The sequence below is a fragment of the Oncorhynchus mykiss genome, chromosome 3 (assembly GCF_013265735.2).
Source record: "Oncorhynchus mykiss isolate Arlee chromosome 3, USDA_OmykA_1.1, whole genome shotgun sequence".
Taxonomy (NCBI): domain Eukaryota; kingdom Metazoa; phylum Chordata; class Actinopteri; order Salmoniformes; family Salmonidae; genus Oncorhynchus; species Oncorhynchus mykiss.
In genome coordinates, this window is record NC_048567.1 from 73,826,599 (window position 1) to 73,948,494 (window position 121,896).

Here is a 121,896-nt window from a genome sequence, read left to right on the forward strand (position 1 = left end):
TTTACTTTTTAATTTGTGTTTTTCTGCATTTTTAGAGTGCCATCAGGTGGCCTGATTTCAGATGTGTTCATGTAAACATGATCATAAAATAAATCATTCTTCTTGCAAAGCATGTAAACCTTTTAATCAAACTATTATATTAATCTGACTATCCATGTAGCCACAATCAGTATTTGTATATGTTAACCTGTTTCCAGACCATTAAACACACATGCTGTTGAGAGGTCCTGGGGGTTGGTGCCATCATGGATTTGTAGATAGAAAACCTGGTTGATGTTTACAATGTGCTGCTGTACCATTACAGTATGTTACACCCGATGTAATGTACCATACTGGAATGTGAATAATATGGTTTCACGTGAAATCTTTAGTGCAGAGAACATTCCAGAGAACATGTCAGAGAACATTCCAGAGAACATGTCAGAGAACATTCCACTATTCAGGGAACATACTCATTGGGAAATAGTAATAATGAATGCCAACAAATGCAATAGGGTTTCTCGCAGCTTCCCTGTTTAAAGCCCAAATAAACTGCGTTACAGCATTGCTTCGGACACAAAAGAGATCAAATCAAGCTTTATTTATACAGCACATTTCAGACATGGAATGCAACGCAATGTGCTTTACAGAAAAACAAACACAAAAAACGATGAAAATAAAAGCTGAAATATTTACCACACAACAAACATAAGATTTAAAAAAAATAACCTAAAGAATGACACACTGAATGAATAAAAAGCACCCTAAGGAAAAGCAAAGCTTAAAAGATGCACCAAAGATCTAACACACAACCAGTCCAGAAACACACCACAGCCATTTTGTTACGTAAGACATTGGTTTCAACATGCAAATAAAAATCCCTTGAGAGTTCCCGTTAATCAGTTCCCATATATACGTGCTTTGGGTTAGGGGTGTGTCTATGGTTGTCTGGTGTGGGAAGTCATAGTAATTAGGTGATTTAATTATTGCTTCTGTGCAATTATTGCTTCTGTGTAACAGACGTGAAGCTGGGATGGCAACTAGAGTTAGTTGCTGGCCGATTCTTTTGGGAGCTGATGGTTGGGTGGGCCGGAACATAATTATAATAATTTAGAACACTGCAAATTGACCACAACTAAGCCTAAAAAGAGATTTGTATTTAAATTAACAATAATTTCATACCTTGATTACATTGAGACATATATTTAGTGTATATATAGTGCAAATCAATCCCAGAACAACAGCAAAGGACCTTGTGAAGATGCTGGAGGAAACGGGTACAAAAGTATCTATATCCACAGTAAAAATAGTCCTTTATCAACATAACCTGAAAGGCCGCTCAGCAAGGAAGAATCCACTGCTCCAATTTGGACTGGCCATCACAAAAGTGGCCATCACAAAGCCCTGACCTCAATCCCATAGAAAATTTGTGGGCAGAACTGAAAAAGCGTGTGCGAGCAAGGAGGCCTACAAACCCGACTCAGTTACGCCAGCTCTATCAGGAGGAATGGTCCAAAATTCACCCAACTTATTGTGGGAAGCTTGTAGAAGGCTACCCAAAACATTTAACCCAAGTTAAACAATTTAAAGGCAATGCTACCAAATACTAATTGAGTGTATGTACACTTCTCACCCACTGGGAATGTTAGTTAAGGAAATAAAAGCTGCAATAAATCATTCTCTCTACTATTATTCTGACATTTCACATTTTTAAAATGAAGTGTTGATCCTAACTGACCTAAGACAGGGAATTTTTACTAGAATTAAATGTCAGGAATTTTGAAAAACTGAGTTAAAATGTATTTGGCTAAGGTGTATGTAAACCTCCGACTTCAACTGTATATATATTTTTCTTTTGGGGGTGGGGGGGGGGGGGGGTGTACTTGGGCTGAATTCCTGGCTATTTTCTGGGGTTGAGGGGGCAAAACAAAACTTGTGCGCTTGTTGCCGACCCCTAACAAAGGTTGAAGAATGAAATGCAAATATGTTTCTGATTCTGAGCATGTTTGCCCTTGCAGATGTAAGTTCAAATGGGCCCTGGGTTCTCTATAGTCTCTCTATAGTCTCTCTATATCCTCTCCATAGCCTCTCTATAGTCTCTCTATAGTCTCTCTGTAGTCTCTCTATATCCTCTCTATAGTCTCTCTATAGTCTCTCTATAGTCTCTCTATATCCTCTCTATAGTCTCTCTATAGTCTCTCTATATCCTCTCTATAGTCTCTCTATAGTCTCTCTATAGCCTCTATAGTCTCTCTCTATATCCTCTCTATAGCCTCTCTATAGCCTCTCTATAGCCTCTATAGTCTCTATCTCTATAGACTCTCTATAGTCTCTCTATAGTCTCTCTATAGTCTCTCTATAGCCTCTCTATAGCCTCTCTATAGCCTCTATAGTCTCTCTCTCTATAGTCTCTCTATAGTCTCTCTGTATCCTCTCTATAGCCTCTCTATAGCCTCTCTGTAGTCTCTCTATATCCTCTCTATAGTCTCTCTATATAGTCTCTCTATAGTCTCTCTATAGTCTCTCTATATCCTCTCTATAGTCTCTCTATAGTCTCTCTATAGCCTCTATAGTCTCTCTCTCTATAGTCTCTCTATAGTCTCTCTATAGTCTCTCTATATCCTCTCTATAGTCTCTCTATAGCCTCTATAGTCTCTCTCTCTATATCCTCTCTATAGCCTCTCTATAGCCTCTCTATAGCCTCTCTATAGCCTCTATAGTCTCTATCTCTATAGACTCTCTATAGACTCTCTATAGACTCTCTATAGTCTCTCTATAGTCTCTCTATAGCCTCTCTATAGCCTCTATAGTCTCTCTCTCTCTATAGTCTCTCTATAGTCTCTCTATAGCCTCTCTATAGCCTCTCTATAGCCTCTCTATAGCCTCTATAGTCTCTATCTCTATAGACTCTCTATAGACTCTCTATAGTCTCTCTATAGTCTCTCTATAGCCTCTCTATAGCCTCTATAGTCTCTCTCTCTATAGTCTCTCTATAGTCTCTCTATATCCTCTCTATAGTCTCTCTATAGTCTCTCTATAGTCTCTCTATAGTCTCTCTATAGTCTCTCTATAGTCTCTCTATAGTCTCTCTATAGCCTCTCTATAGCCTCTTTAGTCTCTCTCTCTATAGTCTCTCTATAGTCTCTCTATAGTCTCTCTATATCCTCTCTATAGTCTCTCTATAGTCTCTCTATAGCCTCTATAGTCTCTCTCTCTATAGCCTCTCTATAGCCTCTCTATAGCCTCTCTATAGCCTCTATAGTCTCTATCTCTATAGTCTCTCTATAGTCTCTCTATAGCCTCTCTATAGCCTCTATAGTCTCTCTCTCTATAGTCTCTCTATAGCCTCTCTATAGCCTCTCTATAGCCTCTCTATAGCCTCTATAGTCTCTCTCTCTATAGTCTCTCTATAGTCTCTCTATAGTCTCTCTATATCCTCTCTATAGTCTCTCTATATCCTCTCTATATCCTCTCTATAGCCTCTCTATAGCCTCTCTATAGCCTCTCTATAGCCTCTCTATAGCCTCTCTATAGCATAGCCTCTCTATAGCCTCTATAGTCTCTCTCTCTATAGTCTCTCTATATCCTCTCTATAGTCTCTCTATAGTCTCTCTATAGCCTCTATAGGCTGTCTGTTAGATCTGGGATGATAAACAGAGATCAAATGGGCCCTGGGTTCTGTATAGTTTCTCTATAGCCTCTCTATAGGCTGTCTGTTAGATCTGGGACGATAAACAGAGATCAAATGGGCCCTGGGTTCTGTATAGTTTCTCTATAGCCTCTCTATAGGCTGTCTGTTAGATCTGGGACGATAAACAGAGATCAAATGGGCTCTGGGTTCTGTATAGTTTCTCTATAGCCTCTCTATAGGCTGTCTGTTAGATCTGGGACGATAAACAGAGAATGATAGACACTGACCCAACCGACCACTTATCGTGGACATTTTGCTGATATCGTTCATTGCAATAAATAACCAATAGAGACCTAATAGAACAATTTGAAGTTTGAACAGAAATACGTTTGCTAATATAGGTGATTGCTAATAGGACAATTGATAGGTACAACATTAAAAGTAGTAGTAGTAGTTTTAAGGGTAATATTAGGCTCTCTACATCTTCTCCATAGCTTTTCTGTATCCTCTCTATAGCCTCTCTATATCCTCTCTACAGTCGTGGCCAAAATATTTGAGAATGACACATATTAATTTTCACAAAGTCTGCTGCCTCAGTTTGTATGATGGCAATTTGCATAGACTCCAGAATGTTATGTGATCAGATAAATAGCAATTAATTGCAAAGTCCCTCTTTGCCATGCAAATGAACTGAATCCCCAAAAAAACATTTCCACTGCATTTCAGCCATGCCACAAAAGGACCAGCTGACATCATGTGTGAGTGTTGACAAGGACAAGGCTGGAGATCACTCTGTCATGCTGATTGAGTTCGAATAACAGACTGGAAGCTTCAAAAGGAGGGTGGTGCTTGGAATCATTGTTCTTCCTCTGTCAGCCATGGTTACCTGCTAGGAAACACGTGCCATCATCATTGCTTTTGCACAAAAAGGGCTTCACAGGCAAGGATATTGCTGCCAGTAAGATTGCACCTAAATCAACCATTTATCGGATCATCAAGAACTTCAAGGAGAGCGGTTCAGTTGTTGTGATGAAGGCTTCAGGGCACCCAAGAAAGTCCAGCAAGCGCCAGGACCGCCAGTACAGAGCTTGCTCAGGAATGGCAGCAGGCAGGTGTGAGTGCATCTGCACGCACAGTGAGAAGACTTTTGAAGGATGGCCTGGTGTCAAGACGGGCAGCAATGAAGCCACTTCTCTCCAGGAAAAACATCAGGGACAGACTGATATTCTGCGAAAGGTACGTGGATTGGACTGCTGAGGACTGGGGTAAAGTCATTTTCTCTGATGAATCCCCTTTCTGTATTGTTTGGGGCATCTGGAAAAAAGCTTGTCCGGAGAAGACAAGTTGAGCGCTACCATCAGTCCTGTGTCATGACAACAGTAAAGCATCCTGAGACCATTCATGTGTGGGGTTGCTCACACTTTTGCCTAAGAACACAGCCATGAATAAAGAATGGCACCAACACATCCTCCGGGAGCAACTTCTCACAACCATCCAGGAACAGTTTGGTGACGAACAATGCCTTTTCCAGCATGATGGAGCACCTTGCCATAAGGCAAAAGTGATAACTAAGTGGCTCGGGGAACAAAACATCGATATTTTGGGTCCATGGCCAGGAAACTCCCCAGACCTTAAAAGCATTGAGAACTTGTGGTCAGTCCTCAAGAGACGGGTGGACAAACAAAACCCCACAAATTCTGACAAACTTCAAGCATTGATGTAAATGCAGATGTAGAAGCACGGTGGCTAGGAAAAACTCCCTAGAAAGGCAGGAGGGTTACTCCTCAGGAGTAAATGTCATTTGGCTTTTAATTATTATTATAATTTTTAGTTAAGAACAAATTCTTATTTACAATGACGGACTAGGAACAGTGGGTTAACTGCTTTGTTCAGGGGCGGAATTACAGATTTTTACCTTGTCAGCTCGGGGATTCGATCTAGCAACCTTTCGGTTACTGGCCCAAAGCTCTAACCACTAGGCTACCTGCCGCCTCATAGCAGAGCTATGAGAGTTCGAGATAGCAGGTGCGGTAGAGAGAGAGAGTCAAACAGCAGGTCTGAGACAAGGTAGCACGTCCCGTGAACAGGTCAGGGTTCCATAACTGCAGGCAGAACAGTTGAAACTGGAGAAGCAGCACGATCAGGTGAATTTGTGGCAGCAAGGAGTCACCAGGCCAGGTAGTCCTGAGGCATGGTCCCAGGGCTCAGGTCCTCCGGGACGGAGAGAGAGAGAATTAGAGGAAGCGTACTTATATTTACATAGGACACCTGATAAGACAGGACAATTACACCAGATATAACAGAATGACCCTAGCCCCCCCCCCCCCCCCCCGAAACAAACTATTGCAGCATAGATACTAGAGGCTGAAATAGGAGGGGTCTGGAGACACTGTGGCCCCATCCGACAATACCCCCAGACAGGGTCAACTAGGCAGGATATAACCCCACCCACTTTTCCAAAGCACAGCCCCCACACCACTGGAGGGATATCCACAGTCCATAGCCCACGAAGATCTCCCCCATGGCAAGAACCTGAGGGTTCAATCTACACACAATAGCCCATGATGACAAAGCGAAAACAGAAATACCTTATTTACATAAGTATTCAGACCCTTTGCTATGAGACTTGAAATTGAGCTCAGGTGCATCCTGTTTCCATTGATTATCCTTGAGATGTTTCTACAACTTGATTGGAATCCACCTGTGGTAAATTCAATTGATTGGACATGATTTGGAAAGGCACACACCTGTCTATATAAGGTCTGACAGTGCATGTCAGAGCAAAAACCAAGCGATGAGGTCGAAGGAATTGTCCATAGAGCTCGGAGACAGGATTGTGTTGAGGCACAGATCTGGGGAATGGTACCAAAAAAAACTCTGCCGCATTGCAGGTCCCCAAGAACACAGTGGCCTCCATCATTCTTAAATGTAAGAAATTTGGAACCACCAAGACTCTTCCTAGAGCTTATCACCCGGCCAAACTGAGCAATCGGGGGAGAAGGGTCTTGGTCAGGGAGGTGACCAAGAACCCAATGGTCACTTTGACAGAGCTCCAGAGTTCTTCTATGGAGATGGACAAACCTTCAAGAAGAACATCCATCTTTACAACACTCCACCAATCAGACCTTTATGGTAGAGTGGCCAGACGGATACCACTCCTCAGTAAAAGGCTCATGACAGCCCGCTTGGAGTTTGCCAAAAGACACCTTAAAAGACTCTCAGACCACTAGAAAATCTCTGATCTGATGAAATCAAGATTGAACTCTTCGTCCTGAATGCCAAGCGTCACGTCTGGAGGAAACCTGGCACCATGCCTACGGTGAAGTATGGTGGTGGCAACATCATGCTGTGTGGATGTTTTTCAACGGCAGGGACTGGGAGACTAGGCAGGATCAAGGAAAAGTTGAACGGAGCAAAGTACAGAGATCCTTGATGAAAACCTGCTCCAGATTGTCAGGACCTCAGACTGGGGGCGAAGGTTCACCTTCCAAAAGGACAACAACCCTAAGCACACAGCCAAGACAACGCAGGAGTGGCTTCGAGACAAGTATCTGAAAGTCCTTGAGTGGCCCTGCCAGAGCCCGGACTTGAACCAGATTGAATATCTCTGGTGAGACCTGAAAAAGCTGTGCAGTGATGCTCAAAAACCAACCTGATAGAGGATCTGCAGAGAAGAATGGAAGAAACTCCCCAAATACAGGTGTGCCAAGCTTGTAGAGTCATACCCATGAAGACTCAAGGCTGTTATCGCTGCCAAAGGTGCTTCAACAAAGTACTGAGTAAAGGGTCTAAATACTTATGTTAATGTGATATTTCTGAATTTTATTTTTATACATTTGTCAAAATTTCTTAAGAACAATTTTTGGCTTTGTCATTATGGGATAGTGTGTGTAGATTGATGAGGGGGAAAAACAATGTCATCAATTTTAGAATAAGGCTGTAACAAAATGTGGAAAAATTCAATGGTCTGAATACTTTCTTGAATGCAATGTATGAGTATACGAATAATGTATTTCCATTTAGTATTTTTTTGTGTGTTAGTTGTATGTGTTGTTGAAATAATTATGTTTGTTTGTACTTCAATTTAGTTTGTGTGAAGCTATGTTGTAGACTGATAATGATCATTAATCTTATCAAACTCCCGCTTCATATCAACTCTAACCGCAGTCCCATTCACCTTTCAACATATTGAATGATTTGACGATGGGTCACACCATCAAACAGTTCTTAAGTTCCTTAAACAATGCGCTCAAGTTCAGTTCAAATTCCCCACTTGTATCACACTGAAATGAGGAGGAAGTGGATTAGGTTCCATTTGAAGGTTAACATCTCATAGTTGGAGAGTGTCACTGTGATTGACACATTAATAGGTGTTTATTATTAATGGAAACCAAACCACAGGTGCAAGTGTCACGTTACACTATCACAACTTTACATAGTGACACTGGTATATTTACTGTAGCAAGTTGGTGAACGGTTTTTATTTTGTGATTTGTTTCCATGACGGGCCTCTCTGGCTTTCAGAATAATTCTTTCCATTGAAGAAAGAAGAGGTAGAGCGAGTGTGTGAGAAAGAGGAAAGAAGATATTAGAAGAGAGTTCACAGGGGAGGGAATTCAGGCTCCTATCCCATTGGACAGAATAAATAGATGACCTCCACACCCCCAAATGCTGAAACACACCCCTCCAGAATACTGACATGACAAAGTAGAGTGGCACTAACCACAAGCAGATCTCAAAGTCACGACCCAATCAGCCCGCTGAGCAACCATAAGAATTTCCCTTCATGCAATAGGCCTAATAAAGGAATGCTACAGACACAATCAGAACCACAACACAGCTAAAGCACCACAGCTTCTTTATCAAAAGACAATAATTGTAAACACCTGATAGCTGGGTGTTTATGTGAGCAACAGCTAGCTAGACCAATGCTACAACATTGGAGCGATCGATCCTAATGTTGGATATGTGGTCCTCCAACCCCCCCCCCGTAGGGCATGGCCTTCACCCTGCAGGAGCGCCTGCAGCTGGGCATCCACGGCCTGCTGCCCCCAGTCTTCCTCTCCCAGGACGTCCAGGTGCTCCGCATCATGAGGAGCTACGAGGGCCGCAACCCCCTCGACAAGTGAGCACACACACACAGATACAAATAATACACTTGCATATACAAACACACAACACACAACACACAATGGCTAAAAATGCACATAGACAGAAATACAGAAACTTTCCTCCCCCTCATTATCACTAATCACTATCATCACTAGCACTATCACCACTATTACTATTATCAATATCATCACTATCACTATTATCACTATCATCACTAGCACTATCACCACTATTACTATTATCAATATCATCACTATCACTATTATCACTATCATCACTAGCACTATCACCACTATTACTATTATCACTATCATCACTATCACTATTATCACTATCATCACTAGCACTATCACCACTATTACTATTATCACTATCATCACTATCACTAAAAACTAGCAACGCTATCAACTCTCTCATCACTATTATCACTATCATCACTATCACTATTATCACTATCATCACTAGCACTATCACCACTATTACTATTATCACTATCATCACTAGCACTATCACCACTATTACTATTATCACTATCATCACTATCACCACTATTACTATTATCACTATCATCACTATCACCACTATTACTATTATCACTATCACCACTATTACTATCATCACTTCACCACTATTACTATTATCACTATCACCACTATTACTATTATCACTATCATCACTAGCACTATCACTATTAACACTATCATCACTATCACTAAAAACTATCAACGCTATCAACTCTATCATCACTAGCACTATCACTACTATTACTATTATCACTATCATTACTAGCACTATCACCACTATTACTATTATCACTATCATCACTATCACTACTATCACTATAATCACTATCACCACTATTACTATTATCCCTATCATCACTAGCACTATCACTACTATTACTATTATCACTATCATCACTATCACTATCATCACTATCACTAAAAACTAGCAACGCTATCAACTCTCTCATCACTATCACCACTATTACTATTATCACTATCACATTCATCACTCTTACTATAATCACCATCATCACTATTACTAGCATCACTATCATCACTATTACTATCATCACTATCATGATCATTACTATCACTTTCAGCTCTGTTTCACCTTGTCCTACATTTCCTGTTGCTCTCTCGCTCTCTCTCTCGCTCTCTGTCTATTTCTCTCTCTCCCTATCGCTATTTCTCTCTCTCTTTCTCTCTCCCTATCTCTCTCTCTCTCAGGTACATCTTGCTAATGACTTTGCAGGACAGGAATGAGAAGTTGTTTTACCGCCTGCTGACGTCTGATGTAGAGGAGTTCATGCCCATCGTCTATACGCCTACAGTAGGGCTGGCCTGCCAACAGTACGGACTGGCCTTCAGGAGACCACGGTAGACATGACACACTGACACACACGTACAGACACACACACACACACACACACACACAGAGAGAGAGACGGGGCATTGTTGTGTGTTAATAGTGGCTCAGTAGTTCTGAAGTGTTAGCATGTACAGTTGGGGTCAGAAGTTTACATGCACTTAGGTTGGAGTCTTTTTTCAACCACTCTACAAATTTCTTGTTAACAAACTATAGTTTTGGCAAGTCGGTTAGGACATTTACTTTGTGCATGACGCAAGTCATTTATTCCAACAATTGTTTACAGACAGATTATTCCAGTTAAAATTCACTGTATCACAATTCCAGTGGGTCAGAAGTTTACATACACTAAGTTGACTGTGGCTTTAAACAGCTTGGAAAATTCCAGAAAATTATGTTATGGCTTTAGAAGCTTCTGATAGGCTCATTTACATCATTTTAGTCAATTGGAGGTGTACCTGTGGATGTATTTCAAGGCCTACCTTCAAACTCAGTGCCTCTTTGCTTGACATCATGAGAAAATCAAGAAAAACAATTGTAGACCTCCACAAGTCTGGTTCATCCTTGGGATCAATTTCCAAATGACTGAAGGTACCACATTCATCTGTACAAACAATAGTATGCAAGTATGAACACCATGGGACCACGAAGCCGCCAAAGAACACCATCACCACCGTGAAGCACGGGGGTGGGAGCATTGTGTTGTGGGGGTGCTTTGCTGCAGGAGGGACTGATGCACTTCACAAAATAGATGGCATCATGAGGGAGGAAAATTATGTGGATATTTTGAAGCAACATCTCAAGACATCAATCAGGAAGTTAAAGCTTGGTCGCAAATGGGTCTTCCAAATGGACAATGACCCCAAGCATACTTCTAAAGTTGTGGCAAAATGGCTTAATGACAACAAAATTGAGGTATTGGAGTGGCCATCACAAAGCCCTGACCTCAATCCTATAGCAAATATGTGGGCAGGACTGAAAAGGCGTGTGCAAGCAAACCTGACTCAGTTACACGAGCTCTGTCAGGGGGATTGGGCCAAAATTCACCCAACTTATTGTGGGATGCTTGTGGAAGGCTACCCGAAACGTTTGGCCCAAGTTAAACAATTTAAAGGAAATGCTACCAAATACTAATTGAGTGTATGTAAACTTCTAACCCACTGGGAATGTTAGTTAAGGAAATAAAAGCTGAAATAAATCATTCTCTCTACTATTATTCTGACATTTCACATTCTTAAAATAAAGTGGTGGTCCTAACTGACCTAAGACAGGGAATTTTTACTTGGATTAATTGTCAGGAAAACTGAGTTTAAATGTATTTGGCGAAGGTGTATGTAAACTTCTGACTTCAACTGTATCCCACAGAGGTCTCTTCATCACCATCCATGATAAAGGTCACATCGCCACCATGCTCAACTCCTGGCCTGAGAAGAACATCAAGGTGAGGAGTACCACACACACACACACACACACACACACACACACAAACTTTGCTTTACTGCATGGTACAGGATGTAGACATGAGGGTGTAAACAGCATAAGGCTCTTAGCTGGAGACTAGAAGTTTCACCAGGTGAACCAAACCGTGTTTGTGTATTCCACAGGCCATTGTGGTGACGGACGGAGAGCGTATCCTGGGTCTGGGGGACCTGGGAAGTTACGGCATGGGCATCCCCGTGGGCAAACTGGCCCTGTACACAGCCTGCGGAGGAGTGCCACCCCAACAGTGTCTGCCAGTGCTGCTGGACGTGGGCACCGACAACCAGGTACTTCAACTGGGACACTCCATGAGGAAACACCCAGGCCTGATAGGCCTTCGTTGGCTAATATCATGGTCCTTATCATTTGACCCAGCCATATAGAAAAGGCAGTATCTTACCTTGTGAACTAAATGTGTCACTAGAAGTTGTTTGGAATTCAGGGCTCCGCTATCACTTAGTTACTTCCCTTATTTCCCTAAAGGTCATCATCCGCAGGTTGGCATTTATTGAGATTACTCATATAGTGAGTCATATAGTGAGTTATATATTGAGGCAGCTCTGCAGAGTGGTCACTAGCTTGCACAGCCACACCACAAAGTCCTAAAATCGGATTTTAAACCTAACCTTAACCCAAACCCTGCTCCTTGTCGTAGAGTGTGAAGATGATGATGTTTAATCTTTGATCAGGCGCTCCTGGAAGACCCCCTGTACATCGGTCTAAAGCACAAGAGGGTCAGAGGAAAGGAGTATGATGATCTCATCGATGAGTTCATGCAGGCAGTTACTGACAAGTGGGTAATGTGTGTATGTGTGTGTGTGGCTGTGTAATTCGACTATTTGACCGACCGTTCACTACTCTGCTCTGCAGGTACGGGATGAACTGTCTGATCCAGTTTGAGGATTTTGCCAACTCCAACGCCTTCCGCCTCCTCAACAAGTACCGCAACCACTACTGCACCTTCAACGATGACATCCAAGGTAATCTCTCTCTCCCTCTCTCTTTGGCCCTATCCAAAATCTACTCCCACCCCCTACCGGGGTGATCGGTGTGGGCAATCATTTTTACTCAAGGGCCATATCGGGATTTCAAAATTTAGCGGAGTGCCATTTTTTTTTTACCGATTTGTTCGGCAAAAGCAATTTGCGGGCCAGATAGAGGGCAGTAATTTGAAAACGTCCTTTATAATTTCGACATACTTTCTATTTAGTTTCAGACGTGGAAGAGTGACCTGGAGTGTTTTTAACCCAAAATAATAAATAACTTTTTTTTTTAATTTAAAAATTAAACCTTCCCTAGACAGTTATTGGGATTTGTAGGCTGTGTGGCTCACTGATGACCTCCTGATGACACATTATATAATGTTTTGTTTTGTTGAAAGATAGATGTGCAAAACCATTCCGATCACAACTTTACAACCCATCCCTGGTGTTTATCACCCTCTCTAACTCGCTCTCTCCCTCTCCCAGGGACAGCCTCAGTAGCAGTAGCTGGAGTATTGGCTGCTCTGAAGATCACCAAGAACAAACTGTCAGACCACACCTTTGTGTTCCAGGGAGCAGGGGAGGTAAGAGGACAAACGTGCTGATCTGTGTTAATTATAAACTCTTTGTCCAAGATTTATTAACGTTTGGAAACCTCACTCTCTTGAATCAAGCCCTGTAAGGTAACAAAAGCATGCATATGAAATGGATTTATAATCATCATGTTGTATGCCAATGATTGGTTCGATTGGTTGGCAGCAAGATGCATCATGGGTCGATGTGTCTTTTTTGACCAGGCTGCACTGGGCATCGCCCACCTGCTGATTATGGCCATGGCGAAGGAGGGAGTGTCCGCCACAGACGCCGCAAAGAAGATCTGGATGGTCGACTCCAGGGGCCTCATCGTCAAGGTAACTGCAATCCCATAATATCATAGCTAATCAATGTTCCCTCAAAACATTTTTGGCACTGAGCAAATTTCAGTTCTGCTGAGCGCAAACTTGAACATTGGTCAAATTCTGTGGAACTTCCAGCACGTGCACACTGTGAACACTGAGGCTGTACCAGCTTTAAGTTACAGTTTCAGACAGTAGTAAAGTAGGCTACTGTGGCTATTTGATCATAGCGTAGGGTTACCAGAGGGGCCTATTATTCAGACTACAGTAGCAGCCAATGTGTCGTGTTCAATGTAGGCTTACATTCCATGAGACTTTTGAAAACGAAACACGCAGGGCTTGACCATTAACGTGTTTATCCACTTGTCCTTCAGATAAGGAGGTGACTGAAAAGGTTGTTTGATGCTAAATAAAATGCATTACTATATCCATACCATTATTACAGAGCTTAGAGGGAACATTGCTCCTAATACACTTGAATAGCTTCAAAACACTGATCTGATAAGCATTCTCCCAAGCTGTCCATCTCTAGATATGTAGGATGCAACATCCTAGAGTTTCAGATAGAAATGTCATATGTAGAACAGTCATGCTGCACTGTCATGTAGAATAGGGAAGGTCAGTCATTTGTATCAGCAACATTCACAACATTGCTCCCTCCTGAACAGGATCCAGTAGTATATCAGATTTACTGATGTCATCATTATGCGACCCACAGGGCAGAGGAAACCTGAACCATGAGAAGGAGGAGTTTGCCCATGACCACGCCCACATCAAGACCCTGGAGGAGGTGGTGCACACCATCAAGCCCACTGCCATCATCGGTCAGTCCCCATGATCACCTACTGGCTCAGCTGGACTCACCTGTGTATCTAGGGCTCACCTGGGTTATGTACTAGGGCCTAAATGAGAACATTTTTAGTGCCACCTTTGTCTCAGAAAATGTCTCCCAATTTCGTGCCCACAGAACACGTCTCTGGTTTCTCTTGACCTTGCTTTTTTTGTAGATGGTATTTTATTAGGATGCCCATTAGATGTTGCGAAAGCAGCAGCTACTCTTCCTGGGGTCCACACAAAACATGAAACTGAATACAGAACAGTAATAGACAAGAACAGCTCAAGGACAAAACTACATAGATTTCTTTGTAAAGGCACACAGCCGACATATAATAATGTATACACACAAACTATCTAGGTCAAATAGGGGAGAGGCGTTGTGCCGTGAGGCGTTGTTTTATCTGTTTTTTGAAACCAGGTTTACTGTTTATTTGAGCAATATGAGATGGAATGGAGTTCCATGCAATATTGTCTCTATATAAGACTGTACGCTGAATTTGTTCTGGATTTGGGGGCTGTGAAAAGACCCCTGGTGACATGTCTGGTGGGGGACGTGTGTGTGTCAGAGTTGTGTGAAAGTTGACTATGCAAACCATTTGGAATTTTCAACACATTGTCTATTTTTTAAAAGAAGAAGTGATGCAGTCAGTCTCTCCTCAAGTCTTAGCCAAGAGAGACTGGCAGCATAGTATTACACAACATGTTCTTCATAATGCCGCTAAGCTCAGAAGCTGAATTGAAACGAACAGATAATCAACATTGCAGAGCATCTCAGGATCATATGTATGTTTTGTTCTCATTTTTATTCAACCTTTATTTAACTAGTTAAGTCAGTTAAGAACAAATTCTTATTTACAATGACGGCCTACAAAAAGGCAAAAGGCCTCCTGCGGGACGGGGGCTAGGATAAAAAAAATAACATTGGTGGCAAATCTGTTGGCCGAATGGTAAAGAACAGTACTTGTAATCAGTGCTCGTTTCCTATGTGCAGGAGTGGCAGCCATCGCAGGGGCGTTTAATGAAAACATTATCAAGGACATGGTGTCCTTCAACGAGAGGCCCATCATCTTCGCCCTGAGTAACCCCACCAGCAAGGCAGAGTGCACCGCCGAGCACTGCTACCAACTCACCGAGGTACTGTAACTCTGAACTCTGACCCTAACCTAGAGAATAGAGATTCACTCTCTTTTCCCTTGTTTGAGTGCCGCTGAATGTACGCTTACTAAATATTGTTGTTGTCATAGAAATAGAATGACCTGAAATAGAATGAATACTCTCTCATGCTCTCTCTCTCTCTCTCTCGCTCTCTCGCTCTCTCGCTCTCTCGCTCTCGCTCTCTCGCTCTCTCGCTCTCATGCTCTCTCTCATGCTCTCTCTCTCTCTCATGCTCTCTCTCTCTCTCATGCTCTCTCTCTCTTCTCATTCTCATTCTCTCTCTCATTCTCTCTCTCTCTCTCTCGCTCTCTCCCCCTCCCTCCCAGGGGCGGGGCATCTTTGCGAGTGGCAGCCCTTTTAGTAAAGTGACCCTGGCTGACGGGCGCTCCTTCATCCCCGGCCAGGGGAACAACGCCTACGTGTTCCCTGGCGTGGCGCTTGGCGTCATCGCCTGCGGGGTACGCCAAATCTCTGACGACATCTTCCTCACCACAGCGGAGGTAACTGTTTATTTTATTTTGACATTTTCAACAAAAGACAAACTTTTGTACACACACACACAGTCACACACACACATTGTTTTCAAATTATTTTAATGTCACATCTCAATTTCTATTTTCCATTCTCTTCTCCAACTGTCACCCATAATCCCCTTTCTCGCCTCACTTTTCTTCTCTTGCCCAAATCCTTCCCTCATTTATTCACTTCTTTTTTTCATTTCCTGTTTCTCACTCTCTGTTTCTCTCTTACTCAGGCGATAGCTGACATGGTAACAGAGGAGCACCTAGCCGAAGGGAGACTCTACCCTCCCCTCAACAGCATCAGAGAGGTGTCCTTTAAGATTGCTGTCAAGGTTGGAGACTGACACCTCCCCACAAACCATTATCAATACCAGCATTACATTCCCAGTTCCCACCTCCATGCCGATTTGTTACTGCAGAGAAAGACACTTTCTCCATATCAATACATCAGCACTCTAACTAATTTCCCTTTCTCTCTACCAATCACTCTCCCAATCTCTAACCAATCTCTCTACCAATCTTTATCAATCTCTCAGGTGGTGGACTATGCGTACAGACACAACATCGCCTCCCTGTACCCGGAGCCCAAGGACAAGGAGGCGTTTGTGCTCTCTCACGTCTACAGCCCAGACTACGACTCCTTCATCCAGGACACCTACAAATGGCCCCAGGATGCCATGAAAGTCCAGAACATGTGAACTCCATCTCCCATCAGCCACCTCTATCTCCGTTGTTCGATCCCTGTCAGTACAGCAGAAGGGAGCCACATATCAGAAAACGCGCCACCGTCTCTTCTCTCCAGCACTCGCATATTATCACTCAACGCCTTCTGAAGTTAGGTCATCAATACGAGACACTCCTTTGCCCCTAGACACTCCCCAGTGCCCATAGAAATGTACATCGTAGTTGGAGATGACCAATGCTTAGCCAGCACAGAGATCCTTTGAGGGGTAATTTTTGAAGGTTCATTATTTTGAAGCCTCCTTTGTCTTTTGTAATTATTTTGTTTGTCATATCGACAACAGTGTATCCATACAGTCATACTGCCAGGTTATAGTGCCACATCATTTCATGTATAAATTGAGGCAACCCTCAAACTGTTCTATACATTCTATTTCTATGTTCCTATATTCTAATCTGGAGACAGACTATTGACATCACCACAACACCATGTTATTCTATCTGTGTCCTGTGTCACCAAGGCCCTAATAACACACTCTATTGAGCTTTCTAGGCCTGGTCCAGTCTGTGTGGTCTAGCTTCAATAACTAACAGGCTAAACTCTAAAATAAATTCCATAGAAGTATTACAAAAGGCTAGGTCTCTCAGGCATCTATTGTAGGGTGCATCTCAGGAGTCTTACCTGGCTTTCTTCCCTTGACTCCTTTACTTCATCTTTACGGTATCTGCAAAAGTGGACATTTGAAAGCAAATTCCCATTAGGCATTCACCATATCGCCTTCACCTGTCCATTGTTTTTGAATCAGTCAGAATAAAAGGAGATGGGGGACGAGGACCCCATTAAGATAGGCCCCTTCTCCGGACATAAACGCACAAACCCTGATAGTGCCTGCCTCTGTTTGACCTTCTGACCTCACAATGTTATATCCTGCAGAGTCTTGTCTTTGGTTGGAGGATTCTATCAGATATTAGTAAGGAATGATATGTACAAGCCAGTTCACACTGTTCAGTACCTCCTCATTCATTTTCAAGCGTAACTCCATTATATTATTAAGTGGCATCTTGCTCCCTGTTGTCACTGCATACTCTAGGCTACACTCCTACCAAAGCCTGGGTTAGGACAGGGCTAGATAGACAATCTATAGCACTTCAAGCCTTGTAAGGTAACACAAGCATGCATATGAAATGGCTTGATTATCTTGTTGCATGGCAGTGATTGTTTAGATTGCTTGGCAGCAGGATGCATCATGGGACTATGTCTTTTTTACCCAGGTTGCACTGGGCGTAACCCACTTGCTGATAATGGCCATGGCACCACGAATGCCGCAAATACCAAAAAATATAAGGTTATAAGGGATATTTTATTTAAAATATATTAAATATAAAATATAAATGAGGACTTTTAATTTATTTTCAAAAACACTCCCTGTTCATCTTATATTTTTCCTCTAGACTTTGTCACTGATCGCCTGTTGATACGCGAGTGTCAGTATTGTATTAACAAGATGCATAGCTACATGGTTTTAGCCCCAATGTCACTACCAGTAGGAACTGACTTCAGGTCTGTGAGGTGCATACTGTTTATGTACAGAGGAATCTTTGGCAAGCACAGTGATTAGATATATGATTGCCTCTTTAAGTATGTTTTTTATATAATGGAGGGGTTGCTTATTTGAGTGTTGTTTTGTATAAAGCTTTGCCTGTTTCGGTTTAGATGTTTTTGCCAAAGGTAATAACAGAAACAGGGTGAATCTTTCCTTTTCCCCCAGAGAATATAATGCTCTGCTTAGGAGTGATGCACTACGAAAGGAATTATATTTCAGTTTTTTAAGGAAAGACTAAATGTTTTTGAAGGGAATAAAATTCACTTTTAGGTGAATATTGTAAACAAAACTACTGACTGTTTTATTGATGATTTAACACTGATTTAGCTCATGTGTGTCGTGTGTTGTGTGTGTGTTGATGTCTACTAGTATGTGCGGGTTAACTCATAACCCGCAGGTTTAGGGTCATGAAATATTGTGGATGAAGGGCAGGGGTGGTAGGCAGGTTGAGTAGAGAGAAAACAATACCTTAAATCCAATCCATAAATATATAATTTTTGTGCAATTTACTGAACAAAAATATAAAGGTGTTGGGGTAGGTTCCTTGTTCCTTGTCAATCATTGGCTTATTGGTGAAATCAGCAATCAGACAATATCTTCTTTAAGTAAATCAATCAAACCTTTATTAATGCAATTGCAGACAGAAGTTGACAAGGGAAACACAGCACGCATGTTTCAGAGTAAGAATAAAAAAGGTAAAAGTTGCTTTAATATGCTTGCAGTCAACCCATAGTGATGTAACTGCCTATGTCAACACCTTCTACTCATGAGACCAAGCCCATGCATATACAGTAATACAAACTTGCAGGAGAGAACAATAGTCCAGTGTTTTCTAAGGGCTCAGCAGTAATTTTCCACCATTTACAGTGGTGTGTCTGACTTGTCTCACTTTTCTATAAGAGGCAGAGACCAGAAAATAACTGTGGAACAGTATTAAACCTTATAATGCATATATTGCTAATCTGTGGTTCAGGACCCTATAAATGTAGTAGGGGAGGGTCTTATAGCCCTTCCCCTTCTATTAATACAACATAAGCATAATACCTCAATCATTTGGTGCAGCCCCTAACATGACCCCCATCAAAGGCAACATGTAAAGTGTTGGTCCCATGTTTCTTTAGCTGAAGTAAAGGATCCTTGAAATGTTCCGTATGTACAAAAAGCTTATTTCTCTACAGTTTTCGTGAGCATTTCTCCTTTGCCAAGATAATCCATCCACCTGACAGGTGTGGCATGTCAATAAGCTGATTAAACAGCATGGTCAGGTGCACCTTGTGCTGGGGATAATAAAAGGCCACTCTAAAATATGCAGTTTTGTCACATAACACAATGCCACAGATGTCTCAAGTTTTGAGGGAGCGTGAATACTTTCTGAAGGCACTATATGTACATCACTTAGGCTGTTTACACAGACAGCCCAATTCTGATTTTTTTTGCCACTAATTGGTCTTTTGACTAATTAGGTCAGATATTTGGCATATAACTGGGCAAACGATCAGAATGTGGCTGTCTGTGTTAACACAGAATAGAGTTTTTCCTAATCGGGTCACGTGAGCACCTGTCCACAGGTATAGTTGGGGGCAGGATCTCCAGCTCTTCTGTGAGGCAGATTCAACTGACTTTGGCTGGCTGGATGGTCTGGCGGGTGTTGGGACGCCAATAATTCTGTGTATTTGTGGCACAAAGGTGGAGGAGTTATAATGCATTATGAAATATGGTACAACAGTGACTGCACAATATAGATTAGCAAAGCCTTTTACTAAAGGACACTGAACAAAAATATAAACGCAACATGCAACAATTTCAAAGATTTTACTGAGTTACAGTTCATATAAGGAAATCAGTCAATAAAAAAAAATTCATTAGGCCCTAATTTATGGATTTCACGACTGAGAATACAGATATGCATCTGTTTGTCACAGATACCTAAACAAAAAAAAGTAGGGGCGTGGATCAGAAAACCAGTCAGTATCTGGTGTAACCACCATGTGCTTCATGCTGCGCGACACATCTCACTCGCATAGAGTTGATCAGGCTGTTGATTGTGGCCTGTGGAATGTTGTCCCACTCCTCTTCAATGGCTAAGCGAAGTTGCTGGATCTCGGCCGGAACTGGAACACCCTGTCGTACACGTCGATCCAGAGCATCCCAAACATGCTCAATGGGTGAGATGCCTGGTGAGTATGAAGGCCATGGAAGAACTGGGACATTTTCACCTTCGAGGAATACAAATCCTTGCGATATGGGGCTGTGAATTATCATGCTAAAACATGAGGTGATGGCGGTGGATGAATGGCACGACAATGGGTCACAGGATCTCGTCACGGTATCTCTGGGCAATCAAATTGCCATCGATAAAATACAATTGTGTTCGTTGTCCGTAGCTTATGCCTGCCCATACCATAACCCCACCACCGTCATAAGGCACTCTGTTCACAACGTTGATATCAGCAAACTGCTCACCCACATGGCGCCATACACACTGTCTGCCATCTGCCCTGTACAGTTGACACCGGGATATATTCAAGAAGGGCATACTTTTCCAGCGTGACCATCAAAGGTGAGGATTTGCCCACTGAAGTCGCTTACGATGCCGAACTGCAGTCAGGTCCAGACCCTGGTGAGGACGACGAGCACGCAGATGAGCTTCCCGGAGATGGTTTCTGACAGTTTGTGCAGAAATTCTTTGGTTGTGCAAACCCAGTTTCATCAGCTGTCTGAGTGGCTGGGCTCAGACAATCCTGCAGATGTAGAAGCCGGATGAGGAGGTCCTGGGCTGGCGTGGTTACACGTGGTCTGCGCTTGTGAGGCCGGTTGGACGTACTGTCAAATTCTCTAAAACAACTTTGTAGGAGGCTTATGGTAGAGAAATTAACATAAAATTCTTTGGCAACAGCTCTGGTGGACATTCCTGCAGTCAGCATGCCAGTTGCATGCTCCCTCAAAATTTGAGACGTGTGGCATTGTGTTGTGTTACAAAACTACACATTTTAGAGTGGCCTTTTATTGTCCCCAGCACAAGGTGCACCTGGGCAATGATCATGGTGTTTAATCAGTTTCTTGATATGCCACACCTATCAGGTGGGTGGATTATCTTGGCAGAGGAGAAACGCTCACTAACAGGTATGTAAACAAACGTATGCACAGAATTTGATTAGAAATATGCTTTTTGTGCATATTTCTGGGATCATTTATTTCAGCTGATGAAACATGGGACCAACACTTTACATGTTGCGTTTATATTTTTGTTCATTATACAGTACCAGTCTAAATTTGGACACACCTACCCATTCCAGGATTTTTCTTTATTTTTACAAAGTTGTTCAACGCTGTAATCAAGGCAAAGGGTGGCTAATTTGAATAATCTTTATTTTGACCATTTAATAGTCCTGATTGCGGTCCCTACCGGCTCGCTCAACTCTCCTGTGCTGTCTCTGTCCAGACTGGGGCTGGAGCTGAGGCTGGGGGGGTCTCCCATCTCCTCTGCCCCCCTCCCATGTTCTCCTGTGGGGTTGCTAGGTAACAGGAGGGCCTGTTCTGCCTTGTGTCTCTGCAGGCTGGATATGCTGGTGGCCACCAGAGATTTACTGGTGCCAACCACACACAGATGGACACAGATCAGGACATACACACACACACACACACACTGTTTGTATTCAATACTTTGAAAACCTTACCATACATGAGCGTTTATATTATTGCAAGATATGTCAGAACCTATTGAGAAATGTTGTTCATCTCGACCGACCTAATATCATGACACACTCATTAGGTGATTACAGCAGTGGTGACCGTCATTCAGGGCAGGTGAGAGCCCCACCTGTTTTGATCCCCACCTGTTTAACAAAAACAGAAATATGATATTGAATTAATAAAGATGCTTATGGTCTCTTTTTTGCTTTCTTTAGTAAGGCAGCTCCAAAATGCAGGTGTTTCAGCCTAGCTCAGTGCCTTCTGTTGTGGTGGGGCAGCCAGCGGAAAATACAGAGTGTAGGGGTTGGTAATCTTCTCTAGTTGCGCCGTGATTGGCTCAGTGTTCTGTCACTCATGGGGACAATATGTCCCCGCAAAATATATAGGGAGAGCTAGGAAAGTTCAAGCCCCCTTGGGTGCTGCCATAGATTTACATTAGAAGTGCCCATCCAAGAACACTCAAAGTCATAGGTCACAGATAGAATGATGTCAAATCACGTTGTATCTACCATAGCTTTGATTGGACTGTTTTTTTTCACACTCAAAAAATGTGGGGTTCAACAAGGGTTTTTCTAAGATCCTCAAAGTTCTTTGAAGAACCTTAGGGTATTTGGCACTGGAAGATGCCCCCAAAAGGTACTTCTAATAACCCCATAGAGGGTAGGGTTCATCGAGGAACCTCCTTAGTTCTTCAGGGTTCTTGCAGGAACCTAACTTTGAATTTGAAAAAACAGCAGGTGCAGGCACTTAACTGAACATTTTTAAGATCTCCTCCATTTAAGGTAAGGTTTCTCCCTTGTATGATCTAAATGGATATTGTTTTATGATAATACCATTTATCTTTTCATATTTGTGCAAATGGCTGTGTTGTTTGGCACTTTCTCCCTTTTAAAATTCTTTATAAAACAAAACAATTGACACAACTCAATGGATGTCAATCAACAAAGATATAAGAAGAATATGTTGAAGAATATGTATTGCTTCATTGGGCGCAGATGACTGAACTGCCCATTTATTTGTGTTTGTCTGTGTTTGCAGGTATACTGACGAGGAGGCACACAAAGGTATGTACAATTGGTATTGGCTTGTTGCATAATGTTATGCAGATCACATGTAGGCTATAATCAAATTAGTATTAATGATGTCTCTAAAACCTTATGAACCCAGAAAAAAAATAAGTGTCCCTTTTCCAGGACCCTGTTTTTCAAAGATAATTCGTAAAAATCCAAATAACTTCACATTGTAAAGGGTTTAAACACTGTTTCCCATGCTTGTTCAATGAACCATAATTAATGAACATGCACCTGTGGAACGGTCGTTAAGACACTAACAGCTTACAGACGCTAGGCAATTAAGGTCACAGTTATGAAAACTTAGGACACTAAAGATGCCTTTCTACTGATTCTGAAAAACACCAAAAGAAAGATGCCCAGGATCCCTGCTCATCTGCGTGAACATGCTTTAGGCATGCTGCAAGGGGGCATGCAGATGTGGGCAGGGCAATAAATTGCAATGTCCGTACTGTGAGACGCCTAAGACAGCGCTACAGGGAGACAGGACAGACAGTAGACCACGTGTAACAACACCTGCACAGGATCGGTACATCCGAACATCACACCTACGGTACAGGATGGCAACAACAACTGCCCGAGTTACACCAGAAATGCACAATCCCTCCATCAGTGCTCAGGGTCCATGCTCATCTGCCTTAGGCATGCTGCAAGGGGGCATGAGGACTGCAGATGTGGCAATAGGCTGAGAGAGGCTGGACCGAGGGCTTGTAGGCCTGTTGTAAGGCAGGTCCTCAACAGACATCCCTGGCAACAACGTCGCCTATGGGCACAAACCCACCGTCGCTGATCGGATTCACGTTTATTGTCGAAGGAATGAGCGTTACATCGAGGCCTGTACTCTGGCGCGGGATCGATTTGGAGGTGGAGGGTCCATCATGGTCTGTCACAGCATCATCGGACTGAGCTTGTTGTCATTTTAGGCAATCTCAATGCTGTGCGTTACAGGGAAGACATCCCCCTCCCACATGTGGTACCCTTCCTGCAGGCTCATCCTAACATGACCCTCCAGCATGATAATGCCACCAGCCATACTGCTCGTTCTGTGCGTGATTTCCTGCAAGACAGGAATGTCAGTGTTCTGCCATAGCCAGCAAAAAGCCCGGATCTCAATCCCATTGAGCACATCTGGGACCTGTTGGATCGGAGGGTGAGGGCTAGGGCCATTCCCCCAGAAATGTCCGGGAACCTGCTGACTGTTACTTTTAATTTTGACCCCCCCCTTTGTTCAGGGACACATTATTAATTTTCTGTTAGTCACATGTCTGTGGAACTTGTTCAGTTTATGTCCGTTGTTGAATTTTGTTATGTTCATGCAAATATTTACACGTTAAGTTTGCTGAAAATAAACACAGTTGACAGTGAGAGGATTTTTCTGTTTTTGCTGAGTTTAGGACTCAGTCACAGCAGCCATCTTCCTCCTCCCTGACCTCTTCAATGAAGATCCCAGAGACCTCTACATTATGGACAAGGTATGGGTATGAAAACCATTGTCAAAGGTGAACAGTTCTTTCATTCACATTTACCACAAAAACCAAGGTTTGAAGACTGTTGTGTGCACGTTTTGTTAATCATCTGTATATTTATTATTTTGTATTCAGACACCACTGATGAATATAACTGGAAACCTTTTCGATCACCACGTAGTGTAAAATCCTTCTGGCTGTGGATACGAAGCATGTCAACACATTAACACGCCAGACGATATACTGATTGAACTTGGAGCCATGCTGGGAGTTTACCTCATATTTAGATTGTAGAATTGCCCTAAAATCATAATAAACATTAACAACTAAAATAGTGTTATTCTTGTTATTGTTATGCTGATTAATAATAATAGTGGGGGGGGGGGGGGGGGGGGGGGGGGTTAAAAAACGAACCCTGTTGTTTAGCACCTCACTAGAGGACTAGAATAAGCAGCTGTTGCTACAGAACAAGACAACCAAATTCACAGTCTGTACCCTTTACCCCAATTTCGTCTCGTTCTCCACACACGTACACATACCAAGATCCCACGTTTTGCATCTGCTTGCATAAGAACTTGATTATATAACGCCGCCGTACTTGTGTCATCGAGCCCTCGACCTTCCACCTCAGAGTGGAGGGTCGACCAGCTTCATTATTGCAATTCTTATTAATAACGTGTGATTGTTTGAGGATTTAACAAAGTCTCTCCTTATTGGTTAGCATTTCCACTACATGTTTTTTTTTTTAAAGGCAGTAAATTAGTCTGAATTAACTGTTTCGCTGCCAGACAAGGCTCCGCTGACAACCAGGTGTAGTGGTGATAAGGATTCAGTCCATGGTGCTGAAAAGAAAGCTGTGATGTTGTGACAGCTTTATGTAGGCCCCAACGATTTGTGTGCACCGTTTGAACCCAAGTACTTCAACGAAGACTGATCTTAAGTTCTTCCCATGGACTAGCTAGCTAGTCAGACCTTATATCTTCCTTCATAAATAAATCACCAATCACTTTATTGCAATTGTTCAATGGGAGATATATTTGAATTGTGGCAAGTTAACACTGTTATGGTAACTGGTAGAAAGTGAGGTAACACTTGGCAATAGCGAAGCTTGGCAAACGGTAACATGTTAAAGCATTCCAGCTGTGGTGTATGGCATAGGCAATAATACTGCTGTAACTGTTAGCTACAAAATGGCATCACTTTGAGACTGCCTAACAAGAGTCTTAAAAGGGTAAACAGTTACATGATAAAAGTTATTCCTAGATTTAAATAACGTCACATTTTGATGTAAACTGTTGCAGAAGTACTTGAAAAATAACACGTAATAAGAAGAATAAAGCCAGTCCTGAAGGAAGGCTGTCTGCTGGTTGATGACCTAGAACGTTTCCATCACCATCTGATTCAGGCCTGTAAACTTCTTAATGGATGACAAAAACCAGCAGACAAAGTCCTCAAGGGTTACGTTTCTGAACATCCTTGGACATGGAATACATAGGAAAGCACATGATTTGGTACAGAACTCAGTTAACAAATATTCATCTGTTAAGTTGTAGGCTAAATTGCGGCGACATGCCTTGGGCATTTCCCAGAGGCCCACACTAAACCAAACTGATTTATTTGACATGACAAGAGCTGGATTCACATTGAGGTTTGCAACCATTATTTTCCTCACATGTACTTTTGTCAAAATACCTTCTAAACTTTGCTCCAGTTTGTGTATAACCAAACATACTTGATATTTAGAGTGAGAACATCATTAATGCAAGACTAAAGTACAGGATTTGGCAAATGTGTCATTTTCCATGCATTTGTTTTACTGCATTTCCCACTCTCAAAATCCCCTACTGCACTGCAGTAGCCTACATATACTTATTGCACTTTATGGCAGCCGATATTCCATTCAAGTTTTGCAAAAGTGTATTGAACAGAATTAGTTGAAATCTGTAGTTTTTTTTTTTTTTTTAACAATCTGTGAGTCACAATTCAATAACAAGGCTGTTTCCCATAAAACAAAACACTGAATGTCAGAAACTATTGCATAAAACTTTTCACACACATTTCTTAAAATAATCCTTTGAAACAAGAACCGTTTGAACTGTTGGCCATTCAACTTTAAATACAGCAGGTGGGGTCAAAGTCAGTAATCTGTTCATAGTTGACTGATTCAATCAGTCCCGTTGTTTATCTCCCCATCTCTCCTGGTTTATTTGTGACTGTGAGATGGTTGATAAAAACACTAGGTCACTTCACAACAGCGGATCCCATATACAGGAAGCAGGTACACAGCAGATAGGGCTTAGGCTACATCAGGCCATGCTCGCAGTAAACAGGTGAGCTTTGTGATTACACTATAAGTAACTCTTGTAAACATAACCACACTCCCCATCTCACACAAATTTGTAATCTTCCATACTCTTTTCCTTTCTCGGGCTAGCTCTTCTCTGGGCATACGTAAGAGAGGATAGTGTCAATCATGTTCTTGACAATGACTGGAGGCGGGTGGAGAGCATGGGGGAGGTGGTGAGCAAGGGTCATCTCCCAGGCATCGACCAGCAAGACATCCAGACCCCTAAACATGGCCCTGAGCACACCGTCCAGCTGTATTGAGAACCAGTCACTATTGTACAGGCTCACCTCTGGGTCCAGGGCTTGGAGGTTGGCTGAACGCACCACTATCAGGGTCCCCGGAGCCCGGTCCTGAAGCCGCATCACCGCCCGTCGAATGTGGCGTAGCCTGCGTATGTAGACCTCTACAGGGAAGGTGCTAAAATGGGCCCAAACGCTGAGGACCACCACGGTATCAGGGCCTCCCGCCAGGCCGTCCAGCTCGTTAGCTACATAGCGCATCTCACTGGCAATGACAGTGGAGAAGCGTATTGGAGGACCGTGACAGCGGTATCTCAGCAGGATGTTGTGGGTGCTGTCCACTGCCATGAAAGGCCCCACATTCCTAGGACTGTGAAGGTTGAACTCCTTCAGCTCTGTGATAAAGAGGAAGTTGGACAAACAGAACAGAGAGTTAGAAAGCACACGAGACAGTGCACAGTGATTGATGTCATTGGACTTTAGCAGACAGCACTCACCTGGGACAAAGGCATTGAGGTACTCAAACCACTGTCTAGCAGTGGAATCTCCATACATGTACACCACCTTGCCCTTCAGACACTGAGTAATGGCAGAAGAGTCGTTAAACTGATGCATTGCGACACCACCCAGCGCTCGCCATGACCCTTGGAAGTAATACCCAGATGGAGTGACCCTGATAGGCTCCGCTCTCACACTGCTGCTCTCCCTCTCTGGTTTGTCTGAAAGAGGAGCCAGCATGATGCGCTAGCTAACATAACCTTACAAGTACAGTGCCTTCAAAGTATTCATACCACTTAACTTATTCCACATTTTGTTACGTTACAGCCTGAATTCAAAATGGATTACATTGTGGTTGTGGTTCTCACCCATTTACACGGGTGGCAGGTAGCCCAGTGGTTAGAGCGTTGGACTTGTAACCGAAATGTTGCAAGAACCCCGAGCTGACAACGTAAAAATCTGTTGTTCTGCCAGTTAAGGCAGTTAAGCCAATGTTCCTAGGCTCTCATTGAAAATAAGAATTTGTTCTTAACGGACTTGCCTAGTTAAATAAAAGGTCAAATAAAAAACACAATACCTAATAACGACAAAGTGAAAACACGTTTTTAGAAGTGCTTGCAGAAACATCTCATATAACATAAGTATTCACACCGTTTGTCAATAAATGTTAGAATCACCTTTGGCAGTGATTACAGCTGTGAGTCTTTCTCGGTAAATCTCTAAGAGCTTTGCACACCTGGATTGTATAATATTTGCAGATTATTCTTTAAAAAATGTGATTGGTTGTTGATCATCGCTAGTCAACCATTTACAGGTCTTGCCATAGATTTCCAAGTAGATTTAAGTCAAAACTGTAACTCGGCCACTTGTGAACATTCATTGTCTTCTTGGTAAGCAACTCCAGGGTAGATCTCACCTTGTTTCAGGTTATTGTCCTACTGAAAGGTGAATTCATCTCCCAGTGTCTGGTGGAAAGAAGACTGAACCAGGTTTTCCTCTAGGATTTTGCCTGTGCTTAGCTCCATTCAGTTATCTTTTTTTTATCCTGTAACTCCCCAATTACAAGCATACCCATAACATGAAGCAGCCACCACTATGCTTGAAAATATGAAGAGTGGTACTCAGTAATGTGTTGTAGTGGATTTGCCTCAAATATAAAACACTTTGTATTAAGGACATAAAGTGAATTGCTTTGCCATGTTTTTTGCAGTATTACTTTAGTGCCTTGTTGCAAACAGGATGTATGTGCATGCTTCCTTCTCCTCACTCAGTCATCTTCAGTTCTCTCCTGTCACACCCATTAAACTCTGTAACTGTTTTCAATTTATCATTGGCCTCAAGGTGAAACACTCAAGTGGTTTCCTTCCTCTCTAGACAACTGAGTTAGGAAGGACGTCTGTATCTTTGTAGCGACTGGGTGTATTGATAAACCATCCAAAGTGTAATTAACACCATGCTCAAAGGGATTTTGAATGTCTGCTTTTTTCCCCCTCCTTTCTTTTTTTTAACCCATCTACCAGAGGTACCCTTCTTTATGCAAGGAATTAGAAAACCTCCCTGGACTTTGTGTTTGAAATTCAGAGTGAGTCCATGTAACGTGTGACTTGTTAAGCACATTTTTACTCCTGAACTTACTTAGGCTTTCCATAACAAATGAGTTGAATACTTATTGACTAAAGACATTTCAGCTTTTGATTTATTCATTTATAAAAAAAACTAATTCCACTTCGACATTACAGTCTGCACCCGCACACCCGACTGCCTGCACCCGCACGCCCGACTAGCATCACCACCCTGGATGGTTCCGACCTATAATATGTGGACATCTATAAGTACCTAGGTGTCTGTCTAGACTGTAAACTCTCCTTCCAGACTCATATCAAACATCTCCAATCTAAAATCAAATCTAGAGTCAGCTTTCTATTCCACAACAAAGCCTCCTTCACTCACGCCACCAAGCTTACCCTAGTAAAACTGACTATCCTACCGATCCTCGACTTCGGCGATGTCATCTACAAAATAGCTTCCAATACTCTACTCAGCAAACTGGATGCAGTTTATCACAGTGCCATCCATTTTGTTACTAAAGCACCTTATACCACCCACCACTGCGACCTGTATGCTCCAGTCGGCTGGCCCTCGCTACATATTCGTCGCCAGACCCACTGGCTCCAGGTCATCTACAAGTCCATGCTAGGTAAAGCTCCGCCTTATCTCAGTTCACTGGTCACGATGGCAACACCCACCCGTAGCACGCGCTCCAGCAAGTGTATCTTACTGATCAACCCTAAAGCCAACACCTCATTTGGCCGCCTTTCCTTCCAGTTCTCTGCTGCCTGTGACTGGAACAAATTGCAAAAATCGCTGAAGTTGGAGACTTTTATCACCCTCACCAACTTCAAACATCTGCTATCTGAGCAGCTAACCGATCACTGCAGCAGTACATAGTCCATCGGTAAATAGCCCACCCAATTTACCTACCTCATCCCCATACTGTTTTTATTTATTTACTTTTCTGCTCTTTTGCACACCAGTATCTCTACCTGCACATGACCATCTGATCATTTACCACTCCAGTGTTAATCTGCAAAATTGCAATTATTCGCCTACCTCCTCATGCCTTTTGCACACAATGTGTATAGACTCTTTTTTTATTTTTTCTACTGTGTAATTGACTTGTTTATTGTTTACTCCATGTGTAACTCTGTGTTGTCTGTTCACACTGCTATGCTTTGTCTTGGCCAGGTCGCAGTTGTAAATGAGAACTTGTTCTCAACTAGCCTACCTGGTTAAATAAAGGTGAAATAAAAAAAATAACAAATCGTGTGTCAGCTAGTGACAAAAAAAATCTAAATTTAATCAATTTTAAATTCAGGCTGTAACAACAAAATGAGGGAAAAGTCAAGGGGTGTGAATATTTTCTGAAGGCACTGTAGATTGATATAAAACACACACAAATACTGCATAACCACAAATCCAGTACAAAACTGATTATAAACTGGGTGGTTCGAGGACTCAATGCTGATTTGCTGACAGCCGTGGTATATCAGACCATATACCAAAGGTATGACAAAACATGTTTTTACTGCTCTAATTACATTGGTAACCAGTTAATAATAGCAATCAATTAGGCACCTCGGGGGTTTGTGGTATATTTCCAATTTACCACGGCTAAGAGCTGTATCCAGGTACTCCACGTTGCGTCGTGGTTAAGAACAGTCCTTAGCCGTGGTGTATTGGCCATATACCACACCCTCTCTGGCCTTATTGCTTAAGCATACCATGCAATAGCATGCAGATCAAAAACAACAGTGTCCCAAAACATAGCCCTGGGGTACCCCTTGTCTGTCGATAGGCAGCATGGATAGTCACACAAGGGGTTCCCAGGGCTCTGTGCTGGTGCAGCTCTTTTTCCTCATTTGCATGCACTCACTTGGTATGCTGGTTTTTCCATTACACTTTCCAACAAATCCTAAACCTCCCACCTAGCCAACAGATCTGACCCGCTTTCTTACAGCTGCACTAGGATTGGACAGCATTCCTGTGTATATTAAGACACTGCGGAGCCGGCGCAAGATATGGCTCAGAAAATGTACCAAGCAGTCATTCAATCTTCTTGGTGTAACAGTTGGGATAATGGGACAGTTCAGTGTACAATGCATTTCTCATCCCTGGATTGAGCGCCGGCTCCGCAGTGTCTTAACATACACAAGAATGCTGTCCGACCCTAGTGTAGCCCTAAGAAAGCGGGTCAGATCTGCTGGCTACCTCCCACCCTACAAACAAGCACACGGATGCACACTAGCATGCGTGCAGCATCCCCTTGCTGTCTTACCTTTCTTCTCAGGCTGCACAATGACACTGTCAGACCCGGAAGCATGAACACGGACTTTGATGTTTACACCACTGAGAAAAATCAAAGAGACTTATTTTGTTTAAAAAAAGTCATACACCCGAAACAAACCTTGTAATGGTACATGTTACTAGCTAAGGCACAACTACTACATAGGTCTAACATTCAGTCCTCACATACTCTCATCTACCACTCACTAACCTCTGGAAGAGCAGTGACTCTTTGTTGGTGAGCAGGTGTTTTTGGTAGCCTCCTTTGGCGTGGTTGATCCGCGTGTCACAGCTGAGCAGTTTGGGCTTGTAGCAGTACCATGGTTCACCTGTGTGAGGGTCCGTATAATTGCACAGCGGCTGACGGGTGGTTGGCAGGCACAGGTTGCACACGGTGGTCTCAGACAGGAATCCAGAGCGGAACAGACTCTTGAAGAAGACACGGTCGGGATGTTCCTCTCGTAACCGACGCAGCACAGCAACTGCCTCACTAGGATGGACTAGTGTCACCTCTACCCGTACAGACCCCTCCCATAGTAACGGGAACACGGCTGAGTAGAGCCCATTCCGGTGGTCCAGCACCTGTCCTGCAACACCCGCCCCCAACTCTGGGGAATGCAGCCGGGCCAGCAGGAAGTCCCCACCGTGACGCTTGGGACGCCCCTGGAAGTCATGCATATGGACTAGCGCCTCTAGCTGATCCCCCACATGCCACTCTCTCCCGCCCCCTCCTGGCAGGATTGCAAACAGGCTGTGTGCAGGGTCGCTGGTCTGCCGCAGGGGTCTAGGCGTCAGCCGAGGCTGAGGCTCTGGCCACGCGATGGACTCCAGGAGGTAACGCTGCTCCAGAGCCTCCTCGGCTGAGGGCTCCAGGCCCAGGTGGCCACAGTAGCTCCGGTTGTGATCCACAGGAGGTTGTTCCTCTGGGGTGAAGGCTGAATGAATGCTGCTTTGGAACTGGTAGAGTGTCGACACTGTTTGGCAGTTGAGCTTCTGCAGAGGAGAAGAGGAAAGGTCACCAAGAGGGAGGGTAGTAATGGAGGATGGTGATTAAAAGACACACCCCCCTCAGAGAGAAACACAGCTTCATGTGAGCTCTCACATTTTTCAACATGTTTTTTTTTACAAAAGGATAGATTTCAAGTTAGATAAACTAGGATTTTTCAGCAGGTACATATGCAGGATGCTACCCTCCAAAGCATGGCCTTCGCTCCAGATCAAAACTCCAAACCTACAAACTAATTTTGACCAAAATTAACCAGAGATATTACTGTTTCCAAGTTATTTTTCCAAGCTATACTGAGAGTGCTCTAGCAAACAAACAACAGAGACCTGAGGACACCATCCAACCTGGAACTGAGTGAGCAGTGTTTGGTCTGATGCTATTTTGAAAGCCAAGAAGAAAAAAGGATAAATAAAGTACATTACAATTATATATTTTAATGGGACTGAATGCTGAGTCTAGGCTCCCAGGCTTGGACAGACCAGATACAAATTCAATTAGCACTGAGGTGTGAAATAAAAGGTGTCGAGGCCTTTGGGACCAACAAGTGTCAGGAGTCTTTGAAGCATCCTCTGAAGTCCCCTCCGGCTGTTCAAAGACCAGTCACTGGCATTTTCTACAAGAAATCTGCCTCCAGAAATAAAAGCTTCTCCCAAGTGGGTGTGACACCTACTCCTGTTGCCTGCTGCTTGGGTTCCACCTGGCGATCTGTTCACAGTCTGCCCTGGCCTGTCTCCGTCTGATACAGGTACCCCCACCACTCCCCCCCCCCCCTCTCCCTGGCCTGTCTCCGTCTGATACAGGTACCCCCACCACTCCCCCCTCTCTCCCTGGCCTGTCTCCGTCTGATACAGGTACCCCCACCACACTCCCCCCTCTCTCCCTGGCCTGTCTCCGTCTGATACAGGTACCCCCACCACACTCCCCCCTCTCTCCCTGGCCTGTCTCCGTCTGATACAGGTACCCCCACCACACTCACCCCTCTCTCCCTGGCCTGTCTCCGTCGGATACAGGTACCCCCACCACACTCACCCCTCTCTCCCTGGCCTGTCTCCGTCTGATACAGGTACCCCCACCACACTCACCCCTCTCTCCCTGGCCTGTCTCCGTCTGATACAGGTCAGACCGTTTGTTCCCACACTCGGGACTTTGACTCTATTGGTTACACTGACTTTTGGCCTCCCATCCTACTCTAACCACCTCTCGTCGGCATTGTATTCATGTTACCTGATGAAATTGCTGTACAATATGATCTTTTTGCCATGTGATGCACATTCAGATTAGAGGTTGACCGATTAATAGGGCCGATTTCAAGTTTTCATAACAGTCAAATCGGTATGACAGATTTTCACCTTGTCAGCTCGGGCGATCCAATCTTGCAACCTTACAGTTAACGAGTCCAACGCAATAACGACCTGCCTCTCTCTCGTTGCACTCCACAAGGAGTCTGCCTGTTACGGGAATGCAGTAAGCCAAGGTAAGTTGCTAGCTAGCATTAAACTTATCTTATAAAAAACAATCAATCATAATCACTAGTTATAACTACACATGGTTGATGATATTACTAGATATTATCTAGCGTGTCCTGCGTGGCATATAATCTGACTGAGCATACAAGCATACAAGTATCTAAGTATCTGACTGAGTGGTGGTAGGCAGAAGCAGGCGTGTAAACATTAATTCAAACAGCACTTTTGTGCGTTTTGCCAGCAGCTCTTCGTTGTGCGTCAAGCATTGCGCTGTTTATGACTTCAAGCCTATCAACTCCCGAGATGAGGCTGGTGTAACCGAAGTGAAATGGCTAGCTAGTTAGCGAGCACTACTTGTCGTTGTGTTGCTGGTTTGAGCCCAGGGAGGAGCGAGGAGATGGACAGAAGCTATACTGTTACACTGGCAATACTAAAGTGCCTATAAGAACATCCAAGTGTCAAAGGTTAATGAAATACAAATGGTATAGAGGGAAATAGTCCTATAATTCCTATAATAACTACAACCTAAAACTTCTTACCTGGGAATATTGAAGACTCATGTTAAAAGGAACCACCAGCTTTCATATGTTCTCATGTTCTGAGCAAGGAACTGAAACGTTAGCTTTCTTACATAGCACATAATGCACTTTTACTTTCTTCTCCAACACTTTGTTTTTGCATTATTTAAACCAAATTGAACATGTTTCATTATTTACTTGAGGCTAAATTGATTTTATAGATGTATTATATTAAGTTAAAATAAGTGTTTATTTAGTATTGTTGTAATTGTCATTATTAGAAATACATTTTTATTTTTAAATTGGCAGCTTAATCGGTATCGGCTTTTTGGCCCTCCAATAATTGGTATCGGAGTTGAAAAATCATAATCGGTCGACCTCTAATTCAGATGTCATAAATCAACACTGCAGAGCTCTCCCTGTCCTATGCCGTGCCTTGATTGTATTACTGTTGATGATATCAGGAAATGTGCATGTACACCCTGGCCCACCTACTGTTGCTAGCCCCAATTCTGACTTGTGCTCTGATATCTGCTTCACTGATTTCTGCTCTCGTAAAAGCCTGGGTTTTATGCACGTTAACACTAGAAGATGATTACCTAAAATGGATCCATTGAAAGTGTGGGTTCACAGCTCCAATCCAGATGTGTTGGTCATTACTGAGACGTGGTTTTTATTTAACCAGGCAAGTCAGTTAAGAACAAATTCTTATTTTCAATGACGGCCTAGGAACAGTGGGTTAACTGCCTTGTTCAGGGGCAGAACAACAGATTTTTACCTTGTCAGCTCGGGGATTCGATCTAGCAACCTTTTGGTTACTGGCTCAACACTCTAACCACTAACCAAGGAATGAAGAGTGTTTTGAATACTGATGTTAACCTTTCTGGTTATAACCTTTTTTGGCAAGACAGATCTTCCAAAGGTGGGGGAGTGGAAATCTTTACCAAGGATTACCTTCAGTGCTTGGTTGTCTCCACCAAGTCTGTCCCCAAACAATTTGATATGCTGGTTTAAAGAATTACATTTCCAAATAGCTCTTTGTTGACTGTTGCTGGGTGCTATCGTCCTCCATCATCACCGGCCTGTACCCTACCTGCCCTAAGCACTCTCCTGGCCCCTTACACTAAGTCTGAATTTGTTCTGCTTGGTGACCTAAACTGGGACCTGCTTAAACCACCAGACCAAGTCCTAAAGCAATGGGACTCCCTAAATCTTTCTCAGATTATTACCAATTCCACAAGGTTTGACTCCAAACACAGAGAAAAGGGTACTCTCCTTGATATTATCCTCACATAATCCTGATAGGTAGCAGTCTGGTGTTTTCTGTAACGACCTTAGTGATCACTCTTTTACAGCCTGTCTTTGTAATGGCTGCTCAGTGAAACGACCTGTCGTGATTGGTCATAGACGCTTGTTAAAAAACTTTCATGACCAAGTCTTCCTTTATGAACTCTGTAAACTGGTATAGAATCAGCTTGTCGAAGAAGCTTGAACCTTCTTTTTTAATATTTTCAGTGGATTGTTAATAAACACGCCCCATAATGAAAATAAGAATTAAAAAGGTTCAGCCCCTGGTTCGACCGTGATCTTGCAGAGTTACTCCACCTCAAGAATTGCATTTGGCGAAAGGCTGGGCACACGCATACTCAGGCTAACTGGCTATTGTTCAGGCAAATGAGAAATAAGCGCACTCAGGCTATCCGGAAGGCCAAAGTTAGTTACTTTAAGGAGCGCTTCTCTCTCTCTAGGTCTAACCCCAGGAAGTTCTGGAAAACAGATAAAGACCTGGAGAATAAACCCTCCTCCTCACAGCTGCCCATGTCCCTTAATGTTGATGATGTGGTTGTTACTGACAAGAAGCACATGGCTGAGCTCTTTAAATCACCACTTCATTAAGTCAGGATTCCTATTTGACTCAGCCATGCCTTCTTGCCCATCCAACATTTCCTCATCTCTCATCCCTTCTAATGCGACAAGCCCCGATGCTTCTCCCTCTTTTTCCCCTGCCCTGCTAAATGTTTCTCCCTGCAGGCAGTCACTGAGTCTGAAGTGCAAAAGGAGCTCCTTAAACTTGACCCCCAAAAAACATCTGGGTCAGATGGTTTAGACCCTTTCTTCTTTAAGGTTGCTGCCCCCATCATCGCCAAGCCTGTCTCTCCTAGCCTGTCTCTCCAAGCCTGTCTCTCCGGTCTCCTCTCCCGTCTCTCGCCAAGCCTGTCTGGGGAGGTTCCCATTGCTTGGAAGGCAGCCACAGTTCATCCTTTATTTAAAAGGGGAGATCAAGCTGATCCTAACTGTTATAGGCCTAATTCTATTCTGCCCTGTTATTCAAAAGTGTTGGGAAAACTTGTCAATAATCAACTGACTGGATTTCTTGATGTCTATAATATTCTCTCGGGTATGCAATCTGGTTTCCACTCAGGTTATGGATGTGTCACTGCAACCTTAAAAAGGTCCTCAATGATGTCACCATTGCCCTTGATTCAAAGCAATATTGTGCTGCTATTTTTATTGACTTGGCCAAAGCTTTTGATACAGTAGACCATTCCATTCTTGTGGGCTGGCTAAGAAGTATTGGTGTCTCTGAGGGGTCTTTGGGCTGGTTTGCTAACTACCTCTCTCAAAGAGTGCAGTGTATAAAGTCATAAAATCTGCTGTCTCAGCCACTGCCTGTCACCAAGGGAGTACCCCAAGGCTCGATCCTAGGTAGAGGTCGACCGATTAATTGGAATGGCCGATTAATTAGGGCCGATTTCAAGTTTTCATAACAATCGGAAATCTGTATTTTTGGACACCGATTTGGCAGATTTTTAAAATTATTTTTTTTACACCTTTATTTAACAAGGCAAGTCAGTTAAGAACACATTCTTATTTTCAATGACGGCCTAGGAACGATGGGTTAACTGCCTTGTCAGCTCGGGGGATTCAGCTAGCATTAAACTTCTTATAAAAAACAATCAATCATGATCACTCGTTAACTACACATGGTTGATAATATTACTAGTTTATCTAGCGTGTCCTGCGTTGCATATAATCGATGCGGTGCGTATCGTTGTTCCAATGTGTACCTAACCATAAACATCAATGCCTTTCTTAAAATCAATACACAGAAGTATATATTTTTAAACCTGCATATTTAGCTAAAAGAAATTCATGTTACCAGGCAATATTAACCAGGTGAACTTGTGTCACTTCTCTTGCGTTCATTGCACGCAGAGTCAGGGTATATGCAACAGTTTGGGCCGCCTGGCTCATTGCGAACTAATTTGCCGGGATTTTACTCAATTATGACATAACATTGAAGGTTGTGCAATGTAACAGGAATATTTAGACTGATGGATGCCACCCCTTAGATAAAATACAGAACGGTTCCGTATTTCACTGAAAGAATAAACGTCTTGTTTTTGATACAGTCTTATACTCAGCTGTCCCCTCCCTTTCTTAGTGTCCTACAAGCTTTCTCTACCCTTAACCTTGTTCTGAACACCTCAAAAACAAAGGTCATGTGGTTTGGTAACCACCGGTGTGGTTACTACCTCTGAGTGTTTGGAGCTTGAGGTAGTCACCTCATTCAAGTACTTGGGAGTATGGCTAGATGGTGCACTGTCCTTCTCTCAGCACATATCAAAGCTGCAGGCTAAAGTTAAATCTAGACTTGGTTTCCTCTATTGTAATCACTACTCTTTCACCCCAGCTGCCAAACCAACCCTGATTCAGATGACCATCCTACCCATGCAAGATTATGGAGACATAATTTACAGATCAGAACGGTAAGGGTGCTCTTGAGCGGCTAGATGTTCTTTACCATTCGGCCATCAGATTTGCCACCAATGCTCCTTATAGGACACATCACTGCACTCTATACTCCTCTGTAAACTGGTCATCTCCCACTGGTTGATGCTTATTTATAAAAACCCTCTTAGGCCTCACTCCCCCCTATCTGGGATATCTACTGCAGTCCTCATCCTCCACATTCAACACCCGTTCTGCCAGTCACATTCTGTAAAAGGTCCCCAAAGCACACACATCCCTGGGTCGCTCCTCTTTTCAGTTCGCTGCAGCTAGCGACTGGAACGAACTGCAACAAACACTCGAACTGGACAGTTTTATCTCAATCTCTTCATTCAAAGACTCAATCATGAGTCTGGCCCTCGCTACATATTCGTCGCCAGACCCACTGGCTCCAGGTCATCTACAAGTCCATGCTAGGTAAAGCTCCGCCTTATCTCAGCTCACTGGTCACGATGGCAACACCCACCCGTAGCACGCGCTCCAGCAGGTGTATCTCACTGATCATCCCTAAAGCCAACACCTCATTTGGCCGCCTTTCGTTCCAGTACTCTGCTGCCTGTGACTGGAACGAATTGCAAAAATCGCTGAAGTTGGAGACTTTTATCTCCCTCACCAACTTCAAACATCAGCTATCTGAGCAGCTAACCGATCGCTGCAGCTGTACATAGTCTATTGGTAAATAGCCCACCCATTTTCACCTACCTCATCCCATACTGTTTTTATTTATTTATTTTTCTGCTCTTTTGCACACCAATATCTCTACCTGTACATGACCATCTGATCATTTATCACTCCAGTGTTAATCTGCAAAATTGTAATTATTCGCCTACCTCATGCCTTTTGCACACATTGTATATAGACCCCCCCTTTGTTTTCTACTGTGTTATTGACTTGTTAATTGTTTACTCCATGTGTAACTCTGTGTTGTCTGCTCATACTGCTATGCTTTATCTTGGCCAGGTCGCAGTTGCAAATGAGAACTTGTTCTCAACTAGCCTACCTGGTTAAATAAAGGTGAAATAAATAAAAAAATAAAAATAAAAAAATCATGGACACACTTACTGACAGTTGTGGCTGCTTGTGTGATGTATTGTTGTCTCTACCTTCGTGCCCTTTGTGCTGTTGTCTGTGCCCAATAATGTTTGCACCATGTTTTTGTGCTGCTACCATGCTGTGTTGTCATGCTACCATGCTGTGTTGTCATGTGATGCTGCCATGCTATGTTGTTGTCTTTGGGTCTCTCTTTATGTAGTGTTGTGTTGTCTCTCTTGTTGTGATGTGTGTTTTGTCCTATATTTGTATTGTATTTATTTTTTATCCCAGGCCCCTGTCCACGCAGGAGGCCGTCTGCCTTTTGGAAGGCCGCCGTCACTGTAAATAAGAATTTGTTCTTAACTGACTTTCCTAGTTAAATAAAAGGTTAAATTAAAGAAATGTGGGAGAAAGGAAGAAACATCAAAGCACATTTCACTGCTGAAGTGGTTGTTCAGCTTATAGGCCTATCACTGTTCCATGTTGTTGACATTGTCCTTAATATGATTGCTAATGATAAACACATTCATCACAAAGGGGAAACGGAGTAAAGAAACAATAGGAGGTAGTGAAAAGGAAGGGAGTTTCTGAGCGTTAACTAGATGGTTTCATAAGGAAAACAACTTTTTTTCTCTCTCTCTCTCTCCTCCACAATAGAGCTAGAGTTCCTCAAGCGCCAGCTGAAAAAATGAACTGAGCCCCTCCGCACTTAGAAATAGGGAAGACAGAGTTGTGGTGATCCTTCAGAATGATTTGTCCAACCCCCACTCCCTCCAATCAGAACGCTTACTAGAGCAACTCCAACAAACATACCTTTCTCCCCTTCCCCTCCTCACCTCAAGAGTGTGAATGTTGCGCAACAGGAAGATGATTCCAGACAGGGCCAGAAAAAAGAAGATAGGGGTGTATTTGGACAGGTTCTTCCAAACAGTGCCTCCTTTCTGCCTCCCATGATCAGGCCCAGTCTCACGGTCTGATGTCACCATGGCAACGGTGTCATGCCACTACCAGTCCCCCTGATATAAGCAAAGTCAGAAAGGAGTCAGAAGCCAACAGTGGGGAAGTGTTTGCATTTACATTGAGCATGGAACCCTAGGTTAACAATTCAGATTTCCTGTTTTATGAAGCACTTACTTTGACCTCACTTTTCATTATAATCAATCTACAGTCAGAAAGGAAAAGCACTTGCGGAGTCATACATCATTGAAATGTTAGCTCTGGGGTGGAGAATCCAGGTTCATTGGAGGTAATATCTTGGTATTCCAACATGCAGTACACTACTCAAACCTACTAGCCAGCAGTATAGTTCACAATGCACTTTACAGTTACTACTACTGCTGCAGCAATGTCCAGCCAGTAAGTTAATGATTTGTTCAGGCAACAAAAATATCTGTATCACGAGCGTGCTGCTCTGTTTTAAGATTTGTAATCCACTTATTCTGGAACAGCCAGCCATAGGACTGCTAACTATGTCTATACCGCGCAGACCATGCAATGATTTGCCTTTATTAGTCCATGCTACCTGCAGTTGGCTACATACTCTAGCATTGGTACTAACCTACCACCACGGTCCGTGGATCGTTTTTCCCAAACACATTTATCAGTAACAAAAAAATAGACAGTGATGTCAACAGATGGAGGGCAGAACGGACTGTCCACTTTAGATGCAGTGTTTGCTCTGCTGCACGTCATAGCTGTATAGAGGAACGAATATAAATATATGTTTTTGTTAACCATCAAGCTAACAACTGTAGTATTCTTAGCAGCTAGCGTTAGCCAATACGATTTCTGTGTTGACTCTTCTAGCTAGCAAGCTTACTACTTGTACATGCACATATCTGACGTGAGATAGCGAAATATGGCAAATGCTTACTTAGTTGAAACAGAAAGTTGCGTTGCTAGAGATGATCTCACTGTCACACGATGTGCCTTTGTGCGGCTCTGCCAAACATACCATCTGCTGTGATTATACCAATCATATTCATGTTCACCACTGCGCGTATCAGCTCATTGTGTCGTTTTACGAATCTGTCAGATTTCAGAGCGAGATTCATCCGTTTACATTTTTGATGAAAGACAACATCGTCTTCCGGAGAGTTGCAGTTACCCCAAACAGTGCTGTAGATATGATAGAACGTCACCTTAATAAGATTATATCAGTACAAAGCCCTCCCCTTTTTGGCTAGGCTTAAAGCACATATACTGGAAATCAAGTGTAGCATGTTATTTTTATACCTTAGTGGTGGAGACCACATGTTTTTTGTTCTGCGAGTTTATTTGACCCAGCATACCGCTATTTTGGTTGTTAGAATATACAAATTATGCCGTTGCTTTTATTCATGTAAACTGAACTGTAGGTTGGCTGGCCTTCAATGGATGTTATTCAATTATGTATAATATTACTTACTGCGGATCTGGGTTATACTGTCACCATGGGGCATCAGTGAAAAGGCAGAATGAGTGCTTTCACAGACGGACCCAGAAAGTGATCCCGTATAACGGTCCCGTTATATTTATTTAATTGTCCCACAGAAAAGGCAACGAGGCACATCGGGTGATGGTTTAGATGGAGTTGGGGTAATATTCGTTTGGTGTTTAAGGGGTTTGGAATTGGCCTGAGGCGGGTTGTGGTCTGTGAAAGGGAGATACAAGAAGAAAAGGGACAGATAAAATACACACAGATACATAAAGTGAGCATGACAGTCAAGGAAGAGTCAGGTGACCAAAGATGGAGGGTAAAAAAACATGCGTAGACATAGGGGTCGAAATAAATTAAGGTTAAAGTTAGATTAACGCCTCGATCTCACCGACAGTGATATGCATTTCGGTACACCAAAACTACATTCATTTCCAGTGGAACGCTGCGTTTGCCTTGCAGCATTGCGTTGCGGAGGCAGTGCGTTCTGTGTGGTGCAAATGTTGGGATTTATCGAACGTATTCGTCAAACTGTATGTGTAGACGGCTTGACAGAAATGGTAGCAGAAGGTGAATGTTGAACCTTTGCTGCACACATATCCAGATTATGCTACTGTAGGCACCGTACCATTTTGCCCCAAAACAATGTCGGTGTGATCGAGGCTTGTTAGGTTTCGGTATAAAAGTGGCTTCAGAAAATATTCACACCCCTTGACTTTCCCACATTTTGTTGTGTTACAGCCTGAATTTAAAATGGATTAAATTTAGATTTTGTGTCAATGGCCTACACACAATACCCGATAATGTCAAAGTGCAATTGTTTGTAGAAATGTTTACAAAATGAAAAGCTGAAATGTCTTGAGTCAATAAGTATTCCACTCCTTTGTTATGGCAAGCCTAAATAAATTCAGGAGTAAAAATGTGCTTAACAAGTCACATATATTACATGGACTCAATTCTGAGTGAAATAAGTGTTAACATGATTTTTGAATGACAACCTCATCTCTGTACCCCACACATACACTTATCTGTAAGGTTCCTCAGTTATGCAGTGAATTTCAAACAGATTCAACCACAAAGACCAGGGAGATTTTCCAATGCCCGGCCGTATTGGTATTTTTGGTTGTTGCAGATATTGAATATCCCTTTGAACATGGTGACGTTATTAATTACACTTTGGATGGTGTATCAATTCACCCAGTCACTACAAAGATACAAGCGTCCTTCCTAAATCATTTGCTGGAAGAAGGAATTTCACCATGAGGCCAATAGTGACTTTAAAACAGTTACAAAGTGTAAGGAACATGACAGGAGAAACCTTAGGAGGGATAAACAACATTGTAGTTACTCCACAATACTAACCTAAATGACAGTGAAAAGAAGGAAGCTTGTAAAGAATAAAAATACTCCAAAATATGCATCTTGTTTGCAACAAGGCACTAAAGTAATACTGCAAAAAATGTGGCAAAGCAATTCACTTTATGTCCTGAATACAAAGCATTATGTTTGGGGCAAATTCAACACGTCACTGAGTACTGCTCTTCATATTTTCATGCATGGTGGTGGATGCATCATGTTATGGGTATGCTTGTCATAGGCAAGGACTACAGAGGTTTTTAGGATAAAAATAAATGAAATAGAACCTAGCACAAGCAAAATCTAGAGGAAAACCTGGTTCAGTCAGCTTTCCAACAGACACTGGGTGATGAATTCACCTTTCAGCAGGACAATAACCTAAAACAAGGCCAAATATTGCTAACCAAGACAACATTGAATGTTCCTGAGTGGCCTAGTAAAAGTTGACTTAAACGGTTTGAAAATCTATGGCCAGACTTAAAAATGGCTGTCTAGCAATGATCAATAGCCAACTTGACAGAGCTTGAAGAGGTTTAAAAATAATAAATGGGCAAATACTGTACAATCCAGGTGTGGGAAACTCTTAGACTTATCCAGAAAGACTTACAGCTATAGTCGCTGCCAAAGGTGATTCTAACATGTATTGATTGACTCAGGGGTGTGAAAACTTATGATATATTTCTGTATTTCATTTTCAAAACATTTGCTAAAAAAAAATCTAAAAACATGTTTTCACTTTGTCATTATGCAGTATTGTGTGTAGAAAATATATATTTAATCCATTTTGAATTCAGGCTGTAACAAAATGTGAAATAAGTCAAGGGAGAGGAATACTTTCTGAAGGAACTGTAGTTTCAGTGAGTTTAGGGAAAAGCCATACTCAATTTAACAAACCAATGTTAAAGAAAACATTTTATTGTGTAAACATAGAGCACCAGATTTTTACAAATCTTTTTTTACAATTTGCATTTAACCATTCTCAGCAACTAAACTACCTTCTCAGCACGCTGTGATATTTACATTCACGCCAAATCATCTAGTCCAGACCTGGTCCTCTCACTCACCTGCAGGAATACAAGTATAGATTGAGGCATTTAAATACAGAAGAAATTGGAATTAAATTTAGAGCCGAGCTGTCTAGCCTGAACTGTAGCCAATCGGTTTCTACTTAAAGGTAGATTGACATTGAGGAGATTTGGGACGACCAAGTAGCGGCACTTATATATGTGAATTGTAGTTCTATCTGATACTCTTGGAGAATCTGGTCTTCCGCCGTGCAACCCTTAACATCGGGACACGCCGCGGATGACCATTAAATCGCAGCAATATAAGATTGCGTGTCGGCCGCGTGGGGAAAAACCAGGGGTGCCGGGAGTTGGAACGGCAGTTCCCGCGTCTCCCCAACGTAAGTGAAGGAAGCATTAGCCAAACGGACTGACAGATCATGACAATGAATACTGTAGCATTGTCCAAGAGAATTAAAGGGAGAAAAATCATCCGGGCTATACAAACATATCATCCACATCCTTGAGTCCATATACCACTCGTTATATGGATGTGAGTCAGTAAATTCTTAGAGGCGCTGTTAGAGCCATCAATAACATTCATCAGCACAGGTGGACTGAGTTTATGGGCAGTCTCTTAGCTAATCCTAGAAGACCAGGAGAAAAGTCCAGGAGAGGGACAGGCACATCAGATTGGACCTCCCAGTGTGTGTTGCTGCTCTGTGTCTTCACTCTGGGCGGTGTTCTGTGTGTTGGAGTCAGGCTGTTCCATTTCGGCCAGTGAGAGGGGTGAGGGGGGCTGTGGTGTGCCTGTTCTGTCGCTGGCACCCCCCTCCTCCGCCTCTCTCTGTTGCACAGAGGACAGGTACTGCTCCAGCAGACTGCAGTCCTGACTGTCCCCCCCAACGCCAGGAGCCACGGACCCCCCCAAGACCAGCGCCCGCACAGTCTCCAGAGAGTCGCCCGTCCCACAGCTCAGGAAGGTGTCTTCCTGCCCCGCCTGCTGTTTACCTGTAAACTGGAAGCCTGAGTCCGGGAAGGAGAGGTCTGTGCAAGCCGGGTCTGCAGTGCTGAAGGCCACAGGCAGGGGGAGCCGAAGAGCTGGAGGGAGCCCGGGGGTCAGGGCTGGAGCAGGAGATGACCCAGCCTGAGCCACACTGGCCAGCTGCCCCTCCACAGTACGCTGCCACTGCTGCATGGACTGAAGCTGCAGCGAGATGGGGAGAAGGAGTGAGAAAGGGTGTGTGAGCGTGAATCTGAATCTGATTGATTAATTGGTCAGATGCTTGATTTAGTTCTGGTTCAAGCCATACGTGTTAAGAGATGAGATGAAGAGCTCCACCCCCTCTCTTTGCAAGTTGATTGGTCCAGAGCACCATAACTAATGCTGCTCGTGATCTCATGCATCCCGTTGTATCGTGACACCTCTACAGTACCATTTATGTTTACGTAGTCAGTCCACGAGAGATTAGTGTATTACTGACCTGACTCCATAGAAAGTTCACAGCCTCCTCCTGTACCAGTCTCTGTAACCGCTCCTCTTCGTGGTGCTGGCGCACCCTGTACACAAACGGAAAGGTATTAGATGGAAGTACTTAACATATGCATTTTCCTGATATACATGATATTCAACATAAAAGGCTAGATACCTTCACCTTCAGAACTATCTGGCTGTGCCATTAGAAGTGTTGAAAGACTGTGAAGTTACCTGTTCCAGGGACAGCATATCCCCCCCCAAGGCATCCAATGTTTTAATAGCTATATTCTGATGCAATTGCACGCTCCCTTAAAAATTGAGACATCTGTGGCATTGTGTTGTGTGACAACACTGCACATTTTAGAGTGGCCTTTTATTGTCCCCAGCATAAGGGGGACCTGTGTAATAATAATTCTGTTTAATCAGCTTCTTGATATGCCACACCTGTCAGGTGGATGGATTATCTTTGCAAAGGAGAAATGCTCACTAACAGGGAAGTAAACAAACTTGTGCACAACATTTGAGAGAAATAAGCTTTTTGTGCTTATGAAAAATGTCTGGGATCTTTTATATCAGCTCATGAAACCAACACTTTACATGTTGCCTTTAAGCGTGGCTAAAGACAAGGCTCTTTGTGCACTGCTTACAAAAGGCTAAATGTCTGTTCTTTCTAGCGACAATGGTTTTGTATGGATATTATCTTGCCAGGTTCTCTAGAAATGTCAGGAGGTTGGGGAGGACCGGCTTGTGGTAATGGCTGGAGAGGAATTAGTGGAATAGTATCAAATACATGGTTTCCAGGTGTTTGATGCCATTCCATTTGCTCCGGTCCAGCCATTATTATGAGCCGTCCTCTCCTCAGCAACCTCCGCTGCTAGAAACCTACTTCTCTAGCCTGACGTGGTGGTCCGTGTCTACATACCAATTCTCTACCCTTCTAAGAGAAGTGTGCACTCGTACACTCCCCCTCATGTATTTAAAAGGAAAGGACTGGTGTGAGGAATATTGTGGAAACTCCCTCCAGCCATAAAGCAACCAATCCAATGCTTTAAAATGCATGCACACTTCTTCACACACACAAGTGCACACTTCTGGAGAAGGGCAGGGAATCAGAAAGCAGCCCTTGGATTGATTGGGGCCTCTTCCGTACCTCTCCAACTCTCCAGACAGGAATATTATGTGCTCCTGCATCCTGCGCAGGCGGATCTCACACCGGACCTCTTTGGCCAGAGGGTGGTTACGCCGAGCCCACATTCCCCTCCACCATGCCTGGATCCTGACGGCTGCCTTGTCTGCCTCACAGCGGCCCAGCCTATCACATCTCACCACCGCTTCCTCTTCCTGCTTAGGTCCCACCCTCACCTCTGCAGCAACGCAGTTTGAGTATGCTCCCTGGAGCGGATCGCTGTCATTGGTCTGTGATTGGTCACCTGCCGTCACAGGTGGACTGACGGTTGAGGTACAGGTGAGGTGGCTGTCAGCCGACACCCTTTCTCCTTTTACCTCCTTCACTCTATTATCCACCTCGCTCTCCATTTCCATCTCCCTTTCCAAGGGTGCGTGTTGGGTCTTTTCAGGAGAGGTCTTTTTGGGACGGATGGGGTGTTCAGGCGCCAGCGAGTCAGGCTCAAATGTCTCAGTTTCGTCCTCGCTGTCAGAGTGGGCGGGGTCAGAGGTGACAGGTAGAAAGGTGGACTCAGAGGAGAGCAGACTACCGGTGAGTTTATCTTTGTCCGTCTGGCTCTGAACGTCCTCCAGGTAGAGGCTGTCCTCCATACCCCTGGGGCCACGGAGAGGAGGTGCGCCTGCCTGGGAGGCTTCGCAGCCCAGCCAGGTGTTTATCTGCAGGATCGCTGGCTCTGGACACACACGCACACACACACACGAGAGAGGAAAATGTGAGATTTACACACCAGACACACACTGAGAGTTACAGTATTTACAGAAACAAAAAAATACAAAACAGGTAGAGTTCATCTGCTACCTGTCTGTCTGGCTGGTGGGGCAGTCACAGGCGTGGCTCTGTCTGCCTCTCTGGCTCCCCCTAGTGGAGGCACATGACAGGGGCTGTGAGTCTCCACATCCAGCTGGGTGGGGCGGGGAGGGCTGGGGGAACCCCCTTGGGTTTGCTGCTGGAGCTGCCTCTGGTGGAACCTGGAGATATACACAGGACCCCTGGTTAAAGTAATGGGATTGAAAGGGGAGAGTATCCCTTAAGATACATTGCGGTACCTCCTTTAAAAAAAAAGTTAAATTACCAAAACTAAGCAGAAAAGACACAGAGGCACATTGATCCAGTTTAGGGTCAGCTGGTTTGTAACAATGGGTTGGAATTATAGCTAGAGCTTTTTCCAAGTGATCACACGGAGGAGAACAAATCCACTGCCAGTGTGATAGTTGACCTCACCGAACAGCTGTTGGCCTCACAGCCCAGTTGTGGATGTATTGTCCTACCTCTGCTTGCTGAGGATCTTCTCCAGCTTGGCATCCTCGGCCGTCTCCAGGGTTGACGTGGAGGTCAAAGGGCACACGGTGGCAAGGTACTGGACCAGTTGCACGTGCTGACCTGGCCGGTACGAGCGACCTTTGCCCTGGCTGTACAGCCACTCCGCCTTCAACCTGAGATCGCAAACAATAGAGACATTATTGACTAGCAATGATAGTGATCATTACTCAACACTTTGATGTTATAACTACATAGTACGACACAGCAACCTTGCAGTCACCAGCCCGTTTCTCTACCCAGGGATTGACATTATGGTCTGAAAGGCACTTGCCCTTAGGGCAAGTCAGGAGTAGATTTTGGTTGCCTGAAGATTATGATCACTTGCCTGAAAATGTAACAAGCTATTTTCACCTACACAAGGGAGGAACCAAAAAGGCCAGACTACTTGCATTTTGTTTGTTACCAGTAAAATAAAATCACCCGCCCAATGCGGCAACCTCATCGCTGGCTCAACATGCACGACTGCTCAGATCACTTGCACCAGGCAATAGGGCAAACCTTAATGTCAATCAATGCTACCCTCCTTCCCCTGTATAGTTAGCATTTTTAACTTCACTGGAGTTCTGGACCTGGTCTCACCCTTCTTTCTGTGACACCAAGTATCCGTCCAGGATCTTCAGGTTCAGGCACCAGCTCATGATGTACGGCCGATTGTCGTATCCAGGCAACGAGGGGGTTGCCATGATGCAGGGGTTACTCATAATGGAGAGCTGTTCCAGGTCATGGAGGGGTGCCAGGTAGGAGACCTGTGGGAGGCAGAGAGAGAGAGAAAGAAATAGAGACAAGCAAGTGAGAGAGAAGTAGGAAAGAGATTGTTGTTAAAAGCAGAGCAGGTGAGAGTGAAAAGACAAAACGAGAGCAAAGAGAGAAAGTAAAGAGTGCAAAGGGACAAAAAAGCAGGGTCTTTACCTCGTTGAGGTCTCTGATCTCATTCTCTGCCAGGGAGAGGATGGACAGATGGGCGGGCAAATGAGTGGGGACAGTCCGTAGCGTCGTAATGCTGTTACCATGAAGGAGAAGGGTCTGCAAGAGAAATAGCAGCCTGTCAATCAACACCACAGAAAAACTGTTTTGCTTAATGCTCCAGAATTCTATCTGCATCCCCATAACTCTGAAAATTCATGAGGCAAGACCTGTTCTCACCTTTAAGGCTAACAGCTTGGTAAGATCACCAATGTTGGAGATGTTGTTGTAAGACACGTCCAAGTGTTGGAGAGCCACACAGCCGTTGAGCTGCTCAATGACCTGAGGGAAAAGTGGATATCCAAATTCCTTGATCAGGAGACAAAATGAACACATTATGGAGGGAGTACATTGTCAACTTTCTTCCCCTCACCTTGATATTGTTGCCTGACAGGTTGAGCCACTCCAGGTGTGGAAGGTCTCTCAGCCCTTCAATATAGCCAATACTGTTATTGGGCAGGTTCAGAACTCTCAGCTCGGTTAGACGACACACACCCATCATCCGCACCAGGCGGTTACCAGCAACTGACAGCTGCCCAGCACAGAACAGAGAGAGGCAGAATAAGACAGCAAGACAATATAGAGGGAACTAATACAACCCAATTTAGTGCATTACAAGTTTGCAACAACTCGTAAATGCCCATTTACAAATAATCTGAGGAATTCAACAATGTTCAACAATTAAGTGGACCAGATTCCATCAAATGTGCTTGGATAGAAAGTGCTTGGATAGAAAGGTCTACCTGTTGGAGGCCTCGGCTCCTCTCCAGATTGTCCAATTTCATGATGTGGTTCCTGTCCAGAATGAGTGTGTGTGTTTCATCAGAGCAGGTGAAACTGGGCTCCAGTTTCTGCAGACCCTGCGCTGACAGGTCCACCACTGGACCTAAAGGAGAAACAGAGAGAAACATAAAAACATGGGCGTGGGCGGATGTATAATCTATTATGCACATGTTGGTAGTATCACCATGAACACGAACGATACATAGAAACAGTATGAGCCATACAGCGGAGGACAACAGCAACTAGGGAGGCAAGCTTATAAATATCTACTATGTACATACTGTAGACACAGCCTCAAGCAAGATACAGAAAAGGATCCAACTGAAACATGGAAGCCATCTTGGAGAACTGCTGTTGATCACTATCATACAGTTTATTCCTACTGGGCAGACTATTAGTCTGAGGGATGTTGATTCATTCACCTTCACTCTGTTGATTGAGTAGCTGATATAGCAGTACATAAAGAAATTCTGGGTGTGAAAATCCAGCATGGTATTGGGATTATTGGTCAGATAGTGAAAACAATTTCACATATGCAATGAAACATAGCTCTACTGAAAACACTCCAGTCCTGAACGCATGACTCTTGACTTTTAGATAATGAAAGGATGGGTAGCTAGCTACAGTCAGTAGTTCGAGCTAGCTAACGTAGGACAGAACCAATCATTGACACATACGTATGTTCACTAAATCGTTGCCCTACAAAGTCAAACGTCACACGAAGGGAGCTGTCATACACTCACCAGTTGTGTCAAAAGTCAAATCTGATACTCCCATTTCGCGCAGAATATACGAGGCTGCACCAAACTCGCTACGCTAGCGTGCTTGCCAAAGCACAACTGTCTAGTTAGAGACCTCCGGCGCAAACAACAGAAAGAACGCTTAGAATTGATTGGAATATGTAGTTCAAAAATGTCCGTTTGTCATTAAAGGACCACTATGCTTGGGTTAAAAAAACTACAATAAGCTTTACTGCAGTGCAGGGCGCTGTTGATAATCAGGTGGGAAAGAGATCTCAATAGATTTACACTTGGTAGCAATCCCAATATGAAACGGGAAAAAGCATGATGGTACTTTGAAACGTGTACACTGATCAAACATATCTATAAAAAAAAGAAAAGTACCTTCATTTTGTTCAATTTGTTGATCGGGTCCTTTGGCTTGCCTTTCTATCATCGCCATACTTCCCGCTTGTGTCAACACCAAGCAACCGATCTAGTTGCTGATTGGTCAAATACTTTTTTATAAACAATATTCATATTTGAAAATCAAAATACTGATCCTGACTGGATGTAATGAAAAAAATACATGATGTGTAGATAAAAATCCGTAGATTTTTAAAATAAATAATTATGAAATCTCACCTATAACTTCGTTTCCGTTTCCGCCACCTTTCTTTCCGGTTTTGTGTCCTCCTCAGCCATCATGAAGTGAGTTTACGGAATAATATCTATTGCCATCAAATGTTTAAATTAACACTTTTACCAATAAAAATGACATAATTTACACAAGTACACGTTGATCATCCATTCATGAATTATATTAATCCACTACAGGGTCGAGCTGTGCAGTTTCAGCGGGTATAAAATATACCCCGGCCATGGCGTCCGATACGCCAGGATAGACGGAAAGGTACGGCGATATGGCTGCTCTTCCTTCCTCTAATGCTGTTTAGTAATGTTTGGTTTCTCACGGTTGACCGCAATAAGCCGTGGCCAATATTGTGTTAATTGTAACAGTAGAACTGTTCATGTAGTGTTTGTACTCTGTTCTTGGTCTGTCCCGTGGACGCCGACTATGCTAGATCTCCAGCTAGCTAGCTAACGTTAGAATCCAAGTTCTTCGTCATTCGTTATATCCACGTCAGGTATAACATTACAACTAGCTAGACATGTAAGTTACATATCAACGTTGCCAAATATGCTACATCTCACTAATGTGTAGTTTAACACCCTCTGTCTTTCCCAGGTTTTCCAGTTCCTGAATGCTAAGTGTGAGTCTGCCTTCCTGGCTAAAAGGAACCCCAGACAGATCAACTGGACTGTGCTGTACAGGCGCAAACACAAGAAGGGCCAATCTGTAAGTACCTATCTAGTTATTGTCTATCATTTTCCCCCAAACGCAGATTATACAATATTAGTTCAGACATAGTGTGCCTTTTTGTTTTTGGCTGCGGGTGTGATGTGTGCGTGGTTGCCATCTGCGTTATGTACCGTCGCCAGGCTGTGTCTTACAGCTTGTCGGTAGTGCTCACTCCACACACCTGTGGCCATAGAGCCACTGGAGATCATAGTACTGGCTCTGTGAAGTCTTTGACTCCTTACCACTGGTCAGCCTCCATACTCTCCTACAAACCTTTCTATGTGAGAAAGATGTTAGGGGTTTGCAGTTATGTGAATACATCTGTGATTGTTACTGTTCATTTAGCAAGAACGGTACTGTCAACGAGTGTTCATATAGGTCTAGTTCAGCCACATGACTGACACTTAAATGTCTGTATTCTCCTGTGTTGTGCCTATTGATACTCATCAACACTACCAAACTGCCCATATCTGATCCAGAATGTGTTCCCGACTGCATGTTGTCTATTTCCTGTGGTAACAGGAAGAGGTGACAAAGAAGCGCACACGTCGTGCTGTGAAGTTCCAGAGGGCCATCACCGGCGCCTCCCTGGCCGAGATCATGGCCAAGAGGAACCAGAAGCCTGAGGTCCGCAAGGCCCAGCGTGAGCAGGCCATCAGGTGAGGACGTTTCTTTAGATGTAAAATGACAATGGCTGGCATGTTGGTGCCAAATAAATTATCTGTCTACTGCTGTGGGGCACTTAATGTGTGGTGTTCAAAAAGTAAGTTTCTGTCAAGTTTGACATGTGAAGCACATGTAGCTGCTGTTCACACTGTGACACTTGTCACCTTGCTGTGATACTGTTTTAAGTGTAAGATGGAACGGTGAATTGTCAGTCAGGTTTTATTCTCTCATCACTTGTTATTTCTGCAGTCTGGACTCGTGTCTTGTTTTGCTTGTGTGGAATGGGCCTAATTTTTTATCATTCTGGTCTCCAGAGCTGCCAAGGAGGCCAAGAAGGCAAAGCAGACAACCAAGAAGCCCTCTGCCGCTGGTGCTAAGGTAAGATGGCAATATAGATATGTGTTTATATGGCGGTGTGAATCTGATTGTTCAGAAGCCTGTAAGAAACCTTTATGACCTGCATTTATAAAACACAGCAAGGTTTCTCTATTTTCATTTGTCTGTGAAATTCAGATTCAGATAGTTTAACTGCCGTACCTAATCAGAAGCCAAAATATTAAATTTTACTCACATTTTGGTAAACAAAGTGTATATAAAACACTACAGCCTCAACATGGGTAAAACTATAATTGTGATATCATGGATGGTCAGTCCTTGCATCCATAGGTCTGTCTATGAATTTGAGTTGTTGCGTTTTTTTTTCAGCCCATCCCTCAGCTTTTTACTGAAACGGGCAGGGTGTAAGTGTTTCTCCTGTTCGTTACCCCTTTAAAGGTACACTCAGGCTTACAAAGTAAAAAAAATGGCAGTATTGGGTCGACTTCCGCAACCGAACAATGCTGCACGTTCTCCTCAGCAGTTGTCATGTTGCAGAAGAGGGAAGGGAAATGGCTCTTTAGGCACTCAGTTGCATCCTCTTGTATCGCTCTCTGGTCCCGAGTGGCGCAGCGGTCTAAGGCACTGCATCTGTGCTAGAGGCATCACTACGACCCTGGTTCGTTACCGGGCTGTATCACAAGTTGCTGTGATCGGGAGTCCCATAGGGCGGTGCACAATTGGTCCAGCGTCGTCCAGGTTAGGGGAGGGGTTGGCACCTATGGTTTTAATTTATGCTTGGAATTCTAATGGTACCAAGTGGTTTATCAAGAGCTGTGATGAACTGCATACCCCTAGCACTGTGGTCAGGTACTGAATTCGATTCCAAAGGTGGTTAGGACTTTGTCTAATCTGAGTACTTTGTCTCCCTCTGTAGGCCCCTGCCAAGGCAGCACCCAAACCCAAGGTGGCAAAGCAAATGAAGGTCAATGCACCTCGTGTTGGAGGAAAACGCTAAACCTTTTTGCTTTGTTGGTTGTGAAATAAACTTTATTGGTAAACAAAGATGTTTGGGCTGTGTGATCTCATGTTTGTCGGTGCTTTTCTTTTCTATATTTGTGTAATTGACAGTTGTTGTCTGACCTGGTAAGGTCATACCAGGGTAGCCTAGTGGTTAGTGTTGGACTAGTAACCGGAAGGTTACTGACAAGGTACAAATCTGTCGTTCTGACCCTGAACAGGCAGTTAACCCACTGTTCCTAGGCCGTCATTGAAAATAAGAATTTGTTCTTAACTGACTTGCCAGGTTAAATAAAGGTAAAAATATATATTTTTAAAAATACGCCCTGACCTGTCTTTCCTTACTAGTGTTTTATGTTTCAATGTCATGTGCACAAGTACAGTGAAAAGCCTTTCTTGCAAGCTCTAAACCCAACAATGCAGTCATCAATAACAATGTAATACTAAAAATAAGGTAGAACAAAAACACACAAGCTATAAAAATAAGAACACAAAGTAAGCATACAGGGTCGGTTCAGTACGATTTATAATGTGCCTTCAGAAAGTATTTATATCCTGCTTGACTTATTCCACATTTTGTTACATCCTGAATTCAAAATGAATGTAAAAGTCTCACCCATCTACACACTGACAAAGTGAAAACATGTTTTCATAAAAGTCTATATGCTCTTCAAGCGCAGTAAAATTGGTTGATTGTTGCTAGACAGCCATTGTCCGGAACTGTAACTCGGCCACTCGAACATTCACTGTGTTCTTGGTAAGCAACACCTGTGTAGATTTGGACTTGTGTTTTAGGTTGTCATACTGAAAGGTGAATTCTTCTCCCAGTGTCTGGTGGACAGAAGACAACCAGGTTCTCATTAAGGATTTTGCCTGTGCTTAGCTCCATTCAGTTATCTTTTTCATATTAACTCCCCAGTCCTTAACAATTTATAAGTATACCTATAACAGGATGCATGTTTTAGAATATTTTTAAAATTCTGTTCACATTTCCTTTTCACTCTGTCAATTAGGTTAGTATTGTGGATTAACTACAATGTTGCGCCACTATCAATTTTCTCCTATCACAGCCAATCAACTCTTAACGGTTTTAAATTCGCCATTGGCCTTATGGTGAAATCCATGAGCGGTTTCTTCAACTGAGTTAGGAAGGACGCCTGTATCTTTGTAGTGACTGGGTGTATTAATACACCTTCCAAAGTGTAATTAACTTCACCATGCTCAAATGGATATTCAGTGTCAGTATTTTTTACCTATCTACCAATGGGTGCACTTCTTCACGAGACATTGGATAACCTCCCTGGTCTTTGTGGTTAAATCTGTTTGACATGCACTGCTCAACTGAAGACCGTACAGTTATTTTATGTGTGGGGTAGTCGTTCAAAAAGAATGTTAAACACTTGTTCTACACCGAGTCCATGCAACATGTGACTTAAGAGGTTATTTTTTTACTCCTGAATGTTAGGCTTTCCATTTAAATGGATTGAATAGTTGACTCAAGACATTTCAGCTTTTCATTTTTATTAATTTGTAAAAAAATAAAAAAAAGAATAATCTACTTTGACATTATGGGGTATTGTGTGTAGGCCAGTGACACATCTCTATTTAATCCATTTTAAATTCAGGCTGTAAAACTAGGAACATTCTAGGGCTGTGAATACTGTATGTATAGGGGAAAGTGACTAGGCAGCAGCATGTAGTTGTGTGTGTAGAGTCAGTATAAATGTATGTGCATAGGAGTATTAGTGTGTGTAAAGAATGCAAATATAAGAATACAATACAAAGGTCAACTCAGTCCATGTAGCCATTTTGTTAGCTTCTTAGTTAGGTATTTAGCAGTCTAATGGCATGGGGATAGAAGCTGTTCAGGAGCCTGTTGGTGTCAGACTTGATGCACCAGTAATGCTTGCTGGGAGGAAGCAAAGAACATATCCGGGCTTTTCTTTCACACCGCCTGATAAAGAGGTCCTGGATGGCACCGAGCTCGGCCCCAGTGATATACTGGGCTGTCCACACCACCCTACGTAGCGCCATGCAATCGAGGGCGGTGCTATTGCCATACCAAGTAGTGAATGCAGCCAGTCAAGATGCTCTCAATGGTACAGCTGAATAACTTTGATGGCTCATGCCAAACCTTTTCAACCTCGAGATGGGGAAGAGGTGCTGTCTTCACCTTCTTCACGACCCTGCATGTGTGTGTGGACCATTTTAAGTTAAGTGATTTGGACACCAAGGAACTTGAAGCTCTCGACCCGCTCCACTGAAGCCCCGTCGATTTTCATGTAGCACCGTGTTGAGGGTCAGCGTGACGGAGATGTTGCCGACCCTCACCACCTGGGGTCGGCCCATCAGGAAGTCCAGGATCCAGTTGTAGAGGGAGGTGTTCAGTCCCAGGGTCCTAAGCATGGTGATGAGCTTGGAGGGGACAATGGTGTTGAACGCTGAGCTGTAGTCAATGAACCGCATTTTCACATAGGTATTCCTCTTATCTAGGTGGGTGAGGGCAGTGTGGAGTGCAATTGAGATTGCGTCGTCTATTGATCTGTTGGGGCGCTATGCAAATTGGAGTGGGTCTAGTGTCAACTGTGACTAAGTTGGTGTTGACTCAACTTCCACCTAGTACACCCAGGGGAGTCTGGGTCTCTTTGGTTCTTCCTTCTGTTGAGTTTTTCCTTAACACTGCTTCTACTTGCACTTTAGTTGTCTAGGTTACCGCAAAGCACAGGCTGCATTTACACAAGCAGCCCAATTCTTAACTTTTTTATAAATCAGATCATCACTGAAAAAGATCGGTCAGAAGACCAATTAGTGGAAAGAAATATCAGAATTGGGCTGCCTGTGTAAACGCAGCCTTAGTGACATGTTGAAAAGGTGTTGCGTATACAAAGGTGGACCAATAAATTGCTAACTTATTTGATCCAATCTTTAGCATGTGAAACTGTTTTTCACAGTATAATGTGAAGAAAAAAAAACCACTGCAAATTATGTAGAGGCATGAAATGTTTCAGTTGGTTCCCACCCTTGTGCCAAGTCACATATGCCTCAATTCGCAATTCAGGTCCAAACACATACTCACTCTCCCTGTCCAAACAATCTATCATACACTTTCTGCTAAGGAATGAAACTGCTTCAGAATATGCCAAGATTTTTTAATTCAACAGAACAAATAAGGGCATATATATATATATCATAGACACTAAAGATATAACCTCGACATACATAAGTGCCTGTTCATGTTTCAGTGCATTGTGGACCAATGTATTTAGCCAGTTATTGCTATAAAATTTCAGAGATCAATGAACAAAATTACTTTTTAAATTCTCATCTAGTTACACTAACAGATTATGCGTCTCCCAACTACTGAGAACCAACCAATAGGAGACGAGGACCTTGACTACAGGGCCAATACATGTTGTCCTTCTTGGGTCCAAGTACCACGCTAGATTCAGCTCCCAATACTGGAACACATAGGACACATTACCAAAAGGTTCCTCCTAATGATCAGGGGGAAAAAGGTGATTTCCTACTGGCATTTGAAAGTCTACAGTTAAAAGCTATATGAAATGTTTTTTTTTTTACCTGATTTATTTGTTAAAGTGTTTACTACACGTGGAAGGAACAGTCACATGGTATGCATGTACGGTTGAATCATCCTACTGATATAGACATAGTTACCAAAATTGCTGAAAATAGTTGAATAAGCATATGGGATGAAAGTGACATTTTTTTTAAAACATTTTTAATTTGGGGAGACATTCTTTTTAACCACAATCAACACAGATCCAAGACCTTCCTTGTTTGGAAACCACTCCATGAGGAATGACGACTACTCAAAAGAAATAACGGAAAAAATGCAACACTTCCCAAAACGTGCACGCTAAACATTAATCATGAACAAATTAAAAACAGTCATGCCATTTGTTGTATGAAGTAAAACTTAAATACTACAGCTTGTGCGTAGATGACAAACATTTGCGTGTTTGGTAAGGGTTAATATGCCATTATAACCCTGAAGAAATCCAGGCAAATTACATGATCTACAGTGAAGAAAACATTGTTTTTTTTCTACTGTAAAATCGAGTGAGGATGGAAAAGGGATGGAGGGGCTTAGAGGGACTGGGTTTGTGCCGGTGATAAGCTCCCTTACAGTCCATGGAGATGGACTGGTGACATAATTCAAGACTCTGCTGGGGCAGCTTCCTCCTTTGCTAGTGCCTTCTTCCCTTGTTCATACCTGTAGTGTGAAAGGGGATAACGGAAGAGAGGAAAATAAACTTGAGGTTTATGTACATTTATTCAAATAAATTTTCCCTTATATGTCAAGGAAATAAAAGCTAAACATTAAAAAAAGAAAAAAGTAAAACAATTGTTTCTTATGAGCCTCCGGGTTGATTCCTAAAGAACTTACAAAGGACAGAAAAATGTAGTGGCTGTTTATGGAGAAGCCAAATGTATAGGTCAGGTCTTCATTCTATTTTTGCACTCTAAGAGAGGTTCACTTACTGGAAGATCCTGTAGAGCTGGGATATTCCAGCACTACCCACAAATAAATTGACAGCAAAGAGGTTCCAGTTCTTTGGAATGATGACCAAAGAGTATCTGGACCAGGTCAGACCTGAGAAAGTGGGAAAAGTGATTAGTTAATGAGTGAAGTTGTTTATTTGACTGAAGGATTAATTTACACTATACTTGTCACTCACTGAATAATATAGGAACTCCACTATACCTGTGGCTGTCAGTACAGCAGACTGGGAAAAGCTCAGTTTCTCAGCTGGTCGACTCATATCTGCCAGACCAGCCCCGACCAGACCCTATAGAGATGAGGAGAGGCATGGGACTTGAAATGTGTTTCATTAGACAATACCTTCAAACATGTTTACATTTAGATAAGGCAATAGCTCAAGCTTAGCAAATCCAGCCCTTACCCATTTGAACATCGGGGCCCAGAAGAAAATAGTCTTTGGACCTGGAATTAGAGAAGACACAATCCATGAGAAAATGTATTACAGAACAGATTATAAAATAGACAATTCTCAGCAAATTCTCAGTTCAGGGCAGGGAAATCTTAAACACTTAATATGAGTGATGCTTGTGGATGGGTAGGCCTAAACTATTTTTCATGGTTCTGCTATCTATCCCATTGGTAACCAAATATGGCTAAATGACCTCTCCGAAGTAACATCTCACACTCCATGAATAAGACGATACTCAGATATTGTTTTATATTTTTTAACACCTGTAATCTAGAGCTAAAAATGGCCGTAAATGATAACAAAACGTAAAATAAGAAAATAACCTTTTTTTTTTTTTTTTTTTTACATAGTGGTGCAGCCGGCCAAGAACCTTGGCATGGACAAAAAGCTTCCACATGCAATATGCTAACACCACCATTGTCTGCTCTGAATCTAAATCTACCATCTCCATCAGAAAACACTTGGCTCCGGCTGCACAATGAGGAGGAGGGAAGAGAACTCTGTTTTAACCAATCATCTTGCAGGGAGTTGGGCCCCACCCCTCATGTGGTCAAAACTTTCTTCCCTGGTAGCTGTGTTCTGTTCTCCAATAGCAATGACAGAGAGCTGACAACTATAGTCTGAACTTTAGTCTGCATTGAAAGATAAACATTATTGACTATACAGGAAGAGTTCATGCAGTGATAAGTCAACAAGAATCAAATCAGGGCATTAGTCCCCCTAGCCAGCAATCATTGTCTTATACCAATTTAAGTTCAAATTCAAGCATTAGGCTAATAATTTTTTCTCCACATATTTTGACCAACAAGAAAATATGTAAAAACAAGGGTTGGCTGTGTCAGCTTGTGCCCCAATCTAATGCTACGTTCACATTAGCAATTTGAAGTGACTCAAGTCCTATTTTTTTGCATATCCAATTCTAAAATCGGTCCTTTTTCCTGCAGTCTGAACAGCTGAAAAGCACACGGAATCGGAAACGTCAACACACATTGCAAACCACCTACGTAGGCGGTTTGAAGTCAGATACAAACCTGATTCCTGTCCATGTGACTTGTCTGAACGGTCAAATCCAATTGGTTCTAGACTTTTGGCATATCGTGTTGCTTGCTAGTTCTGTTGACAGTTTGACAAGAATGTGGTTGCTAAATAGCTTGTTAATTGTTCACAAACAAGTGAGTGAATGTGCTAGAAAGAAACAGCTACCTTAGGAGCTAGAAACAGCTGCCATGTCTACCTTTGCCATTTTGTACCTAGCTAGCTAGTTGACTGCTTTGGCTAGCTAAAACGTTCTTGTTTTGAAAATTGGATTATCTTTTCATTTGAGGCTATAAAAAGTGTTTTTACACTATGGTTTTAACAATTCAAAGTAACTGGGAAATGTACATGACAGGCATTGTGGTCACCTTAGTTTGCTATATAACTTCTGAGGGATAGGAAGCACTACACCACTGCACACACACCCGTCATTATGATGACAACTAGTGTAGCCATGTCAGCAAATGACTGCTGTCTGAACACACACAAATCTGATTTGGTCACTTGCTGTTTGGACAGTCAGTATTCCAAAATGCATAACACACACACACACATTATTTGAGCATTAAGGCCTGCAATGCGACACCATTCAAAAAATGTCATCATTTGTTTTTTTGTTGATTGTGGTGGAAAAAGATGTCTCATGCACCGCTCCAGAATCTCGCATAAGTGTTCAATTGGGTTGAGATCTGGTGACAGGCAGACCGACACACTTTAAACCCCCTATGCTCCTTTGGCTGCGTTTACACAGGCAGCCCATTTCTGAAATGTGTTCCACTAATTGCTCTTTTGAACAATTACATCAGATCCTTTTCAGAGCTGATTTGATGGGTCAAAATACCAATTAGTGAAAAACATCCGAATTGGGCTGGCTGCCTGTCTAAACGGAGCCAAGGTAATGGCCACCAGGGCATTATTATACATGACACTAAGCATGATGGGATGTTAATGGCTTAATTAACTCAGGAACCACACCTGTGTGGAAGCACCTGCTTTCAATATACTTTGTAGCCCTTATTTACCCAAGTGTTTACTTTATTTTGGCAATTACCTGTAGGCCTACATAGGCTGCTATGCAACAGGTTTGACCCGTGTTACAGGTTTGGCCAATCACATATTTTTTTCTGCCAAAGGCACATACATGTAACTGCCAAAATAAAGGAAACACAAACGTAAGTGTCTTAATAAAATAAAATATTCCATCATGCTTAGGGTCATGTATAAAAATGCCCAGAGCCGCTTCAATGCACCTTGGCATAGATTGTGTCTGGAACTCTATCGGGAGGAATGCAACACCATTCTTCCACAAGAAATTCCATAATTTGGTGTTTTGTTGATGGTGCTGCTGTCTCAGGCGCCGCTCCAGAATCTCCCATAAGTGTTCAATTGGATTGAGATCTAGTGACTGAGACACACACACACTTCAAACTCCCTATGATCCGTTGAGACTCCTCTTTCAAAGTCGCTGAGATCTGTTCTTCTAGCCATGGTAGCAACTGGGCATTTTTATACATGACCCTAAGCGTGATGGAATATTTCATTTGCTTAAATATCTCAGGAACCACACCTGCTTACTTTGGATTCCTAAATTACCAAGATGTCCTTTATTTGGTCAGTTATCTGAAGTACACTGCATTATATAGTGCAAATAGTGATTGTTGGCATCATTAACAAAACACCCCGAAGGACAAATGTATGGGACCTTGACAAATAACACATCCTATCACCTGTGCAGAATTGAGTCTGTCCTCAAAGATATATGCAGGTTATAGAAAGGAAAACAGATTTTGTAAGGCCAAAGGTTAGTTAACAGCCGTAGCTAAATGTACTGGTTTAGGAGTGTTCAAAGACTGCAAATGTTTACAAGCAGTTCGCTCTTCGCATTGATTTCCTAAAAACATACAACTACTTATTCTGTAAGGAACCATGCAAATGCTGAAAATCTAATTGCTATACTTAGCTTCCATTCGCTTTGATACTGCATTCCATACAATCCTATCGCTCACACAAAGCTCCACGCGACCCCCTGCAACCAATGAGGTCTATGCCTGCAACCACGCTCATGTAGCCAGCTACTGTATACCATTGACTGCACAGTACTCAATGGGATAACTCATCTGCAAAACTGTTGTGGCATCTCTTTACAGATGGTGGCGCCGCCATGACACATTTGTTTGGGAGCAGCGAGATTAGATAAAATATTGGTTTCACACATCAAAATATGTAGGAAGGGATTTTGACATTCATGAACTAAACCAAGGCCACTTCAGCAACAACAGCGGTCATCAATGTGTACCGTCCTCAATTTGGTCTAGACGCACGCTAGTTGCAGATAATCTGACTGTCACAGTCTAATAGCATTTACATTACCTGCAGGGTGATTGTAGAGAGGTCTCAGTTTTGCTGGCAACATTAGCCCGATCTTATCCAGCAGTTTGTGATAGGAAACTCTCATCGCAGCCATGTTTGCAAAAGGCTAATGTTGCTGTCTAACGTTAGCTACACCTGACCTAGCAAGCTAGCTAGCTTGCTAAATACGTAGCTACGAAGGTAAATTAGTTCGACTTGAGTATTGGTATTGCCCTATATCTAATATTTGCAGCAATGTAGTCATAAAACGGTTCGGGAAAAATGTCAAAAGCGTTGTAATACTTTCGACCTTCTAATGCAAACCTATTGGCATGTAGCTAACAGTGCTCATTCCCGGTGGCCTTGATTTGAGAGCTTTTACAAGGTGGTGACTTTTCTTCACAGCGCAACCTATCTAGCACAGTACCACAACAAGACGCTCCTAATTCCTATTGGTGTGTTTGGGCCAATCCTCCGAACGTGATTGGTGTACCAGAGTCCAGTGCCATCCATTTAGCGACAGCAGATAGAGACGGGCGGCACGTTCGACCAGACTCTACCATTTGTTCATCTGTCTACATAATCCTGTATTGATATGATGCCACTTTACTACAGTATCGAGCAATTCTAACTATATGATATATAATAGCCTCAACTGGATTTTCAACTAATTGTTAGAGACTGGAGTTTCTAAACCCAGAGGCGCAACATCGCGAGACTTCCGGGAACGCTTGTGAAACAGACCAGAAAGACCAGGTCGGGGTTTGGGGTTTGAGAAGTGAAAAATATTCCATATTCCATTTTCTCGAAATCGAAGGGCAAAACCTAGATTCGAGCCGGTGTCTTCAGTAGTTAAACATGGTATTACTCCAACCTCGTGATAATGACAAACTGATACGTTTTAATGTGTCAGAAACAATTTTATATCGAATGAGTGCCTTTGAATTTACGTCCGGTACATGCGCAGTTCGGCGAGAGACGACTGTTATACCATATGTTGTTTATAACTAAACCTTGTTCTATATGTGGTAAATACGTACTTCTGATCATGTGCTTAGCTAGGCAACGTCGCCATGACATCACCTACCAGTGTGAACGGCGATTTCAATTGGAGAGCCGTTTCTGTCAATCATACTGTACTGACTTTGTCTACTCCTTGCGGGCTGCGTCATACTGCTGCAATGTTGACGGTCTCGATTAATATTATCGAGCATAGAAATAGAACGCATAGAACGCCCCGCACACCATCGTTGTTTCAACCAGGGAGTTCGACACAACAAGAGAGAGAAGTAGAGCCACCCAAATAACATCAGAGGAATAAAGCGACCGAAGAGAGGCTGCGATAAACATAGCTGTATATAGCTTAGCACGCATGCTAACGTTGCCTTCTAGTTAGCTAGCTACGTCGCAACGGCCACGCAGAGAACAACATCAGAAGGCGATAGTTAGAAGACAGGGCTTACAACTGTATTTCAATGGTATTTTTACATAAAATCAGGTTCGAGCATTATGTCCTGCTCTGGTAACCTGGTTTGGGATGTTAACAAGCGTTCCATTGGATATAATGACCCGAATGCTGTCAGGATCAACTACTTAGGTAAGAGCTCCTGCCTGTGTCCAAAATAATTTGCAATAACACACACACAGCTACAGTGAACGTCGACCAGTTAGTTAGCTATGTTTTCGATTAGATTACTAACGTGAGAAATACAAACTGACAACAATGCAGCGAACTTGTTTCCCCACTTCAGACACCAATGGCGTTGATTGGTTTAATTGCAATGATCGCTTGCCTTTCCGCGTGGGCAGCTTGCTATTTTGTAACAATACCCCTCTTGCCACAGCAAGCTAGCAATGCCTTTTTAGGTAGCTATAGCTAACTAGCACAATTGCTGATTTGTGCCAGTTCCCTTTGGTGAAAGTGGAGGTTATTAAAATAGCTGTGGTTACATTTAATTTGTGAATTTAAATATCCGAATTTGATGTTTGATTGACCAATTATTTCCTCACATAGGTTACAAGTTGTAGCTGGAGGAAATGTCTATATGCACCTGCTGTCTAGTCTACCCTTTGTCCTTACAAAATCAAGAATAATGGCTGGTTATTTTAAGACGACGTTTCTGCAGAATATAGAGAACGAGTTTCAGGCCTAGTCATCCGGAGTTTTGATTATTGCAATTTGCCCACTTGCTAATTAAATTAGTAGAGCTGCCAAATCTCACGCAGTAGCCTAGAGACACACGCATTTGAGCCTTTTATCACGCTCACTCGACACATCTTATCTCACACATCGAAAAGTAGTGGTTTTATTTTTCTAATTAATCCAGTATATTCAATGCGTTAACTGTGCTGCAAATTGTTTAGAAATCGGAGCATCGACACTTCCAATTTAATAACATCACGAGCGGAACCTATATTATTATTATTATTATTATTATTATTATTATTGGCCTGTCTTGCAACAGCATTGTGAACCGCGGCACATTAAAGCATATGATTGGTCTAGTTATGTAATGAATCAAGGTGATTGGATGCGCGTTTTAAAGAAAAAGCCCCTCAAGATTAGAAGAGTTGAATGGAGAAATTTTGTCAACAACATTATTTTGCTGTTACTCCCTATTGCAGAATGCAGCCTTTTGACAGCATGTACTGAAGTCGATTTAATCCATATTTGTTTAGTCCCCTCGTTTGGTGATGGGCATTTAGGCTGTGACAACGAAAAGGCAGCAGACAGACCTACAGTATGTTTTAGCAGGGAAGTTTGGTGGGGTCATTGGTATTAATACGTGTCACATATCAGTTTGCAAACAATGTAGTAAAAATAATAATAATAATAGAGTTAATAAAGCCTTATACAAACATGGTCTCTCTTTTTTTTTTTTTTCTTGAGTAAGGCCGTTCCAAATTGTTGGTGTTCAGCCTAGCTCAGTATTCTGTCACTCATTTTTTAATGTAACCTTTATTTATTTAACTAGGCAAGTCGGTTAAGAACAAATTCTTATTTACACTGACGGCCTAACCCGGACAACGCTGGGCCAATTGTGCGCCGCCCTATGGGACTCCCGATCACGGCCGGTTGTGAAACAGCCTGGATCTGTAGTGATGCAGTGACTTAGGAGCCACTCATGGGGACACTGTCACTGCAAAATCTAGGGGAGAGCTTGAAAATTCAAGCCCCTTGGGTGCTGCCATAGAGTTACAATTGAAGTGCCCATCCAAGAAGGCTCAAGGTCATTGGCCACAGATAAGTTGACACCAAATCACGTTATCTACCATTGCTTTGATTGGACTGATCATGTCAACATCATACTTTCAAAATCTTAGCTAGCAGTCATCCTTATGAATCAAGCTGACAATCTACTGGCAAATACTTTTCAATCCTTGTCATATCAAGAGAAATTATAGATGCAATGTATCGGTGCTCATCGGCCATTGGACATAAACATTACACAACAAATTCAACAATGAGCTGTTTTGGAAGGAATCATTGGCTATATCTAATAATCACTCGCCTGATATTCAGTGGAGTGGGGATGTGGTCCAAGTCTGGGTTTAAGGGTCTATATTCTAAGCTTAAAAGGATACACATTCAACAATAGCCATACTGTCAATCCAGCATGACTTCTGTCGCGTTCAAAACAACTAGGAAATCTCAGACTTCAGTGTGTTCAAGAAAACTGGGAACTCTGGAAAAAAAAAGAAGCTCTGACTGAGAAAATACGTTTTGAATGGTCATCACACTCAGAAGTCGGGAACTCGGACCTCTTTCTAGAGCTCTGACCTGAAGATCACTGACTTCATGATTCGACGCTGTTTTTTTCCTTGAGTTCCCAATTGTCTTGAAAGTACCATAAATCCAGAGAATGCCAGACTTTGATGACAAAATTTGCCCACGAAGGACCTCCTCCTCTACCTTCCTGCACAACAAGCTGAGTCCAAAAATGTCTTGCATAAATGAGGTAATATGCCAGGGAAATGTGTGTACTGTAGCTAAGAAAGTAATACTAAGTGTATTAGAGGTCGACCGGTTCTGATTTTTCAGCGTTTAAATAATGCAAATCAAAGTGTTGGAGAAGAAAGTAAAAGTGCAATATGTGCCATGTAAGAAAGCTAACGTTTAAGGTCCTTGCTCAGAATATGAGAACATATGAAAGCTGGTGGTTCCTTTTAACATGAGTCTTCAATATTCCCAGGTAAAAAGTTTTAGGTTGTAGTTATTATAGGAATTATAGGACTATTTCCCTCTATACCATTTGTATTTCATATACCTTTGACTATTGGATGTTCTTATAGGCACTTTAGTATTGCAAGTGTAACAGTATAGCTTCCGTCCCTCTCCTCGCCCCTATCTGGGCTCGAACCAGGAACACATCGACAACAGCCACCCTCGAAGCAGCGTTACCCATGTAGAGCAAGGGAAACAACCACAGGCTCCGAGCGAGTGACGTTTGAAACGCTATTAGCGCACGCTAACTAGCTAGCCATTTCACTTCGGTTACACCAGCCTAATCTTGGGAGTTGATAGGCTTGAAGTCATAAACAGCGCAATGCTTGACGCACAACGAAGAGCTGCTGGCAAAACGCACAAAAGTGCTGTTTGAATGAATGTTTACACGTCTGCTTCTGCCTGCCACCACTCAGTCAGATACTCAGATACTTGTATGCTCAGTCAGATTATATGCAACGCAGGACACGCTAGAGGAATAAAGTAATATCATCAACCATGTGTAGTTAACTAGCGATTATGATTGATTGTTTTTATAGGATACGTTTAATGCTAGCTAGCAACTTACCTTGGCTTACTGCATTTGTGTAACAGGCAGTCTCCTTGTGGAGTGCACAAGGACTAGTTAACTGTAAGGTTGCAAGATTGCATCCCCCGAGCTGACAAGGTGAAAATCTGTCATTCTGCCCCTGAAGGAGGCAGTTAACCCACCATTCCTAGACTGTCATTGAAAATAAGAATGTGTTCTTAACTGACTTGCCTAGTTAAATAAAGGTGTAAAAAAAACAAAAAAACAAATGTGTCCAAAAATTCAGATTGTTATGAGAACTTGAAATCGGCCCTAATTAATCGGCCATTTTGATTAATTGGTCGACCTCTAAAGTGTATGTTCCGTAGTAAGCTGTTAGTAGCCCATGTGCCTCACCCTCATAATTTTGCCTACTGTTCTGACTTGGTGGTGCACATGTAGCCTATAGCCTGTTTTAAAGAAATGTCATAATCGAATACTGTAAGAGCTTTCATTGTCTGATTTTATCTGACCCTTTTATTTATCCTACGGTTTTGATTTGTTGTACAGAGGTCGTTCTTACAGTATTGTCCATGTTCTTAATTCTGTCGCTGTACATTTTTATTTATTTTATATTTTTATTTATATTTACGCCGTCCATCCGAGCTTGCTCATGAATGTCTTAATCTAAATTATGGATTGCCTTTTATGAGCTCGTCGTCCCCTTATACCATATTTGTACATTTCAATTGTCAGTAGAAACCACATTTGTTTAAGCAAGTCAGCCATGTCAGCTATTTTTTTATAGGCAGTAAATGAGGCTAAGTGAACTGTTTAGCTGGCAGACAAGGCTCCGCTGATGGCCAGATGTAGCAGTGGTAAGGTGTTGGGACTGCTGTTGGGACATCTTTATGTAGGCCCTAACAGTTTGTGGGCACTGTTTGTCACTGTTATAGTGCAATTCATGTATTGTTTAGTGTTGGGTAGTAGCTTTGCTGGCATGCATCAAAAACATTTTTTTTTAGTTTAGTGTGTAATTTCTCTCTCGTGCGGTCATGGCTGAAGACGGCACAAATTCCTACTATTTGTGTCCAGGTTAAACGTGGGAAGTCCCTCATTATAAACAAACATTCTGTTAAATTCATGGTTATTGCAACATTTTCAAATCTATTCGAAGCAATTAATAGACGAAACAACCATGTAATTTAACCAATTGACTGGCCAGAGATCAGGGCATTCATCAGCAAAGACGGCGTGCAAGCTGATAGTATTTTGGACAACCAAATTGAAGTCAAAATGATTAATGATGTGTGTCAGCTGTATGGTGATTTGCGATTCATAACTAACTTCCATTTTACCGGTACAACCAGTAGTAATAGGCCAACCAATAACACCACGACGGAATGCGTGTGAAGTGATGATGCGCCGCCGAGAACAGCTAGCATGTTCAGTAAAGTACATTGCCAGTGGCACACAGATCAGCAGGTGGGGGCTTTTTGTGGCAGCCAGACGAGACAATCGAAGAAAGATGCGGTGAGCAAAGTTACTGGGCTCGAATTTAGTCAAGCTTGATCTATGTAGATTGATGCTTCTAATTGTGCATGTTATAAACAACATTTTTTTTATATATATACATGTACATACATGGCTGGATGTATGTACAGTATATCACAAAAGTGAGTACACCCCTCACATTTTTGTAAATTAGTGTCTTTTCATGTGACAACACTGAAAACATGACACTTTGCTACAATGTAAAGTAGTGAGTGTACAGCTTGTATAACAGTGTAAATTTGCTGTCCCCTCAAAATAACTCAACACACAGACATTAATGTCTAAACCGCTGGTAACAAAAGTGAGTACACTCCTATGTGAAAATGTCCAAATTGTGCCCAAAGTGTCAATATTTTGTGTGGCCACCATTTTCCAGCACTGCCTTAACCCTCTTGGGCATGGAGTTCACCAGAGCTTCACAGGTTGCCACTGGAGTCCTCTTCCACTCCTCCATCACGGAGCTGGTGGATGTTAGAGACCTTGTACTCCTCCACCTTCCGTTTGAGGATGCCGGACAGATGCTCAATAGGGTTTAGGTCTGGAGACATGCTGACTGACAGGCTGACCCCCCACCCCTTCAACCTCTGCAGCAATGCTGGCAGCACTCATTCGTCTATTTCCCAAAGACAACCTCTGGATATGATGCTGAGCACGTGCACTCAACTTCTTTGGTCGACCATGGTGAGACCATGGTGTTCTGAGTGGAACCTGTCCTGGAGTGGCCTAGCCAGTCTCCAGATCTCAACCCCATAGAAAATCTTTGGAGGGAGTTGAAAGTCCGTGTTGCCCAGCAACAGCCCCAAAACATCACTGCTCTAGAGGAGATCTGCATGGAGGAATGGGCCAAAATACCAGCAACAGTGTGTGAAAACCTTGTGAAGACTTACAGAAAACGTTTGACCTCTGTCATTGCCAACAAAGGGTATATAACAAACTATTGAGATAAACTTTTGTTATTGACCAAATACTTATTTTCCACCATAATTTGCAAATACATTCATTAAAAATCCTACATTGTGATTTTCTGGATTTTTTTTCTCATTTTGTCTGTCATAGTTGAAGTGTACCTATGATGAAAATTACAGCCCTCTCTCATCTTTTTAAGTGGGAGAACTTGCACAATTGGTGGCTGACTAAATCCTTTTTTGCCCCACTGTATGTACATATTCTCATTCACCCCTTTTTAGATTTGTGTGTATTAAGTAGTTAGATCACTTGTTAGATATTACTGTGCTGTCAACCAGAAGCACAAGCATTTTACTACACTCACATTAATATCTGCTAACCATATGTATGTGACCAATACCATTTGATTTTGTTATTGTGAAATTGCAGGAAATGAGCTTTAAACAGTAAAATCTTCCTGGGAAGTCAAACTCAGTCCCCTGTCTAGGGGTTATGAAATTAACAGAGCAAATCTCACTCCTAGCTTCTTTTTTTTAAAGTTGGCAGCCCTGAATTAGTAAATATGATTGAAGACATTCTTTTGTCTGACTATCAAACCTTGGCATTTGATGGCAAGAAACAATGTAAACATTTAACATAAAACCATTGCTGAACTTGAACTGTGTGCAATTACTAACATCCAGACAGGTCAAATGCTCTCTTTCGCCGTCTCTCTTTTCATTTCTTAGACAATTTTCCAATGTTTATCTCCCACTGGGTTCTGGCATCTGTTAGAGGTTGGGCGATACTAAAGAATTTATGCTCATGTTTAAAATCAGTTTGAAGTAGCTGAAAAAAATCAGTCCTATCCTAAATGAATGAGGAAGAACCCATACAGCAGCTAATTGGGATCCAAAATAAAACAACAAATCGGGGCCATGGTGTCTTGTGTATTTTCAAACCCATTCTTTTTCCCCCGTATCAAATGTTATTAGTCACATGCACCGTACACAACAGTTGTAGACCTTACAATGATGCTTTCTTACGAGCCCCTAACCAACAATGCAGCGCTCAGTCTAGTGTTGATATATACAGATAGAACATTCAACACATGCGGTAGACCCCATACGCATTAGCTCTCCCTCCTACCCATCCAGTTCTCCGCTGTGTGTGTGTGTGGGTGGGACGGGGCCAGGAATTGAATAATTGATCATAATCTTTGACACCCTGCTGGATTTCACAGAACTACAGCACAAACATCATCATTGCTTCCTTCCGCCCAGACACGGCTCTCCATTAATCTCAGTTACGTTTCATGGGTGACAGATTTAATTGAGACACAACATGAGCACATGTTGGAGGATTCCGTAAGAAAAACCAACAGCCAAAGCTTTAAAATCAGAGTGAGTGTTCAAAGGCACTGGCAATGCCGTTTGTTTTCTTTGACTCACAGGAAAATAATCCATTGATTCGGGGCAAATGGGCTACTCAAAATATAACTCATAGAGACTCTGAAATGAATCCGCTTTAAGTGGGAATTGTACTGGCATGAGACCACTTTTGTGATAGCAAATTCATCAGGGACCCCCTCAAAATTGTAACACAAAAATGGTCACCGATTTAGGTACAGGCGACATGGGCAACCACCCAGGGCGGCATCTTGCCTGGGGCAGCACTGAGCACCAGCACAAAAAAAATCGGAATGTTGACATTTGCACGATTGGTTTTCTATCGCTCATTTGAACGTCACGTCAATGATATCATGTCACCGTGTGGGACTGTGGGTCAATGATATCATGTCACCGTGTGGGACTGTGGGTCAATGATATCATGTCACCGTGTGGGACTGTGGGTCAATGATATCATGTCACCGTGTGGGACTGTGGGCCAATGATATCATGTCACCGTGTGGGACTGTGGGTCAATGATATCATGTCACCGTGTGGGACTGTGGGTCAATGATATCATGTCATCGTGTGGGACTGTGGGTCAATGATATCATGTCACCGTGTGGGACTGTGGGTCAATGATATCATGTCATCGTGTGGGACTGTGGGTCAATGATATCATGTCACCGTGTGGGACTGTGGGTCAATTAACCTTGTCCGAGTGGGCGCCCTGATTCTAGTTTGTGAGCTATGCAGGCTACTGTCTGGGAAGGTCTCCCACTCAGGTGGGGGTAGGTTGACCTCAGGTCTCCCCACTGGAAGCCCAAGGTAGCGGGAGTGGGGGATTCTATCAAAAAGCACACCTCTAACTTTGTACAGTACTAATGCAATTGGTTAAATCGGTCACACTGTGAAATGCTACCAAATAAACCACAATTCATTCATAATACTGTGAATATATTGTTTCAGACAAACTGTTGCATTTTTTTCTGGTTTGTATGAAATCTTTTAAGAATAATATTAAACCAGTCTGCACACCACCAAGATGAATTGGTTTCACCTTGACTCTTGGTTGACAGTATTGGGGGATGGGTAATGTATTGGCGCTCAAGTGCCAAATCAACATATTTCTTTCTATTTGTCTTTGTTAATTCTTTTTGATATTTATGAGTCTTATTTTTGTATATATTTTTATACTTATATAGTTTTAAGTGTTTTGATCATTTATTTGTGTTCCAAATGTCTGAATAAAAATTAGTCAGTGCAGAATGGTGTTATTTATTTGTTTTTGTTTTTTTGGCGCTGAAGGGGGGGGGGGGGTTCGCCCAGGGAGCCATACAAGCTAGAACCGCCACTGAGTGGCTTACAAGGAGTTTAAAAATGACTGCTGCAACGCATGGCTGGACTACCAAGTCTTGGGCCCTGGGAAATAACATTTTCAAGGCCCCCCTCTTTGTATCAAAGAGGAAATGTTAGTGTCAAAGGTCATTTCCTGTAATTCTACACATTTAGTCACGGGACAGAAGGACAATTTTGCCGTTTTTAAATGCTTCGATTTAAAGTGCATTTATGTTTATAAATGTTTTTGTGGGAATACAAAAAGTATTGAGTTGACAACTGGATCATTGATGGAGTACAGTGGATTCCTGTGAACCTCCCCGTTGTATCTAACGGTAGCCAATATTGTAAATAAGTAATATTACATTGTATTTTATTGCACCCTCTAAACTTGTTCCACGAACTCCTTGGCCAAATTTGTTGAATCTGTTGTTACTGGCACATCTATCTATTTATAAGTAAATAAATGATATACATACACACGTTATATTATTACCCTGCAGTACCCCATTTTGGGAACCACTGGTCTAGAGAAGATAACCTAGTCTCTTTCAACAGCTGCAGTGCCTGCAAGGAACAGAGTCCTATGAGTATGGAACACCAGACTACATGATCTTAAGAGTAAACCGTAGGCATATGACAGAGGCTACGGTTCAGTTATGGGATCATAAAAATGACCACAACGGTCCACTGTTACTATAATGACAACATGTATTGGGTTACTTTATCCCTTTTCCCCCTGATATTTCTTCATTGCCCGCAGCAGCGTAGTGGTTGTTTACAAACCTTCAGCTGTCTTCTCCTACACGCCACTCTTCCTGGGGTTGGCTCTCCATTACACTGACTGGCATCCCAAGGGTGTGGACCAGGACTAGACTGGTGTTTCTCTGGTAGTTTGGGTACTGGTTATGTGCACTTAACTCAGAGGACACTGACTTGAAACTGCTCAAGGCTTTTACTTTTTCCTTCACAAAAAGCTACTATGCCGTGATCAAACATGACGTTGTTTTTATATGCCTAGGCTATACATAGAAAATCAAATTCAATGTTTTCAATGTTCTGTGCTTATGGTAGGCTATGGGATTTCACCCTTCCATCTGTTGTGTTGCCCTCAGTTGAAATCCATGTTAGCGATGTCCACTGTGTTCTTTTATTGTGTTTCATTGTGTGATGTCACACTTGCTGGTGGAGAATAGTAATCAAGCTCCATAGAATCTTACTGCCATTTTTGTTATTCACCCTTTAAGAGGATTATGAAACACTATGCATATGATCCTTGGTATTTGTTTGCTATAAAAACACGTACCAAGCTCTACTAGGCTGACTGACATGTTGAATCAGGGCGTTGTCCCTGTGAGGACTGAGGAGTGCACTGCCTCCTTCCAATTACTAATGCCTGCAGATTTGGTTATGTTGACATTTCCTATTGAGACATAGCTTTTAGGCTGATCTAGTATGTTAAGCTTTATGATGAATCTGATCTCTGTGAGTCAGTAGGAGAGGTCGACGATTATGATTTTTCAACGCCGATACCGATTTATTGGAGGACCAAAAAAAAGACGATACCGATTAATCGGGCAATTTTTTTATGGATTTTGATTTGTAATAATGACAATTACAACAATACTGAATGAACACTTATTTTAACTTAATATAATACATCAATAAAATCAATTTAGCCTCAAATAAATAATGAAACATGTTCAATTTGGTTTAAATAATGCAAAAACAAAGTGTTGGAGAAGAAAGTAAAAGTGCAATATGTGCCATGTAAGAAAGCTAACGTTTAAGTTCCTTGCTCAGAACATGAGAACATATGAAAGCTGGTGGTTCCTTTTAACATGAGTCTTCAATATTCCCAGGTAAAAAGTTTTAGGTTGTAGTTATTATAGGTATTGTAGGACTATTTCTCTCTATACGATTTGTATTTCATATACCTTTGACTATTGGATGTTCTTATAGGCACTTTAGTATTGCAGGTGTAATAGTATAGCTTCCGTCCCTCTCCTCGCTCCTACCTGGGCTCGAACCAGGAACACATCGACAACAGCCACCCTCGAAGCAGCGTTACCCATCGCTCCTCAAAAGCCGCGGCCCTTGCAGAGCAAGGGGAACAACTACTCCAAGTCTCAGAGCGAGTGACGTTTGAAACGCTATTAGCGCGCACCCCACTAACTAGCTAGTCATTTTACATCGGTTACACCAGCCTAATCTCAGGAGTTGCTAGGCTTGAAGTCATAAACAGTGCAATGCTAGAAGCATTGCGAAGAGCTGCTGGCAAAACGCACAAAAGTGCTGTTTGAATGAATGCTTACGAGCCTGCTGGTGCCTACCACCGCTCAGTCAGACTGCTCTATCAAATCATAGACTTAATTATAACATAATAAATAACACACAGAAATACGAGCCATAGGTCATTAATATGGTCAAATCCGGAAACTATCATCTCGAAAAAAAAACTTTTTTTCTTTCAGTGAAATACGGAACCGTTCCATATTAACAGGTGGCATCCATCAGTCTAAATATTGCTGTTACATTACACAACCTTCAATGTTATGTCATAATTACGTAAAATTCTGGCAAATGAGTTTGCAACGAGTCTGGCGGCCCAAACTGTTGCATATACCCTGACTCTGCGTGCAATGAACGCAAGAGAAGTGGCACAATTTCACCTGGTTAATATTGCCTGCTAACCTGGATTTATTTTAGCTAAATATGCAGGTTTAAAAATATATACTTCTGTGTATTGATTTTAAGAAAGGCATTGATGTTTATGGTTAGGTACAGTCGTGCAACGAGTGTGCTTATTTTCCGCAAATGCGCTTTTGTTAAATCATCCCCCGTTGGGCGACGTTGTCTGCCTTTGTTAGGAAGAAATAGTCTTCCCACAGTTCTCAACGAGCCAGGCGGCCCAAACTGCTGCATATACCCTGACTCTGTTGCAAGAGAAGTGACACATTGTCCCTAGTTAAAATATATTCATGTTAGCAGGCAATATTAATTAAATATGCAGGTTTAAAAATATATACTTGTGTATTGGTTTTAAGAAAGGCATTGATGTTTATGGTTAGGTACACATTGGAACAACGATACGCACCGCATCGATTATATGCAACGCAGGATACACTAGATAAACTAGTAATATCATCAACCATGTGTAGTTAACTAGTGATTATGATTGGTTGATGAATTGTTTTTTATAAGATACGTTTTTAACGCTAGCTAGCAACTTATCTTGGCTTCTTACTGCATTCGCGTAACAGGCAGGCTCCTCGTGGAGTTCAATGTAAGGCAGGTGGTTAGAGCGTTGGACTAGTTAACCGTAAGATTGCAAGATTGAATCCCGGAGCTGACAAGGTAAAAATCTGTCGTTCTGCCCTGAACAAGGCAGTTAACCCACCGTTCCTAGGCCATCATTGAAAATAAGACTGTGTTCTTAACTGACTTGCCTAGTTAAATAAAGGTGTAATAAAAAAAGTTAAAAATCGGTGTCCAAAAATACCGATTTCCGATTGTTATGAAAACTTGAAATCTTCCCTAATTAATCGGTCGACCTCTAGTCAGTAGTGAGGAAGTTGCTTTAAGAGACATCTAGAGGTGTGCTCTTCTGCAGGTTTCAAATCCTCTGTTCCCCAAAGATGAATAACAATTCGGCCTACAACATGCTTGAAAAGCTACAGTATCAACCACCGCGCAGTGTGTAGCAACAAGCTATGTTCATTGTATCCTTTGTGATATTGACTCAAAGATGCCTCTGCTCTCATAAACATAATGGAAATGACAGACACTAAGTGCTGACCAGGGCATTCAGGATATCAGCCATCTTCAAACCGTCCCAGACAGTCTCAGTTACTGATAGGATGCAAATATTAGCAGACATCTCCATCCACACCAGTGGTTTAAGCAGAGACAGTATTGAAAGCGAGACATTCCACTCCCTGATTTTTTTTCTGATCGGGGTGGGACCAACCTAGTCTACTTTTTGCCCCTGCCCTGCGGAGGGGTTCCCCAGGGCAAGACTTCTTTACTGGCAGTTTTTTTCTGGTCGCAGTGGGGACAATAAGTAGACCAGAGCCAGCTGTTCCGTCTCTCGCATGAGCATGCCAGATAAAATGGAGGAACCGTTGGCGCATGTGGGAAAAGCACGCTCACGCGAGAGGAAACGCCAGGTGGGAGGCTACCTTGTAGTTAATTGCGCTCACCTGGTGTCCGATGTCTGAATCAGTCACTGATTTAGAAGGAGAGGATGACCAACAGAAGTGTTTTTACCCTCCAGGACAGTCATTGAACAGCCCTGCTATAGGATATATACCGTGCATGCTATCTGGGGCTAGTGGTATGCTGAATTAGCCTTTTCTATCTGTGGCCAAGTTAACCTAACTTGAATGAGGATTAGCAGGCCCAGGTGTGGGGCAGGTGGTTTATGGATTGGGCTAGCATAGCACTGCATTTAGCTTAGCGCTACATTTAGCTTGACTAGGCTGGGTGTGTTGGTAGAGCTGTCATTGTCAAATGACCGGAGAGACCCTAGCATGTAATCACACCAGTAAGAGGCTAAATTTAGCACTGTGGAAGGAGGGCTAGTATTCCATTTGTGGAATATAGATCTCAACAAAGGCCAGAAATATACTTCAAGGGAGAGTTGGGCCTAATCATAGAACATTTAAGGCTATTTTGCACAGTCCTCTTCACCCATGAGATTTAGTGAGATGAATTTACATGGTTTCAGCTAAATATGCTAATTCAATCATCATCATCATCATCATGTTACTTTCTCGTGACCAAGGCCTATCAGCAAAGGAATGAGGGGGAAGTGACATTTTGCTCAGTTGTCTTGCTCTTTTTGGATGTTTGACTTTAAATATCGGAAGGTTGAAAGGCAAAGGAGGGAATACGGCTACAATGGAGACCTCTCTGCCTATTGTGTTGAATAGCTGTTTTGAGCCGTCTTCTCAAGTCTTCAATATTCCACTTCTCCAATGTTGAAAAAGCATGATATTGCTGCATCCCGAAGCTGTTACTTCGAGAAAGTGTTAGTCGAATGGCAAGCTTTCAGGCTTGTTTTTGAGGACGTCACTGACCTGGGAAGAGCTCTGTTGATTGAATCTATTCCTCAACACTCTCAAAATGTATTGGCTGTGAAAATAATATGTCAGAGGGGTGTGGGTGTGTATGGCAACTTGGAATATTGATATAGTCAGGCACTTTGTTTTGATTTGAACAGCAATGCGCTAGAACCCAGCTGTAGAACAAAAGCTGATATTGTGCCTTGAATGCACTTACTAACTTTGGAGCTCAGACTTCAATACGATTACAGAGCATTGGCTTGTTTTGTTTGTTTATTTATTTATCATCTTGCCTATTTATTTACCCCTGTCTCTCTCTTATTGAACGGGACAGTCCAATTTAATCTGGCCAGGCGGCCCCATACACGTAGTGTCATTGTTTCTATGAGGGCAATTCCGTGATAACGGAATTACGTTGAGACTCCAGATTCTTCACTTGAAAATGTATACCAAACAAAAAACATTGATTTCAAAGTGTAACAAACGATACAACTATATGCACTGGGACTACTTTTAACAATTTCCACTGAATATTTATAAAAACATATTTACAGGAAGAACTGTGCAGATACAACGTTTGGTAAAATAATAATGAGGGAGATTTTACCGTAATTCTGTTACCAAACTTTGCATCTGCACAGTTTTTCCAGGAAATGTTTTATATATTTTATTTTTATTACTGTGTAAATTGTTCCAAATAATCATTGTGCATAGAGTTGTATGGTTTTTAAAATGAAATCTTCTTTTTGTTTGTTTAGCATTCAGCGTAATTTCGTTAGCATTTCAGGACCGGCACCGAGGCACGCTAGGTTACAGAGGCAGGCCATAGTGTTAATGACGGTCTACTTTGCCTTTTGACAAGGCCTATCAGCAAAGGAATGAGGGGGAAGTGACAGTGGCCTTGCACTGTCAATGCACAGTAGTCTGTCATAGTGGATGATGGAACTAAGGCCTTCCTCTCCCATGCCCTCTACATTCATGCAGTATACCTGGAATGCTTATTAGATTCTAGACTGTCATCTCTTTACCTGACAGGGTCAAATGGCATGAATTCTCTCGCAATGTTTTTTCTGAAGCAAGTTTAATACTTTAAGGCAAGGTGATGTATTTTAGAACCTGAATCTAGCCTAGCCTAATACAGTACATTGTAGGCTTGGGAGCAAGTTTACTCATAAAATAGCCGACTGCCAAACCTTTATTAATGACAGTCTATTTGACGACAGGGTAGCCAGTGTAGGCAGCCTGCTCATTTGATCCCCTATCCCTGTGACGGTGACGGCAGATGCAAGGGATGCTTCCTCAAGATGAGTAATACATTATAAGCTATGGAAAGATTGACTACAACGATTCTAACGTAACGTTTTAGTTCTCCCTCATTAAATACTAAAAGCAGAGGCAGGAAAACAAACTATTACAAAACAAAATAGACCCTTTATAAATAGAGGATTATGATTTTTCAACACCGATACCGATTATTGGAGGACCAAAAAAAAAGCCGATAACGATTATTCGGACAATTTTTATTTTATAAAAAAAAATAATATATATATATATATATATATATATATATGTGTGTATTTATTTGAAATAATGACAATTACAACAATACTGAATGAACACTTATTTTAATTTAATATAATACATCAATAAAAATCCATTTAGCCTCGAATGAATAATGAAACCTGTTCAATTTGGTTTATATAATGCAAAAACAAAGTGTTGGAGAAGAAAGTAAAAGTGCAATATGTGCCATGTAAAAAAGCTAACGTTTAAGTTCCTTGCTCAGAACATGAGAACATCTGAAAGCTGGTGGTTCCTTTTAATATGAGACTTCAATATTCCAAGGTAAGAGGTTTTAGGTTGTAGTTAATATAGTATTTATAGGACTATTTCTCTCTATACCAGACTCTGCGAGCAAAGAATGCAAGAGAAGTGACACAATTTCACCTGGTTAATATTGCCTGCTAACCTGGATTTCTTTTCGCTAAATATGCAGGTTTAAAAATATATACTTATGTGTATTGATTTTAAGAAAGGCATTGGTGTTTATGGTTCGGTAAAGTCGTGCAACGATTGTGCTTTGTTTTCTCGCAAATGCACTTTTGTTAAATCATCCTCCTGCGTTGCATTGATTATATGCAACGCAGGACACGCTAGATAAACTAGTAATATCATCAACCATGTGTAGTTAACTAGTGATTTATATTTGATTGATTGTTTTTTATAAGATAAGTTTAATGCTAGCTAGCAACTTACCTTGGCTACTTAATGCATTCGCGTAACAGGTAGGCTCCTGGTGGAGTGCAATGAGAGGCAGGTGGTTAGAGCCTTGGACTAGTTAAGTGTAAGGTTGCAAGATTGAATCCCGGAGTTGACAAGGTAAAAATCTGTCGTTCTGCCCCTGAACAAGGCAGTTAACCACCGTTCCTAGGCCGTAATTGAAAATAAGAATGTGTTATTTATCTGACTTGCCTAGTTAAATAAAGCTGTAAAAAAAATATTTTAAAAAATTGGCCAAATCGGTGTCCAAACATACCTATTTCCGATTGTTATGAAAACTTGAAAACGGCCCTAATTGATTGGCCATTCCGATTAATCGGTCGACCTCTACTTATAAATGGTTCCAAAATTTCTGTTCTAGGGTATTGCCCATATAATTAGGAATCAGAGTACTAGAATGGAAATTAACCTTCTTTATGATGGTCCAACGGTCCGCCATGTTGGTCAGGGAGTTTGCCAACCATGGTTTGCCTGCCAATGTTGTAATAAGATATTGTGTAAAATAATGAATGTGAAGAATTTATCTGCACTGTGTGTTCGCTAGCTAGGCAGACAGTTTTAGAGGAATGATTCCATATATTTTTCAAATGAACTGCCAACATTCCACAGCCATACACTGGCTCAAATCAGTTGATAGGACTAAGACAAGTTGTAAATGCAACAAGTAATGATATTGTATCAGATAATAGCACTCACAGCTTTACAAGAAAACACATTGAGTCATTTATGGTCCATTTACATATATTCTTCAGGCTATTTATTCAGAATTGATATAAAACCTGTATAAACTGTATTATATTACAATATTTTAGGTTGACTATAGTTCCATTACACAATTGCTGATACATCACATGCCCTACTTTATGTTTCCTGCATAAGTAAAAGCAGGAAATGCATCACCTTTGCCTCTACTGCCATTCATTCCAATTAGACTGATTTTGCATTTCTCCCTGACCAAGATGGCTGCCATTTTCGCCTCATTACTGAACTTTGAGGGTTAATGACATAACCCCTCTATCAATTTAATTAGGAACTCCATGGTATGTTTGGCCATTTCTATGTAATTTACCCTAGTTGATGATGCCCTTGTTGTTGACTTGAATTTCATCAATACGTTTGAATGCTGACTGAAGTAGTCCAATTATCTATGAAAGTAACATATCGTGGTAACAATTGTGACTTGCTAATAAGGTATTTCTTCTGTTTCTGCACAGGGAGAAGAGAATTTGTCCAGCGGCTGAAACTCGAAGCGACACTCAATGTTCACGATGGCTGTGTGAGTATGCGTTACCCACCGTGTGTGGCTGTGGTGTACTCTGTGCGGCACTGGTGTACTCTGTGCGGCTGTGGTGTACTCTGTGCGGCTGTGGTGTACTCTGTGCGGCTGTGGTGTACTCTGTGTGGCTGTGGTGTACTCTGTGCACGTCACTCTCCCCGCTCTGTCAGTCAGTGTGTGAAACTCTGTGTCAGACAGACAGAAAGCAGAGCTCAGTGTGAGTGTTGAGCTCTGGCCAGACTGCTCATACTCTGTGAAACCCGAGGCAGCCATACGGCCAGTCACACGCCCTGTCAGACTGTCACACCCTGCCAGTCACTCCTTCTACCACTGCACAACAACTTTAAACTGCCTGATGCTGGTTTGGGTCAAGGATTCTGTCCTTCTCGTCCTGTCTGTTCAGTTGGTTCGAGGAAAATAAAGAGAGAAATGATAAAAGACACACAACAGGAAACAACTACCCACACCCATAGTGGGAAAACAGGCTGCCTAAGTATGGTTCTCAATCAGAGACAACGATAACCAGCTGCCTCTGATTGGGAACCATACCAGGCCTAAACATAGAAACACAACTCCTAGACATACAACATAGAATACCCACCCACATCACACCGTGACCAAACGAAAAATAGAAACATGCAAAGCAATCTAGGGTCAGGGCGTGACATGTATAGTACAAACTAAATGTATTCCTTATGGAATCCCCTCGTACAACTTCCTGCCACATTCCCTGCTTGTAGGCTACATTCAGATAATCGTCCGAGCGAGTTCTGTCAAATTGCGTATTCTCTCAGACCAGTAGCTTGGAAGAGTTTGTCATCGCTCCCACCTACCAAGTCCTTATCAGTGCATATGAAGGATGCAAAGGAGACGTAAGGAAGCCAATTTCCTTTCTTTTTTTTCTTCTTTTTTTAATGTCTATCCGCTTACTGAATCGCCATCCGCTCTCTTTCTCCGTGAGGACCTGTCTGTCTCATCTTGGATACCCGAAGCCACTTGAGTTGTCAACCCCTGTTTTCCATCAACAGGAAGTGATCGAGGAAGAATTGCCCTCCAACATGTGTTACTAGTGCCATTCTGACTCACAACGCCTATTAGGCTATTACGAGTGACATGATGTTGCGTTAATGCTGGTGGCCCATCACTTTTCAGTTCCCCACATCCCAGCAATGACCTTTATTGCAGGAGATGTTGGAAGAGATTACGTGTAGGCTTGATCTACTCTGTAGATAACATTACTGTACAGTACTGGATCAAAGTAGTAAATCAAATCAAATTTTATTTGTCACATACACATGGTTAGCAGATGTTAATGCGAGTGTAGCGAAATGCTTGTGCTTCTAGTTCCGACAATGCAGTAATAACCAACGAGTAATCTAACTAACAATTCCAAAACTACTGTCTTATACACACAAGTGTAAAGGGATAAAGAGTAGCATAATACATAATATATTGTCATTTAGGCTGTTATTACACTTCACTAAAAGACCCAGTTCTTAAACAGACCCTTACTCCTTGTTCCTAGTGGATTTAGGGGAAGCTTGTGACATCTTGCTGCGCACTTCTATCCACTTTCTATAGATCTGCATCACAAGTCCCAGGGGCTTGGGGCTAAGGGAAAAAGCTACTGTAGAGTTTGGTTTCAGACTTATTCAGAATGAGGCTAGTCTGACTCTGAAGGGCCAGGTTGTGTCGGGTTGAGTTGAGGCTGGGGAGGGGAGGACCTGTTCAGCCAGGGGGCACACTGAGTGGTCTGGGTGGCATAAGGACTCTGACCTAGACACAGACACACAGTATTCCTACAGAGTGCTGTCAAGTAGGATCAACACAACGGGCTGAATAATGAGTGCTGCAGGTGATGGGATAGGTTTTTTCAGTGTATAGCATATTTATTACACAATCTAGGCCTACATTTATACAATACTTTTTTGAAACATGAAATGATGTCCTTTTCTAAGGGGATATAGGTGAAGTGCAGTATAGCCTTTCCTAGCATGCCTGTGTTGTCCTGGCAACTACTGAAACACAGTGTTAGCAGAGGGGTAACTACAGGAAAACATGCACTCTGTCTCCTTACCCCCTTGGGAGAGACTTCAGCATTCTTTATCAGTAACCTATAATTTGTCTGTTTCCAATGCATGCATGACATCATGCCCCACATATAGTGACTTCCCCTTTTGTGTCTGTCTGTCTATTTCTAATATAAACCAGCCAGCATAGCTCTAATTACAGCACGTGTGTTCTTTTCAGCATGTAACACCACTCTTATTAAGCTAATGTATTTTCTCAGACAGTGATGCGAGCAGTTTCTCTGAAATGACAGCCGTTCTGTGAAAAATGCAATAACATTTACAGTGTTTTTTTTAAAGCTGCTCGACAAGGGTAGGACAGTAAATCATGACCGGGGATCACATGGAGATTAAATCACCCAGAAAGACTATTTGGGAATGGTTAGGTGGGGGGTGGAGGGGGAGGAGGGTTCCAGTTGGGTTTGGCAATGAAGAGGGATTGTGTGACCAACCTTGTTGCACGCTGATCGGACTCGCCCTAGAAATAGAGGGAGGAGAGTGTATTAAACTCTGCTGGGGAACTTAATGAATTATTGATCTACGGTCGCAAAGACACGGCGCCTAGAGAAGGGGCACGAAATGTGTGCTCTGTGTTGCAGATATAGAATGTTCCATTGTACACTAAACAAAAATATAAACGCAACATGCAACAATTTGCTAATATTTTTCTGAGTTACAGTTCATATAAGGGAATCAGTCAATTGAAATCAATTCACTAGACCCGACTTGTATGGATTGCACATGACTGGTCACAGATACCTTCAAAAAAGTAGGGTCGTGGATCAGAAAAGCAGTCACTATCTGGTGTGACTACCATTTTCGTCATGCAGCGCGTCACATCTCCTTCACATAGAGCTGATCAGGCTGTTGATTGTGGCCTGTAGAATGTTTTCCTACACCTCTTTAATGGCTGTGCGAAGTTGCTGGATATTTGGCGGGAACTGGAACGCGCTGTCGTACACGTTGATCCAGAGCATCCCAAACATGCTCAATGGGTGACATGTCTGGTCAGTATGCAGGCTTCCAGGAATTGTGTTCAGATCCTTGCGACATGCATTATGCAAGGCCATGCATTATCATGCTGAAACATGAGGTTATGGCGGTGGATGAATGGCACGACAGTGGGCCTCAGGATCGCGTCACAGTATCTCTGTGCATTCAAATTGCCATGATTAAAACGTCATTGTGTTCATTATCCGTAGCTTTTGCTAGCCCATACCATAACCGCACCGCCACCTTGGGGCACTCTGTTCACAACGTTGATATCAGCACACCGCTCGTCCACATCTGCCCTGTACAGTTGAAACCGGGATTCATCTGTGACGAGCACACTTTTCCAATATGGCAGTGGCCATCAAAGGTGAGCATTTTCCCACTGAAATTGGTTACGATGCCGAACTGCAGTCAGGTCAAGACCCTGGTCAACGAGCATGCAGATGAGCTTCCCTGAGAAGGTTTCTGACAGTTTGTGGAGAAATTCTTCGGTTGTGCAAACCCACAGTTTCATCAGCTGTCCGGGTGGCTGGTCTCAGATGATCCCGCAGGTGAAGAAGCCGAAAGTTGAGGTCCTGGGCTGGCGTGGTTACACGTCGTCTGTGGTTGTGAGGAAAGTTTGGACATATTGCCAAATTCTCTAAAACAACGTTGGAGGCGGCTTATGGTAGAGAAATTACTATTCCGTTCTCTGGCAACAGCTCTGGGGGACATTCCTGCAGTCAGCATGCCAATTCCACACTCTCTCAACTTGAGACATCGGGGGCATTGTTGTTTGACAAAACTTCACATTTTAAAGTGGCCTTTTGTCCCCATGATCAAACTTCTTGATATGCCACACCTGTCAGGTGGGTGGATTATCTTGGCAAAGGAGAAATGCTCACTAACAGGGATATAAACAAATTTGTGCAAAAATCTTCAAGAAAGAAGCTTTTTGTGCGTATGGAAAATGTCTGTGATCTTTTATTTCAGCTCATGAAACATGGGACCAAGACTTTAAATGTTGTGTTTTATGCTTTTGTTCAGAATTGTTTGTTTCTCATTTGGTGAACTTTCACCCGGTTACTATTTGACCGAGGGACGGTGACGCTTTGATGTTACACCTTAGATTGGGTTAGGAATTTCACAGTTGTAGACAAAAAGCTGTTTTCAGTATTATTATTATGTGCTGAGGCCAAGAGTGAACTCCCACTGTATTTTGTCCCAATCAGGTCAATACTATATCCTGGAACGATACCGGGGAGTACATCTTGTCAGGGTCGGACGATACCAACCTGGTCATCACAAACCCATACAACAGAAAGGTAAGGTGTTAGTCAGATTTTAGTTAAAAAGATGTGATAATAAAAGTGTGCAGGTTAGGTTGGAAACACAAAACAGATTATTCATTCAAACATATGACCTTACATCACCAACATCCTGTTTTTATTACACCGTTACATGGTCGACCTGGGGTGAAATTATAATGGATTGGATGTGTAGATAGTGCTCATTATATGGAGGAGAACTTACCTACTGAAAGATCTTTATCTCCGATAAAGACGGACAGAGAAAAACACTGACAGTGAGTAGACGTCTATAAACCTCCCATCAGCTTAACAACAGTCAAAGAAATACGCTGTTGAGAGATTCTGAAAATGAACAATTGCTGATCCAACCTCTCGGTCTCTGGTGTTGATGTGGAACATGACCTTGGTCAATTGGGTGCTTTGGATTATCGTAGGATTTTTTTCAGTGCCCGGCTATACATCATGTATACCCTCTTCTATTTTACAATCTTGTCCAATAATTTACATTTGATAAGCATCTCAGTCAGCAGCACCACCCTGTATCCCACTGCTGGCTTGCCTCTGAAGCTAAGCAGGGTTGGTCCTAGATGGAAGACCAGATGCTACTGTAAGTGGTGCTGGAGGGCCAGCAGGAGACACTATTTCAAGGCAGTGATTGGGGACATTGCCCTGTATAGGGTGCAGTCTTTCGGGATGGGACGTTAAACAGGTCTCCTGACTCTCTGTGGTCAGTAAAGATCCCATGACACATCGTAAGAGTAGGGGTGTTAACCCTGGTGTCTTGGTGAAATTCCTAATCTGGCCCTGATACCATCACGGCCACCTCATCATCCCCAGCTTCTAATTGGCTCATTGATCTCCTATCCCCTGTAACTGTTCCCCAGGTCATTGCCATAAATGAGAATGTTATCTGTCAACTTACCTGGTAAAAAAAGGATGGACACAGTTCAACTGATCAGAATGTTTTTTGGTGATTTGAGTTGACGTAATTTGACGAAGCATGGGAGAGTAGAACCAAGGTTTCCTTTTAGTCAGAAGAGGGAGCAACTCATCCCAGGAGTCTTCAATGCAAATGTAGAGGATACCAATGGAGGGAGATGCACCGATAGAATCGAACACATACATAAACACCTGCAACTCGCTACACACACACTCCTCTCTGGAACTCTCCTCAGGTCAAGGCAACCATACGGTCGGGTCACCGGGCGAACATCTTCAGTGCTAAGTTCATGCCTCAGACCAGTGACCAGCAGATCATCTCGTGCTCTGGGGATGGTATCATCTACTACACCCACACAGAGAAGAGCCCCGACATCAACAGGCAGTGCCAGTTCACCTGCCACTACGGAACAGCCTACGAGGTACTGTACACAAGCGTTTCTCAACTTGTTTGTACCACGATGTTGGAAATCTTTTTTTTTTGTGTGTGTGTGTGTGTGGCTGATTTGAAAATAGGGAGCTACCCAAATGTTTATTTTTTTGCTTCACATTTTCCTTCCTCCCTCCCTCTTTCCCTTCACCTCTTGCTGCACTCTCCTCCTCCTGTTCTCCTTTTAGATTATGACGGTACCCAACGACCCCTATACGTTCCTGTCGTGTGGGGAGGACGGTACCGTGCGCTGGTTTGACCTGCGCACAAAGACCAGCTGTACTAAAGAGGACTGCAAAGATGTAAGGAAGGAGGGAAATAAATCAATGTTTATTTTTCTAAATCTAAACTTTTCTCTAACTTTTGATCTATTATTTGACCTGTGTTGTAAAGTCGGCATATTCTGTATCACAACCGTCCGTGATTGGGAGTCCCATAGGGCAGCGCACAATTGGCCAGCGTCATTCGGGTTAGGCCGTGGTAGGCCGTCATTGTAAATAAGAATTTGTTCTTAACTGACTTGCCTAGTTAAATAAAGATGAAATAAATAAAAAATCTGCTTATTTTATATTGTTTTTAAATAATATATCACACCCTTTTCCAGTTTTCCTGATTTTTAGCCCACGGTGGTGGTGATGGTGTTGTTGTTTACTGTCTCTTCCTCTCACCAGGACATCCTGATCAACTGTCGGCGGGCGGCGACTTCTATCTCCATCAGTCCGCTGGTGCCCTATTACCTGGCGGTGGGCTGCTCTGACAGCTCCGTACGCATCTATGACAGACGCATGCTGGGCACCAGGGCTACGGGTAACAACCATCTCTGTCCTCTCGTGTAGCTCTCCCGGTCGGTCTGTCTGTCTGTCTTTGTTGTCTGAATTTCGATCAGTAGATACAGTGAGCTCAGTAAGTATTGGGACACTGACACATTTTTTTTTTTGTTTTGGCTCTGTACTCCAGAACTTTGGATTTGAAATGATACCATGACGATGACGTTAAAGTGCTTTCTTTTGAGGGTATTTTCATCCATATCGGGTGAACGTTTAGAAATGTTGAACATAGTCCCTACATTTTAGGGGAACAAAGGTAGTGCCCAATAGAAATGAATGGTAAATAATGTAGTGTCATTTTGGAGTCACTTTTATTGTAAATAAAAATAGAACATGTTTTCAAACTCTTCAACATATAATGTGGATGCTACCATGATTATAGATAGTCCTGAATGAAGCGTCAATAATGATGAGTGAGAAAGTTAGACGCATAATTATCATCCCCCCCCCCAGAAATGCTAACCTCCTCTGTTATTGTAATGTTGAGAGGTTAGCATGTCATGGGGGTATGATTTTTGTGCGTCTCGAACTTTCTCACTCATCACTATTGACGATTCATTCAGGACTATCCGTAATCATAGTAGCATCCACATTATTGTTAAAGTGTTGAGAAACACATTCTAGGATCAGTTCGTCCTACCAAAGCCTTAACCCTTCGGGAAGAGAAATGCAAAACTGACCTTGAATCAGATTCTGGAGCCAACTTGATCAAACAAGTGAATTTTGAGTTACGCTATTAATGACTTACTACTACTACTCACTCAACTCTGCCCTATGTCATTCCCCATTGCTTGCCTTTGACTGTCTCACTAAACCCCCCCCCTCCCAGGGAACTACATGGGCCGTGGAACGACGGGCATGTGTGTGCGCTTCGTTCCGGCCCACCTGTCCAACAAGTCGTGTCGTGTGACTTCACTCTGCTACAGCGGGGACGGACAGGAGGTGTTGGTCAGCTACTCTTCAGACTACGTCTACCTGTTTGACCCCAATAATGACCAGGCCCGAGAGCTGAAGGGTCCGTCCGAGGAGAGGAGGGAGGAGGTGAGAGGGCGGCAGAGGCGCCACCATTGTGATTTGAGATAAATAGGTGTATGCTTCTCTATGCAAACGGAATTGAGAAATTTGGTTTGGACAGTTTCTCCATAAACAATATATTTATCTTGTATAACCACACTTTTGTGTACATATCATAAATTGTCATTGTGCATACTTGTAGTGTCGGGGGTGAGTATAGCTGGTTGAGTCTGTTACTGTTGGGTACCATCTGTGAATGCGGTACAATGAAACGGCAGACAGGCAGGGTGAGTGCTGGTCACTGAGAGCCACACAGAGATCCACACTGTGCTGCAGTGAGAACAGGCCTCAGGGGAGCACAGGGAAAAGACTACTGCGCACACAGTCAGGCTAGGATACGTGTGTGTGTGCACTGTGTAAGTCTGTGTATACCAGGCGAGAATGACTGCCCCCACTCATTGAAGCCACGGAAGTTCAAGGCCACCTGCGGTACTCGGGCATTTTTTTTGCAGAAAACAGGACCTCCCCATTTATAGTGAATGGCAGTCTTCGTGGTCAATCTTAGCGTAAATGAAACAATGTTTCGAAGACCATCATGGTACTAATAATAGCTTCTAATACAGCAGATGTATGCATTAGAACTGATTTATCACACACAGTAAGTTATAAGGATCATTTAGTTGATAGTGGCAGCCTGCAATATTCCGGTCGACCTTCAAATGAGTTCCTCAATGAGAAGGGGCAGCACTGATCTATCCTGCAACTTCACTTCCTGGAGTAGCTCAAATGATATCTCTCTGTGAGCTCAAACAGCACCTGTTGTATCCATGAGAGGCCCTCTTAACCGACTGAATTTGGCTTAAGTGAGCTATTGACTTAATTTGGCTTAAGTGAGCTATTGACCTAATTTGGCTTAAGTGAGCTATTGAGTCTTCATAGGAATGAATGGTGTCACGTGAGCAATAACTTTTTCCATGTCATATCTACAGTCATTGGTGTATATGTACTTCAGTGGTTTTTTTCCATACAGTCTCTATTAAAAACATGAATGGTCCATTACATGAGTTATTGTGGGATTGTATCACGGTACCATGTTTGTTGTCCATATGGGACATTCCTGGGAGCAGAAACAAACATATGGCTAGACAGACATACTGCAGATCTCTAATGTAAGCTACTCCTGCACTCTCAGACAGCTGGCTTTGTGTGGAGCAGCTCTCACAACTAAAGTGTTCTCAGGGCATCTCCTGTTAATGTGTTGTGTGGTGGAAGTGCTCTCAGGGCATCTCCTGTCAATGTGTTGTGTGGTGGAAGTGCTCTCAGGGCATCTCCTGTCAATGTGTTGTGTGGTGGAAGTGCTCTCAGGGCATCTCCTGTCAATGTGTTGTGTGGTGGAAGTGCTCTCAGGGCATCTCCTGTCAATGTGTTGTGTGGTGGAAGTGCTCTCAGTGCATCTCCTGTTAATGTGTTGTGTGGTGGAAGTGCTCTCAGGGCATCTCCTGTCAATGTGTTGTGTGGTGGCTGCTGGTGGTGCACTGAGATGACCCAATGACCCTGAGAGGTCAGGGGGAGGAGAGAGGAAGAGGAGGAGGAAGAAAGTTTGAGCGGGATAATTCAATTTAGTGGAGAGAAGGGGGTGAGGGAAAAGGGAGGGGGGGGGGACACTAAATGCCAGCAGAGAGGAAGGTGTGGGGGTGTGTAAGAAATGTGCTGGATCACGGTCGAATAGTGTGTTCAGCTGTGTCTGGTTTCACCCAGCTCTGCTCCCACATACCTTTCCAAATACAGTGCCTGGCGCTGGCAATATTCCGCCAACCACCCCACCAAAATAGACCAGGACGGGGACTGTAGGGCCTGCCAAGGAGTTTGCCTTTCCTCTTTCTCTCTCTCTTCTGGGCCCTCCATCGCTCTCACCCCTTTCTATTTCCTCCTTTACCCATCATCTTGTTACTCCTGCGACCCTGCTTGAGCTCGGGTTCGCTTTCTCCCCCCTTCAGCCCTCTCACCATCTCACCTTTCTTGTTCTCTCTCTCTCTCCTTAGCTGCCCCACCTCTGTCTCTCTCTCTCTATGCAGTTGTCATTCTCTATCTCTGGTCTCAGTGGAAGTTGTTCTCATTCTCTTCCATGTTCTAAATCTCTCTCTCTCCACTGAAGCTGGCTGTCCCCCTCTCGTTCTGTGCCCAGGGGAGGAGCAGAGGCACCTGTGTTGGGTGACCAGTTCCCTGGCTCTAAGCCTGTTGTCCTGTGTGTTGGAGACGGCCAGAGGAAAGTGTGTAGTGCAGAGAGAGAGGTGTGTGTGTACTAAATAGGACAGTAACAGGGACTGTAGTGCAGAGAGCGGAGTGTGTGGGGGGGTACTAAATAGGACAGGGACTGTGCCATGTTTTGCATGCTATTTTTAACTGTGCTTAGACTTGACAGCATGTTTTTTTTATGTTTTGTGTGTGTGTCCACAGCTGCGGCAACCCCCAGTGAAGCGTCTTCGTTTACGAGGTGACTGGTCTGACACCGGTCCACGAGCTCGTCCTGAGAGCGAGAGAGAGCGGGACGGTACGAGTACACAGAATCTTACACACACACACATTTTCTCACTTATTCCCTTTCTTCTCTATTGCCTCCTGTCTCTCTCCCTCTCCTTCCAAATTTAAATTCCATTAGGCTCTATTGGTAAAGAAAAACAAAAAAACCTCTCTCACGCTTTCTCTCTCACACTCACGCTTTGTCTTATTCACACACACCTATGTATCAAATCAAATGTATTTATATAGCCCTGCTTACATCAGCTGATTTCGCAAAGTTCTGTACAGAAAACCCCAAACAGCAAGCAATGCAGGTGTAGAAGCACAGTGGCTAGGAAAAACTCCCTAGAAAGGCCAAAACCTAGGAAGAAACCTAGAGAGGAACCAGGCAATTTTTTATTTCTTTTATTTTTTACCTTTATTTAACTAGGCAAGTCAGTTAAGAACAAATTGTTATTTTCAATGACGGCCTAGGAACAGCTATCAGGGGTGGTCAGTCCTCTTCTGGCTGTGCCGGGTGGAGATTATAACAGAACATGGCCAAGATGTTCAAATTTTCATAAATGACCAGCATGGTCAAATAATAATAATAATCACAGTAGTTGTCGAGGGTGCAACAGGTCAGCACCTCAGGAGTAAATGTCAGTTGGCTTTTCATAGCTGATCATTGAGAGTATCTCTACCGCTCCTGCAATCTCTAGAGAGTTGAAAACAGCAGGTCTGGGACAGGTAGCACGTCCGGTGAACAGGTCAGGGTTCCATAGCCGCAGGCAGAACAGTTGAAACTGGAGCAGCAGCACAGCCAGGTGGACTGGGGACAGCAAGGAGTCATCATGCCAGGTAGTCCTGAGGCATGGTCCTAGGGCTCAGGTCCTCCAAGAGAGAGAAAGAGAGAATTAGAGAGAGCATACTTAAATTCACACAGGACACCGGATAAGACAGGAGAAATACTCCAGATATAACAGACTGACCCTAGCCCCCCGACACATAAACTACTGCAGCATAGGTACTGGAGGCTGAGACAGGAGGGGTCAGGAGACACTGTGGCCCCATCCGATGATACCCCCGGACAGGGCCAAACAGGCAGGAAATAACCCCACCCACTTTGCCAAAGCACAGCCCCCACACCACTAGAGGGATATCTTCAACCACCAACTTACCATCCTGAGACAAGGCCAAGTATAGCCCACAAAGATCTCTACCACGGCACAACCCAAGGGAGGCGCCAACCCAGACAGGAAGACCACGTCAGTGACTCACCCCTCCTAGGGAAAGCATGGAAGAGCACCAGTAAGCCAGTGACTCAGCCCCTGTAATAGGGTTAGAGGCAGAGAATCCCATTGGAGAGAGGTGAACTGGCCAGACAGAGACAGCAAGGGCGGTTCGTTGCTCCAGTGCCTTTCTGTTCACCTTCACACTCCTGGGCCAGACTACACTCAATCACATGACCCACTGAAGAGATGAGTCTTTAGTAAAGACTTAAAGGTTGAGACCGAGTCTGAGTCTCTCACATGAGTAGGCAGGCCATTCCATAAAAATTGAGCTCTATAGGAGAAAGCCCTGCCTCCAGCTGTTTGCTTAGACATTCTAGGGACAATTAGGAGGCCTGCGTCTTGTGACCGTAGCGTACATTTACCAGGTCATTTACCACCTTCACAAGTGCAGTCTCAGTGCTATGATGGAGTCTAAAACCAGACTGAAGCATTTCGTATACATTGTTTGTCTTCAGGAAGGCAGTGAGTTGCTGCGCAACAGCTTTTTCAAAAATGTTTTGAGAGGAATGGGAGATTCGATATAGGCCAATAGTTTTTTATATTTTCTGGGTCAAGGTTTGGCTTTTAGAAGAGAGGCTTTATTACTGCCAGTTTTAGTAAGTTTGATACACATCCGGTGGATAGAGAGCCGTTTATTATGTTCAACATAGGAGAGCCAAGCACAGGAAGAAGCTCTTTCAGCAGTTTAGTTGGAATAGGGTCCAGTATGCAGCTTGAAGGTTTAGAGGCCATGATTATTTTCATCATTGTGTCAAGAGATGTAGTACTAAAACACTCAAGTGTCTCCCTTGATCCTAGGTCCTGGCAGAGTTGTGCAAACTCAGAACAACTGAGCTTTGGAGGAATATGCAGATTTAAAGAGTCCGTAATTTGCTTTCTAATGATTAAGATCTTTTCCTCAAAGAAGTTGATGAATTTATTACTGCTGAAGTGAAAGCCATCCTCTCTTGGGGAATGGTACTTTTTAGTTAGCTTTGCGACAGTATCAAAAATACATTTTGGATTGTTCTTATTTTCCTCAATTAAGTTGAATAAGTAGGATGATCGAGCAGCAATGAGGGTTCTTCGATACTGCACGGTACTGTCTTTCCAAGCTGGTCGGAAGACTTCCAGTTTGGTGTGGCGCCATTTCCATTCCAATTTTCTGGAAGTGTCCTTCAGAGCTCGGGTATTTTCTGTATACCAGGGAGCTACAGTGCCTTTCGAAAGTATTCGGCCCCCTTGAACTTTGCGACCTTTTGCCACATTTCAGGCTTCAAACATAAAGATATAAAACTGTATTTTTTTGTGAAGAATCAACAACAAGTGGGACACAATCATGAAGTGGAACGACATTTATTGGATATTTCAAACTTTTTTAACAAATCAAAAACTGAAAAATTGGGCGTGCAAAATTATTCAGCCCCTTTACTTTCAGTGCAGCAAACTCTCTCCAGAAGTTCAGTGAGGATCTCTGAATGATCCAATGTTGACCTAAATGACTAATGATGATAAATACAATCCACCTGTGTGTAATCAAGTCTCCGTATAAATGCACCTGCACTGTGATAGTCTCAGAGGTCCGTTAAAAGCGCAAAGAGCATCATGAAGAACAAGGAACACACCAGGCAGGTCCGAGAGACTGTTGTGAAGAAGTTTAAAGCCGGATTTGGATACAAAAAGATTTCCCAAGCTTTAAACATCCCAAGGAGCACTGTGCAAGCGATAATATTGAAATGGAAGGAGTATCAGACCACTGCAAATCTACCAAGACCTGGCCGTCCCTCTAAACTTTCAGCTCATACAAGGAGAAGACTGATCAGAGATGCAGCCAAGAGGCCCATGATCACTCTGGATGAACTGCAGAGATCTACAGCTGAGGTGGGAGACTCTGTCCATAGGACAACAATCAGTCGTATATTGCACAAATCTGGCCTTTATGGAAGAGTGGCAAGAAGAAAGCCATTTCTTAAAGATATCCATAAAAAGTGTTGTTTAAAGTTTGCCACAAGCCACCTGGGAGACACACCAAACATGTGGAAGAAGGTGCTCTGGTCAGATGAAACCAAAATTGAACTTTTTGGCAACAATGCAAAACGTTATGTTTGGCGTAAAAGCAACACAGCTGAACACACCATCCCCACTGTCAAACATGGTGGTGGCAGCATCATGGTTTGGGCCTGCTTTTCTTCAGCAGGGACAGGGAAGATGGTTAAAATTGATGGGAAGATGGATGGAGCCAAATACAGGACCATTCTGGAAGAAAACCTGATGGAGTCTGCAAAAGACCTGAGACTGGGACGGAGATTTGTCTTCCAACAAGACAATGATCCAAAACATAAAGCAAAATCTACAATGGAATGGTTCAAAAATAAACATATCCAAGTGTTAGAATGGCCAAGTCAAAGTCCAGACCTGAATCCAATCTAGAATCTGTGGAAAGAACTGAAAACTGCTGTTCACAAATGCTCTCCATCCAACCTCACTGAGCTCGAGCTGTTTTGCAAGGAGGAATGGGAAAAAATTTCAGTCTCTCGATGTGCAAAACTGATAGAGACATACCCCAAGCGACTTACAGCTGTAATCGCAGCAAAAGGTGGCGCTACAAAGTATTAACTTAAGGGGGCTGAATAATTTTGCACGCCCAATTTTTCAGTTTTTGATTTGTTAAAATAGTTTGAAATATCCAATAAATGTCGTTCCACTTCATGATTGTGTCCCACTTGTTGTTGATTCTTCACAAAAAAATACAGTTTTATATCTTTATGTTTGAAGCCTGAAATGTGGCAAAAGGTCGCAAAGTTCAAGGGGGCCGAATACTTTCGCAAGGCACTGTAGTTTCTTATGACAAATGTTTTTAGGGGTGCGACTGCATCTCGGGTATTGCGCAAGGTTAAATTGAGTTAGGTGGTTAACTGATTTTTGTCCTCTGACGTCCTTGGTAGGCAGAGGGAGTCTGGAAGGGCATCATGGAATATTTGGGTTGTCTGAGAATTTATAGCACGATTTTTGATGATCCTTGGTTGGGGTCTGAGCAGGTTATTTGTTGCAATAGTCCAGGATTATGAGGAAAAACATTAAGATTCACAACATTTATTCCATGGGACAAAACTAGGTCCAGAGTATGACTGTGGCAGTGAGTAGGTTCCGGAGACATGTTGGAAAAAACCCACTGTCGATGATTGCTCCGAAAGCCTTTTCCATGTGAATATTAAAGTTACAGGAGGCCTGTAAACAGTAGCTATAAAAAGTGATCGAGTAGGCTGCATAGATTTCATGACTAGAAGTCTTTTTTTTTTTTTTTGTAAATTGAAATTTGCTATCGAAAATGTTAACAACACCTCCATCCCTTTGCGGGATGCGCGGGGGATATGGTAACCAGGAGGTGAGGCCTCATTTAACACAGTAAATTCATCAGGCTTAAGCCATGTTTCAGTCAGGCCAAACACATCAAGATTATGATCAGTGATTAGATAATTGACTATAACTGCCTTGGAAGTGAGGGATCTAACATAGACACACACACCCGGATAACTCTCTACGTCTTCTCCATCTCCTCCAGCTCTAATCTCTCCCACAGAGCCCTGCCACTGCCTCTCATTGCTAACGGGGCCTATCTCTGTCCATGGGGATCTTGTTAGCTTTAGCTCTCACCGACGCACAGCTTATACCGGGCCCAGTTGAGACTATGATGAAGCTGCCTCTTGCTATCACAGACCTTTGTCGATGTTAGGGTATTGTAGAATAAGGAGAAGGGAACTGTTCCCCCACCAGGTCAGCAGTTATAACGTCTGGATGATGCAGTGGATTGGTAGTCCGCTGTTGACTACTGAGGGACTTATATGGCAAGCAATACCCTGATATCATTAACTCATTCTGGCCCAGGCAGCACTGTTCATACAGTCAGGGGTGTGACACAAGGATTCTCTAGACCAGGAGTCTCCAACATTTTTCTAGCATGAGGGCTACTTTAAAAGAATGAACAGCTGCGAGCGACGAAGCATATTCTTCTCTTCTTCTCTCCCCTGCCACTCTTCCCTGGCTCCTTAGTGTACAAGAGAAAGTAGTGCAGTTTTCTGTCAATACACCTGGTAAAATAATGGTTATTAAACAACTAAGGGGGTTCCTTAAATATTTTTTTTCTTCCAAATTGTTATCTTTTATTTTTCTTGGTTTTAGGTTTATTTTGCTATTCACACTCAAAATTACAATTGTTCATAGAAAAACAACGAAATTGGATGTTCTGAGTCCATGTCAAGGCATAAAATGGGGAATGGAAACGTTTTAGGAAGTAAATCTAAGCAAAGAGATGTAGTCAATAAACTAATACTAAACATGTGCATTTAACATAAAAACTCTATATTTAGTATTTTGATTGCCGATAAGGTTTATTTGAGCTATGGGGACGCCATTTTAAATGACCATAGTAACGACTGACGCCAGTGTGGCACTGGCCAGAATCATCTAATTGTCTGTGGTATTGACTTTGCTTCTAATACACCATGTATGTACGTGGAGTGTGACTCGAAGAGCGTGTTAGGTGCGGACAACGAAGATGGCAACAACAAGTAGTAATTCAAACATGAACTGTATAGCGCCAGGCTGTATGAATTGGCTCCCAAAAAAAGGTCCCTCGGTAAACTACCATCGGCTTCCCAAGGACACACAACTTTTGAAGAAGTGGCTCCATGTCCGGAAGAGGAAGGACGTCCCAGCTAGAGCTAGCAGGACCTGCAGACAGCACTTCGCGGAGGCAGACTTCTCGACTAAGGGCACTTTTGATGCGGCAACCGGGAGTTTCTGAATGGAAAGGAGTCATAAGCCTATGTTGAAGCCCTCTGCTTGCGCCTCCATTTGAAATTGAGGGTTCTGGTGTAGGGGTTTCCGGCCGTCCATCATCAACATCGCCGACTTTGGAGTCAAGCAAAAGCGAATGAACGGAGGAGGCAATGGAGCCAGGGGTAACGTTAACCAGGCATGTCTGTTGTTGACGAGGCTAGCGTTAGATGTCACTGGACTCTAGTTGATGATAACTAGCTAACGTTAATTGCGTCTCAAGTCTTTTGTGTAACACCCTCACGGCAAATAACATTTGCAAGCAACTAACGTTGAACTGCAATTAAAATTAGAACACAGTTTATCAGTGAACTGCTGTTATCAGATAACGTTAGTTACTGTAGCTAGCTTCCACCTCAGATAGTCAAGTACTGGAATACATTTTGTTGATAGATTTAGTTTTTGTAATGTTTTGTTAGTTCTACCTCATTTAACTAGACTGAAGTTGACATAGCTAATGTTTGCTGAAAAATAAATGAATGTCCCTGTATTTGCTGTGTGTGTGTTGACAATATACAAGATGGGTAGCTAGCAAATGGCTACCCAGACTATTTGCAAATGTTTTCATCCTGGAGGAAATGCAGGAGGCAGAGGAGGTACATGCAAATGCTAGTTTATGCAGTGATTCTTGAATATAACTATAGCCTAATTGTTTTCTACCAACATTTTTCTACCTTATTTGTTTTCAACCAACAGGAAAGAACAGTTAGTACAGCATACAAACCTCGCCCCTGGGTGCCAGAGTGTTCTTGTGCTGTGGTGGAGAAGAGGTCCTCGGGGCCCAGCTAAATTGCGCTCACGACCATCAGTATACAACCGAGTCCTGCCCCTAAATGCCACAGATGGAGCTGACGGAGAGTGAGATCAGTGAAGACCATAACTCTGTATGGACCTGAGAGCTCAGGATCACAGTGCGAGCCGAGATATACTATCGATCACTTTGGTGGAGCGGGCTGGTGATCCGAAAATGGAGAAGGAGCAGGCCAGTCAACAGCCAATTCAAAGATACACCCATCCATAAAGGGAATCTGAGTGGAATTGTTTTCCCACTGATTTATAATAAAATAAAATAAAAACAATTTCATTGGATGTGGACCTTGTCCCGGTCCTGCTGTTTCGACTCTCTCTCGACCTATAAATGCTTAGCTATGAAAAGCCAACTGACATTTGCTCCTCTGAGTTGTTGAACTGCTGCACCCTCTATAACCACTGTGGTAATTATTTTGATGTTTTAAAAGGGGCTTTTGTAAATATATTTGATTGTTTGCTGTGCATGGATGTCTGAGTGATGGGACATGTTTATAGTATCTGTAACATATTTGGGTGTGTATTTAATCTGCATCTTAACTTCCTTAAAATGGCGATCAGCACTAGAAACAAAGTCGCCCTGCTTCTCTTTCGGTAAAAGCTGAGGGCTGGAGAAATGTAACCATTCTCAAAAGCAAGGACTGACCATCCATTATCAAAATTGTAATAATTTTCCATGATCTGTTTTCACTACCATGTACTCAGTTCGCTTTTGGATAAAGGCGTCTGCTAAATGGCATATATTATTAAAGTCTACTTTTGACTCAGCCAACTAGCTTCTCCGTGTAGTTACCATTCCTTTCCAATAGATGGCAGCCAAAGCTAGTTGAAGTCACTACTCTAGCGACAGGGACATGTGATTAGTGCGCACTGAAAGTAGTTTTTACCTTCAAAGCAAGTTTATCTGGTTACGCTTGAACCTGTTGTTATAATGGACAAGCTAACTAATACTATTTTTACATAATGCGCAGGCATGAGGTCTATGTTTTAGGCCAGGCTAGATTTACGCTGCGGTCAAAGGCACTGCATCTCAGTGCTAGAGGCGTCACTACAGACCCTGGTTTGATTCCAGGCAGTATCACAACAGGCCGTGATCTGGAGTCCCATAGGGCAGCGCACAATTGTCCCAGTGTTGTCCGGGTTAGGGTTTGGCTGGGGTAGGCAGGCATTGTAAATAAGAATTTGTTCTTAACTGACTTGCCTAGTTAAATAATGGTAAAATAAGAACATTCAATGCCTTTGCTTCTGGCTATGGGCTCCTTAAACGGAACCCAAACCGGCTGCGTGCCATCGTGCATAGATGTATTTTGTCCCCCCACACCAAACGCGATCACGACACGCAGGTTAAAATATCAAAACAAACTCTGAACCGAATATATTAATTTGGCGACAGGTCGAAAAGCATTATACATTTATGGCAATTCAGCTAGCTAGCTTGCACTTGCTAGCTAATTTGTCCTATTTAGCTAGCTTGCTGTTGCTAGCTAATTTGTCCTGGGATATAAACATTGAGTTGTTTTACCTGAAATGCACAAGGTCCTGTACGCCACCAATTAATCCACACATAAAACGGTCAACCGAATCGTTTATAGTCATCAAGCCTCCTTCCAGGCTTTTTCTTCTCTTGACTTTATATTGCGATTGGCAACTTTCATAAATTAGGTGCATTACCCCCACTGGCCTCGTTCGTCTTTCAGTCACCCACATGGGTATAACCAATGAGGAGATGGCACGTGGATACCTGTTTCTATAAACCAATGAGATGGGAGAGGCAGGACTTGCAGCGCGATCTGCTTCAGAAATAGAACTGACTTCTATTTTAGCCCTTGGCAACACAGGCGCGTGCATTAATTGAATAAAATAGATTTAGAAATGTATTTTGCGATGTGAGCGGGCTGCAGGGATGAGACGCTGTACACCTCGTCCAGTTCTCCCTTGTGCCCATAGGATGAACTGGCAATAAACTGACAGCCTGTATGCTCTGCAAACAAAATCATAAGACAAGTTATCTGATACCGAAACTAAATCACAATGTATTTATAATGAGCACGCTCCATTATTGGTTAGTGGGTTTAAACATCGTTACAGGATACTGATTATATATATTGAGCTCCTACCCACAACTGATATTAACCTTAAACAATTTCTAGTCATAATAATCTGCCAGGTAAGCCTTCTTGGCAGTTAACATTTAATTGAGAGGGTTTTGGGGGAATTATTTCTGTTAACCCACATGATTAGCTGGCTAAACACAGAGTGATGGAAATAATTAGCAGAATGTTGTGCTGAGAAATGCCAGCCAGTCGTGTAATTCATGCTAACTCAGTCTCTGACCCCCCCCCCCTCCAGGAGAGCAGAGTCCCAACGTGTCGCTGATGCAGAGAATGTCGGACATGTTGTCCCGCTGGTTTGAGGAGGCAAGCGAGGCCCAGGGCAGCCGGGGGACCACGCGCCCTCAGACACGCCCTATAGGTGAGACACTGGGACAGGGTTCTGGTTGGCCCGTTGCCACAGATCTATGATTAGACCTTATTTATTTATTTAGGCTGCTAGTTTGCACCAGTGTTTTGTTTATGAAAGGCAAAAAATACAATTCAAAACAACAGATTAGAACTTTATAAAAAGACATGCTTCAGAAAAGAAATTAAACACATATTTCCTGCATCTCCTCCAGGCACTCTTCCTCGCATAGAGGGGGCCCCCACCATCCCAACACTCCCTACCATACCCCCTCCACAAGCTGCCAGAGCCCTAGAGGACTCTGTGGAAATGGAGGGCTCCGCCATCAACCCTGTACCTGTACCCATCTCCAAGTCCACCTCCTCCTCAGGGTCATCGTCAACGGTTACAGCACATCCTCCATCAACCTCATCCATGGAAAGCTCGGTGCTTCCCTCATGCGCCCTCACCTCCTCCCCAGATTCAGAGCAGAGGAGTCAGGCAGACACGGCTGTGACCTCCACGCCAACACCCACACCCACCGCAGAGGCCTCACTGCCTGGTAAGGGTCACGTAGAGAGAACACACACATACGCTGAGGACTGAAATCAAAACCGACATTTTAGCTCTCCAGTCCACTAAGATGCCATTTTTCCCATAAGAGGGCCGAGTAATTGTCATCGTGTTTGATTTGAGGAGAGCCAACAGGTGGTCCACAGTTAGAGTTCTGAAGGGAGTGTTTATACGTTTACCAGTAAACTACCAGAATGTTCAAGTATAAATGACCAAAATTAGATTAGATTGTCAAAGATATTCTGAAGATTCCTCTGACTTTTGTAAATTACCGGTCGCTTTCCAACCCTAATCACAGTAAACTGCCACTAGCAGACCATAACGTGTGTGTGTGTGTGTGTGTGTGTGTGTGTGTGTGTGTGTGTGTGTGTGTGTGTGTGTGTGTGTGTGTGTGTGTGTGTGTGTGTGTGTGTGTGTGTGTGTGTGTGTGTGTGTGTGTGTGTGTGTGTGTGTGTGTGTGTGTGTGTGTGTGTGTGTGTGTGTGTGTGTGTGCGTGCGCGTGCGCAGACTATGGGAGTGCGTATGCGCAGACTATGGGAGTGTGTGTGGAAGCTGTACCACTCAAGCAGCTGCCTTACCCTCTCCTTCTACTGTTTCCTTTATTGCCTCTCCTCCTCTTCCTCCTTGTCTCTCTCGTCTATCCACCTCTCTGTCCCTCTCCACCTCTCTGTCTCTGTCCCTCTCGTCCCTCCACCCCTCTGTCCCTCTCGTCCCTCCACCCCTCTCGTCCCTCTGTCCCTCCACCCCTCTGTCCCTCTCGTCCCTCTGTCCCTCCACCCCTCTGTCCCTCTCGTCCCTCTGTCCCTCCACCCCTCTGTCCCTCTCGTCTCTCCACCCCTCTGTCCCTCTCGTCTCTCCACCCCTCTGTCCCTCTCGTCCCTCTGTCCCTCCGTCCCTCTCGTCCCTCTGTCCCTTTCGTCCCTCTCATCCCTCCACCCCTCTCGTCTCTCCACCCCTCTGTCCCTCTCATCTCTCCACCCCTCTGTCCCTCTCGTCTCTCCACCCCTCTGTCCCTCTCGTCTCTCCACCCCTCTCGTCTCCACCCCTCTCGTCTCTCCACCCCTCTCGTCTCTCGTCCCTCCACCCCTCTGTCCCTCCGTCCCTCTGTCCCTCTCGTCTCTCCACCCCTCTGTCCCTCTCGTCCCTCCACCCCTCTGTCCCTCTCGTCCCTCCACCCCTCTGTCCCTCTCGTCTCTCCACCCCTCTGTCCCTCTATCCCTCTCGTCTCTCCACCCCTCTGTCCCTCTCGTCCCTCCACCCCTCTGTCCCTCTCGTCTCTCCACCTCTGTCCCTCTCGTCTCTCCACCTCTGTCCCTCTCGTCTCTCCACCTCTGTCCCTCTCGTCTCTCCACCCCTCTGTCCCTCTCGTCTCTCCACCCCTCTGTCCCTCTCGTCCCTCCACCCCTCTGTCCCTCTCGTCTCTCCACCCCTCTCGTCTCTCCACCCCTCTCGTCTCTCCACCCCTCTCGTCTCTCCACCCCTCTCGTCTCTCCACCCCTCTCGTCTCTCCACCCCTCTCGTCTCTCCACCCCTCTCGTCTCTCCACCCCTCTGTCCCTCTCGTCTCTCCACCCCTCTGTCCCTCTCGTCCCTCTCATCCCTCTGTCCCTCTCGTCCCTCTGTCCCTCTCGTCTCTCCACCTCTGTCCCTCTCGTCTCTCCACCTCTGTCCCTCTCGTCTCTCCACCTCTGTCCCTCTCGTCTCTCCACCTCTCTCTCTCTCTCTCTCTCTGTCCCTCTCGTCTATCTACCTCTGTCAGAGTACGGCCCTCATCGGCTGCCAGTAAGTTTAGTGTGTAGGCGCTTGCAGCGGCTGCTCCTGTTGGCCGACCCCCCAGGACAGAGTCAATCCTCTTCCTCCACTGCAGGCACTGAGAGCCAATCACAGGGGGCTGTTGCTGCTGCCACCAAGATGGCCCCCCCTACAGGTTACAGTCACTACCCCATTGCTGACTACAAATGATCTATAACTGGGCTAATAACTCACTAACTAGCAAAGGATATGTACAAATGTGCACAAGTGGCTACATGCAGCTCTCGCTTTGATCTCAAAACAAGCGCATCAACTCACAACCGCTCATGCTGTAAACACAGTCCAGATCAAAGTGAATGGCACAGATCCATATATGGCAATGGTCTATTTGCATTTTGGCCTACTGCAGCTCTGATTGGCTATGGCGCACCGGTTTGTGTAGAGTACTGGCTGAATCGTGCGTGTCAATGTAATAGAATCATTCTCCGATTCGTTCTGCATACAACAAAATCTCTTGCATACTAAGTCTTGCATAGTTAGTTTTGTTTCGGTATGTTGCATTGAAAATTACTAATATTGCATTGATTCGATCACAATTCCCACAGTAAAGGAAAATGTTGATAGTGTTCACTCAACTTTCTAGAGTTTTCCCTGTTACGTTCTCTGCGCCAGCTGATATTTCTTCTGCGTGGCGGTCATGGGGGAGCTGCGCTCCTACTCATCCACGCAGCTTAGAGGGGACATTGCTTCTGTCCCCACACCATACTCTCTTTTACCTCTTCTACCCAACTCAGCACTGCCTCTAGCCAAATTCCATATGCCCCTCAGACTTTTAAAATTGACTACAAGCGCCACTCTGTTGAGAGCTACCGTCACTCCTATATCAGCTAAGAATAGAATGTCATCATGTTTTAGTCATGGATAATAAGCACAGATCTCGCAGCTGTTGTTACCAGTGGCCTGGAATCACTAGTTATTACTTCTAAACATATTACATTGTGGGAGGGATTCTAATAGGGATACCTTTGGTTGGTTTATTGTTTGAACAGTCACTGAGATTATATTAGTTTATTAATGCAAAATAGGCTATTTTGATGCATAGCCTATACAATTGAAGTCGGAAGTTCAGGTCCAGGTTACAAAGTGGCTCGGTGACTCGTGTTTGCATCTCAATGTGAAAAAAACTGTTTGCATGTTCTTCACAAAGAGGGCAACAGATGCTACTGAGCCAGATGTCTGTGTGTCAGGGGAAAAGCTCCAGGTGGTATCTGATTTTAAGTCATACTTGATTCCAACCTCTCTTTTAAAAAGCATGTGAAAAAGGTCATTCAAATAACCAAGTTCAACCTAGCTAATTTCCGATTTATACGAAATTGTTTGACTACAGAGGTAGCAAAACTGGACTTCAAATCTATGATACTCTCCCACTTAACATACTGCTTGACTAGTTGGGCCCAAGCTTGCTGTACAACATTAAAACCTATTCAGTCTGTCTACAAACAGGCTCTCAAAGTGCTTGATAGGAAGCCCAATAGCCATCATCACTGTTACATCCTCAGAAAGCATGAGCTCCTGAGTTGGGAAAATCTTGTGCAATACACCGATGTGCAATACATGTCTTGTATTCAAGATCCTAAATGGCCTGGCTCCCCCTCCACTCAATATTTTTGTTAAACAGAAAACCCAAACATATGGCAGCAGATCCACAAGGTCTGCCATGAGAGGTGACTGTATAGTTCCCCTAAGGAAAAGCACCTTTAGTAAATCAGTTTTCTCTGTGAGAGCTTCCCATGTCTGGAATACACTGCCATCAGACATACATAACTACACCACATATATCACACTTTCACAAAATGCATGAAGACATGGCTGATGGTCAATCAGATTTGTGAACATAATCCCTAGCTATGTATTCCTGCTTTCCATGTTGTCTGTTGGTTGTGAGGTGTGGAAACACTTTGTTGCTTTTATGAATTTTGTCTTGCTGCTTTTTGTCCTATGTTGCTCTGTCTGTATGCAATGTCTTGCTTGTCCTTGTCCTATGTTGCTCTGTGTGTGCTCACTGTGTGTGCTCACTGCTCAATGATTGCCTATGTTGTAATTGTTTTTAATAACCTGCCCAGGGACTGAGGTTGAAAATTAGCCGGCTGGCTAAAACTGGCACTTTTACTGAAACGTTGATTCATGTGCACTGTCCCTGTAAAAATAAAATAACTCAAACTCAAGTTTAAATACACCTTAGCCAAATACATTTAAAGTCAGTTTTTCACAATACCTGACATTTAATCCTAGTTAAAATTCCCTGTTTTAGTTCAGTTAGGATCATCACCACTTTTATTTTAAGAATGTGACATGTCAGAATAATAGTAGAGAGAATGATTTATTTCAGCTTGTATTTCTTTCATCACATTCCCAGTTGGTCAGAAGTTTGCATACACTCAATTAGTATTTGGTAGCATTGCCTTTAAATTGTTTAACTTGGGTCAAATGTTTTGGGTAGCCTTCCACAAGCTTCCCACAATAAGTTGGGTGAATTTTGGCCCATTCCTTCTGACAGAGCTGGTGTAACTGTCAGGTTTGTAGGCCTCCTTGCTCACACACACTTTTTCAGTTCTGCCTGCTAATTTTCAATGGGATTGAGATCAGGACTTTGTGATGGCCACTCCAATACCATCACTTTGTTGTCCTTAACCTTTCTAGGGCAGGGTTTCCGCTAGCGGAACTCGACAACATTCTGCTGAAAAGGCAGCGTGCGGAATTAAAAAATATTTTTTAGAAATATGTAACTTTGACACATTAACAAGTCCAATACAGAAATGAAACAAATGAAAGATTAACAAGATGTTTATCTACCCATCGTGTCCGATTTCAAAAATGCTTTACAGCGAAAGCACAACATATGATTATGTTAGGTCATAGCCAAGTCGAGAAAACAGACATTTTTCCAGCCAAAGATAGGAGTCACAAAAAGCAGAAATATACATACAATTTATCACTAACCTTTGATGATCTTCATGAGATGACACTCATAGGACATCATATTACACAATACATGTATGTTTTGTTCGATAATGTGCATATTTATATCCAAAAATCTCAGTTTACATTGGCGCCTTACGTGCAGTAATGTTTTGATTCCAAAACATCCGGTGATTTTGCAGAAATATAATAAACGTTGATAAAAGATACAAGTGTTATTCACAGAATTAAAGATAGACTTCTCCTTAATGCAACCGCTGTGTCAGATTTCAAAAAAACTTTACGGAAAAAGCATAATCTGAGAATGGCGCTCAGAACCCAATCCAGCCAGAGGAATATCCGCCATTTTGGAATCAACAAAGTTAGAAACAACACCATAAATATTCACTTACCTTTGATCTTCATCAGAAGGCACTCCCAGGAATCCCAGTTCGACAATAAATGACTGATTTGTTCCATAAAGTTTCATGAAGTCCATCATTTATGTCCAAATAGCCACTTGTTGTTAGCGTGTTCAGCCCAGTAATCCATCTTCATGATGCGCGAGCATTTCGTCCAGACAAAAACTCGAAAAGTTCCATTAGTCCTTTAGAAACATGTCAAACGATGTATGGAATCAATCTTCAGGATGTTTTTAACATAAAACTTCAATAATGTCCAACCGGAGAATTCCTTTGTCTTCAGAAAAGCACTGGAACAAGAAGTAACTCTGTCGGGTGCGCGCGTCATGAGACCAAGGCACTATGCCAGACCCCTGTCTCAAAGAGGTCTCATGAGCCCCTCCTTTATAGTAGAATCCTCATTCAAGTTTCTGAAGACGGTTGACATCTAGTGGAAGCCGCAGGAAGTGCAACTTTATCTATATCTCAATGTGTATTCAGTAGGCCAAGCTTTGAAAAACTACCAACCTCAATGTCCCACTTCCTGGTTGGATTTTTCTCAGGTTTTCGCCTGCCATATGAGTTCTGTTATACTCAGACATCATTCAAACAGTTTTAGAAACTTCAGAGTGTTTTCTCTCCAATACTACTAATAATAATATGCATATATTAGCATCTGGGACCTGGGAGGCAGTTCACTCTGGGCACGCTATTCATCCAAAAATGAAAATGCTACCCCCTATCCCAAAAAGGTTAAACCATTTTGCCACAACTTTGGAAGTATGCTTGGGGTCACTGTCCATTTGGAAGACCCATTTGCGGCCAAGCTTTAACTTCCTGACTGATGTCTTGAGATGTTGCTTCAATATGTCCACATAATTTTCCGTCCACATAATTTTCCTTCCTCATGTTGCCATCTATTTTGTGAAGAGCAATAGTCCCTCCTGCAGCAAAGCACCCCCACAACATGATGCTGCCACCCCCGTGCTTCACGGTTGGGATGGTGTTCTTCGGCTTGCAAGCATCCCCCTTTTTCCTCCAAACATAACGATGGCCATTATGGCCAAACAGTTCTATTTTTGTTTCATCAGGCCAGAGGACATTTCTCCAACAAGTATGATTTTTATTGCAAACCATAGTCTGGCTTTTTGATGGTTTTGGAGCAGGCCTTTCAGGTTATGTCGATATAGGACTTGTTTTACTGTGGATATAGATACTTTTGTACCTGTTTCCTCCAGCATCTTCACACGGTCCTTTGCTGTTGTTCTGGGAATGATTTGCTCTTTTTGCACCAAAGTATGTTCATCTCTAGGAGACAGAACGCGTCTCCTTCCTGAGTGGTATGATGGCTGCGTGGTCCCATGGTGTTTATACTTGCGCACTATTGTTTGTACAGAAGAACGTGGTACCTTCAGACGTTTGGAAATTGCTCCCAAGGATGAACCAGACTAGTGTAGGTCCACAACTTTTGTTCTGAGGTCTTGGCTGATTTCTTTTGATTTTTCCCATGATGTCAAGCAAAGAGGCACTGAGTTTGAAGGTAGGCCTTGAAATCCATCCACAGGTACATCTCCAATTGACTCAAATGATGTCAATTAGCCCATCTGAAGCTTCTAAAGCCATGACATCCTTTTCTGGAATTGTTTAAAGGCACAGTCAACTTAGTGGATGTAAACTTCTGACCCACTGGAATTGTGATACAGTGAATTATAAGTGAAAAAATCTGTCTGTAAACAATTTTTGGAAAAATGACTTGTCATGGGCAAAGTAGATGTCCTAACCGACTTGCCAAAACTATAGTTTGTTAACAAGAAATTTGTGGAGTGGTTGAAAAACGAGTTTTAATGACTCCAACCTAAGTGTATGTAAACTTCTGACTTCAACTGTAGATCAGGTCAAGGAACCAAGCAAGGTTAATTTCCTACACAAACCATGCCCCCACGGCTACGGAAGGATGATACGGCATGTTACAGTTTTCACGTGGCACGGGGGTACGTCGAATGTCGGAGCACACAAAAAGGAGCCGCCCCTTTTGTGACGAAAAACACTACGCTCCGTCGGCTCCGTTTTGCATATTCTGTTTACGCCTCTTTACCTGTCACACACACACACACAAACCCCCTTCCACCAAACATACACATCCCCACCACCCCCCTCCTCTTTCCGCTTGGGTAGTCCTGCCTGTAGCTCCCCTGTATGGTGTGGCAGTGAGGTAGTTGGCTGTGCAACACTGCTTCTGCAGCCCCTTGGCATCAGCAGCAGTATGAAGGGGTTGTCTTTGTAATATATTGAAGACTATGGATGGTTATGACTATGGTTAAGATTATATGTAAAATGGCGCCGGAAGAAAAGTCAGCAGTTTTACGGGCGCCCAACCAATTGTGCTATTATGTGTTTTGTTTTTTTTTGTGTAATTTTTAACTTATTTTGTACATAATGTTGCTGGAACCGTATTTTACGGCAAAAAAAGAGCTTCTGGATATCAGGACAGCGATCACTCACCTCGGATTAGACAACGAACTTCTGGATATCAGGACAGCGATCACTCACCTCGGATTAGACAACGAGCTTCTGGATATCAGGACAGCGATCACTCACCTCGGATTAGACAAAGACGCACAGGACATTCTCCAAACACCCGACAAGGCCAACATCCCAGTTATTTGCAAGAGGAAGAGACGCAGGTACAGAGGACACAGAGCAGGGTGCCTCGTTAGGATCCGCAGAAGGCAAGTGGGAAAGCTGCCATTACCGCCAATATTACTCGCCAACATGCAATCATTGGACAATAAATTAGATGAGATACGATCACAAATATCCTACCAACGGGACATCAAAATATAATATTTTATGTTTCACGGAATTGTGGCATGGATATTCAGCTAGTGGAATATACGCTGCACCGGCAGGATAGAACAGCACACTCCGAGGGGGGCGGTCATATTTGTAAACAACAGCTGGTGCACGAAATCTAAGGAAGTCTCTAGATTTTGCTCGCCTGAAGTAGAGTATCTTGTGATAAATTGCAGACCACACTACTTGCCTAGAGTTTTCAGCTATACTTTTTGTGGCTGTTTATTTACCACCATAGATGGATGCTGGGACTAAGACCGCACTCAGTCCGCTGTATAAGGAAATAAGCAAATAGGAAACCGCTCACCCAGAGGCGGCGCTACTAGTGGCCGGAGACTTTAATGCAGGGTAACTTAAATCAGTTCTACCTCATTTCTATCAACATGTTAAATGTGCAACCAGAGAGAGAAATTCTAGATCACCTTTACTCCACACACAGAGCTCTCCCTCGCCGTCCATTTGGTAAATCCGACCACAATTTTATCCTCCTGATTCCTGCTTACAAGCAAAAACTAAAGCAGGAAGCACCGGTGACTCGGTCTATAAGAAAGTGGTCAGATGAAGCAGATGCTAAACTACAGGATTGTTTTGCAATCACAGGGATTCTTCCGATGGCACTGAGGAGTACACCGCATCAGTCACTGGCTTTATTAATAAGTGCATCGAGGACGTCGTCCCCACAGGGACTGTACGTACATACCCCAACCAGAAGCCATGGATTACAGGCAACATTCGTACTGAGCTAAAGGGTAGAGCTTCCGCTTTCAAGGTGCGGAACTCTAACCCGGAAGCTTATAAGAAATCCCGCTATGCCCTCCGACGAACCATCACACAGGCAAAGAATCAATACACGGCTAAGATTGAATCGTACTACACCGGCTCCGAAGCTCATCTTATGTGGCAGGGATTGCAAACTGTTACAGACAACAAAGGGATGCACAGCCGCGAGCTTCCCAGTGACACGAGCCTACAGGACGAGCTAAATCACTTCTATGCTCGCTTCGAGGCAAGCAACACTGAGGCATGCGTCAGAACTTCAGCTGTTCCAGGTAACTGTGTTATCACGCTCTTCGTAGCCGACGTGAGTAAGACCTGTTAAACAGGTCAACATTCACAAGGCTGCGGGGCCAAATGGATTACCAGGACGTGTGCTCCGGGAATTTGCTGACCAACTGGCAGGTGTCGTCACTGACATTTTCAACCTGTCCCTGATTTGAGTCTGCAATACCAGCATGTTTCAAGCAGACCACCATAATCCCTGTGCCCAAGAACATGAAGGCAACCTGCCTGAATGACTACAGATGCATAGCACTCACGTCTGTAGCCATGAAGTGTTTTGAAAGGCTGGTAAGGGCTCACATCAACACCATTATCCCAGAAACCATAGACCCACTCCAATTTGCATACTGCCCAAACAGATCCACAGATGATGCAATCTCTATTGCACCCCACACTGCCCTTTCCCACCTGGACAAATGGAACACTTATGTGAGAATGCTATTCATTGACTACAGCTCAGCGTTCAACACCATAGTAACCTCAAAGCTCATCACTAAGCTAAGGATCCTGGGACTAAACATCTCCCTCTGCAACTGGATCCTGGACTTCCTGACGGGCCATCCCCAGGTGGTGATGGTAGGTAGCAACACATCTGCCACGCTGATCCTCAACACTGGAGCCCCCCAGGGGTGCGTGCTCAGTCCCCTCCTGTACTCCCTGTTCACTCATGACTGCATGGCCAGGCACGACTCCAACACCATTATTAAGTTTTCAGACGACACAACAGTGTGGACCTGATCACCGACAATGACGAGACAGCCTACAGGGAGGAGGTCAGAGACCTGGCCCCTTGGTGCCAGAATAACAACCTATCCCTCAACGTAACCAAGAAAAAGGAAATGATTGTGGACTACAGGAAAAGGACGACTGAGCACGCCCCCATTCTCTTCGACGCAGCAGGTTGAGAGCTTCGGGTTCCTTGGTGTCCACATCATCAACAAACTAGAATGGTCCAAACACACCAAGACCGTCGTGAAGAGGGCACAACAAAGCCTATTCCACCTCAGGAAACTAAAAAGATTTGGCATGGGTCCTGAGATCCTCAAAAGGTTCTACAGCTGCAACATCAAGAGCATCACTGCCTTGTACGGCAATTGCTCGGCCTCCGACCGCAAGGCACTACAGAGGGTAGTGCGTACGGCCCAGTACATCACTGGGTCTAAGCTGCCTGCCATCCAGGACCTCTACACCAGTTGGTGTCAGAGGAAGACCCTAAAAATTGTCAAAGACCCCAGCCACCCCAGTCATAGACTTTTCTCTCTACTACCGCATGGCAAGCGGTACCGGAGCGCCAAGTCTAGGACAAAAAGTCTTCTCAACAGTTTTTTTTCCCCCCAAGCCATAAGATTCCTGAATCATCCAAAACGCACAATCAAGTCTACATGGAAATGGATAAAAAGCAACAAATCTGAAGTTTTGGAATGGCTTAGTCAAAGTCCAGACCTAATACCAACTCAGATCTTGTGGCAGAATTTGAAACGAGCAGTTGTTGCGGAGTTAAAGCAGTTCTGCATGCAAGAGTGAGCTAAAATTCCCCCACAGCAACGTGAGAGAGATCAACAACTACAGGAAGCATTTGGTTGCAGTCATTGCGGCTGGTGGCACAACCAGTTATTGAGTGGGCAATTACTTTTTCACACAGGTGCATTGGGTGTTACATAACTTTATGAAATACATGAAATAAGTATGCAATTGTCGTGTTATTTGTTCAAATCAGGTTCCCTTTATCTAATTTTAGGTTTTGGTTGAAGATTTGATAACACATTCGGTATCAAAAATATTCAAAAGTAGAGAAAATTTGATAGGGGGCCAAATACTTTTTCACAGCACGGTACAGGCACAGACAGACATAATGTAAGTGGCTACAATGAGTCAGTTTTGTATGTTGTCTCCCATTTTTCATATGTATTGTTTGTACCTGAACATGTAAGCTTCAGTATTGGCGCGAAGCCTCGTCAGGGCTGTGACATCTGGCTTTTCTGTAGAGACTGATGAAGCTACTATGAACACACCAATTGGTATTTCATATACATGGGAAATAATGATATTCAATCTCAATCCTTTACGATTCGCTTCACGAAACACTCGTAATGTGGACGTATGTAGCTTGAGTTGCAGTGGAATGCACTGGCATCAGACCATGTGACATTGTGGTAGGAATCAATTCATATGTCAATCTATCTCTCAGTAACAACTTTCTTTGGAAGTCTATTCATCTAGTTTGAGGTGGAGTGAATGGTTTGCCAATGATGAATTTCTGCATGATGCCCTTGTTGTGGTCGCTGGTTACTGGTCACACAAGGTGACAGATGTTTGTGCATTACACAGGCCCTTGGTCAGTGTGGTTGGACACTGGCACTACCCCATGGTCAACATAGTTGGTATCAGCTCAACAGACATGCAGTGAGTGGGTGTTCGTATCACTACGAGGTCCATCCTTGTTCCATGACTTACTTTCAAAAGGCTGAGTGAGACAACTTGAGATGCCTGAAAAAGTTGAACTACTGTGTAAATCTTCTGTTGTTATCGAACTATGAATTGCGCGTGTGATATCTTTTGTGTTTTAGCACTGTACGTGTGGCGCTAAGTCCCGTATGTGTTCCATCTCCCACAAGCTTTTTGTAGTGAAATTGCTGTTCTATTTCCATATCAATATCAACCTTGAGATGTTCTTCCCAGTGTTACAACAAACAACACAGTCTGTTCATTTAGCTGTGTTTAACTCGTTTTCCTGCTTGGCCTTGGTCCACCTTAAGCTGCGTTTTGACTTGAGCTTTGATCTTTGACCTCTGTGTGACCTGAGCATGATCGTATGAACCCTGGTGTGACCCTCTGTGCCCCGTTGTTTAGTGAGTCTTATTTGTGTTCCAGATTCTCCCTCGTCTGTGGTTAACAAACAGCTGGGATCCATGACTCTGGATGAGCAGCAGGGTGCGTCTCCTCTCCTCCCTTTCCCTCCCTCCCTCTCTTCTCACTCTCTCTCACTCTCCCTCATTCTATCCCTATAGTCTTTTATCTCTCTTTCTCTCCTTTTGTCTTTCTGTTCTTTTGTATCTCTGTCTTCCTCTGGCCTTTTCTCTCTGTCGTCTGTGTGGCATAAAAAAATGAAATAATAATTTGCATGAGACTTCTGGTGTGCCTTCTTGTCCCGCCACCATCTTTACCATGAGACTTCCGGCTTGCCCTTTGCCACTCCACCAGCTTTACCTGCGTGCATGTTTACTAGGCATGCATTCCAGTCCCTTTTGGCCACCTGAGTCCCCAGGGCGGAGACTGGTGTCAGCTATTTTCTCCAAGGCTCTCTTGTTGCGACTGTAGCTTGAGATAATGTTAGGTGATTCCTCAGCCCTTAACTATTGATTTTATTTTGGACCGGTAACATAATCCAGGGCCGTATTTATGAACGGGGACACAGGGCACGTGCCCCTGGGCTCCAAACCTGGCCCTGATGCAATCTTGCTGCCCTCCTGGCTTTTCACTCAGTCACAGCCGTGCTGTAGATCATCTCACCTTTCAAACTGTTCCCTCTCAATGCGATCGTCTCCTGTATTGGCTTTTTTTTTTTTTTTTTACAGAACAACGCAATAGGCCCTAAGATGACAGTGACATTCCAAACTGCTTTGTGATGAACTTGTTGCGTGTGGTGGTATTTCGAGAGGCTTGCATTTAACCCCTGTATCTTTGTGGTGTTCCCCTCTCACCTGTGTGACGTTTTGGTTCGAATCTGGGTCAAATACTGGCAAATACTAAAGGGGTGCGCTTGGTTTAGCTTTGATTTAGCTTCACGCTCCCATTTCTTCTATTGTCACCATTGTGATGGGCAACTTAAATCTAACCAAGTGCACCTCACCCTTTTTGAAAGTATATGAATCACTGTATGTATTGCTGCTGTGGGTTTGATGGATAGCATTCCTCTCTTCCTCTGTATGGAATGAAGCTTGAAAACTTTCACAGAAACTGTCTTGTGTAACACAGTTAGTAGGAGGTACAATGGAGTACAGCCTTTTTTTTGCATTGCCATTGACCTACCTAAAACAACAATTAATCATGTTACCATCGCATTAGATTGTCCTGTATATTAAAAAACAAGACCGTGTACCTTTCTTCTAAAATCTAATCTATTTGACATGTTTTTATCTAGCATAACTACAGACTACATTATGCAAAATGCTAACACTGAAATGAAATACAAAGTGGTTTTATCTATTTGATAAATTAGTATTAGTCTTTACACACTATTTCAAAAGACACTAATCTATATTGTTTTGTCCCCAATTCTGAAATGTACTGTAACACCTAACATGGAAACACAACGATGAATAACTAACTCTGTTGAAAATGTATAGTCGCGAGTAGGGTTGCAAAATTCCACACAATGTTCAATAAATTCCCTGGTTTTCCAGAAATTCTGGTTAGAGGATTCTGTATTTCCTGCTTATTGCCTCCTAATTCTGGGAATCTTCCAACCAGGATTTCGGAAATACAACTGAATTTATTGAAAGTTCCTGGAATTTTTGCAACCCGAATCACTATAGTGGTTTTTATTTTGGTAACCAGGCAACACTATTGTCATATACTCTATATTATGCAATAATCTCTCTTTCTCCTTCCATTTTTTCATTTCATTCTCTCTCTCTCTCTCTGTCTGTGTGTGTGTGTGTGTTCTCCCTCTCAGGAGCATCAGAAGCTGTGAGTGCTGGAGCGAGTTCGGTCAAAGTGAAAACTCTGTCTGCGTCTGCCAGTGTAACTGGCACCTCGTCTGGGTCCGGGGCACCCAGCAGCAGTACTGGACCTGGAGGTAGCCGAGCCAGCACGGCAGAACCCGTCCTGAGTCTACACTACAGCACTGAGGGAACCACCACCAGCACCATCAAACTGGACTTCACCGACGAGTGGTGAGCGTGCGACTCCGACTACACTACTTAGAAAGCCAGAAAGCACAATTTCACACAATTCTAACTTTAGGAGGTGGTTTTTACAGACCCAGATTAAGCCTGCTGCTGGACTAAAAGGCACGCTCAATAGAGATTCTTAATGGAGAGCAGAATACTGAACATCGAGGGAAACCGATCCTTGATGTTCCCAGATTTTTACTCATCAAATGAATGTTCACAAATTGAAATCAAGTGTCTCATCTTGGTGATGGAATGTTGTTCTTTGAGACCGACTCTTACCCTCTCTCCTTTGCCCCACCCCCTGTTCTCTACAGGAGCCGCAGAGCTCCTAATTCCAGGGGCAGCGGAGCCTCCAGTTCCAGGGGCAGCGGAGCCTCCAGTGGAGAGTCCAAACCGTCAGAGGCAGCAGGGGCCGCCCAGACCAGGGAAGGGCCCTTGGCAGAGAGCTCTGCCTCAGAGCAGGGTGAGGACAGGAGTGGCCATGATTGTTAGCGTTACTGTCCTCTATGGGATACCATGTGTAGCACTGATCAGGAAAGCGGCATTAGTTCCACTAGTTCTGCCGTATTGCCGACAACTAGACAACTGAGCCTCATACTGACCACATCTGTCTTCCTTCCTCTCCCCTCCTTCAATACCAGTGGCTGTGTCGGAGCCCTCCGGCCAGAGCAGGTCTGCTGCTTCCCACACAGACCCACTGTGTGAGGCTGGGGGTGCCTCCTTCTCCAGCACCCAGGGCTCCACGCAGGCCCAGGCCACCGCACAAGCCACCTCTGTGGGGGATTGTGTGACTACCACACCCCTGGAGAGGAACCAGGGTGTGGGTGCGGAGGACACCACTGGGGGGTGCAGGAGAGAGGAGCCTGTGGGGGAGGAGGGGCATGGGGGTCCAGGGGGGCAGGGGGTTCCAACGGGACCGGGAGGACAGGGTCAACCCTCCCGTAGCCACCAGGACTCAGACGACAGTGATGACGATCCAATTCTTATCCCCTCTGCGAGGTACAGAGGAGGACAGGGACAGAGGTACGGACTGCAGCACTATAACACACACAGTATTTTGATATGTTGTTGTTGAGTATCCCATTTAATGTCACATCCTCTGTATATTGCTGTGAGAGAACCTTTTTTCTTGTTCTTTGTGGTCATGTACGTTTAATGATTCTGCTATAAACATAGATCTAATTTCAGAGGATCAGCGGTAGGAGATAGGATGATCAGGTAACGTCTGTGTGTCCACAACTATAATATCTAACCTGCAAGCAGTTGAAGAGCTTTAACTTCCAAAACTACAGCTCCCATGAGTCCAAGCAACCCCCACCTGAGACTCTACTGTAGTCTACAGGATGTGGTGTTTGTAGTTTTCACCAGCAGGATTAAGCCTTGTAGGTGTGATGGGCACTGTTGTGAAACACTATTCCTGTGAGCATGTATATGCATGTGTGTACCACCACCATTCACTAAGAGGAAAGCTATTAGCTACTTTATCCCTGGTAGGTACGTACTGATGTCACGAGGGTAACAGGCAACACCAAAGATGCAACAACCAATGAATGAATGAAACCCTTTCAAAGCCGTCAGTAAAATGTAGATTATACTCATTGGTTATATAGCCAGCTTAGACTAAGCTTAGTACCTGACCTACTCATTGGTTATATAGCCAGCTTAGACTAAGCTTAGTACCTGACCTACTCATTGGTTATATAGCCAGCTTAGACTAAGCTTAGTACCTGAACTACTCATTGGTTATATAGCCAGCTTAGACTAAGCTTAGTACCTGAACTACTCATTGGTTATATAGCCAGCTTAGACTAAGCTTAGTACCTGACCTACTCATTGGTTATATAGCCAGCTTAGACTAAGCTTAGTACCTGACCTACTCATTGGTTATATAGCCAGCTTAGACTAAGCTTAGTACCTGACCTACTCATTGGTTATATAGCCAGCTTAGACTAAGCTTAGTACCTGACCTACTCATTGGTTATATAGCCAGCTTAGACTAAGCTTAGTACCTGACCTACTCATTGGTTATATAGCCAGCTTAGACTAAGCTTAGTACCTGACCTACTCATTGGTTATATAGCCAGCTTAGACTAAGCTTAGTACCTGACCTACTCATTGGTTATATAGCCAGCTTAGACTAAGCTTAGTACCTGACCTACTCATTGGTTATATAGCCAGCTTAGACTAAGCTTAGTACCTGACCTTCTCGTTGTTTACTCACAACACGAGAGAGATAAGAGAAGGAGAGAGAGGAGATCGATATTATCTACAGGGTGAAGTGAAATAAGGACATTGTCTTCTCTACAGTATGTGTAGGGTTGTTGAGGTTGTAGAGGACTGGTGACGGTCAGTTAGCGCGGCATGTGAGTAGTATTTGCAGCTTTGTTGCTGATTTTATTTTCCCAAGTGCTGTTTTGGTTGCTTCAGCATCATCGAGGGGTGAACCAGCATGACGCTCAGAATTCAATTTCCTCTCTGCGGGTATAGAGTGAAAGATTTGTATTGTCAATACTGTGTATAACGTGTGCTTGTGTGTGTCACAGACGCTCGGCTGCAGCCCGTATCCAGGAACTGTTTCGTCGGAGGAAGGAGAGGAGAGAGATGGAGGAGAGTGAGACCCAAAATATCAGGAGACCCTCAGTCAAAATGGTCTACAAGGGCCACCGCAACTCCAGGACTATGGTACACTAATCTTCACTTCTCGACTTCAGTTACTTCTGGTCGCACGTTTCCAGCTGACTCTAGATCAGCTTCCCCCTACGCCAACCCCTACTGAAAACATAATGTGAAGGGCAACAAACTGATCCTGGGCCAGATGTAGAGAGGGATCCCAGCTGCTGAGCGAACTATCCTCCCGGTTTAATAGAATTAGATAAATATATACACACACACACACACACACACAGTGGCGGTTCAAGCTTGTGAACATAGATGTAATTTCAGAGGGTCAGCGGTAGGAGGTAGGCTGATCAGGTAAAGTCTGTGTGTCCACAACTATAACATCTAACCTGCAAGCAGTGCAGTGCTCATTGAAGAACTTTAACTTCCAAAACTACAGCTCCCATGAGTCCAAAAGACTACTGTAGTCTACAGGATGTGGTGTTTGTAGTTTTCACCAGCAGGACTAAGCCTTGTAGGTGTGATGGGCACTTGTGAAACACTATTCATGTGAGCATGTATATGCATGTGTGTACCACCACCATTCACTAAGTGGAAAGCTATTAGCTACATTATCCCTGGTAGGTACGTACTGATGTCACGAGGGTAACAGGCAACACCAAAGATGCAACAACCAATGAATGAATGAAACCCTACAAACCCTGGAGAAAAATGTTGATTATACCCATTGGTTATATAGCCAGCTTAGACTAAACTTAGTACCTGACCTTCTCATTGTTTACACACAACAAGAGACTGATAAGAGAAGGAGAGAGAGGAGATCGAGTAGCCGCCTTTTGCAGACATAACAACCGAACACACTCGTAGCATTTTTTTCTACAATGGAAATCAAATATTGTTCGTAAAGTTCTTCCCAACACTGTTGTAGAAGTTCCCACAAATGTGTTGCACTTGTAGGTTGCTTTGCTTTCACCCTTCTGCCCAGTTCCTCCCAAACCAGCTCCATTGGGTGTAAGTCCGGAGACTGTGCTGGCCATTCCGTGATTTGAAGCCTACATTCTTGTTCTTTTCTTCTAAGGTCGTTGTGACATAGCCTGGAGGTATGTTTTGGGTCATTATCTTGCTATAGGATGAACCCCTGACCAACTAAGCGTACACCAGAGGGTATTGCATGGCACTGCAAAATGCTGTGGTAGCCATTTTGGTTCAGGGTGCCACTCACTCTCTGCAGGTCGCTGACTCTGGATCCAGCAAAAGAGCCCCAGACCATCACGCTTCCTCCTCCATGTTTGACAGTTGGTGTCAGTTGGTGTCAACACACTGAGGAACCATCCTTTAGCCTACTCGATGGCGTACAAAAACCCTGCGTGATGAACCGAAGATTTCAAGTCTTCAGTAGTCCAGTCTTCAGTAGTCTAGTCTTCAGTAGTCCAGTCTTCAGTAGTCCAGTCTTCAGTAGTCCAGTCTTCAGTAGTCCAGTCTTCAGTAGACTGCTTTTAAGGGTTATAATGGTCTGTGTCTTCCTTTGTTAATTGCCTTTTTCTCGCCATGATGATCGCAATATACTACTTCCTGCAGTACAATACTGTCTAAATAATGCTTAAGAGTGTGTAGTAACACAGTCTGTTCCGACACTGCTTTTATACAGACAGAGGGTTTGTGAGTAATCAACAAAAGTTTGGATACCTGTAGGAATTGTTAGCATCTACTTTCAAGACTTAATTTACTTCCATTGCTGCAGAGCAGCTGTAAGTTGTTAACCCATTACTTGTTCCCTTTTATTTATTTTTTTTACTCTGAAATGTACGTTCTTTTTCAGTTTTTGTATTTTTGGTAACCAAAACTTTTTTTAAATATCTATATTTTTTAACCTCTGGCAGTTTACCGCTTGCCTTTTGCACCATTTCAGGGTACTCACTGGACTTGGAACTGGGGGTGTTGTAAAACTTTTGACCGGTAAACTAACTCACATTTGTACGGAATGGGGTTAGCGTACGTTAGTGTGTATATAAATACGTTTCAAGATGCTTTGAAAGCATTTATAGTTCCTTTGTCTCCAGTTATTTCTGTGTGCTGTCTGTAGATCAAGGAGTCGTGTTTCTGGGGGAACAACTTTGTGATGAGTGGTTCAGACTGTGGCCACATCTTCATCTGGGACAGACACACGGGTGAGCACCTGATGCTGCTGGAGGCCGACAATCACGTAGTCAACTGTCTCCAGCCGCACCCCTACGACCCCAGTGAGTTACTGTACACTCCATACACCTTCAACCACACCCCTACCCGCTTACAGCTGCACCTCTATGACCCCAGTGAGTTACACTTCTATATCTAGAGCCACACCTACAGTATACACCCACACCTCTGTAACCCCAATGATTAACACACACCTACCCTAGTCTCACCTCTACACCTCAACCACACCCCGGTGAGTTTCTTAGCTACATTTTCAGCCTTGTATAAAGAGCCAATGATGTCACACCTCCTACCCCTTAATTGTCGTACCCTATTGCCAACAGTTTGTCTCCTGTCTGTTCCAGTTCTTGCCTCGTCAGGGATCGACTACGACATTAAGATCTGGTCACCTCTGGAGGCGTCACCATCCTTTAACAGAGTCCTAGCTGATGAGGTATGTTTGCTGAACAATTGATTCAACGTTAGTGGCAGACAGCGGGTAGTCTAGGGTTCACTTCTCTGTCTCACCAGTTGAGGGGGTTGGATTCCCCACTGTGTGAGACTTCCGCACAGAGTCTCTGGTCCTCTACAAGAACTCTCACAACAGCTGACTGGAGACACCTTGCCCCAGGAGACCAACCTATCCCTCCCTGCCCTCCTCCCTGTACCCTCCCTCATCACCCTCTCTTCTCCCTTATTTCACCCCTCCCTATTACCTTTTCTATTCCCGCTTCCCCTTACCGTCCTCCCTTACCCTTCAACCGCTCTCTCACCAGTCCCAACGTCCGAGTATGATAGGAATCACATTCTCTTTGATCGTTCTGATTTACTGGTCTCACCAGTCCCAACTTCCGAGTATGATAGGAATCACATTCTCTTTGATCGTTCTGATTTACTGGTCTCACCAGTCCCAACTTCCGAGTATGATAGGAATCACATTCTCTTTGATCGTTCTGATTTACTGGTATCATTTGCTTTCTTTTACCTTCCTCTCTATCTCCCTCTTTCCCTTTCTCTCTCAGGTGATCACGCGTAATGAGTTGATGCTTGAGGAGACCAGGAACACCATCACAGTCCCCGCCTCCTTCATGCTGCGAATGCTGGCCTCCCTTAATCACATAAGAACGGGTACACACACACACACACACACTCTCAGTTACATTTTGCTAGTAGTTTTGTGATATTAACTTTCTCTTTCGTGAGTTATTTTTATGGTGTTTTGGAAAGGCAGTTGACTAATGAACCAATAGAAAGTGTATGTGGAAGTATTTCTGTTCTTCTTGATGTACTTTGGGACCCTTGAGCCTGCTCTGAGTAAGCCTCTTACCACTTTGAGATTTACTGGTTCACCCCACTCAATTTCTAGCCTGGTTGAGTGGGTGTGGGTCTCTGTTCAGCTATGACATTCCACTCCTTGTACTCTGTAATTCGCACAAAATCCAGCTGTATATTCAATGTTGAGATTAACGAAAGGCCAGTCCCTTTGACAATTGACAGAGTACAAGGAGTGAAATGTGAGACTGGTACCCAGACTACTCAATTACCAGCAACCAGTTATGAAACTTACACTGTAGGAAATGGGTTTAGGGTTGCATTCATCAGGCACAAAATGAAAAACTGACTGAAATAGGGACTTGTCAAGTAAGAAATGATGATTTCGTTTTTTTTTCACACACTCACTTTGTTTGTCCTCAGATCGCTTGGAGGGTGACCGCTCAGAAGGTTCTGGACAGGAGAACGAGGATGACCAGTAGCTGCCCAAACACCATTTTATTGGAAAAAGAAAACACCATTTTTCTTTTGCTCTAAAAAGCACTTGAAGATCTTGAGATTTGTACAAGTAGAATATTTCTTTATCTGAGCATTAGTTACATTTTTAGCTCTTCTTTTTTTAAGATGACTTTCTTACTGGTGTGTCTGTATGAGAACTGCATTTGAGGAAAAAAATGTCTGAATGCAAGCGCAAAGCCAGACGTGTGTGTGTGTGTGTATATATATATATATATATATATGTATATATATATGTATATGTGTATATATATGTATATATATATATATATATTTGTGTGTGTGTGTGTGTGTGTGTATGTACAGTTAAAGTCGCAAGTTTACATACACCTTAGCCAAATGCATTTAAACTCAGTTTAACAATTCCTGACATTTAAGCCTAGTAAAAATTCCCTGTCTTAGGTCAGTCACCACTTTATTTTAAGAATGTGAAATGTCAGAATGATAGTGGAGTGATTTATTTCAGCTTTTATTTCTTTCATCACATTCCCAGTGGGTCAGAAGTTTACATGCTACCAAATACTAATTGAGTGTATTGCCTTTACATTTTTTTACTTGGGTCAAACGTTTCGGGTAGCCTTCCACAAGCTTCCCACAATAAGTTTGGGGAATTTTGGCCCATTCCTCCTGACAGAGCTGGTGTAACTGAGTCAGGTTTGTAGGCCTCCTTGCTCGCACACGCTTTTCCAGTTCTGCCCATTTTCTATGGGATTGAGGTCAGGAC

The 121,896-nt window shown here is 43.2% G+C and overlaps 6 protein-coding genes, 1 long non-coding RNA gene and 1 other non-coding gene across 19 annotated transcripts in view; 5 read left to right on the forward strand and 3 right to left on the reverse strand.

Moving 5' to 3' along the window:
- Positions 1 to 18,538, forward strand: part of LOC110520569 (NADP-dependent malic enzyme) — a 27,654-nt gene extending 9,116 nt beyond the window's left edge. For all 6 annotated transcript variants that reach the window (XM_036975160.1, XM_036975161.1, XM_036975164.1 and 3 more), the window contains 13 exons: positions 8,605 to 8,735; positions 9,955 to 10,104; positions 11,459 to 11,534; positions 11,698 to 11,859; positions 12,262 to 12,365; positions 12,443 to 12,552; positions 13,042 to 13,139; positions 13,353 to 13,466; positions 14,170 to 14,275; positions 15,280 to 15,422; positions 15,770 to 15,943; positions 16,198 to 16,296; positions 16,501 to 18,538. In XM_036975160.1, the coding sequence (XP_036831055.1) occupies positions 8,605 to 8,735; positions 9,955 to 10,104; positions 11,459 to 11,534; positions 11,698 to 11,859; positions 12,262 to 12,365; positions 12,443 to 12,552; positions 13,042 to 13,139; positions 13,353 to 13,466; positions 14,170 to 14,275; positions 15,280 to 15,422; positions 15,770 to 15,943; positions 16,198 to 16,296; positions 16,501 to 16,662 (1,629 nt within the window). In that variant the 3' untranslated portion in view covers positions 16,663 to 18,538. The remainder of the gene's footprint in view (positions 1 to 8,604; positions 8,736 to 9,954; positions 10,105 to 11,458; positions 11,535 to 11,697; positions 11,860 to 12,261; positions 12,366 to 12,442; positions 12,553 to 13,041; positions 13,140 to 13,352; positions 13,467 to 14,169; positions 14,276 to 15,279; positions 15,423 to 15,769; positions 15,944 to 16,197; positions 16,297 to 16,500) is intronic.
- A 3,840-nt stretch (positions 18,539 to 22,378) lies between these two features.
- LOC118964327 lies at positions 22,379 to 24,796 on the forward strand. Its single transcript, XR_005051377.1, has 4 exons — positions 22,379 to 22,724; positions 22,981 to 23,006; positions 24,407 to 24,484; positions 24,614 to 24,796. It is a non-coding gene; the product is annotated as an uncharacterized LOC118964327 (long non-coding RNA).
- A 689-nt stretch (positions 24,797 to 25,485) lies between these two features.
- On the reverse strand, positions 25,486 to 41,777 carry LOC110520571 (NXPE family member 3). 2 transcript variants are annotated; one of them, XM_021597957.2, is made up of 6 exons: positions 41,627 to 41,777; positions 40,056 to 40,235; positions 31,617 to 32,398; positions 31,398 to 31,468; positions 27,562 to 27,783; positions 25,486 to 27,459 (listed from the first exon to the last, which is right to left on the reverse strand). In XM_021597957.2, the coding sequence occupies exons 2-6, from the start codon at positions 40,203 to 40,205 to the stop codon at positions 26,909 to 26,911; spliced, it is 1,776 nt and encodes a 591-aa protein (XP_021453632.2). In that variant the 5' UTR covers positions 40,206 to 40,235; positions 41,627 to 41,777; the 3' UTR covers positions 25,486 to 26,908. The 2 variants fall into 2 exon arrangements, with proteins under 2 accessions (XP_021453632.2, XP_021453631.2); XM_021597956.2 differs by lacking the exon at positions 41,627 to 41,777 and adding an exon at positions 41,093 to 41,372.
- Positions 41,778 to 43,890: 2,113 nt separating this feature from the next.
- LOC110520572 (centrosomal protein of 97 kDa) lies at positions 43,891 to 50,978 on the reverse strand. Of its 2 annotated transcripts, none has more exons than XM_021597958.2 (11): positions 50,849 to 50,978; positions 49,685 to 49,827; positions 49,315 to 49,473; positions 49,122 to 49,223; positions 48,888 to 49,001; positions 48,558 to 48,724; positions 47,927 to 48,091; positions 47,457 to 47,626; positions 46,623 to 47,331; positions 45,480 to 45,555; positions 43,891 to 45,202 (listed from the first exon to the last, which is right to left on the reverse strand). In XM_021597958.2, the coding sequence occupies exons 1-11, from the start codon at positions 50,904 to 50,906 to the stop codon at positions 44,684 to 44,686; spliced, it is 2,382 nt and encodes a 793-aa protein (XP_021453633.2). In that variant the 5' UTR covers positions 50,907 to 50,978; the 3' UTR covers positions 43,891 to 44,683. The 2 variants fall into 2 exon arrangements, with proteins under 2 accessions (XP_021453633.2, XP_021453634.2); XM_021597959.2 differs by lacking the exon at positions 50,849 to 50,978 and adding an exon at positions 50,468 to 50,786.
- Positions 50,979 to 51,071: 93 nt separating this feature from the next.
- On the forward strand, positions 51,072 to 53,854 carry LOC110520573 (60S ribosomal protein L24). The gene is made up of 6 exons (XM_021597961.2): positions 51,072 to 51,154; positions 51,281 to 51,356; positions 51,693 to 51,803; positions 52,329 to 52,465; positions 52,787 to 52,850; positions 53,725 to 53,854. Exons 1-6 carry the CDS (start codon positions 51,150 to 51,152, stop codon positions 53,803 to 53,805), a joined length of 474 nt encoding a protein of 157 aa, XP_021453636.1. The 5' UTR covers positions 51,072 to 51,149; the 3' UTR covers positions 53,806 to 53,854.
- On the forward strand, positions 51,900 to 52,079 carry LOC118964370. Its single transcript, XR_005051419.1, has one exon. It is a non-coding gene; the product is annotated as a small nucleolar RNA SNORA23 (small nucleolar RNA).
- A 3,088-nt stretch (positions 53,855 to 56,942) lies between the features above and the next one.
- LOC110520575 (mitochondrial pyruvate carrier 2) lies at positions 56,943 to 62,624 on the reverse strand. The gene is made up of 5 exons (XM_021597963.2): positions 62,186 to 62,624; positions 58,733 to 58,773; positions 58,534 to 58,618; positions 58,311 to 58,422; positions 56,943 to 58,041 (listed from the first exon to the last, which is right to left on the reverse strand). Exons 1-5 carry the CDS (start codon positions 62,277 to 62,279, stop codon positions 57,984 to 57,986), a joined length of 390 nt encoding a protein of 129 aa, XP_021453638.1. The 5' UTR covers positions 62,280 to 62,624; the 3' UTR covers positions 56,943 to 57,983.
- Positions 62,625 to 63,167: 543 nt separating this feature from the next.
- LOC110520574 (DDB1- and CUL4-associated factor 6) lies at positions 63,168 to 121,415 on the forward strand. Of its 5 annotated transcripts, none has more exons than XM_036975167.1 (21): positions 63,168 to 63,761; positions 80,623 to 80,684; positions 84,958 to 85,050; positions 86,211 to 86,396; positions 86,593 to 86,706; positions 87,076 to 87,211; positions 88,061 to 88,272; positions 90,703 to 90,796; positions 100,011 to 100,133; positions 100,336 to 100,662; positions 102,432 to 102,599; positions 112,567 to 112,626; positions 114,371 to 114,590; positions 114,905 to 115,053; positions 115,232 to 115,613; positions 115,767 to 115,808; positions 117,134 to 117,272; positions 119,293 to 119,449; positions 119,750 to 119,838; positions 120,407 to 120,512; positions 121,080 to 121,415. In XM_036975167.1, the coding sequence occupies exons 1-21, from the start codon at positions 63,674 to 63,676 to the stop codon at positions 121,136 to 121,138; spliced, it is 3,006 nt and encodes a 1,001-aa protein (XP_036831062.1). In that variant the 5' UTR covers positions 63,168 to 63,673; the 3' UTR covers positions 121,139 to 121,415. The 5 variants fall into 5 exon arrangements, with proteins under 5 accessions (XP_036831062.1, XP_036831063.1, XP_036831065.1 ...); XM_036975168.1 differs by having other exon boundaries at positions 115,779 to 115,808; XM_036975170.1 differs by lacking the exon at positions 102,432 to 102,599 and having other exon boundaries at positions 63,171 to 63,761; positions 121,080 to 121,414.
- The last annotated feature ends 481 nt before the right edge of the window (positions 121,416 to 121,896 follow it).

Coding starts and splice junctions, on each gene's coding strand:
- LOC110520571 (XM_021597957.2), bottom strand. CDS start 40,205: ATGGTGACATCAGACCGTGAGACTGGGCCTGATCATGGGAGGCAGAAA. Junction 32,399..40,055: donor GCAACATTCACACTCTTGAG/GTGAGGAGGGGA, acceptor TCTCCTCTGCAG/AAGCTCAACTGCCAAACAGT. Junction 31,469..31,616: donor GAGTCACTGCTCTTCCAGAG/GTTAGTGAGTGG, acceptor GATTTTTCTCAG/TGGTGTAAACATCAAAGTCC.
- LOC110520572 (XM_021597958.2), bottom strand. CDS start 50,906: ATGGCGATGATAGAAAGGCAAGCCAAAGGACCCGATCAACAAATTGAA. Junction 49,002..49,121: donor CCAAGCTGTTAGCCTTAAAG/GTGAGAACAGGT, acceptor TTTCTCTTGCAG/ACCCTTCTCCTTCATGGTAA. Junction 48,725..48,887: donor AGATCAGAGACCTCAACGAG/GTAAAGACCCTG, acceptor TGCCTCCCACAG/GTCTCCTACCTGGCACCCCT.
- LOC110520573 (XM_021597961.2), top strand. Junction 51,357..51,692: donor ACGCCAGGATAGACGGAAAG/GTACGGCGATAT, acceptor TGTCTTTCCCAG/GTTTTCCAGTTCCTGAATGC. Junction 52,466..52,786: donor CAGCGTGAGCAGGCCATCAG/GTGAGGACGTTT, acceptor TCTGGTCTCCAG/AGCTGCCAAGGAGGCCAAGA.
- LOC110520575 (XM_021597963.2), bottom strand. CDS start 62,279: ATGGCTGCGATGAGAGTTTCCTATCACAAACTGCTGGATAAGATCGGG. Junction 58,774..62,185: donor TCTCTACAATCACCCTGCAG/GTAATGTAAATG, acceptor CTCTAATTCCAG/GTCCAAAGACTATTTTCTTC. Junction 58,619..58,732: donor GGGCCCCGATGTTCAAATGG/GTAAGGGCTGGA, acceptor TCATCTCTATAG/GGTCTGGTCGGGGCTGGTCT.
- LOC110520574 (XM_036975167.1), top strand. CDS start 63,674: ATGTCCTGCTCTGGTAACCTGGTTTGGGATGTTAACAAGCGTTCCATT. Junction 112,627..114,370: donor GACTCTGGATGAGCAGCAGG/GTGCGTCTCCTC, acceptor TCTCCCTCTCAG/GAGCATCAGAAGCTGTGAGT. Junction 115,809..117,133: donor GTAGGAGATAGGATGATCAG/GTAACGTCTGTG, acceptor TGTGTGTCACAG/ACGCTCGGCTGCAGCCCGTA.